The sequence below is a fragment of the Pan troglodytes genome, chromosome 4 (assembly GCF_028858775.2).
Source record: "Pan troglodytes isolate AG18354 chromosome 4, NHGRI_mPanTro3-v2.0_pri, whole genome shotgun sequence".
NCBI classification, from domain to species: Eukaryota; Metazoa; Chordata; class Mammalia; order Primates; family Hominidae; genus Pan; species Pan troglodytes.
The window spans coordinates 178,361,917-178,496,093 of record NC_072402.2 but is presented as its reverse complement, the minus strand read 5'-3'; the positions used below and the strand labels follow the sequence as shown (position 1 = coordinate 178,496,093).

The 134,177-nt window shown below is 41.4% G+C and overlaps 3 protein-coding genes, 1 non-coding gene and 1 pseudogene across 31 annotated transcripts in view; 1 reads left to right on the top strand and 4 right to left on the bottom strand.

The window, feature by feature from the left end:
* Positions 1–12,827: 12,827 nt before the first annotated feature.
* LOC112209280 (U6 spliceosomal RNA) lies at positions 12,828–12,931 on the bottom strand. Its single transcript, XR_002944031.1, has one exon. It is a non-coding gene; the product is annotated as a U6 spliceosomal RNA (small nuclear RNA).
* A 658-nt stretch (positions 12,932–13,589) lies between these two features.
* On the bottom strand, positions 13,590–30,972 carry BTNL3 (butyrophilin like 3). Its single transcript, XM_054684882.2, is given in 9 exon segments — positions 13,590–14,876; positions 15,462–15,488; positions 15,779–15,805; positions 16,238–16,346; positions 16,348–16,370; positions 17,441–17,554; positions 22,564–22,638; positions 26,708–27,055; positions 30,790–30,972. Coding segments are annotated over 9 exon segments (1,332 nt in total). The 5' UTR covers positions 30,839–30,972; the 3' UTR covers positions 13,590–14,316.
* Positions 30,973–59,565: 28,593 nt separating this feature from the next.
* BTNL8 (butyrophilin like 8) lies at positions 59,566–102,085 on the bottom strand. Of its 4 annotated transcripts, XM_024356889.3 has the most exons (8): positions 101,605–102,085; positions 100,949–101,296; positions 98,256–98,531; positions 62,842–62,955; positions 62,091–62,111; positions 61,526–61,552; positions 61,207–61,233; positions 59,566–60,568 (listed from the first exon to the last, which is right to left on the bottom strand). In XM_024356889.3, the coding sequence occupies exons 2-8, from the start codon at positions 101,193–101,195 to the stop codon at positions 59,928–59,930; spliced, it is 1,353 nt and encodes a 450-aa protein (XP_024212657.3). In that variant the 5' UTR covers positions 101,196–101,296; positions 101,605–102,085; the 3' UTR covers positions 59,566–59,927. The 4 variants fall into 4 exon arrangements, with proteins under 4 accessions (XP_024212657.3, XP_003311056.1, XP_063667836.1 ...); XM_003311008.6 differs by lacking the exons at positions 100,949–101,296; positions 101,605–102,085 and adding an exon at positions 100,185–100,406; XM_063811766.1 differs by lacking the exons at positions 100,949–101,296; positions 101,605–102,085 and adding an exon at positions 98,662–98,840.
* On the bottom strand, positions 64,512–65,155 carry LOC129144057 (small ribosomal subunit protein uS14-like; annotated as a pseudogene).
* Positions 102,086–132,516: 30,431 nt separating the features above from the next.
* The window catches only part of ZFP62 (ZFP62 zinc finger protein), a 17,871-nt gene continuing 16,210 nt past the window's right edge, over positions 132,517–134,177 (top strand). For 4 of the 25 annotated variants that reach the window (XM_063811756.1, XM_063811763.1, XM_063811749.1 and 1 more), the window contains exon 1: positions 132,688–132,746. Coding sequence is in view for 7 of the 25 variants with exons in the window: in XM_063811754.1 (XP_063667824.1) it covers positions 133,879–133,930 (52 nt within the window). In the remaining 18 variants the exon portion in view is untranslated. Of the gene's footprint in view, positions 133,436–133,748; positions 133,931–134,177 lie in introns of those variants that run through there. The other 21 variants (XM_063811758.1, XM_063811757.1, XM_016954476.4 and 18 more) reach the window with 17 other exon arrangements.

Here is a 134,177-nt window from a genome sequence, read left to right as displayed (position 1 = left end):
AGCTAATTTCTACAGAGATTTGACCCTGACACTATCCTGGGTCTCAGTAACAGCCACCAGGACCTGTGTTCCTATATATAGCTGCTTTGATTTGTTTTATTCACCTTTGTTATGAAAAGCAACATGGAGGTTGGGGATTTTTGAGGGGAGAGGTTCATTATATTGGCACTCATTGGTTCTATTTTGACTACCATATTATGTAATATTAACTTTTTACTGTTTCTTATTCATAATTTTCATCCTTATTTACTTTGGGTGGCACAGTGAATGACATCCTTCAGTTATGATTAAAGATAATTGCTCTAATATTGGAAGTTAGGGATTTTTTAAAAGCCTTGTTTCATTACTATTTGGTGTGTGCTAACACTAGTTGAATCTCTGAAACTGTTTCACATTTCCTGGTTTCCACTGCCATTATAATGAACTGAAACACCGATGAATCATGTTTTTCATTAAGCTTTTCATTTTGAGATAATTGTACACTTAAAGTTGCTTTTTAAATGATAGTTTTTATTTTAAAACAATTTTAGACTCACTGGAAGTTGCAAAAATAATACAGAGTCTTGAGTACCTCCAAGTAAGCTTTCTCCAATGGTAATATCAGACATAGCTATGGAACAAGACCAAAATTGGGAAATTGACATTGATACAATTAATTGGATTACAGGCCTAATTCATATTTTACTAGTTCATATATGTGCTCATTATAACATATGTATGTCTGTAGTTTTTCACAATTTTATTACATGTATAGATTCATAAAACCACCATCATAATCAAGATGCTGCTCCATCACCATGTAAGAACTCCGTCATGCTGTACCATTATGGTCAAACCCTCCATCCGCTTCACTAATCCCTGGCAACCACTTATGTTTCCTCCATCTCTGTAGTTTTATCATTTTGGAATCATACATTATGTAACCTTTGAGACTGACTTTTTTCACTCAATAAAATGTCCGTAAAATTCATCCAGACTGTCGTATGTATCGAGAGTTTGCTCCTTTTTATTACTGAGTAGTATTCTATCTATAGCTGCAATTAGACATTTTCTTGCAGTTATGGGGAGATCTCCTCCCGATCGTCCAATAACAGGAAAACCATTCACAGGGTTTTCTTCTTGTAAAACCCTGTGAATTTTCACTACATCACTCCCTGGGGCTGAGGACTGATGGGTTGATCACCTCTTCCCACCTAGTGTCTTCCTGAGATGCTACACAAAAGGCCACATCCCTTTCCCCCTCTTGAGAATGTCTACACTCAGCTAACCAGGGGCTCACAAACATAGACTTGAAATAAAATAATTACATATGTAGCTGTATATCAAATACAGTACTATGGTTAAAAAGTGAATGTTCATATTACCAAGTGAAAGAAGCCAATCTGAAAAGGCTACATATTCTATGATTCCAACACTATGATATTCTGGAAAAAGCAAAACTTTGGTGACAGTAGAAAGATCAGAGGTTGCCAGAGATTCATGGTGAGGGACGGATGAATAGGCAGAGCACAGAAGATTTTTGGGGCAATGAAAGTACTCTATATAATATGATAATGGCAGATACACATCATTATGCATTTGTCGAAATCCATACGATGTACAGCACCAAGAGTGTAATGCAAACAGTGGACTTTGAGTGATAATAATGTATACATATAGGCTCGCTGATTGTGACAAATGTACCATTGTGGTACAGGATGTTGATGGTGAGGGAGGTATACATGTGGGGGCAAGGAGTATATGAGAACTCTGTACTTTCTGCTCAGTTTTTCTGTGAATCTTAAACTACTCTAAAAAATGAAGTCTATTAAAACAAAGATATAATCATAGCACTGAAAGGACAGTGTTTAGCTAATACCAATCACTATGATCAACCAGATCTCCCTTCAGTTGTTGTTAGTGTTTAATAATTTATTTTTAAAACAGGAGAATAACTGAGATAAAATAAGCTGTATACATATAAAGTATTTAACTGATGTCCATGAACCATCCACTAACAAAAGAGTAAACATATCCATCATGCCCCACATCATCCTTTTGCCCTTTGTAATCCCTCCTACACTAACCTCCCCTTCAAGCAAGTACTGATTTGCCCTATGTCACTATAAACTAGTTTGTATTTTCTAGAGTTTTAACGTAAATTGAGTCAGACAATATCTTGGGAGGGAGTCTGTCTCTTTTTACTTGGAATAATTTTTAAAAACTTTTTTAAAAACAATTTTACTTTAAGTTCTGGGATACATGGGCTGAACATGCAGGTTCGTTACATAGGTGTACATGTGCCATGGTGGTTTGCTGCACCTATCAACCCATCATCTAGGTTTTAAGCCCCATATGCATTAGATATTTGCCCTAATGCTCTCCCTCCCCTTTCCCCCTCCACCCCCTGAAAGGCCCTGGTGTGTGATGTTCCCCTTCCTCTGTCCATGTGTTCTCATTGTTCAACTCCCACTTATGAGTGAGAATGTGCAGTGTTTGGTTCCTGTGTTAGTTTGCTGAGGATGATGGTTTCCAGCTTCATCCATGTCCCCGCAAAGGACATGAGTTCATTCCTTTTTATGGCTGCATAGTATTCCGTGGTGTATATGTGCCACATTTTCTTTATTCAGTCTATCATTCATGGGCATTTGGGTTGGTTCCAAGTCTTTGTTATTGTAAATAGTGCTGCAGTAAACATACATGTGCATGTGTCTTTATAGTAGAATGATTTATAATCCTTTGGGTATATACTCAGTAATGGGATTGCTAGGTCAAATGGTATTTCTGGTTCTAGACCCTTGAGGAATCACCACACTGTCTTCCACAATGGTTGAATTAATTTACACTCCCACCAACAGTGTAAAAGCGTTCCTATTTCTCCACATCCTCTTTAGCATCTGTTGTTTCCTGACTTTTTAATGATTGCCATTCTAACTGGCATGAGATGGTATCTCATTGTGGTGTTGATTTGCATTTCTCTAATGACCAGTGATGATGGGCTTTTTTTCATATGTGTGTTGGCTGCATAAATGTCTTCTTTTTGCCCACTTTTTGATGGGGTTGTTTGCTTTTTTTTCTTGTAAATTTGTTTAAGTTCCTTGTAGATTCTGCATATTAGCTCTTTGTCAGATGGATAGATTGCAAAAATTCTCTCCCATTCTGTAGGTTGCCTGTTCACTCTCATGATAGTTTCTTTTGCTGTGCAGAAGTTCTTTAGTTTAATTAGATCTCATTTGTCAATTCTGGCTTTTGTTGTAATTGTTTTTGGTGTTTTAGTCATAAAGTCTTTGCCCAGGCCTCTGTCCTGAATGATATTGCCTAGGTTTCCTTCTAGGATTTTTAAGGTTTTAGGTTTTACTTTTAAGTCTTTAATCCATCTTGAGTTAAAAGATGTAAGCAAGGGGTCCAGTTTTTGTTTTCTGCATATGGCTAGCCAGTTTTCCCAGAACCATTTATTAAATAGGGAATCCTTTCCCTATTGCTTGTTTTTCTCAGGGTCGTCAAAGATCAGATGGTTGTAGATGTGTGGTGTTTTTCTGGGGCATCTGTTCTGTTCCATTGGTCTCTATATCTGTTTTGGTACCAGTACCATGCTGTTTTTGTTACTGTAGCCTTGTAGTCAGGTAGCATGATGCTTCCAACTTTGTTCTTTTTGCTTAGGATTGCCTTGGCCATACGGGCTCTTTTTAGGTTCCATATGAAATTTAAAGTAGTTTTTTCTAGTTCTATGAGGAAAGTTAATGGTAGCTTGATGGGAGTAGCATTGAATCTATAAATTACTTTGGGCAGTATGGCCATTTCATGATATTGATTCTTCCTATCCATGAGCATGGAATGTTTTTTCCATTTGTTTTTGTCCTCTCTTATTTCCTTGAGCAGTGGTTTGTAGTTCTCCTTGAAGAGTTCCTTCATGTCCCTTGTAAGTTGTATTCCTAGGTATTTTATTTTCTTTGTAGCAATTGTGAATGAGAGTTCACTCATGATTTGGTTCTCTGCTTGTTTATTTTTTGTGTATAGGAATGCTGGTGATTTTTTTTTATTATTATTATACTTTAAGTTCTGGGCTACATGGGCAGAATGCGCAGTTTTGTTACATAGGTATACACATGCCATGGTGGTTTGCTGCACCTATCAACCCGTCACCTTCATTAAGTATCACTCCTAATGTCATCCCTCCCCTAGCCCCCCACCTCCCGACAGGCCCTGGTGTGTGATGCTCCCCTCCCTATGTCCTTGTGTTCTCATTGTTCAACTCCCACTTACGAGTGAGAAAATGCAGTGTTTGGTTTTCTGTTCTTCTGATAGTGTGCTGAGAATGGTGGTTTCCAGCTTCATCCGGTCCCTGCAAAGGACATGAACTTATCCTTTTTTATGGCTGCATAGTATTCCATGGTGTATACGTGGCACATTTTCTTTATCCAGTCTATTATTGATGGATATTTGGGTTGGTTCCATGTCTTTGCTATTGTGAATTGTGCCGCAATAAACATACGTGTGCATGTGTCTTTATAGTAGAATGATTTATAATTCTTTGGGTATATACCCAGTAATGGGATTGCTGGGTCAAATGATATTTCTAGCTCTAGATCCTTGAGGAATCACCACACTGTCTTCCACAATGGTTGAACTAATTTATACTCCCACAAACAATGTAAAAATGTTTCTATTTCTCCACATCCTATCCAGCGTCTGTTGTTTCCTGACTTTTTAATGATTGCTATTCTAACTGGCCTGAGATAGTATCTCATTGTTGTTTTTGATATGCATTTCTCTAAATGACCAGCGATGATGAGCATTTTTTCATATGTCTGTTGGCTGCATTAAAGTCTTCTTTTCAGAAGTGTCTGTTCATATACTTTGCCCACTTTTTGATGGGGTTGTTTGTTTTTTCCTGTAAATTTGTTTAAGTTCTTTGTAGATTCTGGATATTAGCCCTTTGTCAGATGGATAGATTGCAAAATTTTTCTCCCATTCTGTAGGTTGCCTGTTAACTCTGATGATAGTTTCTTTTGCTATGCAGAAGCTCTTTAGTTTAATTAGATCCCATTTGTCAATTTTGTTTTTTTGTTTTTTAAATTATATTTTAAGTTCTACGGTACATGTGCATAACGTGCAGGTTTGTTACATAGGTATACATGTGCCATGGTGGTTTGCTGCACCCAACAACTCATCATTTACATTAGGTATTTCTCCTAATGCTATCCCTCCCCCAGCTCCCTACCCCCTGACAGGCCCCAGTGTGTGATGTTCCCCACCCTGTGTCCAAGTGTTCTCATTGTTCAATTCCCACCTATGAGTGAGAATATGTGGTGTTTGATTTTCCATCCTTGTGATAGTTTGCTGAGAATAGTGGTTTCCAGCTTCATCCATGTCCCTGCAAAGGACATGAACTCATCCTTTTTTATGGCTGCATAGTATTCCATGGTGTATATGTGCCACATTTTCTTAATCCAGCCTATCATTGATGGACATTTGGGTGGGTTCCAAGTCTTTGCTATTGTGAATAGTGCCACAATAAACATACATGTGCATGTGTCTTTATACTAGCATGATTTATAATTCTTTGGGTATATACCCAGTAATGGGATCGCTGAGTCAAATGGTATTTCTAGTTCTAGATCCTTGAGGAATCACCACACTGTGTTCCACAATGGTTGAACAAATTTACACTCCCACCAACAGTGTAAAAGCATTCCTATTTCTCCACATCCTCTTTAGCATCTGTTGTTTCCTGACTTTTAATGATCACCATTCTAACCAGCCTGAGATGGTATCCAATGACTTTCTTCACAGAATTGGAAAAAACTACTTTAAAGTTCATATGGAACCAAAGAAAGAGCCTGCATAGCCAAGACAATCCTAAGCAAAATGAACAAAGCTGGAGGCATCACTCTACCTGACTTCAAACTATACTACAAGGCTACAGTATGGTACTGGTACCAAAACAGATATATAGACCAATGGAATGGAACAGAGGCCTCAGAAATAACACCTCACATCTACAACCATCTGATCTTTGACAGACCTGACACAAACAAGCAGTGGGAAAAGGATTCCCTATTTAATAAATGGTGTTGGGAAAACTGACTAGCCATATGTAGAAAGCTGAAACTGGATCCCTTCCTTACACCTTATACAAAAATTAGTTCATGATGGATTAAAGACTTAAATTTTAGACCTAAAACCATAAAAACCCTAGAAGAAAACCTAGGCAATATCATTCAGGACATAGGCATGGGCAAAGACTTGATGACTAAAACACCAAAAGCAAGGGCAACAAAAGCCAAAATTGACATATGGGATCTAATTAAACTAAAGAGCTTCTGCACAGCAAGAGAAACTACCATCACAGTGATCAGGCAACCTACAGAATGGGAAAAAATTTTTGCAATCTATCCATCTGACAAAGGGCTGATATCCAGAATCTACAAAGAACTTAAACAAATTTACAAGAAGAAAACAAGCAACCCCATCAAAAAGTGGGCAAAGGATATGAACAGACACTTCTCAAAAGAAGACATTTATGCAGCCAACGGACACATGAAAAAATGCTCATCATCACTGGTCATCAGAGAAATTCTAATTTCGGTTTTTGTTGCCATTGCTTTTGGTGCTTTAGAGATAAAGTCTTTGCCCATGCCTACATCCTGAATGGTATTGCCCAGATTTTCTTCTAGGATTTTTATGGACCTAGGTCTTACATTTAAGTCTTTGATCCATCTTGAGTTAATTTTTATATAAGGTGTGAGGAAGGGGTCCAGTTTCAGGCTTCTGCATATGGCTAGCCAGTTTTCCCAGCACCATTTATTAAACAGGGAATATTTTCCCCATTGCTTGTTTGTGTCAGGTTTGTCAAAGATCAGTTGGTTGTAGATGTGTGGTGTTATTTCTGAGGCCTCTCTGTTCTGTTCCATTGGCCTAAGTATCTGTTTTGGTACCGGTACCATGCTGTTTTTGTTACTGTAGCTAGCCTTGTAGTATTGTTTGAAGTCAGGTAGCATGATGCCTCCAGCTTTGTTCTTCTTGCCCAGGATTGTCTTGGCTATGCGGGCTCTTTTTTGGTTCCATATGGAGTTAAAGTAGTTCTTTCCAATTCTGTAAAGAAAGTCAGTGGTAGCTTGATGGGGATAGCATTGAATCTATAAATTACTTTGAGCAGTATGGCCATTTTCACAATATTGATTCTTCCTATCCATGAGCATGGATTGCTTTTCCATTTGTGTCCTCTCTTATTTCCTTGAGCAATGGTTTGTAGTTGTCCTTGAAGGGGTCCTTCACATCCCTTGTAAGTTGGATTCCTAGGTATTTTATTCTCTTTGTAGCAATTGTGAATGGGAGTTCACTCATGATTTGGCTCTCTGTTTGTCTGTTATTGGTGTATAGGAATGCTTGTGATTTTTGCACATTGATTCTGTATCCTGAAACTTTGCTGAACTTGCTTATCAGCTTAAGGAGATTTGGGGCTGAGATGATGGGGTTTTCTAAATATACAGTCATGTCATCTGCAAATAGAGACTATTTGACTTCCTCTTTTCCTATTTGAATACCTTTTATTTCTTTCTCTTGCCTGATTGCCCTGGCCAGAACTTCCAATGCTATGTTGAATAGGAGTGGTAAGAGAGGGCATCCTTGTCTTGTGCTGGTTTTCGAAGGGAATGCTTTCAGTTTTTGCCCATTCAGTATGATATTGGCTGTGGGTTTGTCATAAATAGCTGTTACTGTTTTGAGATACATTCCATTGATACCAAGTTTATTGCGAGTTTTTAGCATGAAGGGTGTTGAATTTTGTCAAAGGCCTTTTCTGCGTCTATTCAGATAATCATGTGGATTTGTTATGGGTTCTGTTTATGTGATGGATTACATTTATTGATTTGGAATGCTGGTGATTTTTGCATATTGATTTTGTATCCTGAGACTTCACTGAAGTTGCTTATCAGCTTAAGGAGATTTTGGGCTGAGACGATGGGGTTTTCTAAATATACAATAATGTCATCTGCAAACAGAGACAATTTGATTTCCTGCCTTTTATTTCTTTCTCTTGCCTGATTGCCCAGGCCAGAACTTCCATTACTGTGTTGAATAGGAGTGGTGAGAGAGGTCATCCTTGTCTTGTGCCAGTTTTCAAAGGGAATGCTTCCAGTTTTTGCCCATTCAGTATGATTCTGGCTGTGGGTTTGTCATAAATAGCTGTTATTATTTTGGGATACCTTCCATCGATACCTAGTTTATTAAGAGTTTTAACATGAAGGGGCATTGAATTTTATTGAAGGCCTTTTCTGCATCTATTGAGCTAATCATGTAGTTTTTGTCATTTGTTCTCTTTATGTATTGATTATGTTTATTGATTTGCATATGTTGAACCAGGCTTGCGTTCCAGAGATGAAGCCCACCTGATCATGGTGGATAAGCTTTTTGATGTGCTGCTGGATTCTATTTGCCGATTTTTGTTGAGGATTTTCGCATAGATGTTCATTAGGCATATTGACCTGAAATTTTCCTTTTTTATTGTGTCTTTGCCAGGTTTTGGAATCAGGATGATGCTGGCCTCATAAAATGAGTTAGGGAGGAGTACCTCTTTTTCTATTGTTTGGAATCATTTCAGAAGGAATAGTACCAGCTCCTCTTTGTACCTCTGGTAGAATTGGTCTGTGAATCTGTCTGGTCCTGGGCTTTTTGTTGTTGTTAGTAGGCTATTAATTACTGCCTGAATTTCAGAACTTGTTACTGGTCTATTGAGGGATTCGATTTCTTCCTGGTTTAGTGTTGGGAGGGTGTATGTGTCCAGAAATTTATCCATTTCTTCTAGATTTTCTAGTTTATTTGCATAGAGGTGTTTATAGTATTCTTGGATGGTAGTTTGTATTTCTGTGGGATCAGTGGTGTTATCCCCTTTATCATCTTTTATTGTGTCTATTTGATTCTTCTCTCTTTTCTTCTATATTAGTCTAGCTAGTGGTCTATTTTGTTAATCTTTTCACAAAACCAACTCCTGGATTCATTGATTTTTTTGAAGGGTTTTTTGTGTCTCTATCTCCTTCAGTTCTGCTCTGATATTAATTATTTCTTGTCTTCTGCTAGCTTTTCAATTTGTTTGCTCTCGCTTCTCTAGTTCTTTTAATTGTGATGTTAGGGTGTCAATTTTACATCTTTTCCACTTTCTGCTGTGGGCATTTAGTGCTATAAATTTTTCTCTTAATACTGCTTTAGCTGTGTCCCAAAGATTTTGGTATGTTGCGTGTTTGTTCTCATTGGTTTCAAATAACTTTTTTATTTCTGCCTTAATTTTGTTATTTATCCAGTAGTCATTCAGGAGCAGCTTGTTCAGTTTCCATGTAATTCTGTGGTTTTGAGTGAGTTTCTTAATCCTGAGTTCTAATTTGACTGCACTGTGGTCTGAGAGACTGTTATGATTTCTGTTCTTTTGCATTTGCTGAGGAGTGTTTTACTTCCAATTATGTGGCCGATTTTAGAATAAGTGCTATGTGGTTCTTAGAAGAATGTATATTCTGCTGATTTGGGGTGGAGAGTTCTGTAGATGTCTGTTAGGTCTGTTTGGTCCAGAGCTGAGTTCAAGTCCTGAATATCCTTATTAATTTTCTGTCTCGTTGATCTAATATTGACAGTGGGGTGTTAAACTCTCCCACTATTATTGCGTGGGAGCCTAAGTCTCTTTGTATGTCTCTAAGAACTTCTTTTATGAATCTGAGTGCTCCTGTATTCGGTGCATATATATTTAGGATAGTTAGCTCTTCTTATTGCATTGATCCCTTTACCATTATTTAATGCCCTCCTTTGTCTTTGTTGCTTTAAAGTCTGTTTTATCAGAGACTAGGATTGCAGCCCCTGCTCTTTTTGCTTTCCATTTGCTTGGTAAATATTCCTCCATCCCTTTATTTTGAGCCGATGTGTGTCTTTGCATGTGAGATGGGTCTCCTGAATACAGCACACCGATGGGTCTTGACTCTTTATCCAATTTGCCAGTCTGTGTCTTTTAATTGGGGCAGTCAGCCCATTTACATTTAAGGTTAATATTGTTATGTGTAAATTTGATCCTGTCATCATGACGCTTGCTGGTTATTTTGTACATTCCTTTATGCAGTTTCTTCATAGTGTCGTTGGTCTTTATATTCTGGTGTGTTTTTGCAGTGGCTGGTACCAGTTGTTCCTTTCCATATTGAGTGCTTCCTTCAGGAGCTCTTGTAGGGCAGGATTGGTGGTGACAAAATCCCTCAGCATTTGCTTGTCTGTAAAGGACTATATTTCTCCCTCATTTATGAAGCTTAGTTTGGCTGGATATGGAATTCTGGGTTGAAAATTTTTTTAAGAATGTTGAATATTGGCCCTCACTCTCTTCTGGCTTCTAGGGTTTCTGCAGAGAGATCCACTGTTCGTCTGATGGGCTTCCCTTTGTAGGTAACCTGACCCTTCTCTCTGGCTGACCTTAACATTTTTTCCTTCATTTCAACCTTGGTGAATCTGACGATTATGTGTCTTGGGGTTGCTCTTCTCGAGGAGTATCTTTGTGGCATTCTCTGTATTTCCTGAATTTGAATGTTGGCCTGTCTTGCTAGGTTGGGGAAGTTCTTCTGGGTAATATTCTGAAGTGTGTTTTCCAACTTGGTTCCATTCTCCCCATCACTTTCAGGGACCCTGATCAATCATAGGTTTGGTCTTTTCACATACTCCCATATTTCTTGGAGGCTTTGTTTGTTCCTTTTCATTCTTTTTCTCTAATCTTGTCTTCATGCCCTATTTCAGTAAGTTGTTCTTCAGTCTCTCACATCCTTTCTTCCTCTTGATCGATTTGGCTATTGATACTTGTGTATGCTTCACGAAGTTCTCGTGCTGTCTTTTTCAGCTCCATGAGGTCATTTATGTTCTCCTCTAAACTGGTTATCCTAGTTAGCCATTCCTATAACCTTCTGTCAACGTTCTTAGCTTCATTGCATTTGGTTAGAACATGCTCCTTTACCTCAGAGGAGTTTGTTATTGCCCATATTCTGAAGCCTACTTCTGTCAATTTGGCAATTCTTTCAAACTCATTTTCTGTCCGGTTTTGTGCCCTTACTAGACAGGAGTTATGATCATTTGGGGAAGAGGCATTCTGATTTTTGAAATTTCCAGCATTTTTAAGCTGGTTTTTCCTCATCTTTGTGGATTTATCTACCTTTGATCTTTGAGGCTGATGACCTGTGGTTGGGGTTTTTGTGTGGGGATCCTTTTGTTGATGTTGATGTTACTGCTTTCTGTTTGTTAGTTTTTCTTCTAACAGTCAGACCCCTTTTCTGCAGGTCTGCTGCAGTTTGCTGGAGGTCCACTCCAGACCCTATTTGCCTGGGTATCACCAGTGGAGGCTGCAGAACAGCAAAGATTGCTGCCTGCTCCTTCCTCTGGAAGCTTCATCTTAGAGGGGCACCAGCCTGATGCCAACCAGAGCTCTCCTGTATGAGGTGTCTGTCAACCCCTGTTGGGAGGTCTCTCCCCGCCAGGTGGCACAGGGGTCAGGGACCCACTTGAGGAGGCACTCTGTCCCTTAGCAGAGCTCGAGTGCTGTGCTGGGAGAGCCCTCCTTGTCAGCATCTGCTGCTCTCTGCAGAGCCAGCAGGCAGGAACGTTTAAGTCCACTGAAGCTGCACCCACAGCCGCCCCTTCCCCCAGGTGCTCTGTCCAAGGGAGTTGGGAGTTTTATCTATAAGCCCCTGACTGGGACTGCTGCCTTTCTTTCAGAGATGCCCTGCCCAGTGAGGAGGAATCTAGAGAGGCAGTCTGGCCACAGCCTCTTTGCCGTGCTGTGTTGAGTTCTGCCCAGTCCGAACTTCCAGGCCTCCTTAGCACTGTCAGGGGAAAACCACCTATTCAAGCCCCAGTAATGACAGATGCCCCTCCCCCAACCAAGCTCCAGGTCAGCTCCAGACTACTGTGCTGGCAGCAGGAATTTGAAGCCAGTGGCTCTTAGCTTGCTGGGCTCCGTGGGAGTGGGACCCGCTGAGTGAGCCCACTTGGCTCCCTAGCTTCAGCCCCCTTTCCAGGGGGTGAACAGTTCTGTCTTGCTGTGGTTCCAGGTGCCACTAGGGTATGAAAAAACACTCCTGCAGCTAGCTCAGTGTCTGCCCAAACAGCCACCCAGTTTTGTGCTTGAAACCCAGGGCCCTGGTGGTGTAGTCACATGAGGGACTCTCCTGTTCTGTGGATTGCAAAAATCATGGGAAACGCGTAGTGTCTGGGCCAGATAGCACAGTCCCTCACAGCTTCCCTTGGCTGATGGAGGGAGGCCCCCCACTCCTTGCACTTCCTGGGTTGAGGCAACGCCCCACCCTGCTTCTGCTTGCCTTCCATGGGCTGCACCCACTGCCTAACCAGTCCCAATGAGATGAACAGGGTACCTCAGTTGGAAATGCAGAAATCCCCTGCCTTCTGCATTGGTCTCACTGGCAGGCCAGAGCGTTCCTATTCAGACATCTTGCCAGATCCTTCCTATGTTTTTCTTTTCTTTTCTTTTCTTTTCTTTTTTTTTTTTTTTTTTTTTTTTTTTTTGAGACGGAGTCTTGCTCTGTTGCCCAGGTTGGAGTGCAGTGGCGCCATCTCGGCTCACTGCAAGCTCCGCCCCCTGGGTTCACGCCATTCTCCTGCCTCAGCCTCCCGAGTAGCTGGGACTACAGGTGTCCACCACCATGCCCAGCTAATTTTTTGTATTTTTAGTAGAGACGGGGTTTCATCATGTTAGCCAGGATGGTCTCAATCTCCTGACCTTGTGATCCAACCGCCTCAGCCTCCCAAAGTGCTGGGATTACAGGCGTGAGCCACCGCGCCCAGCCCTCCAATGTTTTTCTTTATCGTAAAATTAAATTTAAAATATGGAACACTTCATGAATTTGCACGTCCTCCTTGTGCAGGGGCTACGCTAATCTCTGTATCATTCCAATTTTACTAAACGTGCTGCCAAAGCAAGCACTACTTGTAATAATTTCTGTGAGATTTAATGATTTTGTGTGTATAACAATATTCTTTTTTATTTCCGAGTAGCACTTTATTTGCATGGATATATCATCATTTGTTATCAATTGGTGAACTTTGTGTTGTTTTCAAATTTTGGCTATTACAAATAAAGCTGCTATGAACATTCACAGATTTCCTTTTCTCTTGGAAAAGTAATTAGAAGGCCATGCTGGATCATATGGTTAGTGACTGTTGAACTTTTAAAGGAACTACTGAACTGTTTTCCAAAGTGACCATAGTATTTGACAGTCCCATGAGCAGTGTATGAGAGTTCCTTCCCTCCACATCCTCACCAACACTTGCTATTGTCAGGCTTTGTAATTTTAGCCACTTTAATAGATGGTAATGGTATCTTGTTGTGGTTTTAGTTTGCATTTTCTTAGTGTTTAATGACATTAAGTATCTCTTCCTGTGCTTATTTTTCATCTGTGTATCTTCCTTGTTGACAGGTTTTATCAGTAATGATGGTGGCTTTATGAAACTTTTTTTCTGCATCATTGACATGATCATATGGTTTTCTTTTTTACTTTATTAACGTGCTGAATTACACTGGTTGATATTTAAATATTAAACCAACTCTGCATTTGTGGGACAAACCACACTGAGTAGTTATATATCATCTTTAAATATATTGTTTAGTTTAATTTGCTAAAATTTTATTTAGAATTTTTGGTCTGTGTTAATGAGGGATATGGACCTGTAGTTTTCCTTCCTCTTCTTCTGTTTTCTTTGCCTGGTTTTGGTATCAGGTAATGCTGGGCTTATAGAATCAGTGAAAAATCCTCCCTCCTCTTTATTCTTTGAGCCTCACAAAGCAGGTGTTCAATAACTATTCCATGGGTGATTTGGTATAGAGAAAAGTAAATTAATGTGGAATAAGCAAACAGAGTTTATGGTGGGAAAATGTATAATATAAAAACACATCATTAGCAAACACTGTGCCCTCAAACCTGCAAGCATGATTCACATTCATTGTCTCTTTAATCTTACCTGTGAGGCGGGAATCACTCTCCGTAACTAACAAATGAGGAGCCTGGGAGGTTGTGACTTGTTCAAGGTCACTTAGCTGCATGGAGTTTTCACAAACTAAACCTAATGTGAGTCTATTCCGTCCCCACTTCAGGGCAGCCATGGCTTCTGACTCCCACAGGGTCAGGCCAATCCCCCCTCATCTGGAAGCTGTGACTGCCGCTGCTGCAGGGCTCAGGGCAGAAGAACCTCAGCTCCCTAAAGGAGAGTGGGGGGCGTGACTGTCTGTGCGCAGGCTCTGGAGAGGAAGCTGGGGCCACCTGTCGGGAGCACTCTCCCTTGGCTGTGTCTGGGTCTGTGGTGTGGGGCCCTTTAAGCAGGGTCTTCTCTCTCTGATCCCCGGGACACTGGACATATGAATATGGGAGTCCCCCTTTCCTCGTCATACATCGCGTGCTGGATATAGGGTCTCAACAAGCCTTCAAACTGACATGTCAGCAGGGTATAAATAAGGGACTGGTCATTTGTATTGAAGAAGGAGATGGTCCCACCCTCATAGTCCAGGAAGACCCCCACTCGTGTAGGAGGGGTGCTGGGGGGGAGGCTGATTAAATGGGGATTGAATGTGAAATACAGATGTTCTGTTGTCAGTCTGAGGACCCAATACCCATTGCTGGGAGACAAAGTCACACTGTTCTTCCCCCTGTCTACATCATCCCGACACACTCCCACATACCACCCTACATTTTGTCCCACGTCCACCTCCCAGTAATGTTTCCCTGCTCGGAAACCCTGAGAAGCCACCACACTCTTCCTCGTAAATCTCTTCTCAGAGTGAGGCACCTCCTGGGGAGCTTTTCTATGGGTCACAGTTTTCAGATCAGAAACGCAGAGCTGCGGGTGAGCCGTCTCTGGATCCAGAGTCACCTCCACTGGGGTGCGGTGGGGGAGAGAGGAAGCATGAGTTACTGAAGACGAAATCTGGGCTGGAACAAGCGGTCGACCCTCCCACTGCAGACTGGCTCCGGGTAGGATCCGGCCAGTCCCACTATCCCACCAGCCATGTACCTTCTCCAGGGCAGCCCCCGTGCCTCACTGATGCTTGGAGATGCTCAACCATGAGATGTTCAACTCCTCTATATCACCCAGCCCTACCACTGCCCTCCCACGTAAGCCCTCTATTTGACTCTGTGAGACCTTGAGTGACTCCAGGATTCAGCTTCCTTCCACCCACCAGTTCCTGCTAACTTCACTTCGTTCCCCTTCGCACAGACCCCTAGAAGCCAGCTACTAATGCCCTCAGTTCCCTGGCGTCTTGCCTGTGACCCCTCCTAGCTGACCCAGTCCCTACGCTTTTCCCTCCAAGTCCTGGGCCAAGAAGTGTATTTAGAGGCAGCTGCACCCTGGGGTGGATTGGGGCATCACAGATTTGCTGTCTACAAGCTGGATGGGCGCCATATCTGTCACTGGTCATCTTCCTACTGCATGCCCACTGTCACCCTCTCAGGCGTTGGTACCTGCGTGTTTCCTGGCGTCTCTCAATTCTGAAAGCAAGCAGAGAGAGCAGGCAGTTCAGTGCTCACGTGGGAAACGGCGCAGGGAGAAGGGAGAGACCAAGGATTGGGACCATTTTTGAGTGTTGTGGGCCCTCCAGAGATCTGAAGAAGGCTATGGGGTTTCTCTACAAAATGCACCTCCCCCAGAATCTGCAGTTTCAGAGTTCCCATCACAAGCTTGGCTCTGCAGGGACCCACGGGCCTCAGGATATAAAAATCCATAAACGAGAGACTTGGAAAGGAGTCATAAATGTGTGAAGAGGAATATTTTCTTTTACCTGCCTGTCCGTGCTTTCTTCTCCAGTCTGAAAAACAAAAACAAAAACAAAAAACACGTAAGAGGCTGACGTCACAGAGCAGGGTCCCAGGGAGGGCGTGGGAGGAAATCCCTGCGAGTGATAACACTCTCACCCAGTTTATCCTGGAGTTTCCACGAAACAAAAAGCAGACTATTTAGTGGTTGATACAGAACTGGATAAAGTCTCAAAGCATCAGGCCAGGGGAGGTCGAGGATCACCCACAAATTTTTCTCAGGTTCCTCACTGTGGCCCACACACCCTCAGAGCTCAGGATCAACACCTCCCCCCACCACACACACAGCAAACCAACGGGCAACAGGCACAGACAATTTGTGGGGACTCCCAGGCCCCGGGGCCTATCCTAAGCCCTCCAGATGTCCGAGGGGTAACTCATGAGCAGTGGATGGAGAGAGCGAGCAGGTGCTCTCCTCCACCTGCCGGTGCTTCCTGTCCAGCCTGCAGCCAGGGTCGTCCAGAGGCTCAAACTGTGGATCAGGGAGGGACCCGGGAGAACCATGTGTGGGAGGCTCAGGACATGACACATACTCACCCAGTTCCGCCTGGATTTTCCCTGAAACAGAAACGGTATATTCAGTGGTGGACACAGGAGTGTGCAAGGCACAAACATGACGCTGGCTCCTTGCACAGGTGGGACAAGCTGCAGGTGTGAAGGGCAGGGCCTCTCCTAGGACACTTATATGTGCTCGTCTCCCCAGCCCCTGCACGGAGTGTGGCTCTCTGGGGTGGAGCAAGAGATCAGGAAGGTGCATGCTAAGGAGAGGGACAACAGCTGGGATGCTGTGGAGGTGGGGATGGAGATGGGAGAAGGCGGCTGGGAGGGGAGGCGGGGGTGGCCTCACCCCCAAGGGGAAGTGTCACTCCCAAGGAGGAGGAAATTTGTTCTAGGGTGAAGACTCTTACTGAGATTATCATTTTATCTCAGTCAGTCAGTTTTATTTCCTCTTCTATGAAGTCTTTGCAACCACCCTGAAATTTTCTTATTGTCTCTTGTTGTCGTTAGTAGAAATTTATTTATTTTTATATATTTATTTTTTGAGTCAGGGTCTCACTCTGTCGCCCAGGCTGATGTGCAGTGGTACGAACATGGCTCACTAAAGCCTTGACCTCCTGTGCTCAAGCCGTCCTCCCGTCTCAACCTCCTGAGTAGCTGGGACCACAGTCACGCACCACCACACCCGGCTAATTATTTTATTTTATTTTTTAAAATTTTTTTGTAGAGAGGAGTTCTCGCCATGTTGCCCAGGATGGTCTTACACTCCTGGGCTCAAGTGATCCTCCCACATCGGCCTCCCAAAGTGCTGGGATTACAGACACGAGCCACAGCACTCAGCCTGTTGGTGGAAATTTATGTGAACTCTTTATGTACTGAAAATCAATTATGTGCTTATCCTGTGCTCCATGTAAAGTAGAAAGGGATTGGCAGAGGCTGGCATTTTCTGAAGGAGCCATTTCAGGCCAGCACAGAGGAGGCTGAAGACTGGGTTCCCTGTGCCTCAGGTGGTGGCCCCTGTAGGCCTAGGGCTGGAAGAGCAGAGCCCAGAGGTGTGTGAGGGCAGCCTGATATCAGCTCCACTGGAACCATGAAGAAGGTACGGGCCCGTGCTTCTCTCTCTCACTTACCTTTGGATTTGAAGAAAACAATGATCATCCCCATGACAACAGCACACAGGGCACCACAGAGTAACCCGAGTAAAATAGAAGCCAGGCGCCAAGGTGAGGGCTGGAAAAACGTCTCTGAAAAACAGTCCCACAGACCCTTAGTGATAGCTAAGCAGGTAAGGCAATTTTACGCCCATTTAAGGAATCCCCCAGTACCCCAAGATGAAAACATTTTTCTCTCATTTCTTCCACAGATTTAAAGCTTTGCATTTCTGTAAACGTCTTGATCCATCTGGATTTCATATATATATATATATATATATATACACACACACACGTGTGTGTGTGTGTCTGTGTCTAATGAGGCAGAAGTTCAATGTCATCTTCTAAGCAGGTGTTGACTCTGCTGGCAATGTTTGTTGAGTGGACCTTGCTTTACACACTGCCACACATGCAAGGTCACCTCTGTGTACCTCATGTTCAAGCTTGGATTTGTTTCTGGGCTCTTTGTTCTCTCTCATTGATCCATAGGGTTATCTCTGTGCCAATAATTTTAATTGGCTTAATCTTCAAAGTTTTGGGATATGTCTCTGAGATAAGACTAAGCTTCTTAGCTTGCTCTTATTCCACTGTATCTTAGCAATTCTTGGCTATTTGTTTTGCCACATAAACTTTGGAATTGACTTGTTAGGCTTTAAGAAAACTCTGGGCCAGGTGCAGTGGCTCATGCCTATAATCCCAGCAGTTTGGGAGGCCAAAGTGGGAGGATTTCTTTTTTTTTTTTTTTTTTTTAAGGTAATGTTTATTCTTTTCTCCTTTAGATTTCTTTGTTTTGTTTTGTTTTGTTTTGTTGAGACAGAGTCTTGCTCTGTTGCCCATGCAGGAGTGCAGTGGCGCGATCTCGGCTCACTGCAACCTCTGCCTCCCGGGTTCACGCCATTCTCCTTCCTCAGCCTCCTGAGTGGCTGGGACTACAGGCGCCCACCACCACGCCTGGCTAATTTTTTGTATTTTTAGTAGAGATGGTGTTTCACCATGTTAGCCAGGATGGTCTCGATCTCCTAACCTCGTGATCCTCCCGTCTCGGCCTCCCAAAGTGCTGGGATTACAGGCATGAGCCACCGCGCCTGGCCGGGAGGATTTCTTAAGGACAAGAGTTCGAGACCAGTCTAGGCAACAAAGTGAGACCCCCCCCCATCTATAAAAATATTTAAAATTAAAAAAAATTAGCCAGGCATGGGGGTGCACACCTGTGGTCCCAGCTACTTGGAAGGCTGAGATGGGAGGATTGCTTGAGCATGGGAAATTGAGGTTGCAATGAGCCATGATTGCACCACTATACTCCAGCATGGGTGACAGAGTGACAGCTCATCTCAAAAAACAAACAAACCAAAAAATGTGCTGAGATTTTTCTATGGAATTGTATTGAATCTGTACAGCAATTCTAGGAGAACTGATATCTTTAAAAACATGCATCTTCTTATCTGAAAGGTGTTATGTTTGTTCTCTTATTTTAGTTTTCATTAGTGTCTTTTAATACAGTTTTATAATAACCTTCAATAAGATTTTGTAAACATTTTATTAGACTTATTCCTGGTTAACATATTTTTTATTGTTATTGTACATGGCATGTGTTTTTCTTCCTTTGCTGGTGTTTACTAATGCAATTGATTTTGTTTATTCCTCTCATTTTTCATGAACACGATGGGTTCTTTTATGAGTTGAAAGAATTTGTCTGTACATTTTTCTAAATTTTCCATTTATATCATCATATAAACTGTGAACAATGGCCATTTAATTTTTTTCTTTCTAAAAGTTATAACTTTTACATTTTCTTCCCTTATTGAAGTGGTTGCTAATAGTAACAGTACTTTAATATAATGTGGAACAGAAGTGTTTAATGCAATCTCCTTATGTTATGATTTTAAATGACACATTATGTATAATGTTTTCGGTATGTATTTAAAAAATTAGGTGGCTTATTATTTTATATGATGTTTGCTGCAAGTATCTTTAGATATCTTTTCATCAGATTAAGCAGAGTCTCTCCTATTTCTAGATTGATAAAAAATTTTTCTTCTATTTCTAGATTTGCAAGTGTTGAAATCATGATGAATAGATGTTGAAAGTTATCTGTTTTATTTACATCTACTAAGAAAATTATAGTTTATCTCTTTTAACGAATTATGTTATAATTACATTAATATATGTTCCCATGTTGACCTAACATTTTTTTCCAGGATAAGTTTGGTCATGATATATGTTTTTGTGGACTTTTCTACTTGCAAAATTTTTGGTAAGATTTTTACATTTTCAATTATGAGTAATGTTGGTAAAAATTTTTCCTTTTTTGAATTGCCCATTTCTCTTATGACACCAAAATTATGTTGACTCAATAAAATGAGTTTAATATTTCCTATTTTTCTGCTCTCTGGCCGACTTCCTGAAAGATACATTTTCTCTTTTCTTGAATATTTGGTAGACTTTGTATATAAAACAATGTGGGCCTTGTGTCTTCCTTGTGGGAAGACTTTTTAATGCTGACTCCACCTCTTTCATGGTTACAAATTAGTCAGGTGGTCTATCTTTCCTTCGGATTTTGTATTTTACTTTTTTCTTCTTTTTTAAAAATTTTTGAGACAAAGTCTCACTCTGTCCCCCAGGCTGGAGTACAGTGGGGCGATCTCAGCTCACTGCAATCTCTGTCTCCTGGATTTAAGTGATTCTCATGCCTCAGCCTCCCAAGTAGCTGGGATTACAGACACACACCACCACGCCCAGCTAATTTTTGTATTTTTAGTAGAGATGGGGTTTCTCCATGTTGGGCAGGCTGGTCTCAAACTCCTGACCTCAAGCGATCTGCCCGCCTCAGCCTTCCAAACTGCTGGGACTACAGGCATGAGCCACTGCGCCTGTCCTGTATTTTATATTTTTCTATGAAAACTTTCACTTCATCATATTCAATAGAAAAGGAAAAAGTTATTCAAAGCAGTTTATCTTACAAATCTCTACTAAATCTTTAGTTGTGCCTTCTTGTTATTTCCTGCCTTAATTGTGCTGTTTCTCCTTTATTCTTAACTGATGTTGCCAGTTTATCTATTTTAATAACACTTCAAACCGTCTAACTTTAGATGTATTAATGTGCACTATTTGTCTTTATATTTCCATATTTCTATATCTTTAGGATTTCTTCCACTTTCTTTTGCTGTTTTCTGAAATATATATTGATGCCTAATATCAATATTCAGCTATTTCATGCTAATAAGAACATTTAAGCATTAAAGGATATATATATATATTTTTTTTGAGATGGAGTCTTGCTCTATCACCCAGGCTGGAGTGCAGTGGCATGATCTCGGCTCACCACAACCTCTGCCTCCCGGGTTCAAGCAATTCTCCTGCCTCAGCTTCCCAGGTAGCTGGGATTACAGGCACCCGCCACCACACCTGGCTAATTTTTGTATTTTTAGTAGAGACGGGGTTTCACCATTATGGCCAGGCTGGTCTTGAACTCCTGACCTCAGGTGATCCACCTGTCTTGGCCTCCCAAAGTGCTGGGATTACAGGCGTGAGCCATTGCGCCCAGCCAGATAAAATTTTGACTCAGAAAACTATATTAGTTCTATTTTACACATTATAATAGATTGTAATTTTATTATCATTCAGTTTTAAGAATTTTCTACCTATCACTATGCTTTCTTCAATTTCTCAGTTATTTTAATGTTTAAAAATTTTTCAAACACATAAGAATTTAAACTATCTTTTGCTGTGGTCATTTGACTTTATTAAATTATGATTAGAGAATTTCGTGTGCATGATATCTATGTCTGAAAATTTTCTTAAAACCATTGTATGTGTTTATATCTGGTAAAATTTTATAAAAGTTCCAAGTATGGTAAAAATTACTGTATATTCTACAAACCTGGAGTGCCATCTCCAAAAATACGTTATTTCAGACCTATTAATTTTTAGTTCAAATATTATATATTCTTACTCATTTTGTCTACTTATTTAATCAACTTTAGAACTCGAAGTATGACCTTTTTTCTTATTTCTGTTGATATTTTCTATGTTTTACATGTATAAGGTACATATATATATTTAAAATTTTCATATTCTTATACTGAGTGAACTTATGTTTTTGAAATAACTCTATCCCTAATGCCCTTTTTCTTAAAACTTTGTCTTCCTTTTCTTGACACTAATATATCTGTTCAATTCTTCGTGATTAATATTTCTCGAGTATTTTTTATTTTCGATGAATAGCTGATATGTGCTACATTTTTCCTCTTATGAATTGCAATTGAGATTTTTAGTATTTGTCTATTTTTATTTTTATTTTTATTTTTATGTTTTTGAGATGGAGTCTTGCTCTGCCACCCAGGCTGGAGCACAGTGGTGCCATCTCGGCTCACTGCAACCTCTGCCTGCTGGGTTCAAGCGATGAGATTTTTAAATCCAGTCTGAGATTCTTTATCTTTTAACTGGCAAATTCAATCCTTTTACATTGAGTGTGATTCTGGAAGCATTTTAGTTTATGTAAATTTTCCTACTATTTGTAAATCCTTTCTGAAATTTTCTACAGTTTTATTCTGCTTCATGAAGGAGCAACGACGTTTTCTAAAAATGAAGAAACAATTATTTTCTTAGTCCTAGAGTTAATTTCCTTAAGTTTTGTTACGTGTTGAGTTGTGAGTGTTGCACCATTGGGGTATTGTGTGGTGAAGGAAATACTTAATTCTACTGCCTTGAAATTGTAAACTATTCTACTTCTGCCTCATCAAATGTTTGGTTTTGTTTTTTATACCTCATCAATCTTTGACTCTCAAAACAAATCATTGAAGCTGGATGGTACTATACAACAATCCCAGACACAAGCTGCTGCTCTACCCTGGGTTACGTATGCACACACCCATTCCTTGCTCCTCCTTCTCCCCACTCACCTCCTATCAATACCTTGGATTCCACCTCATGACTCCACTCAGCAAGGTGGATGGAACACAATATGCTCCCAGCATCTTCCTGGACTATAATGGAGATCTCCACATCATACAGGCTGTGCCCATCTGCATTTGCTCTGGAGTCTGAAGACAAATCCTGTCCTTGTGGACCTTTCCACTTGGCTGTGGGCTGGGGGAACCAGCCTGAGGACAGGCAGAGTAACTGGATACCTCCGTCAACATATCCCACGATGGAAATGAGAGGAAGTGAGCCCAGTGCTGGGAAGAAAGCAGGGAAAGATGAAAGCAAAGACCAAATTTCAAGCTTACAGCATTTTGAGTCTGGTTCATCAAGCCTGTACCCATAACACACACACATCCTTTTTTCTCTCTCTCTCTCTCTCACACACACACATCCTTTTCTCTCTGTCTCTTACACACACATCCTTTTCTCTCTCTCTCTCTTACACACACATCCACTCATGCTACTACTGCAAGCCCTTCCATGGTCTATGTTCATTCAACATTTATTTAGCAGCCACTATATATGCCTGGATATTCCTAAGTATGAAATAGGATGCAGTGAATAAGACACAGCCCCTTCTAATGAGAAACTCATTGATCAAATAGTGAGGAAACTGTATAAAATACATTTCATAGTGAAATGGAAACTATGAAAGCATAGTCAGGTTAGCACAGAGAAGAGTGCTTAACTGTCAGGGAAAGGCACAGCTTCCTGGAGATGACATTTGCACCCTTCTGTGTCAGAAAATAGGAGTTTTGTTGTGGTCAGGTCTGGGAGAGGGGAAGCATTTTAGACAAAAAGAGGCAAGTACAAACCACAATGTGAAAAGTTAACATGCCACAGTGATTTCAAGGACTCATGAATATTTATATTCCAGATAATGATGTATAAGAGAGTAGGGGTGTGAGACAAGATCTGAAAAAGGCACAAGGCAAGCCGTGGAGGTCGTACATTCACTGACCTGAGCAACGTGGACTTGCCCACAGCCACTTTAAGAACTGTAGACCAGTAGGGCTCTTACCAGCTTCCAGCAGGTGGGAGTTATGGCAAGGCCTGTATGTTAGAGAGGTCTCCAGGCAGCAGCATGGAGGAGGGACCACAGAGAACACTCCGGAGGAGAGTGACCCGCCATGCAACTACTGAAGTGACTCCAGTGAGAGAAAAGAAGGGCTGGGGAGGAGGAGGGCTCTGAGAAGGGGAACGGCAGGTGCAGAATCTATTTGAGAGGTTGAATCAATAGGACTGAACATCAAGGAAGGGTTTATTGTGACATTCAGATTTGTGACTTGGGAAATACGCAAAAGTACCTCTTATGTGGTTGACTTCAATTTTATGATTTAATATTGCCTTTTAACCACTCCAAACAGAACTTCCTCTCTGAGTGTTGTTCTCTGCCATTCCCCAGGGTCTGGATCAGTGCATGGAGCCTAATAAATGTTTGTTAGTCAATAAATTAATGAAAGAATGATGGTGGTGTAAGCACCAAGGAAGGGGGCTCAAGTAAGATGATGTAGACTTCTCTTCCTTGCTCCTTTCTCTAAGTAAAATCATAAACCCTAGAAATGAGGCAAGCATAGGTGCATTTTGAAAAGTGGAAAGACTAAGGAGGACTGACTAGGGACCCCAGGAGTAGAAAAAAAACACAGCAGCTGAGCATCCTATGACCACTCCCCCACTCCCACCTCCAGCAGAAGTAGGTGGCCCAGCGGGAATCTTTCCACCCCTAAATGGCTGAAAATACATGATATACAAAGTGGTGCTGGCAAAAGAATTGATCATAAGCTCCATTGACTGGAGACCAGGGGAAAAGTACTTTTTCCCACTATGCCAGATGATCACCTCTCTCACAAGAAACAGTGAGGAGCAACATGGGAAAACACCTTTTACTGCCACAGTTAGTACTAGAAAGGATGAGCAGAATCTCCAGTGACATCAGTTAAGCAAAGTAGACCAAAATAACACAGTAAAGTCTCTGAAAATTAAATTGTATTTGGAGCCACAACCACCAAAAATAGACTTGGACCTGAGCCATAAATCTAAACATGGTGACTGCCTGCAAAACAGAAGCTTTACATAGGGTCTAGAGTATCTTACAATAGTTAAACCATTTAGATTTCAACTAAAAATTACCCATCATACCAAGAACCAATTAAATATCAACTTGAATGAAAATAGACAATCATGTGATTGCCAAGACCAACATGAATAGCTATTATTAAAATGTTTCAAAAAGCAATTATGAATTCTCTCAAAAAATTTTAAAAAACAAAAAACATAGATGTTATAAAAAACAAATCAGAAGTAATATAACAGAAAAAAGTGCAAAAACAAAAACTAACTTGGTAGCTTCAATGCTAGAGTGGAGATGACAGAAAATAAAATTATTGGCCTGGCATGGTGGCTCAGGCCTGTAATCCCAGCACTTTGGGAGGCCAAGGCGGGCGGATCACGAGATTAGGAGATCAAGACCATCCTGGTTAACACGGCGAAACCCCATCTCTACTAAAAATACAAAAAAAATTAGCCGGGTGTAGTGGCAGGTGCCTGTAGTTCCAGCTACTCCAGAGGCTGAGGCAGGAGAATGGCATGAATCCAGGAGGCAGAGCTTGCAGTGAGTGAGATCGCGCCACTGCACTCTATCCAGCCTGGGCGACAGAGCGAGACTCCATCTCATTAAAAAAAAAAAAAAAAAAAAAAATTTTTAACTCCAGGATACAACAATGAAACTTAACCAGCATGAAAAGAGAGGAAAATATTTTTTTAAAGAGGAAAAGCAGATCCTCAAGGACCTATGAGACAATAACAAAATATCAACATTTATATCATCATAGTCCCAGAAGGAGAGGAGAAAGAGAGAGAGCTGAAAGAGTATTTAAAGAAATGATGGCTGATCTAATCAAATGAGGTGAAAGTCATGAAACTACGGATTCAAGAAGCTGAGAGCACACCAAATGGGAGAAATGTAAAGAAACTCATGCCTTGATAGATCATAATTAAATTTCTGAAAATAAAGAAACACCAATGACAGCAGATTTTTCATGAGAAATCTTCAAGGCCAGAAAGAAGTAGCACATTTTTCAACTGCTGAAAGAAAATAACCATCAAGAAACTCACAAATTCTATATCTGGCAAAACCATTATTCACAAATAAAGAGGAAATCTTTTGCATATTTATTCTCAGATAAACATAAACTAAGAGAATTTGTCACTAGCAGACCTATCCTAAAAGGATGGCTGGAGGAAATTCTTCAAACAGAAAGGAAATGATAAAAGAAAGAATCTTGGAATATTAGGAAAGAAGAAAAGCAATAGAAAAAGAAGAATAAGGAAAACTACAATAGATTTTCCATTTTATTAGTGTTTAACAATCACATACGTGCTGGGTGTGGTGGCTCACACCTGTAATCCCAGCATTTTGGGAGCCCAAGGCAGGGGATCATTTGAGGCCAGGAGTTTGAGACCAGCCGGCCAACATGGCAGAACCCCATCTCTACTAAAAATACAAAAAAAAAATTAGCTGGGTGTGGTGGCGCATGCCTGTAATCTGAGCTACTCAGGAGGCTGAGGTACAAGAGTCACTTGAATCCAGGAGGTGGAGGTTGCAGTGAGCTGAGATCACACCACTGCACTCCAGCCTGGGTGACGGGACAAGACTGTCTCAAAGAAAACTAAAAAATAAAAAATAAAAATAAAAATTATATATGATGGTTTAAACAGAAATTAAGTCACTATCTGATATAGTGCTTATGTATATAGAAGAAATACTCAAGGCAATGTTATTTTTAAATTGTGGAGTTTGAAGGGCTCTGAATGAAAATGAAGTTTCCACACTTCAAAGTGGTAAAATGTTGATACAGTAGATTGTGATAAATTATATATGAATATCATAACACCTAGAGCAGCACCTAAGAAAACACTACAAAATGTTATACTAAAAAAAGACTAAGAATAAGCTGTGATGGAATCCTAAAAAAAGTTTAGTAACACACAAGAAGTCAAGAAAAAAGAAGAAGAAAATAAAAGAAATTGAAATATGACAGGCATTATCACTCTCATTTCACCAGCACTGGGAGTGGCTTTCCTCTGTATCCTGTCAGGTGGTGGCAGGTGCAGGTGGCTGTGTTCTGCGTCATGATCCCACCTGTGTGGTGGCAGGGCCAGGCTCATCTCCAGAAACCTCAGGTCAGTGATCCCCACCGAAGCCTTTTTACATCATGTCAGAATCTGGAAAGTCTGTTTTATTTCATTATCTGAAATACTTTTAAGAGCTGATAATGGTAGCATGACTTTACAAGACAACTCAGTCATAAATAAACAACTGACCTGCCACCCGCAGCTCCCAGGTGGCCTCCTCATCGTAAATCTGGGAACTGAACCAGCACCCATACAGGCCGATGTCCGAGGGAGTGATGTTTTTTAGCCTTAGAGAGACATGCCCCCCTGCAATGGAGTCCTTCACAAACTCAGTTCTCCCTCGATACTGTGGCATCTGCTTAGATTCCCAGTCTTCCCCATCTCTGTAGAGGTGGACCACAGCATGGAACTGATTCCTGAAGAACCGCACTTCCATGGCCTCTGCACTGGTCTCAGGAAAGAGGGAGCAGGAGAGCACCGCGTCCTCCCCAACCAAGGCCTGGACAAACTTGCCGGGTCCAGTCACTTGCCACTGTCCTATAGGAGGAAACATAACAGACAACTGAGCAAAATCCACTTGAGTCCTTCTCAGGGCTCTGGTGGGTGGAGATGTGTGGGGTATGGGGTGGGGGATCCATCAGTCTTCTTTCTAAACCTGATGACTTGCATTTGCACATCTTACACTTGCGAGAATGCTTCCATGTCAGTTACTTCACTCGGTTCTCACACACATCTCATGTGAGATGAGGTAAGGTATGTGCTATCAATATTCCCACATTCAACTTGAGGAAACCCTGTCTCTGGGGATGAGTTATTCAGGGGCCTGAGAGGCACCTTCCAAATGCAGACTCCCTGACTGGAGGAGAATCTATCTCCACGTGCTCTCCTCTCTGCCCATCTGCTTAATGAACACTCACACCACCCCCTTTGCATCTTCTATGCTAAAAACCTTTTTTAATGACCCAGGAGGGGAGTAAGTGGCCATAAAATATCGAATTTGGGAAAATTCATTTCCTTCAAATAGATGATTACATCTTGTAAATGTTTTATGGATACAAGGAAGGAATATATATTCTCCGCTGAAGCACATTTATTTGTGCTTCTTTTTTTAAGTAGACTTCTGCCATATTCTGAAGGACATGGTGTGACACAGTGAGGAGATTTTGTAGTTTTTATTTCAGAGATTTGCCCTTTAGTGCACTGATGTTGTGACATATCTTTTCCATGACACCTACCTTTTACTCCAGGTAATAATTTTATGTTTTTCCACTTTATTATTTCGTGCTTGAATAGTACTTCATCTAGCAAAAGTTTGTCCAAGCCACAGCCTGTGGGCTGCCTGAGACTCAGGACGGCTTTGAATACGGTCCAACACAAATTCTTAAACTTTCTTAAAACATTGTAAGATTTTTTGTGATATTTTTTCATTCATTAGTTATCGTTAGTGTTAGTTCTTCTTTCAAAATGGCCCAGGGAAGGCAAAAGATTGGACACCCCCACTCTAGTGCTTTATCAACATGGCTTACCTGTTTTGTTTTGTTTGTATTTTCTTGGTACAGCTTTGTCTTGATCTTCACTTGAAACTGTCTTCATCTTGCTGCAAGTGACATAATTGTTTGTTTTCTGCGAGCCTTCCCTGCACGACTTTCAGCTTCATGAGGACAGAGTGTGTGTGTTTCCCTCAGCACAGGATTCCCCATGCCCAGCACGGAGAATGGGCTCCACAGACAGGGATTATGCCTAGGAATGGTGAGCGCTACTTTCTTTTTGCATTTGCTTCTTGGTTTTGTGGTCAACTAAGTAATTTTTCTGGTGTAAATCACACTTACAACTCTGTATGATTAGAGTTCTTCTTAGAGAGACCACAAACAATGGAGGCCCACTCCCTTCACCTTCTAAGTACCCACCCCCTTTGATTGGCAGTGTCTCTTGATTGATTCACATGTATCCATTTATGGTATATGGATATACTTGTGTGTGGGATCTGCATGTGCATCAGAGGCAAAGTGGATCCCATGTGTGAATTTCCAGATAAGTGGATATTTTTAATTTTAGCACTAATTATTTCTAAGTTTAAGTACATTTTGTAAATCTTGCTGAAATGTATTTCACTCATGCATCTTTAAGAGTATTATTAAGTGAGGCGTGACTTTGCAGCCTGGTGTCTGACCAGCTGCTGACCTGGTGTAGCAGATCTTGAGGCCCTGCTCCTCACCACCCAACCCTGAGTCCCCCTGGAATGGGATGGGCACTTGCCTGCCTGCTGACAGCTCCACCCCTGGAGCCTGGCCTCTGCCTCTCTGCTGATGGCTTCTTGCAACCTTTGGAACCTCCTCAGCCCAGGCACAGGGTGGCCAAGAAGGTTTGCGATTTTAATAGTCCCGGGGGGGACACATCTCACCCAGTGGGGAACAGGAAGCAGTGGATGTTGGAAAGATCCTGAGCCATCATCTATACAGTTCCTCCAAAGGACCCAGTAGGCCTGGGTCCCAGTTGCCACCACGGCAACCTGCTCATTAGCGCACCCTCTATGGCTTTCCTCCCACTGGCTTCACTCTCTGCACCCTGTCACTTTTGTTTCTGAGAACGGTCTGCTAAACAAACCACCTGCAGAAAGGCCCTTGCTCTAGATCAGCTTTTGGGACCCAGCCTGTCAGCTGGGCTGCTGTGAGTGCTGCCTTCAAGGCTGTGTGAGACTCTCAAGCCAGGCAAACAGTTTTTAGTATATGTCTGTCTCTCCGGCCAGCCTTGCTGCTGTCATTTGTCTTGCCGACAGCGTCTCCCTTTACTCCTTCCCCTGGGGAGAAGCAAGGAATAACACTGTCTGTTGTTGCAACCTACTGTGCCCCAGTGGAGCTCCGTGCTGGACGCTCTACATGCACGAGTTCACGCAATCCACACAGCAGCCCTTCAGCCACAGGAATGTCACAGATGTGATCTTATTATCTCTATGTCATCACAAGCAAAAACTGATGCTAATAGAAGTTATTAGCCACAAGCTCATAGAGAAAAGGAAAGTTTTAAAAATAGTGTTACTTCCTGTAAGGTCATTTCCAGCATGCCCTGCTGCCTCATGCAGAAACAGAAAGCAGACAGAAAGGCTTGTCAGAAAATAGGTGAGGATGGACTTAAACGGAGGCTGTCTTGTGAGTAACACACGTGGATTGTGGTTTTTTGTTTTTGTTTTTTTGAGACAAAGTCTCACTCTGTCACCCAGGTTGGAGTGCAGTGGCGCGATCTTGGCACACTGCAACCTCCGCCTCCTGGGTTTAAGCGATTCTCGTGCCTCAGCCTCCCGAGTAGCTGGGACTACAGGCGCTCACCACCACGCCCGGCTAATTTTTGTGTTTTTAATAGAGATGGGGTTTCACCATGTTGGCCAGGCTAGTCTCAAACTCCTGACCTCAGGTGATCCACCCGCCTCAGCCTCCCAAAGTGCTGGGATTATAGGTGTGAGCCACCGCGCCCTCTGAGCACACATGGATTTTGATCCCCTTATTTCTGTTTTGTTGGCTTCGTTTAGCAAAACAGTCACAGGCAGACAAATAGCAGGATGGAACTGTTCCAGACAGAAAGTGAACACAGTCAAACGAACTTTTTGTGGCTTAACACTGACCACCCAGAATCCAGTGTTCTACTCCAGCCCCATCTCTCCTTGCAAAATTTATTTGATTACTGAATATCCTACACACCAGGCTTTGTCTTGATGGTTACTAGAAGGAGAAAGAAGAGTGGGTTTCTGCCTAGACTGTGCCAGGTTCCAACTTATTCCTCACTTAAAGGTCTGGTGCTCTACCCCATAACTACAGGTGTTTCTAACTCAGCATGTGCATAACTGGACACATTGTCTTTTTCTCCAAACATCCTAAACAGTGCCACCTTCCACCCAGGCACCCAAGTCAAAAACCTGGGGATTTTATTAGAGACTTCCCCTGCCTAAGCCCCACAGCCCACCGGGGGAGAACAATGTGTTTACCTTGGCGTTCTCGATGTGTTCCCTCCCTGCTCCCAGGGCCTGCTCCCATTATTCTGGGCTACTGTGATAGTGCCCAAGTCCTTGAGAAACAGCCCAAGGAGTCTTCCTCAATTCCTGCTGCCCTGTGCTTCCCACAGCTCCTGGCATTGGTAGTTTCCAGCCTGAGGCCAGGAGAAGCTGGAGAATGCAAGCACCAAAGATTCCTGCATCTCACTGTGCTGAGATCATTGTCATGAATGAACTCAAAATATTATTCAACAAGGAGAAAAACAACAGTCCAAACTGAAAGGCTTACCTGACACCAGCTCGTAGAAACTGAGAACCAAAATGAGCACAAAAGCCATGGATATTCGTGTGGGTTGATCTCACACTATGAAAACAGATGACAGCAGGGGTGGATGAATGATTTGGAGGTCAGGCCAGCTGTCTCAGGCGCAGGAGCCATGGAGAGGCTCTCCATGAACGATGTCAAACTGTGCGTTTCTCCCTAGAGCCTCCCTAAACATGGCTGTATGAATGAGGAGTATGGGCACTGGACTTTGAGTCTCTGCATTTATTGGCAGGTCATAAACATCTATCTCAGACCAGAGAAATGATAATGGAAAGAGAGTAGGGTACACTTGGAGGGACTTTGTTCTGGGCTGTGCCCCACATAGGTGGTAAAGGAATGCCAGATGCAGAGATATTTTCAGGCTTAGTCTGGCAGGCAGAGCTGCAAGAGAGAGTGAGCATCTATCCCTGAAAGAGAGATTGGACGGGCACAGTGGCTCATGCCTGTAATCCCAGCACTTTGGGAAGCCAAGGCAGGTGAATCACGAGGTCAAGAGATCGAGATCATCCTGGCCAACGTGATGAAACCCCGTCTCTACTGAAAATACAAAAATTAGCCAGGCATGGTGGTGCGCACCTGTAGTCCCACCTACTTGGGCGGCTGAGGCAGGAGAATTGCTTGAACCGGGAAGGGGGAGGTTGCAGTGAGCCCAGATTGCACCACTACACTCCAGTCTGGTGACAGAGTGAGGCTCTATCTCAGAAAAAAAAAAAAAAAAGAGAGATCATCTCAGCACAGGGTAGTGAGGCAGTGAATTCGCCCAGGCACACAGGCAATGCTCCATGAGACTCATATTTCCTGGCACAGCATGAGGTAATTCTGCCCATCCCTCCCTTGTCTTGAGTTCAGGGACAGGACTCTGATCATGAGGCCAGATTGTGTTGAACTTGCCAGAACAACCAGGACCTTGATCTCCAAGGATCCAAGGTATTGAGAAGGGGACCGAGACGATGTTTCAGGCCTGGGGGTAAGGCAAAGATGCATTCATTCAGTCATTCATTAGATGCACTAAGCCAGGACACACACAGTTAGGGATTATGCAGTGATTTCAAGTCTGGGGACATGCACAAAGAATAAGCACTTACTAGATCAGAAAGCAGGTTTCCATGGAGAGCACCACGAAGGACAACGAAGGTAAAGAGAAATTTAAAAAGAGGAAACCCCATGAACTTAGAAATTGTTAATAACACAATTTTAAATAACTAATGGCTCTAAGAGAACTAATAATAGAAGTTGAAGGTAATTAGACTAGAAGAAGAATGAAAACACTACATTTAAAATACTAAGATGCATGTAAGGCAGTTCTTACAGAAAGGCTTATCCTTAAGTGCTTGTATTAGGAAAAAAGAAGTCTGAAAATTGACCGAACAAAGCATCTGAGTTAATCCGAGTTAACTCGGATCCTGAGGGTCTCTGGCCACTCGCCCCGTCTTTTCTCTCCCTTCACTTTTCTTTTTTTCCCCCCCACAATCTGTAAACATGTAATCCTACCTTAAGTACAAAGCCATTACAAATGCAAAAAAATCAAAGATTACAAGTCAATTTCTTTCTGCATACAGTAATAGCTGAAATGTAAAGAGATCAACTTCAGAAAAAAATACATTGAAAAACATACCACTTTAATAAGACAAAACTGCAAATTAAATGAATAGAAATTAGGTAGATCCATTTATTTTTTAAATACAAGTATAATTTTGGAAGAGCTATTTGACAAATTCAGCATTAACTGCCAACTCTGTAGACATGTTTAACAACAACAACAACAAAACAAGACATTTACTCTTGGCCCTTTTAGTACAGGTGAAGTGTCCTATTGCATCACAAGTATTAGTAATGAAGTAACAGATCCAAGGGCATAATATTAAAGATGTTTTTTTCAATTGCGATTTAGTTGAAAAATAACATAATACGAACATATATGAATGGCTATCAAGACCACCAGTGATCTGCAGAATACCTAGAGGCCTATGTACTTAGAAGGCTGAAACCAGTAAAACAGTATTAAAATCAGTGTTTTTATTCTTAGATGAACAATGACAGAGTGAGATTTCTGATTCCAGTTTTATAAGGTGCGGTGGGGAATTGAGAGGAGATATTGGGGAAGACTGGCACTTTGTGCTGAGTTAGAGTTGGGAATGTGGCTGAAATTAGGTAATATTCAGAGTAGGATATTGTTTTAGAAAATTTTAAATGTGTTCTAAATTGTGGCATATTGAAAAGGATATTAAGGAACAATGATTCATTAGCCCTAAACACAATTTAGTGAGTGCCATCAGTAGGCTTAAGAAATAAGCAGGGATGGCAGATGATGAGGCAAAATGAGGTGAAATAGAAAATGGAAAGTGGAAAATATGCTTGAACATTGGAGAATGTGAAAAGGCCACTGAAGAAACTGCTTTGGTGATCACTCAGAAGTGCTCTTCCCATTGGCTACCTGCTCCCGATCACCTCTTCCCATTGGCTACCTGCTCCCGATCACCTCTTCCCATTGGCTACCTGCTCCCGATCACCTCTTCCCATTGGCTACCTGCTCCCGATCACCTCTTCCCATTGGCTACCTGCTCCCGATCACCTCTTCCCATTGGCTACCTGCTCCCGATCACCTCTTCCCATTGGCTACCTGCTCCCGATCACCTCTTCCCATTGGCTACCTGCTCCCGATCACCCAAACACCAATTTTAGAGCACAGCAGCAGTAACTCCCTTTATCTGCAATTTCACTTTCCATAGTTTGTTACCCGAGGCAACCTTGGTCCAAACATATTATGTGGAAAATTCCAGAAATAAACCTTGTTTTAAATCACAAGCCGATTGGGCACTGTGGCTCATTCCTGTAATCTCAGCACCTTGGGAGGCCGAGGAGGGCGGATCACCTAAGGTCATGAGCTCGAGACCAGCCTTGCCAACATGGTGAGACCCTGTCTCTACTAAAAATACAAAAATTAGCTGGGCATGCTGGCAGGCGCCTGCATTCCCAGCTACCTGGGAGGCTGAGGCAGAAGAACTGCTTGAACCCAGGAGGCAGAGGCTGCAGTGAGCCAAGGTCGCACCACTGTACTCCAGGCTGGGTGATAGAGCGAGACTCCCTCTCAAAAAAAAATAATAATAATAAAATAAAATAAATCACAAGCCATGGAGTGATGAAATCTCTTGATCCTCCTGCTCTGTCCTGCCTGGGATGTGAATCATCCCTTTGTCCTGCTTATCCACACAGGTTGTATACAACCTGCCCCTTAGTCGTTTAGTAGCCGCCTTGGTTGTCAGATTGAAAAAACATAGACTATAAAGGGTTTAGTACTATCTGAGGTTTCAGGCATCCACTAGGGGTCTCGGACTGTATCTCTTGCAGATAAGGGGAGACTACTGTATTACATTTCAGCTTCCATAAAACTTTACTAATTTGGATTAAGAACACAAGCCTGATTTTGTAAAAAGCATCCATAAATATTCAGAGGTATAGTTTTGCTTCATCAAGTAAAAAGAGCAACTAATTCCAACTGTTGAAGTAGTAACAAGTAAAGGCTTCACCAGGCTTGCCTTGATGAATAGTTAAGACACATTTTCAGGTCAACAGCACAAGATTATTGAATAACTTGTATGCTACAAACATGCTGCTTCCACTCATCACAACAACCTCAGTATACTTAAAAGGCCTTTATGTTTTTCTCTTCATAAATCTTGTTTTCCTAGAAAAGGTTTTTTCTCAGTCACCTAAATTACTTTTCTCCACTCTGTCTTACCACTCTTGGTGCATATATAAAAGACCCTAAAATAATTTCTGGTGGCCTGGGACTCCTTGGGAAAACAGAAAAGGCACCACAAATCCCATTTTGGGAAAAATCTCTGTTTTCCACATGGAACCCCTGGAAGTAGAGGTGAATAAGTACCTCTCAAAGTCTGTCTTTGTGTTCCGGCTCTGCTTGTTAGGGTTAGGCCCTGGAAACGGTATTCCTAGCACTGTTCTTAAAGGGCCTCACCTGAAGGCCAATAATCCAACAGGGAAATTAGCAAAAAATGAAAAATCTTACAACGACTGGTTCTTCTTCTGGTTGTCTGTGTAGCTATACACGTGTTATGTGTGCCATGTCTATTAAAAAGAGCTCTAATTAATTGCCTAAGAAAAATAAGTGCTTAAATCAAATATTTTTAAGGGAAAAGTAAAAGTTGTGATACCTTTCAGTTCACGTAACTTTAATATTTAAAAATAAAAACAGTCTTAGGAATTATTGGTAAAATACCAATGTCTTCAAGGTGTAAAAATGTGGCATATGTTAGGCAGGTCAGATACTAGGTTTGCTGTTTTAAGGTTGTAAACTGCTTCTTTATCCTTTAAAAACTGTCAACTTACCTGCTTCACAATTGATAAGGCCAGAAACATATCAAAGTAACCATGCCCCTAACTACGCTGGAAAAAGTCAGACTTCATCTGCATCTGGCACATAATTTTAAAAACTTAACAGGTTTTACATTAAAGTTAAAAATTGCTAAAAGTTACCATTATGACGTGTAGTGAAAACTACTAAACATGAATTTACATGCAAGGTGCATAAAAACAGTAAAAAGTGTTTCAGTTAAAAACTATAAGAAGGTACAAAAATGTACATTTTGCTTAAAAATAAGTTATCTTAAAATTAAATTAAATTAATGGATTAAGCAAATTGTAAAAACATTATAAAAATTAATTCTGCAAAGAAAACTCTGTGTGTAAATATATTAAACTCAAAAGGGTATAACTTTTTTTTCTGTAAATTAAACACTAAAATAAAAGCACCACAAGGTTTTCTTAAAATGCTAATCTACTCTTTAGCAAAATGTGTCAAGGATTATAACAGGTATGTAAAAATCTCACTTCATAGTCAAACTGGTTAAGATTAAATAGAATTGTCTATAAGGTTTCATTAAAATTAGGGTTAACATTAATAGCAAACTAATGCAAGGGTAAAATTTAACTTTCTCTCTTAAACAGAATTTTCATGTAATAAAAAGGGCTAATAAATGGTTTTTGCTTTTCCAAATTTTTAACTCATCATTTTGGCAAAACGAAACAAAACAAACAAATGAACAAAAATAATAATCTAAAATTCCATTTCATAATATCAAATGGTTTAAATTTTAAACATATTTAACAGGCTTCCAAAACCAAACTTTAGTCTCAAAATTGTCTTTCCTAACCCCTAAATTTTAGTTCCTGCAAAGGGCCCCTAAAGCATCTGGAACAAAGGTAAACAGGATTATTTAACATGTTTAGGTACATAAAATTGCCAAAACACTGCCTAATAAGTTATATTTTAGGGAATAATATTAACATATGTTCCAAAACTGTATGAAATGTCTAACGTTAGTGTCTGAATATGTGCTATCAATCACAATTAAGGTTGTTATGTTGGGTTATTGTAAGCCACAAAAATGACTAAATATCTTTGTTAATTGTGTTTCTAACTGTATCTAAACTGGACATTTTGTCATTTGCAGACAATTGTTTCGTTTTAATTCTTTTCAAAAGATGGTTTATAATCAAGCTGCGGGACTTTAACAAGTGCTGTCAAATGTGAGTTTCTCATAACAACAACAACAAATGTACAAAATTCATGGAAAGCTAAAATGTTTATAAATATCAAGCAAAATTTAAGAAAATGGACTAAACTAATAGAAAACCAAAACAAGTTTTTACCTTTTGCTTAAAACACTGCTAATCCTTATTTTATTTTTTCAGAGTCAAGAAAACTTGTCTTAAGCTAGCGACAGACTTTCACAGCTAAGTAAAGTATATTCCTGTAAACAGGATTTAAAGCGTGTTTCTCTCTGCCTGAGTCCTCTAGAATTTAAAAACTAGTTATAAGTATTCTTAAATTACACCAATATAGTTGTTTGCATAAGTGCAATAAGAAACTGTTTTCTGGGCCGGTCACAGTGGCTCACGCCTCTAATCCCAGCACTTTGGGAGGCCGAGGCAGGTGGATCACGAGGTCAGAAGATCGAGACCATCCTGGCTAATACGGTGAAACCCCATCTCTACTAAAAATACAAAAAATTAGCCAGGGGTGGTGTCAGGTGCCTGTAGTCCCAGCTACTCAGGAGACTGAGGCAGGAGAATGGTGTGAACCTGGGAGGCGAAGCTTGCAGTAAGCTGAGATCGCAACACTGCACTCCAGCCTGGGTGGCAGAGCAAGACTCCATCTGAAAAAAAAAAAAAAAAATCTGTTTTCTGGCCGGGTGAGGTGGCTCACGCCTGTAGTCCCAGCACTTTGGGAGGCTGAGGCGGGTGGATCACCTGAGGTCGGGAGTTTGAGACCAGCCTGACCAACATGGAGAAACCCTGTCTCTAGTAAAAATACAAAATACAAAATTTGCTGGGCGCGGTGGCACATGCCTGTAATCCCAGCTACTGGGGAGGCTGAGGCAGGAGAATTGCTTGAACCTGGGAGGCGGAGATTGCGGTGAGCCGAGATTGCGCCATTGTACTCCAGCCTGGGCAACAAGAGCAAAACTCTGTCTCAAAAAAAAAAAAAAAAAAGAACCTGTTTTCTTTTGTAACAGAACACAGTTGGAGAAACTGGTTATTTTGCCAAGGCTTTGACTGGAATGGTGTGCTCTCCTTTAAGGAATCAAACTTGACTTATGGAGCCAATATAGCCCTTGGACACTGGCCTCAGATTCTGCGTACACAGCCCCTGTACAGGGTTTCTGACCTGTGGTAAGTAAAGAATGTCAGTTTCTCGCAGGCCAGGAACCCCAAGTTATCTTAAAACCTGAAGGGGAAAGGAATTCTGCCAACTCATAGGTGTTTAATAGTACAAATCCATGGCTGGGCTTGGCTTCAAAAAGTCTTATCTCAAATTCCTTCTATGAAACAAAGTGCCATCAAAGCCAATTTAAAAGGCCTATGTAGCAAATAATTATTCTTGCTGAATTGTATGCAAATAATTAAGCCAAGTATAATAAAGCAAACCAGTCCTACCATGACTTGTCTTTTAATAGACATGGAAAATGGAACAGAGAAAATTATGTTTCAAAAACTGTAGCACACCTCTTGTTAAATTCTAGTCTTGCCTAATATTTTTCAGTTTTTACTATTTGCTACAGTTTAACTTATATCCATTACAGAAATCAACTCCTAAATACATCACACTCAAGTCAAAGCTTAAAAATCTGAGGAAGCAACTCCTAACAGCCCAGAGAAATGTCCCAAATATCAATGTACAAAACATAAATAATCTTAAGCTAAAAGCACAAAAAATAAGTTTGTAAGTAAAAATTACTCATCTTACTCAGTCTCACCTCTGTCTCACCAAATACTTTTTGTCATTTCTACTTCTCGTTTTAAGCCAAATATTAAAACGTTTTTAATGGAAATTATTTACTATGCCACCCTTGCAGGAATTGCTTTACTCACTTTACTATTTGCAGTAAAACTGTATATGGTAGCACCCTCAGGGTAAAATATCGGACAGAGAATCTCAATTACTGTAGCATTTTGCTTAATTATTATCCTCATAGTAGGAATAACAGTTACTAACAAAAAATAACACATAGGCCTTTCCAAACATGTGCCTCTGCCTCTGCCTCTCATTGGAAAAAAAAAAAAAAAGTTGCTTCTATCTCAACCAATCAGGCCTAAAAAAATGCTGCTAAAAAGCCCAGGACTAATGTTTTTACCCTACCTAATTCAGCTTTTTCAAAAATTCTTAACCAATAGAATCATGGCTATTTCACAAACAACTACCCAAAACATCTACAAATGGCATTGCTCCTTCAGCCAATCCAAAACCAGAAATCTGTCTGCCACCCCCCCAGCAGGAAGTAGCAAAACAAACAAACAAACAAAAATATTGCCCCTCATCCTTTTATAACTATAGGGTCTAGAATGACAGAGCAGGAGCACCGTCATGTCAGTCAAACATCGCCACTTTAATTTCCAGCCCCTTTTCTAGCCTCCTGCATTTCAAGGAAATCACTTCTAACTACAAGCAGCCGGAAGGAGCAGACAGTAAAACACAGATAAGACACCTTGGGCACAGAGGGAGGGGGGAAAGTCTCTTGGGTAACAGCCAAACTTCACCCTCATACAATGGGCCCCAGTGAAACAGTGGGCCCTAGTAAGCACATTCCTTTCCCTTTACGTGCACTAAGATAGGGAAGCTAAAAGTAGACTCGGGGTATACCTGCAGCTTCAGGAAAATGGATGGAAATGCACACAAACTCTCCCTCCCAGATAAGCGAGACAAAGAAACACAAGAAACATTCCAAGCCTATAATAAGCTGTCCCACATCAAACCCTTAAAAACTCTTAGTGTGTAAGAAAAAATGCCTCTAACCTAACTTGGCCAGAAGCCCCTCTCAAGTTTATTCTCCAAAATAAACCTGTCTTTAATTATTAAGCCACTTTTGGTGTTTCTTTTCTCTTTCTTTCTTACACTAGTAAGCTACGCTTATAGGCTAAAAAGCTATAAGTAGGGAATGATTTTTAAAGCTCAGTGTTATTATGGGTAGTAGTCTTAAAGAATAGCACAACAGCATATATTTGAAAACAGCAAAATGAATTCTCTGCATGCAATAGAAGTTCCATGCAAGAGACAGTCAGGAGGAAACACAAGGAAGGTGGAGGGGCACTCATAGAAGGTCTCCGCTGAGTTTTCACATTCAGCCTTATCTTTTTTATTATGTGTATTTAAGGTACACAAGATAATGTTTTGATACATGTTCATACAGAAATGATTACTACAGTCAAGCAAACTAACATCTATCATTTTGTGTGCATGTGGTTAAGAGCCCCTAAAATCTATCCTCTTAGAAAATTTGCAGTATACACTACAATATCATTGACTATAGCCCTCATGTTGTACTTCAGATCTCTGGATGCATGCGTCTGTATCACTAAGACTTCGTATCCTTTAATATACATCTCCCCAATTCCTGCCACAGGTGTGTTCAGAGTTACAGTGTTTCAGGATCAGGTCAGGACCTGCCTCTCTATGATGGCTCAGCTTGTGCCTGGGTTCAGGGAACACTTAGAGAGACCTTGGATCCAGGGCCTGGAGTGTACACCAGCTTGGTATGGTGATGGCTCCAGTCTCTGAAGCGTGGGCATCCATGGAGCAGCTGAGGCTTGGGGGTTATGGCATGCATGAGGTTGAGAGAGGAGGCAGGTGATTTCCCAAAGTGGCTCAACAGCAGCTGCTTCTTGGGTAAGGGAGGGTTGTGAAGCTGTGCCTTCCTCTATGGGGTTCCCCCAACAGAAATGTCTGTTTCTTAACTCAGTGACAAAGCATGCCAGTGTCTTGTTTGAAGAAGGCCCCTGGGGACCATGGTGGTTCCTGCCATGTGGCTGATATCAATAGCTTTCACCTTTCTTCTTTGACCCTAGCCATCTCCTGGAGTCTCAGATATGCCAGTCTCACCAGTGTTCTTTTCTGTGGATAGCCTCCTTTTTTATTGTATTTTGTTGTTGTTATTGTTTTTGTTCCACTGTGTTGCCTCACATTCTTTAATGTGCCTTTGAGCCCTCTTAGAGATATTTTCATTTTTGGATAGCTATTTATTTTCTTTGGTGGGGGATAAAGGCTAGTATCTCCAGTTTTGCCATCTTGATGACACTCCCCACCACAATTTGTTTCCATATCTTGGCTATTGTAAACCATGCTTCAATGAACATGGAAGCACATATATGTTTACAAGGTGGTGATTTCACTTCCTTTGAGTATATACCCAGAAGAGGGATTACTGGGTCATATATTAGTTCTATTTTTTAAAATTTCTAGAGGAAACTCCACATTGTTTTCCAATATGACTGCAACAATCTACATTTCCAACAGTGTCAATGGGTTTTCTTTACTATACACCCTCACCAACACCTGTTATATCTTGTCTCTTTGATAATGGCTATCCTAACAGTTGTGAGATGGTATCTCATGGTTTCAATTGTCATTTCCCTGATGATTAATGATGTTGGACATTTTTATATTCCTGTTAGCCATTTGTATGTCTTCTTTTTAGATGTGTCTATTCAGGACCTTTGCCCGTTTTAAAAACTGGATTATTTGTTTCATTGCTATTGAGTTGAGTGTTAGTTCCTTATGTATCTTGAGTACTAAAGTCTTATAAGATATATGGCTTGCAAATATTTTCTCCCAATTGATTGGCTGCCTATTCATTTTGTTGATTGTTTCCTTTGGCATGCAGAAGCTTTTTAGTTTGATGTAATGCCCCTTACTTATTTTGGCTTTTATTGCTTGTGCTTTTGGTGAATTATTTTTTAAAAAATCCTTTTCAGACTAATGTCAAGAAGTTTTCCTGTATTTTTTTTAGAATTTAAATGTTTTGAGGTATTATTTTTTAAGCTTTTAGTCCATTTTGAGTTTGTTTTTGTGTGTGGTGTTAAGATAGGGGTCAGATTTCTTTTGCGGGCGGATGTCCGGTTTTACCCACATCAGTTATTGAAGAGACTATCAATTTCCCATTTTGTCTTCCTGGTGAACTTGTTGACAATTAATTGGCCATATGTGCTTGGGTTTATTTATGAGTTTCTTATTTTGTTCCATTGGTCTATGTGTTGGCTTTTATGCCAGGAGCATTCTGTTTGATTTCTATAGCTTTGCAATACATTTTGAAGTCAGGAAGTATGATGCTCCAACCTTATTTTTCTGTCTCAATATTATTTTGATATTTAAAACTTTTTGTGGGTTTATACAAATTTTAGTATTTTTTGTTTCTGTGGAAAATGCCATTAAAATTTCTATATAGTGTTAAACCTATCGATCATTTAGGATATATAGAAATTTTAGCAGTATTAATTCTTCCAAACCAAAACACAGGATATCTTTCTATTTATTTATTTATTTACTTATTTATTGAGAGAAGGTCTCACTCTGTCACCCACGCTGGAGTGCAGTGGTGTGATCATAGCTCACAGAACCCTCAAATTCCTGGGCTCAAGTGATCCTCCCTCCTCAGCCTCCCCAGTAGCTGGAACTACAGGCATGTGCCGCAATGCCTGACTAATATTTTAGGATTTTTTTTGTTTTTGTAGAGATGGGGTCTTCTTTCTGTTTATTAATGTTCTCTTTAATTTCTTTCATCAATGTTTTATAGTTTTCAGTATACAGATCTTTTACCTGAACCAGGCATGGTGATTCACACCTGTAATCCCAACAATTTGGGAGGCCACTAGAGGCCAGGAGTTTGAGACCAGTCTGGGCAACATAGCAAGACCCCATCTCTAAAAAAAAATTTTTCTTTGGAAAGGTGGTTCAGATCTTTTATTTCCCTTGTTAGATTTATTCCTATCATTTTGTAGCTTTTGTAAATGGTATTGTTTTCCTGACTCCCTTTGTAGATATTTCTTTGTTAGTGTATAGAACCAGCTGATTTTTATGTTGATTTCATGTCTTGTAACTTTACTGAATTTATTTATTATTGCTAATAAGTTTTTTTGGTGGAATATTTACAGTTTTCTAAGTAAAGGATCACATTATATGCAAACAGAGACACTTTTACTTCTTCCTTTCTGATTCGTATGGCTTCTCTTTCTTTTTCTTGTCTGATTACTCTTGCTAGTACTTTCAGTACTGTGTTAAATAGAAGTGGCAAGAGGGAACATCCTTTTCTTTTACCAGACCTTAGCAGAAGCTTCAGTTTCCCTCATTGATAATGATATTCTTTGTGGACTTGTCATAAATGGCCTTTATTATGTTGAGGAAATTTCCTGCCATCTTTATCTGTTTGGGCTGCAATAGCAAAATCTCTTAAAATAAGAAATTATAAACACGAAAAATTTATTGCTCACAGTTCTAGAGGCCGACAAGTCCAAGATCAAGGCATTAGCTGATTCAGTGTCTGGTGAGAGCTTGTTCTCTGTTTCAAGATGGCATCTTCTTATTTTTACATGGTAGAAGGATGAACAACTCTTTTAGGCCTCTTTTATAAAGGCACTAATCCCATTTTTGAGGGAGAAACCCTCCTGACTTAATCATCTCCTAAAGCCCACACCTCTTAATACTATTGCTTTGGGGTTTAGGTTTCAACATATGAACTTTAGAGACACAAACATTCATACCACAGCATCTTCTATATCTATTTTCCTTGGATTTTTTAACCATGAAAGGATATTAAACTTCATCAAATGTGCTTATTGCATCTATAGAGATGATTATGTGGTTTTAATCTTTCATTCTCTTAATGTGGTTTATCATATTGATTGTTTTGCATGTATTAAACCAACCTTGTATCCCAATGATAAATCTCACTTGGTCATGGTGTATAAACTTTTTGATGTGTTGTTGAATTCGGTTTGCTAGCAATTTATCAAAGATGTTTTGCATGTATGTTAATCAGAGATATTGGTCTGTAGTTTTCTTTACTTGTGGTGTGTTTGGTTTTGGTATTAGAGTACTGCTGGACTCATAAAGCGGTTAGAAGTGTTTCCTCTATTTTTATTTTTTGGAAAAGTTTAAGAAGGATTGGTGTTATTTCTTCTTTGAATGTTTGGTAGAATTCAGTTGTGAAGCCAATTGGTCTTGGATTTTTCTTTGCTGGGAGGCATTTTATTACTACTTTAATATCTTTGTAATTGGTATGTTCCGGCTTTCCATTTATTCTTGGTTCAGCCTTAGTAGGTTGTATGTTTCTAGGAATTCACCCATTTCCTCTATGTTATCCAATTTGTTGGCATATAATTGTTCATAATAGTCTCTTATGATCCTTTTTATTTCTGAGGGATCTGTTGTAATGTCTCCTCTTTAATTCTGCTTTTGTTTCTTTACTTTTTTTCTTAGTATAGCTAAGAGTTTGCCAATTTTATTCTTTTCTAAAAGGCAATTTTCATTTTTGGTATTTTTCTATAGTTTTTCTACTTTCCGTTTAACTTTTTTCTATTCTAATTCCTATTATTTTCTTCGTTTTGCCAGCTTTGGCTTAGCTGCTGCTTCTTTTTCTAGTTCCTTGATGTGTACAGTTAGGTTGTTTATTTGATATCTTTCCACTTCTTAAATTTAGGCATTTATCACTACAAACTTTCTTCATACTACTGCTTTTATTGCATCCCATAACTTTTAGTATGTTTTTTCAGTTTTATTCAGTTCAAGGTGTATTTAAAATTCTCTTTTTGATCCAGTAGTTTTTAAGATTATGTTAGTTTCCATGTATTTGTGAATTGTCCACCTTTCTTCGTTATTGATTTCTAGTTCCACTTCATTGTGGTCAGAAAAGATACTTCATACAATTTTGATCTCCTTAAATTTGTTAAAACTTGTCTTGTGGCTTCACATGTGATGTATTTTGGAGAATGTTCCTTGTAAGCTTAAAAAGAATGTGTATTCTTCTGCTGTTGGGTGAAAAGTTCTGTACATGTCTGTTAAGTCCATTTGGCTAACGGTGTTGTTCAAGTTCACTATTTCTTGATTTTCTGCCTGGATATTCAATTTAATACTGAAAGTGGAGTGTTAAAGTTTCCTATTATTGTTCTACTGCTGTCAATTTCTCCTTTCTTCTCTCTCAACATTAACTTTAGGTGCTGTAAAGTTGGATGCATATACGTTTACAATTATTCTATCTTCCTGTTTAATACACCCTTTTATCATTATGTAATAACCTTCTTTGTCTCTAGGGACAACTTTTGACTTAAAGTTTACTTTGTCTGATATATGTATAGCCACTCCTATTTTCTTTTGATTACCGTTTGCATGGTAACATATCCCTCTTATCTAACAAAAGTTTTGTACTCCTTGGCAAATATCTCCCTATTGCCTCCCCTGCCCCCAGCCTCTGGTAGTCACCATTCTACTCTGCTTCTGAGTTAAGCTTTTTTGCATTCCACATATAATTAAGAGCATGCAGTATTTGTATTTCTGTGCCTGGCTTATTCGTTTAGCATGATGTTCTCCAGCTTCATCCATGTTGTCATAAATAAGAGGAATATTTTCTTTTTAAAAATCAGTAGTGGCTCAGTCAGTCGCTCTGTGCGTGCCATGGCGCTCGGGAGGGGGCGGCTCCTCTGGTGCCCGGCGTCAAACATGGTGGAGGCGGTGGATCTGGGCAAAGACCCCAACAGGCCCAACCATTCCTCAATTCTGTTCACGAGGGAGGACGGCAACTCTAGGTCCTTATACCTGCTGCCCAGCCCAGCCAAGCAGCTGCTGCACCACCCGGTGCAGGAGCCCAGGCCACACCGCTGGCCCAGCCTGGGGACGCCTCCAGCAGCTTTGCTGTCTGCGCAGTGCGTCCCGGACCGCGTAGAACGCTGCAGCGGCTGGAGCTGGCGGCCTATGGGCTGGGCCCCGCCTACGCGGCCCACTCGGGCACCGGCGGTGGCGGGGTAGGGTCCCTGGCAGAGCGCGCCGTGGAGCCCAAGCCGTAGCCGCTGGTGGGGCCGCCTTCAGGGATGCGGGTGACGTGGCTTTTCAGGCCTACGTGAAGGAAAATGCCTGCTCGCCCTGTTCGGTCGCGGGCAAAGCCTGTGGGAAGCGATGGAGGAAAGCTGGCTCGCGGAAGAAAGGCTCCTCAGAACCTATGGGGCCAGGAGCAGGGAACGCCCCAGGAGCCCCCGCTGCGCTCCCAGACGCTCAAGCAGAAGGCGGAGCAGGACCCGGAGCCTGAGGATTGCCGGGAACCATGGAATAAGAGAATTCCAGCTTTGCCTGAAGAACATGTGAAGGAAGAAACCCAGGAGCATGAAGCAGCCATCAAAAACATGCCTGCGGAAGCCACCAGGGAGTTGGATGAGAGCTCTGATTTTTTTTTTAATTTTTTTATTTTATATTTTTCAAGACAGTTAAAGCATTGAAATGTTTAAGCGAGTGACTATATAATTCATAACATGACTCAGTGAAAACAAATTTAGTATGAGACTGAGAGGTGACAACATGCTGGCGACCCTTGCTCGCTCTCAGCGCCTCCTGGGCTTCCATTCTGGCCACCTTGAGGAGCCCTTCAACCCGCCGCTGCACTGTGGGAGCCCCTGTCTGTGCTGGCCGAGGCTGGAGCCGGATCCCTCTGCTTGTGGGGAGCTGTGGAGGGAGAAGCATGGGCGGGAACCGGGACTGTGGTGGCGCTCGCGGGACCCAGGCCAGCAGCTGTGGAGGGTGCGTGGGGTCCCCCAGCACTGCCAGCCCACCCGCGCCCTGCTCGAATTCTTGCCAGGCCTCAGCCGCCTCTGGCGGGGCAGGGCTCGGGACCTGCAGCCCGCCATGCCTGAGTCCCGCCCCCCCAACCTGCACGGTGGGCTCCCGCGGGCCCGACCCTCCACGACCGCGGCGTCCGGTCCCATCAAGTGCCCAAGGGCTGAGGAGTGCAGGAGTGCTGCGCAGAACTGGCGGGCAGCTCCACTTGTGGCCCCTGCAGGGGATCCACTGGGTAAGCCAGCTGGGCTCCTGGGTCGGGTGAGGACTTGGAGAACTTTTATGTCTAGAGGGAGGAGTGTATATGCACCAGTCAGCACTCTGTGTCTAGCTAGGGGTTTGCAGATGCACCAATCAGCATTCTATCTAACTAATCTGGTGGGGACTTGGAGAACTTTTATGTCTAGCTGGAGGATTGTAAATGCACCAATCAGCACCCTGTCAAAATGGACCAATCAGCTCTCTGTAAAATGGACCAATCAGCAGGATGTGGGTGGGGTCAGATAAGGGAATAAAAGCGGCTGCCAGCGCCAGCACCGGCAACCAGTTTGCCTGGACGAGCTTTGTTCTTTAGCTCTTTGCAGTAAATTATGCTGCTGCCCACTGTTTGGGTCTGCACTGCCTTTGTGAGCTGTGATACTCACTGCTAAGGTCTGCAGCTTCACTCCTGAAGCCAGAGAGACCACGAACCCACCGGAAGGAAGAAACTCCAAACACGTCCGAATATCAGAAGGAACAAACTCCAGACACACCATCTTTAAGAACTGTAACACCGTGAGGGTCTGTGGCTTCATTCGTGAAGTCAGGGAGACCAAGAACCCACCAATTCTGGACACAAGATGAAAATGACTTGTCAGGGATTTTGGCGCTCCTGCTTAAGTAATTACTATGAAATAACAGCTTCTGGAAATGAAGAATAATGTGTGAAGAATAAATTACCGTTGGTGTGGAGGAGGGGAGAGGCAAACAGGAGAAGTAGAAAGAAGTGTAGCCAGTGTACCAGTGTTATCTACAGTGTAGTTCTATACCTTTTCTACTTGACCAGGTTGCTTAGGTCCATCCTCTGGGTAAATATTTTTAACACTAAAGTGATTGTAAATGAAAAAGTGGCCAATAAAGTGACTACTTTCCTCAGGGCTTTGAACCATTTAGGATAATGTGGCAAAAGAAACAGTTAAATGTGTAATGCTATCCCCACTACCTATGATTGCTATGGCTTCGCTGAGTCTTTCAGAAATAAGGCAAACCGTGAAAACACAACAGGAACTGTACTATTAGCTAAATGAAGGAAGTCGGGTTTGGCTGGACTGCCTTCTGATAACAGCAAAACCCCGTCTGACCACCACAAGCATAGGAAACTGGCTTATCTGAGTAAAAGCTAATATGGGAATATAAGTCTTTGTCATTAGCAGGACCAGTGGTGGAGCAATGAGGGGGATTAGTCCTGCCAGAGTTACCTATAATGCTGGCTTTGGGCTGTCAGGCAGGTACATGGTGGTGTTTGGTGGCCTGGCTGGAAGTACTGCTTACTCCTGCTTTTTAAAGTTGCAGGGGGGTGTATGATAGCATTGTGTCTTGCTCATATACACTGGAAATGTTGGGAAAAGCCAAGGCCTCGGAAACAAAGGGGAAAAGTTCTGCTGGAGAGACGTCTTGAGAGAACGTATATCTGTTCCTCTGCTGGCTCCTAGTCCCACTGCAAAAGAGTACTTAAGCATCTTAGAAGATGCTTGAGAAAACTTGAGGATGAAGTGAAACATACTGGGCCCTATTGAAAGTCTTGTTCAGGAGGATGCCAGGCAGTTCTGATTAACGTATTGTTACAGCTAAATGGAGGCATTGGATCAGAGGCATGGTTTCGTTAGCATCTCGCAGAGAGATGGAAATCTGAACTGCGAGAACCGTCCAGGACTCCTGGAAAGGCAATTCCTACAAGTGGATCAAGAGCCCTGATTTTGAAATACATATAACAATGTGTGGTGATAATCCGCCCATGCCTGAGGAAGACAGAAAGACAGCAGGAGGGTGAGAATGGGGAAGAGGAGGAGGAGGAGAGACAGAGGAGGAGGGGGAGAGACAGAGGAGGAGGGAGAGAGACAGAGGAGGAGGGGGACTTTCTCCACCGGGGTGGGAGCTTGCCATTAAGATCATTCGGCAGTTAATGGAAAAATTTAACTTGGATCTACCAACAGTTACACAGGCCTTCTTAAAAAATAATGGTGAGTTGGAGGCTACTTCCTCTTTCTTAGCGGCTGGTCAGAGAGCTGATAGATACCCCATTTGGTCCCAACAAGGTGACATAGATCTGCAAAAAGATGATGAGGATACCAGAGATGCATTGGTCAAAAAACTTAGTGCTCAGAATGTAGCTTGGAGGATTGAGTTTTAAAAGAAATAATTGGCAAGGTAAAGAGAAAAAAAAGTCGTGGCAGAAGTGGTTAAAAAAAATTGTGACCATTGAACTTTAGAGAGTTCTTGCGTTCGAACTGGCACTTACCTTCTGACCAATGCTGCCATTGCTGTGAGAGTCCTAGATTTTGTAGCCAGAGTTGTGTAGCAGGGATAAAAAGAAAAGAAATTGGATATACTTAGAGCTCTCCTTGGCAAGGGTCAATGTGTTTATGAAAGCAAAATCTAAACCAGAGAGGAGTTGGTCCTCAGTAGTAATCCTTTGCTGGAATGAACCCTTGCTATATTAGTGACAGAGTCAAAGGAAATTTAGGAGGCGTAGGCCATTTCAGGCAGCATAAGCGATCTCCTTTCCTTTGGCAGAAGCTCCTTAAAATTGTGACAGATTCCATATCAAGAATCTGGAAATATGGAAAGATTTCATTATGAGGCCTTGAACATGGATTATCTCCAAACCCAGTGAGCTCTGATTTCTAGACTGCTTTGAAAAATCCCATATTCATTTTGCTTAGTATTTGGAGACACTCCTCCTTGGCTGTTCTTTTCTTTGAGCCCTTCTCAGTCGTGTCTGTAGGATGTCTTTCTTTACCTACGACTCAGTTTTGTTTAAAACACACACACAACCGTAGAGAATCTCAAGAATAATCGTACTCCATTAATAATAATGTTTTTATTTATTGAGCATAGTTTGTTCTAAGCATTGTGTTAGATTTAAAAATTAGTGCATTGACTCCACTTCGTTTTTTTGATTTTTGGTTTTTTGGGTTTTTTTCGATTTTGAGACGGAGTTTTGCTCTTGTCGCCCAGGCTGGAGTGCAGTGGCACGATCTCGACTCACTGCAACCTCCGCCTCCCAGTTTCAAGTGATCCTCCTGCTTCAGCTTCCCAAGTACCTGGGATTACAGGTGCATACCACCAGGCCCAGGTAATTTTTGTCTTTTTAGTACAGACAGGGTTTCACCGTGTTGGCCAGGCTGGTCTTGACCTCCTGACCTCAGGTAATCCACCCCCCTCGGCCTCCCAAAGTGCTGGGATTACAGGCGTGAGCCACCACGCCCAACCTGACTCTACTTTGTTTTGCTATTTATTGAAAATGAATATAACTTTGTATTTGAAAAAAATTGAACAGTATTCCATTGTGTATATATACCACATTTTCTTCCTCCATTCATCCACTGATGGATGCATAGGTTGACTCCATATCTTAGTTCTTGTTAATAATTCTGCAGTGAACATGGGACAGCATATACCTCTTTAGCACATTGATTTCAATCTTTTGATATTTACCCAGTAGGGGGATTGCTAGATAATAATGGTGTTTCTATTTTTAGTCTTTGAGGAACTTCCATACGGGTTTAGATAATGGCTATACTAATTTACATTCCCACCATTAATGTACAGGATTCATAGTTTTGTCAACACTTGTTAGTTTTTGTCTTTTTGATGATAGCCATTCTATTAGCTATGAGGTAATATCTTCTTGTGGTTTTAATTTTTATTTCCCTGATGATTAGTGATGTTGAATGTTTTTAAATGAAACTATTGGTCATTTATATGTTTTTTGAGAAACGTCTCCTCAGGTTTTTTACAACACAGTTGTAACACATTTTACAACTGTGTTATTTTTCTAACTATTGAGTTTTTACGTTCCTTATAAATTTTGGATATTATCCTCATCAGATATATGCTTTGAAAATATTACTCTTACTCTACAGTTGTCTCTTCACTTTGTTAACTGTTTACTTCACTGTGAGAAGCATTTTAGTTTAATGCTATTCCATCTGTATTTTTGCTTTCATTGCCTGTGCCTTCGGGGTGATACTCAAAAAATAATTACTCAGGTCTATGTCGTGGAGCTTTTACCTTCTTTTTTTGTAGCACTTTTACAGTTTCAGGCCTTATATTTAAGTCTTTATTTTGAGTTTATTTTTATACATGGTGTGAGGTAAGTTCTTAAATTCTTTCTTCTGCGTGTGGGTATCCAGGTTTTCCAAGACCATTCATTGAGGAGACTGTTCTTTCCCCATTGTGTGTTGTATACATCTTGATTAATCAATTGTTTATAAATTCATGGATGTTCACTGGACTCTATATCCTGCTTCTTTGGTTGACATGTCTGTTTTTATGCCAGAAACATGATGTTTTGATTACTATAGCTTTGTAGTGTATATTTAAGTCAGGTAATGTGATGTCTCTAGCTTTGTTGGTTTTGGTCAAGATTGCTTTGGCTATTTGGGGTGTTTTGTGGTTCCATGTAAATTTTAAGATTTTTTTTCTAATTACGTGAAAAGTATTATTAAAATTTTGACAGGGATTCTATTGAATTTGTACATTGTTTAAGGATAGTATGGACATTTTAATATTACATCTTCTGAATTATGAACATGGAATAACTTTCTGTTTGTGTTTTTACCAATTTCTTTATCAATGTTTTGTAGTTTTCTGCATATAGATCTTTCATCTTAAATAAATTCACTCCTAAGTATTATTTTTTGTAGCTATTATAAATGGGATTATATATTAATTTCCTTTTTGGATAGTTTGTTAGTGTACAGGAACACTACTGATTTTTACAATATGATTTTGTTTCCTACAACTTTGCTGAATTAGTTTATCAGTTATAACAGGTTTTGGTGGAGCGTTTAGGTATTTCTATATACAATACCATGTTGTTAGCAAACAGACAATTGCATTCCTTCCTTTCCAATTAAGATGCCCTTTATTTCTTATTCTTGCCTAATTTCTCTGGCTAGAACATCTAGTACTATGTTGAAAAGAAGTGGGAAGAGTGGGTATTCTTGTCTTGTCCTTGATTATTGAGGAAAAGCTTTCAACTTTTCACCACTGGGTATGTTGTTAGATGTGGGCTTGTTATATACGGCCTTTATTGTGATAAGGTACATTTCTTCCATACCTGATTTGTTGAAAGTTTTTATGGTGGAAGAAAGTGTTGAATTTTGCAAAGTGCATTTCCTGCCTCCATTGAGATGATCATATGGTGTTTGTCCTTCGTTTTGTTAATGTGATGTGTCACATTTATTGATTTACATATGTTGAACCATTCTTGCATGCCTAGGATAAATCTCACTTGATTACAGTGCATGATCTTTTTAGTTTTGTTAAATTCAGTTTGCTAATATTTTGTTGAGGAGTTTTGCATATTTGTTCTTCAGGAATAGTGGCCTGACCCTGTGTAACCAGTCCCAGGTTAGCCCCTGAAGCCCCAGGACCCAAGCCAGCCATCTCAAACCTAGCCACTAGCTTAGCACGGATACATTTAGCCTGAAGAACAACACCAGTGGACACAGGCTCCAGGACAGCTACTGTGGCTTCAGTGACAAGGCCAGCACTGACAATCCTAGGCCCCAGGCCAGTTCCTGCAGATTCAGGCTCCATGCCATCCTCAGTACTAGGATGTTCTCAGGCTCTAGACCAGTCTCAGCCGCTCCATGACCCAGAGTCTGCTCCAGCAGACTCAAGGTGCAGGTACATTAGACTCCAGTGCCAGGAAGGATTCTATGAATTGAAGTTCTGAGTCCACTCCTGAAGACAAAGGCTTGGGGCCAGCCACCATGGATTCCAACTCCAAGGACATTTTACTGGTCTCAGTTGCCAGGTCAGCCCCAGAACAAGGCCAGTCCTTTTGGGCTCAGGTTCCAGGCCCATTCCAGTGGATCCAGATGCCAGAGCCATCCTTGTGCCTATCCAGCCCCTGCAGACTCAGGCTCAAGGCCCACACCAGCACCGGGTCATCCCTGTGGATCTAGACCTTAGGCAGCTCCAGCAGATACAGGCTCACCCTCATAGACACAGCCTCTAGGACCATCCCCACAGACTCAATCAATAGGTCTACCTAAGGGGATCCAGGTTTCAGGCCTAACCCACAGACCTAGAAGTCAGTTCTTCCCACCTGCTGACTCAGGCACCAGGCTGGCCTGCCAAAGGACTCTTGCAGCAACGCTGACCTCAGACCATCACAGACAGCCTTGCTAAAATTTCTAGATGAGATGACTGGTGAAAATGTTTCCCAGACAAATCCAGTCTGCAAAGACTGGAATAATCTTTACTTTGTCAAATGTGCAGACATCAACATAAAGCAAAAAGAAACAGGAAAAACTAAAGAGATATAATACCACTAAAGGAACACAATAAACTCCCAGTGCCAAACTCCAAAAAAATGAGGATATACAAACTGCCTGACAAAATATTTAAAATAATGGTTTTAAGGAAGCTCAGTGAACTTCAAGAAAGTACAAATGATTCAATGAAATCATAAAAATAATAAATGACCAAAATAAGAAATTTAACAGATATTTAAATTATTTTAAAAATCAAACAGATATTCTGGAGTTTAAAAATACAATTAATGAAATTTAAAGAGTATCAATAGCAGAATTGATCAAACAGAAGAAAGAATATGTGAACTCTAAGGTTATTTGAAAATATACAATCAGAGGAGGAAAATAGTACAAAAGGAATGGAGAAAGTTTATAAGACCTATGGAATGGTATCAAAAGAGCAAATGTTTGAATTATAGGAGTTTGTGAGGAGCGGAGAAAGATAAAGGGATAGAAGGAGTAAAGAAATAACAGCAGAAAACTTTCCAAATACAATAAAAGCTATAGATATCCAGATACAAGAATATCAAAGGTCTGCAATAAGTTTCAATCCAGACCAGAAATATAGCAAGACTTATTATAACCCAACTGTAATAAGTGAAGAACAAAGAGGGAATCCTGAAACTAAGATAAAATAACTAAATAACACATATGGTAGTTTGAATGAGGCTTGGCTCCATTAGCAGATTTCTCAACAGAGAATGTAGGATGATACAGTCAAAGCGCTGAAGCAAGCAAACAAACAACAACAAAAACTACCTACCAAGAATAATGTACAAGGAAAATTGTCTTTTGGAAATGAAGGAGAAATTGAAACAAGTAAAAGCTGAGGAAAGACCAAGATGGCTGCCTACAGGCACCCAGCACTCACCTCCTCCACAAGGAAGAACCAAAACAGCACGTAGGTAATCACACATTGAATATAGTGTGTAGGGAAGAAATGCTGGACTCCAGAAGGGAAGCAACTGAAACACTCTGAGGCATGAAAGCTTGAGATGGCAGCACAGAGAGGGAAGTGAGGCATCCAGTCAGATTAGCTCAGAGCCAGGAGGGACTTCCATCGGAGGAAAAGGCAAGTAAGAGATCCTCAGCAGTCCACATGCCAGAGTCCTGTAGTACGTGCTACAGGAAAGCCCCTCAGCCCTCAAAGGCCCTGAGTAGTATAGGGATTTGCCTGGGGTCCATGTAACTGCACTGTTCCACGGAAGGAGTTCATGCAATATTACATCCCCAGGACCCAATCAACTGCAGCATGACATCATTTTGAGAACAGACCCAATACAAGACAACATTCTGCACCATGGCTTAATAGCCCCTGCATCTCCACATCCCTGGGGTCCCACTAGCATCCTCTCATATCCACCCAGAAGTCTGCAGCATCAGAGCATTAGCTGGACCGAGATGTGCAGTAAATCTGAACCCATGGAGCACTCTAAACCTGGAAGCAGGCATTCCTGCACATCAGACAGTCTGTGCTGAGAACATAGAGAATGGAAATACGCACTCCACAGAACTTGAGAGCCGCCTTCCTGGGTCCACCACCACAAACAGTTACTCTGTTCCCTTCAGTAATTATATAAATAAAGTTTATAAGCTATTTTTAATTTTTAGTTATTTCTTTATAGTTAAACAGTTAATCTTTCAAGAAAAAAATGAAATAACTCAGAAAAAAAATCAAAGAGTGAAGAAATCCTATATGACATATGGGACACAATCAAGGGAACAAAACCTCAAATGTTGGGAGTTCCAGAAGGTACAAACATGGCAAAAGGCATAGAAACCCGATTTAAAGATAATAGCTGAAAAGTTCTCATGTCTTCGAAGAGATGAAGACGTTCATATGCGGGAAGATCAAAGAATCCCAAATAGACCCAACGCAAAATGTCTTCTCTGAGGCACATTATACTCAAATTGTCAAAAGTCAAAGACAAAGAAAGAATTGTAAAAATATCAAGAGGAAAGCATCAAGTCACATGAATCTCCATCAGATTAACAGCATATTTCTCAGCAAAAACCTCTAGGCCAAGAGAGAATGGGATAATATATTCAAAGCCCTGAAAGAAAAAGAAAAAACTGTCAGGCAAGAATACGATACCTAGCAAAGTTATCCTTCAGAAATGAAAGAGGAATAAAGTCTTTCCCAGAAAAACAAAATCTAAGCAACTTCATTATCACTAGACAGGCCTTTGAGAAATGCTTAAACGCACTTCCTGCATCTAGAAGTGAAAGGATGATATCTCCCATCATGAAAACACACAAAAGTATGAAACTCACTGGAAGAAGCAGATACACAAATGAGAAAAAGAAAGGAATCAAATGTCATCACTATAGAAAGCCATCAAATTGCAAAGATAAGCAATAAGAGAATAAGAAAGGAACAAGGATATACAAAACAATTAAAAGACAATTAACAAAATAATAAGAAGTAGTTATCAATAACAGCCTTGAAAGTAAACATACTAAATCCCACAGTTAAAATTAAAAGGTTTTTTTCCAAGATGGTGGATTAGAGGCATTGTTAGCAGGCCTCTCCTACTTGGAAAGACAAAATAGTGTCTAGACATACACAATGTGAATTTTTTTCTAATAAGCAGGCAAGAACTTAACAGGAAAACTTAAAGAAACCACAAACTCTTTGAAAGAAGTGGCAGGCTGCAGCCTACACAGTGAGTCAGGCAGAAAACTCTAAGTCCTCAAAGTGTGAGGGGGGATAAACTGCCCCCAAGATATACACTGCTACCGGGGAACCTGACAATACAGGCCGTGGGGGAAGGCCTTAATTCTATCCAGCCCTGAAACTGGTTTAGGGAGTAGTGGGGAACAAAAAATTAGGAGCACCAGCACAAGAGCCTTGCATGCATTCCCAGCCTCCAGTGTGGACCAAGGAAGCCATTCCTGATCCTACCTCCCAGGGGACCTCACAGAAGTCGGCCAGCTTATTCAGGCAGCAGTCACAGGTTAAGAAAAGCTTCTAACTAAAATTCATGATATTCTCTCGAGTGGGGATGAACTTTCTTTGCCAGAAGTGGGAGGTGAGTGAAAAGCGTGCTGCATCCATGAGTGCAGAAGCTGGGCACCCTGGCTTTGCTGGCAGACTGGGAAGGGCATGGCCTAAGTGCCACAGTTGCTGTCTCTGCCAGAAAGGCTTATGACCTGGAGCAGTTTTGAGTTCTGAGCACAAACTGCCTGGAACTTAGCTAGCCGCTGCTAGTAGAACACTGTGGGCGTGAGGTCTGCCTTGTCAAGTACGTAGGACTGTGTGGGGCTTATGCCACCTGCTACTCCCCACTCCCTGTGTAAACTCTTCTGTGCAATAGAGGCAGCCACACCCCTCCCTGGAACATTGCCCCAGTGGCAAGAGAACCACCCTCAACCCCCACAAGAGCCATTGTTTGCCTTGCATGTGGAGAGCCAGCACGTGGACCCGCCTGACCCAGCCTCCACCTGGTTTTGCCCCTCCACCTACCCTAGTAGCTTAACACAAAAGACGGAAACTTTTGGGAATTTTATGGCCCCTCCCATTGCCTGAGACACCACAGTACCCCCCTGGGTAACATAAGGCAAGTATAAATCCCACTGCTACTACCGCAGCTGGTGCTCTTTTCCAAGCAACACCTCCAAGCTAGAGGCCAACTGACACAGTCAGTCCATTACAGCAGCTCCAGGTGGAGTAACAGAGCACCCAGGAAGAAGAAAACTTGTGTGTGACCTCAGCTATCACCATTTCCCACAGTGTCCTGACTAACCAGTGGGTCCTAGTCTGTCCAGGTGACCAGTTCATTACTACTGTAACCAACATTTGAGAAAGCCAATATACTAAGCCTATTTATAACAAAGGAATCTCAGAGTCTACGTTACTCCCCTGCCACCCTCATCAGAGCTGGTGCTGGTACCCATTGCTGGGAGACTTGGGGACAGGTTACATCACTGATGGCTTTACTGACAAATTCTACCAAACTTTAAAAGAAGAATTAATACCATTTCTACTCAAACTATTTGCAAAAGTTGTAGAGGCAGGATCTCTCCCTAAGTCATTCTATGTGGCCAGCATTGCCCTCATACCAAAGCTAGACAAAGACACAACAAAAAAAGAAAACTACAAGCCAATATCTTGAATGAACACAGATGCAAAAATACTAGCAAACCAACTCCAACAACACAGCAAAAAGATAACACACCATGATCAAGTGGAATTTATCCCAGGGATGCAATTCTATTAGATATATAAATTCAAGTAACCACCATCATAAACAAGATACTGTTCCAGAACAAGCACAGTGGCTCAAACCTGTAATCCTAGCACTTTGGGAGGCTGAGGCAGGAGGATCCCTTGAGCCCAAGAGTTTGAGACCAGCCTGGGCAACACAGGGAAACCTCATCTCTACTAAAAATAAAAGTCAAAAAAGTAGCAGGGCATGGTGGCACATGCCTGTGGTCCCAGCTACTCAGGAGGATGAGGTGAGAAGATCATTCAAGCCTGGAAATTCGAGGCTGCAGTGAGCTATGCTTAAACCACTGCACTCCAGCCTGGGAGATAGAGCGAGACCCTGTCTCAAGGAAAAAGCATACTATTCCATCACTATTGAAGACCTCCCTCAATGTGCATCTATAAATCACTCTGATATGGTGTGGCTCTTGTCCCCACCCAAATCTCATGTCAAATTATAATCCCCATGTGTCAAAAGAGGGACCTGGTGTAAGGTGATTGGGTCATGGGTGTGGTTCCCCCATGCTGTTCTCATGATAGGGAGTGAGTTCCACGACATCTGACGGTTTAAAAGTGTGTGGCAGGTCCCACGTTGTTCTCTTTCTCTCCTGCCACCATGTAGGATGTGCTTTGCTTCCCCTTTGCCTTTTGCCATGATTGTAAGTTTCCTGGGCCTCCCCAGCCATGCAGAACTGAGTCAATTAAACCTCTTTTCTTTGTAAGTTACCCAGTCTCAGGTAGTTCTTTATAGCAGTGTGAAAACAGACTAAAACACACACCCTTTCCCCCTTTCCTAATTCCTGGAAACCACTTATTTTTCTTCCTCTCTATAATTTTGTGATTTTGAGAATGTTATATAAATGGAGTCATATCCTATGAACTTGGTGAGATGGACTTTTTTCACTGAATATGCCGCCTACAAGATACATCCAAAATGTTGCATGTATCAATAGTTTGTTCCTTCTTTTTAACCAAGTAGTATTCCATCTACAGCTGCTTTAAGATACACTCTACCAGCACTGGGGAGAAGGGACTGTGGAAGACCCTGTGGATTTCCACTTCAATCACCCTCAAGCTCCCTGGGCTAAGGCCAGAAGAGATTGAACATTGGCAGCTCCTGGGGTGGTCACCTCTTCTCACTCAGCAAATGCTGCATTAAGAAGCACATCCCTCTCCTCCTCTTGACACTGTCCATACTCAGGTACCTGAGTACCTACAGACTTGGACATTACATAAAATCAATAAAGCAATAGTAGTGTATCAGGCATATCGACATTACATAAAATCAATAAAGCAATAGTAGTGTATCAGGCATATCACTGTGATTTTAAAAATGTGAGTGTTTATATTATAAAGTGAAAGAAAACAATCTAAAAAGACCACATATTGTATGATTCCAATTATATGACATTCCAGAAAAGGCAAAACTCTGGAAATAGTAAAAAGACCAGTGGTTGCCAGAGGTTAGTGGTGAGGGAAGCATGAATAATAGCAGAGCACAGAGGATTTTTAGGGCAAAGAAAGCATCTGTGTGATGCAGTGATGATAGATCCATGTCATTATCCATTTGCCAAAACCCATGGAATGTACAACACCAAGAGTGAACGCTAATGTCAGCTGCACACTTTGGGTGATAATGAGGTGTTAACATAGGTTTATTGATAGTTACAATGTTCCATCTTGGTGGGATGTGGACAGTAGGGAGAGCTATGCACCTGTGTGGGCAGAGGGTATATGGGAACTCTTTGTACTTTCCATGTGACTTTTCTATGAACCTAGAACTGCTCTTTAAAATAAAGCATGTATATTTAAATGTGGGCATAGCACTCAAAGGATGAGGTTCGAAGGCCAGGAGCCTTCGCCTTTCTGGTCTTTCACCCTGGCCACGCCTTGGCTGGGCCTCGGGCTGCTCACCTGGATCTTCTGGATGTTCTCTCTGTCCAGACTCTTCACCACGGAGTCCACCACCTCCTGCACCCACAGCTGCTGTGTGACGACCCTTCACTGCCTGCCCAAAGAGTTGATTTTTGACTGTCATGGAGCGCCTGATGCGTGGATGCACCACGGTTTGTTTATCTGCTCATCCGTTGTGAGTATCTGGGCTGTCTCCACCTTTCACCTATTCTGAATGAGGCTTCTATGAATATTGAGGTACAAGGCTTTGTCAAGACATGCAGTTCCTTTTCTCTTGGTGAATACTTAAGAGTGGGATGGCTGGACCATACATTAGGTGACTGTTTACTTTTAAAGAAACTGCCAAACAGTTTTCCAAAATAGTTTTTACATTTTTACACTCTTTTACATTCCTATCAGCAGGGTGTGAGTTTCAGTTTCTGCACATTCTGGCCAACACTGGGTATGATCATTCTGTGTAATTTTATTACCACTCCAATAGGTAGGAATGGTATCTCATTGTTTTAATTTGAATTGTCTCAATTACTATGATGTTGAGTATCTTTTCATGTGCCTGTCATCTGTGTAGCTTCTTTGCTCACAGATGTAATTTTTTCCTGCATCTATTGAAATGATGATATAGTTTTCTTTTTCAGTTTGTTAATGTGGTTAGTTAAACTGGTTGATATTTGAATATTAAGCCACATATGAGAAAAAACACATTTAGTAGTGATGTATTATTCTTTGAATGTATTGCTGGATTCAGTTTGCTAAAATTTTAATTAGAATATTTGTGTCTAAGTTCATGGGGGATATGGACGTGTAGTTTTCCTTTCTTTTCTTGTAATGTCCTTGTCCGGTTTTGGTATGAAAGTAATGCGGGCTCTATAGAATGCAATGGAAGTGCCACCTTCCCTCTGGCTCTGGCACAGAGCAGGTGCCTGTTTCATGGGTGATTTGAAGTAGGGAACAATAAATTCATGTGAAATAAACAAGCAAAGACCTTACTGAAAGTGTAATATAATGAACAAACCATTAGGATACACTCTGTCATCAATAAGATCTAAGCATTATTCACATTCCTTGTCTACTTAATCTACACCACAGCCTGTGAGATGGGAATTCCTGATGGTTCCTCACCTGAGAGGTGGTATTTCAAGATCACTTAGCCAGATGGAGTGAGAGCAAACTAAATGTAATGTCAGCCTTCTTCCCTCCCAACTCAGGGCAGCCATGACACCTGACTCCCATGTGGACAGGCCAGTCCCCCTTCATCTGGAAGCCACCTTGGCCAGCCGCTGCGGGACTTTGGATCTGGGAGAGAGACCTTAATATCCCTAAAGAAGAATGTGGGATGTGATTCATCCTACACATCACCCCTGGGGAGGAAGGGCGTGGTTGCCTGTGAGGAGGACTCACTGTTGCTTGTCTCTGGGATTGTAGAGGCCCTTTGCCAAGAGGCCTCTCTCTCTGACTCCTGGGTGACTGGGCAGATGACTATGGGAGTTCCATTTTGCTCATTATAGGACGGATACTCAATGTAGGGCCTCAATAAGCCTTCAAACCGACATGTCAGGGTATAAATAAGGGACTGGTCATTTATGTTGAAGAAGGAGATGGTCCCACACTCATAGTCCAGGAAGACCCCTATTTTTGTAGGTGGGGTCCTGGGGAAGACGCTGATAAAACGGGGATTTAATGTGAAATACAAATGTTCTCCATTCAGTCTGAGGACCCAGTACCCATGATCGGGAGACAAAGTCACGTACTCCTTCCTCCTGTCCACATCATCCCGGCACACTCCCACGCGCCACCTTTTATTGTGTCCTCCGTCCACCTCCCAGTAATGTTTCCCTGCTTGGAAACTCTGAGAAGCCACCACACTCTTCCTTGTAAATCGCTTCTCAGAGTGAGGCACATCCTGGGGAGCTTTTCTCTCGGTTACAGTTTTCAGATTAGAAACGCAGAGCTGCGGGTGAGCCGTCTCTGGATCCAGAGTCACCTCCACTGGGGTGCGGTCGGGGAGAGAGGAAGCATGAGTTACTGAAGAGGAAATCTGGGCTGGAACAAGAGGTCGACCCTCCCACTGCAGACTGGCTCTGGGTGGCATAGGTGAGGCCCCGGACCTGAGCCTCCCTCAGACACTGCCTTTCAGGTCCTCTCATCACCAGTGCAGCCTGGAGGACTCATCAATGTCTAGATATGTCTCAATATGACGTCCCAGTCTCGGCCTATCACCCAACCCTGCCACTGTCCCTTCATACATAAAACTATTTGATTCATAAGAGCTGGAGGGACTCCACTATCTAACTTCCTCCCACTCAGAATTTTCTGCCTGACTTTACTTCCTTCCCCTCAGCTCAGACCCCTGACCAGTCACTAGTGCCCTCAATTCCCTGAAACTGTGCCAAAGACCCCCCCGTCTCCCGTTTACCCAGTCCCTGTCTTCTCCCCTTCTAGACCAAGGGGAAGAAGTGTGTCTGGGGGCACTGAACCCTTGGGGGCGATCAAGCATCCAGTTTCTCCATCCGCAGGCAGGATGGGTCTCAGCATCACTCTGTGTTCCCGTATCTGTCCCTGTTCAGTTCCCCCTCTCATGTCCACCTGAGATTCTGTCCCACTGTCACCCTCTCAGGCGTTGGTACCTGCGTGTTTCCGGGCGTCTCTCAATTCTGAAAGCAAGCAGAGAGAGCAGGCAGTTCAGTGCTCACGTGGGAAACGGCGCAGGGAGAAGGGAGAGACCAAGGATTGGGACCCTTTTTGAGTGTCATGGACCCTCTCAAGAGATCTGAAGAAGGCTATGGGGCTTCTCTACAAAACGCACCTCCCCCAGAATCTGCAACTTCTGAGTTCCCATCACAAGCTTGGCTCTGCAGGGACCCACGGGCCTCAGGATATAAAAATCCATAAACGAGAGACTTGGAAAGGAGTCATAAATGTGTGAAGAGGAATATTTTCTTTTACCTGCCTGTCCGTGCTTTCTTCTCCAGTCTGAAAAACAAAAACAAAAAACATGTAAGAGGTTGACGTCACAGAGCGGGGGCCCAGGGAGGGCGTGGGAGGAAATCCCTGCGAGTGATAACACTCTCACCCAGTTTATCCTGGAGTTTCCACGAAACAAAAAGCAGACTATTTAGTGGTTGATACAGAACTGGATAAAGTCTCAAAGCATCAGGCCAGGGGAGGTCGAGGATCACCCACAAATTTTTCTCAGGTTCCTCACTGTGGCCCACACACCCTCAGAGCTCAGGATCAACACCTCCCCCCACCACACACACAGCAAACCAACGGGCAACAGGCACAGACAATTTGTGGGGACTCCCAGGCCCCGGGGCCTATCCTAAGCCCTCCAGATGTCCGAGGGGTAACTCATGAGCAGTGGATGGAGAGAGCGAGCAGGTGCTCTCCTCCACCTGCCGGTGCTTCCTGTCCAGCCTGCAGCCAGGGTCGTCCAGAGGCTCAAACTGTGGATCAGGGAGGGACCCGGGAGAACCATGTGTGGGAGGCTCAGGACATGACACATACTCACCCAGTTCCGCCTGGATTTTCCCTGAAACAGAAACAGTATATTCAGTGGTGGACACAGGAGTGTGCAAGGTACAAACACGACGCTGGCTCCTTGCACAGGTGGGACGAGCTGCAGGTGTGAAGGGCAGGGCCTCTCCTAGGACACTTATATGTGCTCGTCTCCCCAGCCCCTGCACGGAGTGTGGCTCTCTGGGGTGGAGCAAGAGATCAGGAAGGTGCATGCTAAGGAGAGGGACAACAGCTGGGATGCTGTGGAGGTGGGGATGGAGATGGGAGAAGGCGGCTGGGAGGGGAGGCGGGGGTGGCCTCACCCCCAAGGGGAAGTGTCACTCCCAAGGAGGAGGAAATTGGTTTTGGGGGTGAAAAGTCTTATTGAGACTGAATATAATTTTATCTTATTGTCAGTCACTTTTGCTTCCTCCTTTATGAATTTGTTCACCACATTAAAACTTTTTAATAGGAGTCTTGGTGGTGTTCATGGAAAATTATCCAAGCTCTCTCTATAGGTACTGAAAATCATTCATCCCCTTATTATTTGACCTAAATGAAGTAGCAAGGGCCTGTCGTAGTTGATATTTCCAGAGGAAGAGATGTTAGAATACCCTAGAGAAGGATGATTACTTTTTTGGGCCTGGGCCCCTGGAGGCTAGGACTAGAAGAAGAGAAGCAGCTGGGATGTGGGAGCATCTCTGATCCTGTCCCTGCTGGAACCATGAATAAGGCACTGGCCCATGCTTCTCTCTCTTGCTTACCCTGGAATTTGGAGAAGAAAATCTGCAGTCCAACAATGCCAAAAAATAGGCCACAGCAGAGTATTCCCAGTACTTTGGTAGCCAGGTGCCATGATATAGGCTCGAAAAAGGTATCTGAAAAACAATCCCACAGACATTTTAGTTATTGGTGAACAAAAGACACAGTTCAATTCTTCTTTAAGGAGTCACCTTGTTCCCCACAATGGAAGAAATAGGTTTCTATAAATTCTCCTATAGGTTTAATACTTTGATTGTACTTTGTTATATAATGAGGTAGTGGTTCTATTTAATTTTCTTCTCAACAGATAACGACTGTGCCAACATTTATTGAATGGACCTTCCTTTACACACTGATACGTGCAGCATCACCTCTGACCCAATAAGTTTTCTGTTTAGGTTTTGATTTGTTTCTGGGCTCTCTGCTCTGTGTCGTTTGTCTACTTGTCCACTTTTGTGCCAATAATTTTGAGTGGCTTAATCACCACAGTTCCGGGATATGTCTTGGTATAAACTAGACTTAAGTTTCCTCACTTCTTATTCAGTTGTGCCTTGGCAACTTTGCTCTGCGACATAAATTTTTGTGTTGACTTGTCAAGTTCTAAGAAAATTCTGCTGAGATTTTGAATGGAATTGTATTGAATCTATAGATCAATTCAGAGAGAACTGATGTCTTAAAATATTTGCATCTTGTCTGAAAAACTATCTCTTCCCTCCTTTTATTACTATTATTTAAATTGACAAATCACATACATATTAATGGGTATGGTGTGACTGTTTGATACATGCCTACAATGTGGAACGATTAAATCAAGCTAATTAAGACATCCATCATCTCCCTTATCATTTTTATGATGAGACATTTAAATTTTATTCTTTCTGTTATTCTGAAATATACAATATATTATTATTAACTACAGTCACCCTGTTCTTCAGTAGACTTCAAAACATATTCCTCTTGCCTATCTCAATCTTTGCACCCTTTGACCAACAACTCCCCATTCTCTCTTGCCCTCTGCCCCAGCCTCTGGTAACATTCTACTCTCTATTGTTATGAGTTCAACTTTTTTAGCTTTGACATATATCAGATCACAAGAGATTCATCTTTCTGTGCTTGGCTTATTTCACTTAGCATAATGTCCTTCAGGTTTATCCTCGGAGTTGCAAACGACAAAATGTCCATCCTTTTTTTAAAGGCTAAATATTGTATTCCATTGTATTTATAGATCACATTTTCTTTGTCCATTCATCTGAATGATGGACACTTAGACTGAATTTAGCAATTGTGAGTAATACAGCTATTCCATCAACATATTGATTACAATCCATTTTCATATATTCCCACAAGTAGGACTGCTGAATCATAGAGTAGTTCTATTCTTAGTTTTTTGAGAAAACTCCATACAGTTTTCCATAATTGCCATACTAATTTACATTCCCAACAATAATGTATGAGTTCCTTTTCTCAGCATTCTTGCCAACACTTATCTTTAATCTTTTTGATAATAGCCATTCAAAGAGGTGTAAGGTGATATCTCATTGTGGTTTAATTTGCGTTTCCACAATGATTAGAGATGCTGAGCATTTCTTCATATACCTGTTGTCCATTTATTTATTTATTTATTTATTTATTAATGTTTATTTTATGTACAAAGAGCTATCATGGTTTTTCATTGTGTAGATGCCTTGGATAATCCATTCAAGGAAGAGCACTTAGTTCAACTTAATGAAACATATGTCCTTTGCGTGCTGATGGAAACACTGCCGGCACATATTGAGGCCGTATTTCCGGATCAGACTCGACAAGAGCAAGAACCCTGACCGAATTTTCATGAGTGGCTCCAGTACAGCTGCTGGTGACCCATCTTGCTCTCAGGAGTGCAACTAGGTGAAAGAAGAGAGTTAGCGCAAGCCTACACTCTCCCTGTTGTCCACTTAAATGTAATTTTGAGAAATGTTTGTTCAGGTCCTTTCCCCTTTTTTAAGATCAGGTTATTTGTTTTCTTGCTATTGAGCTGTTTGAATTTCTTATATATTTTGGTTATTAACCCTCTATCAGCTGTTTGGTTTGCAAATATTTTCTCTCACTCTGTGGGTTGTCCTTCACCTTGTTAACTGTTTTCTTTGCTGTACAGAAGCTTTTTAGTTTGATGTAATCCCATTTGTCTATTTTTGCTTTTTTGTCTGTGCTTTTTACGTCATATTCAAAAAAATTATTGCCAAGATCAATGTCATGGAGCTTTGCCCATATATTTTCTTCTAGCAGTTTTATAGTTGCAGGTCTTACGTTTAACTTTTTAATCTGAGTTCGTTTTTGTACATGGTGTGAGATAAGGGTTCAATTTCGCACATGTGCATGTGGATATCCACTTGTTTCAATATCGTTTATTGAAGAGACTGTCCTTTCTTCATCCTGTGTTCTTGGCGCCTTTTTCAAAAATCAATTGTTTATAAACACATGGGTGTATTTCCAAACTTTCCATCCTGTTCCATTGAGTGATGTGTCCGCTTTTGTGCCAGCCCCAGGACGTTTTAATTATAATCACTTTATATTTTGAAATCAGAGTATTGTGACTCTAACTTTGTTATTTTTGCTCAAGATTGCTTTGGCTATTTGAGATCTTTTGTGATTCCATATGAATTTAAGGATTGCTTTTTTCTTTATCTGTTGAAAGTGACATTAGAATCTTGAGAGAGATTGTATTGAATCTGTAAATAGCTTTGGGTAGTATGAACATTTTAACAATGCTAATTCTTCCAATCCCTGAACATGGAATATATTTCCTTTATTTGTGTTCAATTTTTTAAGTTTTATTTTACTTTGTATTGATGTAATAATTGTTCATATTTACAGGGTACAAAATGGTGCTTTGATATATGTGTACAATATGTAATGATCAAATTAAGGTGTCACCTAAAACATTGATCATTTAAGGTGAGAACATTCAAAATCCTCTTTTCTAGCTATTTTGAGATATGTAATATGTTATTGGTAATTATAGTTACCCTACTGTGTAATAGAAGACTGGAACTTACTGCTGCTATTTAAATATAATTTTGTACCTGATTAACCTCTCCTCATCCCCTGCAATCCCTCTACCCTTACCAGCCTCTAGTAACCACTATTCCACTTTCTACTTCTATGAGATCAGCTTTTTAAAAGAATTTTAATTGCCTCATAATAACTGTACATATTTATGTGGTACAATGTGATGTCGTGATACATGTATACATTGTGTAATGATCATTTCCATCACCTCAAACACTTGTCGTGTCTTTGTGGTGAGAACATTCAAAATCCTCTCTTCTAGCTATTCTGAAATATACTATACATTCTTGTTAACTATAGTCACTTTGCTATGCAATAGGACACCAGAACATTTTCTTCCTAATTGTAACTTTGTATGCATTGGCCAGTCTTTCTCCATTCCTCCCTCTACCCTATCCCCAGCTCCAGCAGTCTCTGGTAACCCCTACTTCTCTACTTCTATGAGATAAACTTTTTGGATTCCATATGTGGGTGAGATCATGTGGTATTTGTATTTCTGTGTCTGGCTTAATCTACTTAATGTCTTCTAGATTCTGTACCTCTATGAGATCCATTTATTGGATTCCACTTATGGGTGAGATCATGTATGGTTTAATGTACTTAACGTAGTGTCTTCTAAGTTCATCCATGTTGTTGCAAATAATAGGATTTCACTCTTTTTATTACTGAATAATATTCTATTTTGTATATACATCATATTTGCTTTTCATTAATTTGTTAATAAACACTTAGGTTGATTCCATATCTTAGCTAATGTGAATAGTGCTGAAATAAACATAGGAGTGCAGATTTCTTCAACATGTTGATTTTCTTTCTTTTGGGTATACTCAGTACTTTGATTGCTGGATCTATGGTAGTTTTGTTTTTAATGTTTTGTGAAATCTCCATACTGTTTTCCATAATGAACACACTAATTTAAAATCCCACCAATGGTGTGTAAGTGTTCCTCTTCTCCACATCAACAATTGTTATCTTTTGTCTTTTTGATAATAGCAATTTTAACTTGAGTAATGTTTTATCTCATTGTAGTTTTGATTTGCATTTCCCTGATGACTAGTGATATTGAACAGGTTTTTATATATCTGTTGTTCATTTGTATGTTTTCTTTTAAGAAATGTATATAAGGTCTATCATCCTGGCCGGGCACGGTGGCTCACGCCTGTAATCCCAGCACTTTGGGAGGCTGGATGGATCACCTGAGGTCAGGAGTTAGAGACCAGCCTGGCCAACCTGGTGAAACCCCGTCTCTACTAAAAATATAAAAATTAGCTGGGTGTGATGGAGGGTGTCTGTAATCCCAGCTACTCGGGAGGCTGAGGCAGGAGAATCACTTGAACCCAGGAAGCTGAGGTTGTAGTGAGCCAAGATTGCGCCATTGCACTGCAGTCTGGGTGACAGAGCGAGACTCTGCCTCAAAAAAAAAAAAAAAAAGTCTATCTTCCCTTTTGTGATTGGATTATTTGGGTTTTTTCACTCTTGAGTTGTTTGAGTTCCTTATACCCTGGATATGAATACCTAGTCAGATGTATAGTTTGCAAATATTTTCTCCCATTCTGTAAGTTACCTCTTCACTCTGTTAATTATTTCCTTTGCTGTGCAAAAGCTTTTCAGTTTGATATAATCACACTTGTCTGTTTCTGCTTTTATTGTCCGTGGTTTTGAAATCACATATAAAAAAAATTATTGCCCAGTTCAATGTCCTGAAGCATTTTTCCTATGTTTTCTTCTAGTAGCTTTATAGTTTCAGGTTTTACATTTTAGCCTTTAATTCATCAGGAGTCTATTTTTATATATGGTGAGAGATAGGGGTTAGTTCATTCTTCTGCATATCAATACTAGCAAATGCAGCACTATTTTTTGAAGAGACTGTCTTTTCTCTAATATATATTCTTGGCACCTTTCTCAAAAGTGAGCTGACTGTAAATATGTGGATTTATATCTGGATTTTGTATTCTGTCTCATTCTTCTGTGTGTCTGCTTTTATGCTAGTACCACGCTGTCTTGGCTAGCATGCTTTTGTAGTGTATTTTGAAGCTCCATAGTGTGATACCTCCAGCTTTGTTCTTTTATTCAGTAATGTTTTGGCTGTTTGGAGTCTTTTGTGGCTCCATATGAATTTTAGGATTTTGGTTTTTATTTCTTTAAAGAATGTCATTGGTATTTTGATAAGGATTGCATTGACTCTGTAGATCACTTTGGGTAGTATGGTCATTTTACCAATCTTAATTCTTTTAGATCAGGAACATGGGGTATCTTTTCATTTGTTTGTGTTCCCTTCAGTTCTTTTCATCAGTGTTTTATAGTTTTTATTGTATAGATCTTCAGCTCCTTGGTTAAACTTATTCCTTGGTATTTTATTTTGTTGTAGCTATTGTAAATGATACTGCTTTCTTGATTCTTTTTCAACTAGTTTGTTATTGGTGTGTAGAAACACTACTGAATTTATATGTTTTTTGTATCCTGCAACATTACTGAATTTGTTTATCAGTTCTAAGAGGTTTTTTTGATGGAATCTTTAGTTTTTTTATATAAAGATCATGTTGTCTGCAAACAGGGACAATTAGACTTTCTCCTTTCCAATTTAGATGCCATTTATTTTTTTCTCTTGCCTGATTGCTCCGGCTAGGACTTCCAGTACTTTGTTGAATAAGAGTAGTAAAAGTGGGCATCCTTGTCTTGTTCCAGTTCTTATTGAAAAGCTTTCAACTTTTCCCCATTCTGTATGATGTTAGCTGTGAGTTTGTCATATGTGACCTTGATTGTGTTGAGGTACATTTCTTCTACATCTAAACTGTTGAGAGTTTATATCATGCAGGATGTTGAATTTCATCAAATATTTTTTAATGTCTATTGAGATGATCATATACTTTTTGGTCTTCATTCTGTTGATGTGATATATCAAATTTATTGATTTCCATATGTTGAACCATCCTTGCATCCCTAGAATCAATCCCACTTAATCATGGTGTATATTCTTTTTGATATGCTATTGGATTTGGATTGCTAGCATTTTGTTGAGAATTTTTGCATCTATGTTCATAACGAATATTGGCCTGTAGCATTCTCCTTTTTGTTGTATTCTTTTCTGATTTTGGCATCAGGATAATACTGTCCTCATGGAATGAGTTTGGAAGAATTCCCACCCCTTCAACTTTTTGTAATACTTTAAGAAGAGAAGGTGTTAGTTCTTTAAAAGTTTAGTAGAATCCAGCAGTGAAGTCATCTTGTTTTGGGCTTTTGTTTGTTGGGATACTTCCTACTGCTGATTCACCCTTGTTACTCATTATTAGTCTGATTAGGTTTTCTAGTTTTTCCTGACTCTATTTTAGTATGTTCCATGTGTTTATGAGTTTATCTACTTCTTTTACATTTTCCAATTTGTTGGCATATACTAGTTCTTTCTTTCTCTCCTTCCTTCCTTCCTTCCTTCCTCCCTTCCTTCCTCCCTCCCTTCCACCTCTTTCTTCTTGCTGTGTTTCCCAGGCTGCATCTCAATCTCGGCTCACTGCAGCCTCTGCCTCCCAGGTTCAATGATTCTCAGCCTCAGCCTCCTGAGTAGTTGGGGCTACAGGTGCATGCCACCAAGCCCAGCTAATTTTTATGGGTTTTTGTTGTTGTTGTTGTTGTTGTTTTTTAGTAGAGACAGGGTTTCACCACCATGTTGGCCAGGCTGGTTTCGAGCTCCTGACCTCAAGTGATTTGCCTACCTTGGCCTCCCAAAGTGCTGAGATTACAGGCATGAACAATTGTGCCCCGTGGCATATAGTTCTTAATAGTCTCCAATGATCCTTTGTATTTCTCTATTTCTCTGGTATCAGTTGTAATGCCTCCTTTTGGTTTCTGATTTTCTTTATTTGGATCCTCTCTCTTTTTTTCATAGTTATTCTAGCTAAGGGTTTGTCAATTTTATCTTTTCAAAACACAAACTCTTATTTTGTTGGTCTTTTGTCTTATAATTTTGGTCTTTATTTCATTTATTTCTCCTCTGATATTTATTATTTATTTCCTTCTACAAAATTTGGGCCTTGTTTCTTCTTGCCCTTCTAGTTTCTTGAGGCTAATTGTTTGGAGTTTTTTCTACTTGAAATATTTATACTTTTTATGATGTAGGCATTTATTGCTATAAACTTACCTCCTAGTACTGCTTTTACTATATCCCATATGTTTTGGTATCTTGTGTTTCTTTTTCTTTTTTTTTCCTCTGAGATGAAGTCTTGCTCTGTCGCCCAGGCTGAAGTGCAGCAGCATGATCTCAGCTCACTGCAACCTCTGCCTCCCTGGTTCAAGAGATTCTCCTGCCTCAGCCTCCTGAGTAGCTGGGATTAGCGCCACCATGCCCAGCCAATTTTTTGTATTTTTAGTAGAGACGGTGCTTCACCATGTTGGCCAGGCTGGTCTTGACCCCTTGACCTCGTGATCTGCCCACCTCAGCCTCCCAAAGTGCTGGGATTACAGGCATGAGCCACTGTGCCCAGCTGGTATGTTGTATTTATGTTTTCATTTGTTTTAAGGAGTTCTTTAACTTTGTTTTTAATTTCTGCATTGAGCCAATGGTTGTTCAGAAGAATGTCGTTTAATTTCCATGTATTTGTACAATTTCCAGTGTTCTTGTTATTGATTTCTTGTTTTATTCTATTGTGCCCTGAAAATATATTTGATATAGTTTTTATTTTAAAAAAAATTGTTGAGGTTGTTTTGTGGCCTAACATAAAATGTATCCTGCAGAATATTCCATGTGCTGATGAGAAGAATGTGTATTCTGCAGCTTGTGGATAAAATGTTATGTAAATATCTGCTAGGTTCATTTGGTGTATAGGGTACAATAAATCCAATGTTACTTTGTTGATTTTCTGTCTAGATGATCTGTCCAATGGTGAGTGTGGGGTGTTGAAGCCCCCAGCTTCAACAGCTAGACAGTTCAGCTAGACATTACATTAATTAATGTATTGGGATCTACCTTTCCCTTTAGATCTAGTAATATTTGCTTTATGAATTTTGGTGCTTTTGTATTGGGTTCATATATATTTACAATTGCTATATCCTCTTGTTGAATTGACCCCTTTATCATTAAATAATAATCTTCTTTGTCCCTTTTTACAGTTTTTGACTTAAAATCTATCTTATCTAATATAAGTATAGCTATTCTTGCTTGTTTTTTTTTCCTTTTGTGTGGAATACCATTCATCATCCCTCAATTTAAGTCTTTGTGTGTCTTTACAAGTGAAGTGAGTTTCTTCTGGGCAGCATATAATGGGATCTTTTTTCATTTATTCATTCATTCATTCATTCATTCAGCCAATCTATATATTTTAATTAGGGAATTTAAACTATTTACATTCAAGGGTATTGTTGATGAGTGAGGACTTATTCCTGTCATTTTGTTAACTTTTTGTTCATTATTTTGTATATCCAAGTTTGATTCTTCCTCTCTTATCATTTCCCTTTGCCGTTTGATGGATTACTATAGTGATAAAATTTGATTCCTTTCTCTTTCTGATTTTCATATCTATTCTTCCAGTGAGTTTTCTACCTTCAGGTGTTTTCATATGGTAGTTATCATCCTTTCCCTTCCAGACATAGGACTCCCTTGAGCATTTCTTGTAAGACTGATCTAGTGGTGATAAATTCCCTCAGTTTTGCTTATCTAAAAAATATCTTTTTCTTCTTTATTTCCGAAGAATATCTTTGCTGGACATCGTGTCTTAGTTGGCTTTTTTTTCCTTCCAGCACTTTGAACATAGTATCCCTTTCTCTCTTGGCCTGTAAGATTTCTGTTAAGAAATCTGCTGTTACCATCCTGACCAACATGGTGAAACCCCGTCTCTACTAAAAATACAAAAATTAGCTGGGTGTGGTGGTGCGTGCCTGTAATCCCAGCTACTCGAGAGGCTAAGGCAGGATAATCACTTGAACTAGGGAGTCAGAGGCTGCAGTGAGCCGAAATCGTGCCAGTGCATTCCAGCCTGGCGACAGAGCAAGACTCCATCAAAAAAAAAGAAAGGAAGGAAGGAAGGAAGGAAGAAGGAAAGAAATCTGTTGTTAGTCTGATGGGAATTCTCTTGTACGTAGCATGACACTTTTATCTTGCTCATTTTAGAATTCTTTGTTTGTCCTTTTGACAATTTGACTAAAATGTGCCATGTAGAGGACCTTTTTGTGTTGAATATTTTGGAAACTTTTAAGCTTCCTGGAACTGGATGTCCACATCTCTTCCAGGACTTGCGAAGTTTTCAGCTATTATTTTATTAAATAGGTTATTTACACCATCTCTCATCTCTTCTTCTGAAACTCACATAATATGAAAATTTTTTCACTTAATGGTATTTCATAAGTCCTGTATACTTTCTTCATTCTTTTTTCTGTTTCTTTTTTTCATCGGACTGGGTTATTTCAAAATACCTGTCTTCAAGTTCAGAAATTCTTTCTTCTGATTCATCTCCTGTATAAATTTGAAAGGAATCAAATTTTATCACTATAGTAATCCATCAAATGGCAATGTTTTTATTTCATCCATTGAATTCCTTAGCTCCAAGATTCCTGTTTAGCTCTGTTTTGTAGTATCTGTCTCTCTGTTGAATATTTCTTTTTTTTTTTTTAATGGGGAAAGGGGCTTTTAAAAAGTATTTCATTTAGATGAAAAATTGTTTTCCTGATTTTGTTAAATTCTCCATTTCTAGTCTCTTGTGTCTCACTAAGTGTTCTTAAGATCATTATTTTGAACTCCTTTTCAGGCATTCATAGATTTTATTTTCCTTGGAGTCTGTTACTGAAGAATTACTGTGTTCCTTTGGAGGTGTCATATTTCCTTGGATTTTCATGTTTCTTGGGTTCCTACATTGATATCTGCAAATTTGGTGGAACAATAACCTCTTCCAATTTTATGGAATAACATATATAAACCACCTGTTAGTTTTGTTGATGTTTTCTTCTGTTTTTCTACGCTCTATTTCTGCTCTAATTTTTGTTATTTCAAACATTTTCAACTTGGGGCTTCTTTTTTTTATTTTTCTAGTTCCCCGAGGTGGAAACTTTTATAGGCAAAGATGTTTTCCTGTAGATGAGTCCTATGGTGTTGGTTGGATACGTGGGTGCTGTATTATATTAATAATTTCCATGTAACTGCTTCAGCTGTAATCAACATCGGAAGTACCTTCAAGTGTGTCAATGTTGTAGGCTGTGTGTAGTTTTGGAGGCAATGGCACAGCTTTGCAGGGAGCTGGGGCCACCAGCTAGGCTGGTTTTTAGGCAAGGGCGGTGCACACCAAACATGACAGCTCCACTGGTCACTTGGTCCCAGGGGTGTACCAGTCAAGGAGGCAAGGTTACTAGAGGTGCCAGGTGCTGAGTGGGCCAGTACCTGGAGTCCTAGACGATGCACATAGCATGCAGCAGCTCTGCAAGTAAATGAGATATGGCCACCATCAGTGGTGGACACCAAATGGGCTGTTCCTGAGACTCCTGGGGGGCTGCGTGCAGCATGTAGTCACTCTGCCAATAAAGGATATGAAGTCATGGCAGCAGGTGCTGAGTGCGCCAGTCCTTGGAACCCTGGGGGATGCAGGCAGTGTGTGGTGCCTCCACTGTTCCAGGGGGTGGTATTTCTGGTGGGAGCAGATGCTGGGCAGGCTAATTCCCAATTCCTGGGGAACATGTGTGGTGTACAGCACCTCTGACAGTTGAAAGTTTCGGCTCACTGGTGGTCTGGTCACATGTGACTCCACAAGTCCTTAGATCACTGGAGTCACATGTGGCAGGCAGCAGCTCCACCAATCAAGTGGTCAGGGTCACTGGTTGAGGGGATGGAGTGGCCAGTGGCAAGCTTCAGCTGTGTTCATCCACAATTCCCGCAGAGCACACTACGGCAAGTGGCAGCTCTGCTAGTCAAGGACATCAAAACAATATTAATTCTTCCAATTATGAACACGGGATAGTTTTCCATTTGCTTGTGTTTTCTTCAATTTCTTTAATCAGTGTTTTATAATTTTCCATAATTTTAACCAGGTCTTTCATCTCTGGTTAAATTTATATCTAAGTACTTTTTTGTTGCTATTGGAATTGTTTTCTTAATCTTTTTCAGATAGTTTTTCATTAGTGTATAGAAATGAAACTGATCTTTGTATGTTGATGTTGTATCTTTCAACATTACTAGACTTGTTTACCTTTTCCAATACTTTTTTGGCTAAGTCTTTAGGATTTTCTATATATAAGATCATGTTATTACTAAATAGAGACAATTTTACTTTTTTCTTTCCAATGTGGATACCTTTTCTTTCTTTCTTTTGCCTAACTGTGCTGGTTAGGACATCCAGTACTATGTTAGAAAGAAGTGCCGGGGCGGTGGCTCACGCCTGTAACCCCAGCACTTTCGGAGGACAAGGCAAGCAGATCACAAGGTCAAGAGATCAAGACCATCCTGGCCAACATGGTGAAAACCTGTCTCTACTAAAAATACAACAAAATTAGCTGGGTATGGTGGTGCATGCCTGTAGTCCCAGCTACTCGGGAGGCTGAGGCAGGAGAATCACTTGAACCCAGAAGACGGAGGTTGCAGTGAGCTGAGATCATGCCACTGCACTCCAGCCTGGCGACAGAGCAAGACACCAAAAAAAAAAAAAAAAAAGAAGTTATAAGAATGGGCATTCTTGTATTGTCCCTGATCTAGCAGGAAAAGTGTTCCACTTTTCATGTTTAAGTATGATGTTGATAACAGTGGCAGCCTGTCTGGAGCAGTTGCTGTGAAGATGCTGGCTGCAGCAGGGGAGGTGTGGCTGGGGCCATGTGCTCCATGGAGCCAGGTGGGGCTGGGAGGGGGCTGGGAATGGGGGGAGCCCCACTCTCTACCAAGTCCACGGGGCAGGAGTCCTGTGCTCTGGGGCACAACTGCAGTCACCCAGCCGCAGCTCCAGACCCAGGCATCACTGTGCTCTCGGGGCCCTGGAAACCCTCTCTGCCCCTGCAGGCTCAGAAGTGCCTGCTCCTGCTTCCTACCCTCTCTCTGCTCCTGGTGTCCACTCCAGTGCAAAGCAAAGTTGTAGCCGAGTCCAGGCACTGTTGTGCCCAGCCAGGTATGCATGTGCTGGAGGCAGTGCTGACATGCCAGCTTCTGCCTCCTCAGCTCCTTCTGGACTTTGAGCACCAGTGAGCACAGGAGGGAGGACGACGGCTGAGGGCAGCTCTGCACAGGTCTGCAGGTCCAACTCAGCATGAACAGCCCAGGCGCCATGGATGGCGTGTTGATGGTGGAAGGGAAACAGGTTCCTGGGTGGAAAGGGGCAGGTCCCTAACTACCTTCAAGCCAGGGATGACCTGAAGCCTAGGGGCTGGGCTGCCAGTTCCGGGTGGAGTCCACTGCCTGGAGTCAGAATTTATGGTGCTTTTTCCCAGCCACCCATGGCCATCCATGAACCAATCAGCATGCACTCCCTTCCTTCTGGGCCCATAAAAACCCCTAGACTCAGACAGACATCAGGACTATGAAGTGAGAAGCTGGAAGGAGCTACCCACTTGTTGGGATGACCTGCCTGCAGAAAGGAGCTACCCACTTCAGGTCTCCTGAGAATTGTTCTGTTGCTCAATAAAGCTCCTCACTGCCTTACTCACCCTCCAGTTGTCTGTGTACCACATTCTTCCTGGATATGGGACAAGAACTTGGGAACCACTGAAAGGTTGGACTGAAAAAGCTGTAACACAAACAGGGCTGATATACACCGCCCTGTTTGCAATGTTGCAGACAATGAGAAGGAGAGAAGAGCTGCAGCCCTTCCAGGAGCCCAGACCTAGGGGCTTCCCATGCCAGGACTGTGACACCCTCTTTGGGCCTGTATGGTTTCTGGCATTTCCAAGCTTCCAGGCACCACCACATTCCCCTCGTCCAGACACAGGTGCCTACAGTGGAAGCCACTTGCAGTGCATCTGATCTAGCCACACAGAGGTTTACATGGAGCTGGCACCTGTGCTGGTGCCTAGAGCTGCCTGCTCCACCACAGCAGCCAGCATGCCTGGCTGTGCACAGTGGCCAGATTTTGTGCTCGCTCACTCATGCACTCCTCACTGCTCTGTGCCTGGCTCGCCCTTGGCAGGTGTGGGATCTGGACTGGTATCACAAGCCAAGCACAGCCTGCAAGGCCAAGGGGGCAGAACAAGCCCAATGGGCCTAAGAAAAACTTGGGCAAAGGTTTCCAGAGGAAAAGCAACACCCAAAGGATGCCATGGCAATGTTAGCTATGGGTTGTCATATATGGCTGTTATTGTATTGAAGTACATTCCCTGTACACCTAATATGTTCAGAGATTTTTAATCATGAAAGGGTGCTGAATTTATCAAATATTTTCTCTGTATCAATTGAGATTATCATATGATTTTTATCCTTCACTTTGCTTATATGTTATATGACATTTATATTTGTATATATTGAACCATCCTTGCATCCTAGGGTTAAATCATACTTGGTCACAGTGGGCAATTCTTTTAATGTGCTATTTTATTTGGTTTACTAGTATTTGGTGGGGGGTGGAATTTTTGCATCTATTTTCATCAGGAATATTGGCCTGTAGTTTTCTTTTTTTTTCAGTGTCCTTGTCTGATATTGGTATCAGGGTAATGTTGACCTTGTAAAATAAGTTTGGAAGTATGTCCTCTGTCATTTTTTGGAAGAGTTTGAGAAATGTTGGCAGTTTTTCTTTAAATGTTTGGTAGAATTCATCAGTGATGTCACTGGGTCCTGGGCTTTTCTTTGATGGGAGAATTTTTATTACTAAGTCAGTCTCCTTACTTATTATTGATCTGTTCTTTGGACGTAATTCTTTTTTCTTTTTCTAGTTCCTTGATGTGTAACATTAGGCTGTTTATTAGAGATCCTTCTTCTTTGATACAGATGTCTATTGCTATAAATTTCCCTCTCATTTCTGCCTTTAATGCACCCCATAAGTTTTGTGTGTTGTGTTTCCATTCTTGCTTGTCTCAAAATATTTTTTATTTCATTCTTGTTTTTTTCTGCGACCCAATGGTTGTTTGAAAGCATGTTGTTTAATTTCCACATATTTGCCTGTTTTCCAAGATTTCTATTGATTTCTAGGTTGTACCATTGTGGTCTGAAAATATACTTATTATGAGTTTAATCCTCTTAAATTTAAAACTTTTTATGTGGCCTAAGATATGATATGTTCTGGAGAATGTGCACTTGAGAAGAATGTGTGCTCTACTGGTGTTGGATAGAATATTCTGTATATGGCTATTAAGTCCATTTGCTCTAACATGTAGTTTAAGTCCAAAGTTTTCTTATTGATTGTGTGTCTAGATTATCTGTTCATTGCTGAAAGTGGGATTTGAGGTTCCATACTTCTGTTGTGTTGCAGTTTATCTCTCCTTAAAATATTTACTAACTGCTTTGATGTTTTGTGCATATATATTTATATTGTTATATGTTCTTGGTAAATTGAACCCTTTATTATTACATAATGACCTTTTTCTCTTTTTATAGTTACATACTTAAAGTCTATTTTGTCTCATATAAGTATAGCTACCACTGCTTTTTTTTTTGGTTTTTATTTGCATGGAATATCCTTTTTCATCCCCTCACTTTCAGACTTTGTGTGTCTTTACTAGTAATGTGAGTCACTTATAGACAGTAGTATATGGTTGATTTTAAAAATACATTCAGCCAGTCTATGTATTTTAATTGGAGAATTTAACCCATTTACATTCAAGGTTATTTATAGATACAGACTTCCATTTTATAATTTGTTTTATGTTGGTTTTGTAGATCTTTTATTTTTAATTCTTCTCTGGCTGTCTTCCTTTGAAATTTGATGATTTCTCACAGTTGCATGCTTTGAATCCTTTGTTTTTTATTGTTTGTGCAATTGCTGTGGCTTTTTAAAAATTATACTTAAAATTGGCCAGGCGCAGTGGCTCACGCCTGTAATCCCAGCACTTTGGGAGGCTGAGGCGGGCGGATCACGAGGTCAGGAGATCGAGACCATCCTAGGTAACATGGTGAAACCCCGTCTCTACTAAAAATACAAAAAAAAATTAGCCAGGCATGGTGGCGGGCACCTGTAGTCCCAGCTACTTGGGAGACTGAGGCAGAAGAATGGCATCAACCTGGGAGGGGGAGCTTGCAGTGAGCCAAGATTGTGCCACTGCACTCCAGCCTGGGCAACAGAGCAAGACTCCATCTGAAAAAAATAATTATATTTAAAGTTATGGGATACATTTGCAGAATGTGCAGGTTTGTTACATAGGTATACATGTGCCATGCTGGTTTGCCGCACCCATCAACTCATCATCTACATTACGTATTTCTCCTAATGCTATCCCTCCTTAGCCCCCCACACCCTGACATGACCCAGTGTGTGATATTCCCCTCCCTGTGTCCATGTGTTTTCATTGTTCAACTTCCACTTATGCTTGTTTATGGCTGCATAGTATTCAATGGTGTATATGTGTCACATTTTATTTATCCAGCCTATCATTGATGGGCATTTGGGTTGGTTCCAAGTCTTTGCTATTGTGAACAGTGCTGCAATAAACATATGTGTGCATGTGTCTTTATAGTAGAATGATTTATAATCCTTTGAGTATATACTTAGTAATGGGATTGCTGGGTCAAATGGTATTTCTGGTTCTAGATCCTTGAGGAATCGCCACACTGTCTTCCACAATGGTTGAACTAATTTACACTCCCACCAATAGTGTAAAAACTTTCCTATTTCTCCACATTCTCTCCAGCATGGGTTGTTTCCTGACTTTTTAATGATCACCATTCTAACTGGCACAAGATGGTATCTCATTGTGCTTTTGATTTGCATTTCTCTAATGACCAGTGATGATGAGTTTTTTTTCACGTTTGTTGGCCACATAAATGTCTTCATTTGAGAAGTGTCTGTTCATATCCTTCCCCCACTTTTCGATGGCATTGTTTGTTTTTTTTCTTGGAAATTTGTTTAAGTTCTTGTAGATTCTGGATATTAGCCCTTTGTCAGATGGATGGATTGCAAAAATTTTCTCCCATTCTGTAGGTTGCCTGTTCATTCTGATGATAGTTTCTTTTGCTGTGCAGAAGCTCTTTAGTTTAATTAGATCCCACTTGTCAATTTTGGCTTTTGTTGCTATTGCTTTTAGTGTTTTAGTCATGAAGTCTTTGCCCATGCCTATATCCTGAATGTTATTCCCTAGGTTTTCTTCTAGGGTTTTTACAGTTTTAGGTTTTATGTTTAAGTCTATAATCCATCTTGAGTTAATTTTGTATAAGGTGTAAGGAAGGAGTCCAGTTTCAGTTTTCCGCGTATGGCTAGCCAGTTTTCCCAACACCATTTATTAAATAGGGAATCCTTCCCCCATTGCTTATTTTTGTCAAGTTTGTCAAAAATCAGATGGTTGTAGATGTGTGGCATTATTTAAGGCCTCTGTTCTGTTCCATTGCTCTATATATCTGTTTTTGTACCAGTACTATGCTGTTTTGGTTACTGTAGCCTTCTAGTATAGTTTGAAGTCAGGTAGCATGATGCCTCCAGCTTTGTTCTTTTTGCTTAGGATTGTCTTGGCTATACGGGCTCTTTTGTGGTTCCATATGAACTTTAAAGTAGTTTTTTCCAGTTCTGTGAAGAAAGTCAGTGGTAGCTTGATGGGGATAGCATTGAATCTATAAATTACCTTGGGCAGTATGGCCATTTTCATGATATTGAGTCTTTCTATCGATGAGCATGGAATATTCTTCCATTTCTTTGTGTCCTCTCTTATTTCCTTGAGCAGTGGTTTGTAGTTCTCCTTGAAGAGGTCCTTCACGTCCTTTGTAAGTTAGATTCCTAGGTATTTTATTTTCTATGTAGCAATTGTGAATGAGAGTTCACTCATGATTTGGCTCTCTGTTTGTCTATTATTAGTGTATAGAAATGCTTGTGATTTTCGCACATTGATTTTGTATCCCGAGACTTTGCTAAAGTTGCTTATCAGCTTAAGGAGATTTGGGGCTGAGACACTGGGGTTTTCTAAACATGCAATCCTATCATCTGCAAACAGAGACAATTTGACTTCCTCTCTTCCTATTTGAATACCCTTTATTTCTTTCTCTTGCCTGACTGCCCAGGCCATAACTTCCAATACTATGTTGAATAGGAGTGGTGAAAGAGGACATCCTTGTCTTGTGCCGGTTTTCAAAGGGAATGCTTCCAGTTTTTGCCCATTCAGTATGATATTGGCTGTGGGTTTGTCATAAGTAGCTCTTATTATTTTGAGATACATTCCATTGACATCTAATTTATTGAGAGTTTTTAGCATGAAGGGGTGTTTAATTTTATCGAAGGCCTTTTCTGCATCTATTGAGATAATGTTTTTGTCATTGGTTCTGTTTATGTGATGGATTACGTTTATTAATTTGCGTATGTTGAACCAGCCTTGCATCCCAAGGATGAAGCCAACTTGATCGTGGTGGAGACAGTTTTTGATGTGCTGCTGGATTTGCTTTGCCAGTATTTTATTGAGGATTTTCACATTGATGTTTATCAGGAATATTGGCCTGAAATTTTCCTTTTTTGTTGTGTCTCTGCCAGGTTTTGGTATCAGGATGATGGTGGCCTCATAAAATGAGTTAGGGAGGAGTTTCTCTCTTTCTATTGTTTGGAATAGTTTCTGAAGGAATAGTACCAGCTCCTCTTTGTACCTCTGGTAGAATTCAGCTGTGAATCCATCTTGTCCTGGGCCTTTTTTGATTGGTAGGCTATTAGTTACTGCCTGAATTTCAGAACTTGTTATTGGTCTATTCAGGGATTTGACTTCTTCCTGGTTTAGTGTTGGGAGGGTGTATGTGTCCAGGAATTTATCCATTTCTTCTAGATTTTCTAGTTTATTTGTGTAGAGGCATTTATAGTATTCTCTGATTGTAGTTTGTATTTCTATGGGATCAGTGGTGATATCCCCTTTATCATTTTTCATTGTGTCTTTTTGATTCCTCTCTCTTTTCTTCTTTATTAGTCTCACTAATGGTCTACCTATTTTGTTAATCTTTTCAAAAAACCACCTCCTGGATTCATTGATGTTTTGAAGGGTTTTTTGTATCTCTATTTCCTTCAGTTCTGCTCTTATCTTAGTTATTTCTTGTCTTCTGATAGCTTTTGAATGTGTTTGCTCTTGCCTCTGTAGTTCTTTTATTTGTGATGTTAGGGTGTCGATTTTAGATCTTTCCTGCTTTCTCCTGTGGGCATGTAGTGCTATAAATTTCTCTCTAAACACTGCTTTAGCTGTGTCCCAGAGGTTCTGGTACATTGTGTCTTTGTTCTCATTGGTTTCAAAGAGCTTATTTATTTCTGCTTTAATTTCATTGTTTACCCAGTAGTCATTCAGGAATAGGTTGTTCAGTTTCCATGTAGTTTTGTGGTTTGAGTGAGTTTTTTAATCCTGAGTTCTAATTTGATTGCACTGTGGTCCGAGAGGCTGTTTGTTATGATTTACATTCTTTTGCATTTGCTGAGGAGTGTTCTGTTTCGAATTATGTGATCAACTGTAGAATAAGTGTGATGTGGTCCTGAGAAGAATATATATTATGTTGATTGGGGGTGGAGAGTTCTGTAGCTGCCTGTAGGGTCCACTTGTTCCAGAGCTGAGTTCAAGTCCTGAATATCCTTGTTAATTTTCTGTCTCGTTGATCTGTCTAATACTGACAGTTGGGTGTTAAAATCTTCCACTATTATTGTGTGGGAGTCTAAGTCTCTTTGTAGGTCTCTAAGAACTTGCTTTATGAATCTGGGTGCTTCTATATTGGGTGCATATATATTTAGGATAGTTAGCTCTTCTTGTTGCATTGATCACTTTATCATTATGTAATGCCCTTCTTTGTCTCTTTTGATCTTTGTTTGTTTAAAGTCTGTTTTATCAGTGACTAGGATTGCAACGCCTGCTTTTTTCTGCTTTCCATTTGGTTGGTAAATTTCCTCCATCTCTTTATTTTGAGCCTATGTGTGTCTTTGCACGTGAGATGGGTCTCCCGAATATAGCACATTAATGGGTCATGACCCGTTATCAAATTTGCCAGTCTGTGTCTTTTAACTGGGGCATTTAGCCTATTTACATTTAAGGTTAATATTGTTATGTGTGAATTTGATCCTGTCATTATTATGCTAGCTGGTTATTTTGCCCATTAGTTGATGCAGTTTCTACAACTTGGTGTGTTTTTGCAATGGCTGGTACTGGTTTTTCCTTTCCATATTTAGTGCTTTCTCCAGGAGCTCTTGTAAGGCAGGTCTGGTGGTGACAAAATCCCTCAGCATTTGCTTTTCTATAAAGGATTTTATTTCTCCTTCACTTATGAAGCTTAGTTTGGCTGGATATGAAATTCTGGGTTGAAAATCCATTTCTTTAAGAATGTTGACTATTAGCCCTCACTCTCTTCTGGTTTGTAGGGTTTCAGCAGAGAGATCCACTGTTACTCTGATGGGCTTCCCTTTGTGGATAACCCAACCTTTCTCTCTGGCTTCCCTTAACGTTTTTTCTTTCATTTCAACCTTGGTGAATCTGACGATTATGTGTCTTGGGGTTGCTCTTCTCAAGGAGTATCTTTGTGGTGTTCTCTGTATTTCCTGAATTTGAATGTTGGCCTGTCTTACTAGGTTGGGGAAGTTCTCCTGGGTAGTATCCTGGAGAATCTTTTCCAACTTGGTTCCATTCTCCCCGTCACTTTCAGGTATAGCAATCAAACATAGGTTTGGTCTTTTCACATAGTCCCATATTTCTTGGAGGCATTGTTTGTTCATTTTCATTCTTTTTTTCTCTAATCTTGTCTTCATGTTTAATTTCATTAAGTTGATCTTCAGTTTCTGATATCTTTTTCTTCCACTTGATTGATTTGGCTGTTGATACTTGTGTATGCTTCACGAAGTTCTCATGCTGTGTTTTTCAGCTCCATCAGGTCATTTATCTTCTTCTCTAAACTGGTTATTCTAGTTAGCAGCTTCTCTAACCTTTTTTCAAGGTTCTTAGCTTCCTTGCATTGGGTTAGAACATGCTCCTTTAGCTCAAAGGAATTTGCTATTACCCACCTTCTGAAGCCTACTTCTGTCAATTCATCAAACTCATTCTCCATCCGGTTTTGTTCCCTTGCTGGTGAGGAGTTGTAATCCTTTGGAGCAGAAGAGGCATTCTGGTTTTAGGAATTTTCAGCCTTTTTGCACTGGTTTTTCCTCATCTTCATGGATTTATCTACCTTTGGTTTTTGATGTTGGTGACCTTCGAATGGGGTTTCTGTGTGGACATCCTTTTTGTTGATGTTGATGCTATTCCTTTCTGTTTGCTAGTTTGCCTTCCACCAGTCAGGACCCTCTGCTGCAGGTCTGCTGAAGTTTACTGGAGGTCCACTCCAGGCCCTGTTTGCTTGGGTATCATCAGCAGAGGGTGCAGAACAGCAGAGATTGCTGCCTGCTCCTTCCTCTGTAAGGTTCGTCCCAGGGGGGCATCCACCATATGCCAGCCGGAGCTCTCCTGTATGAGGCGTCTGTCGAGCCCTGCTGGGAGGTGTCTTTCAGTCAAAAGGCACAGGGGTCAGGGACCCACTTGAAGAGGCAGTCTGTCCCTTAGCAGAGCTCAAGCACTGTGCTGGGAGAGCTGCTGTTCTCTTCAGAGCAGGCAGGCAGGAACGTTTAAGTCTGCTGAAGTTGTGCCTACAGCTTCTCCTTCCCCCAGGTGCTCTGTCCCAGGGAGATGGGAGTTTTATCTCTAAGCCCTTGACTGGGGCTGCTGCCTTTCTTTCAGAGATGCCCTGCCCAGAAAGGAGGAATCTAGAGAGGCAGTCTGGCTACAGAGGCTTTGCCAAGCTGCAGTAGGCTCCATAGAGTTTGAACTTCCTGGTGGCTTTGTTTACACTGTGAGGGAAAAACTGCCTACTCAAGCCTCAGTAATGGTGATGTCCCTCTGCCCACCAAGCTCGAGTGTCCTGGGTCGACCCCAGACTGCTCTGCTGCCAGTGAGAATTTCAAGCCCTTGGATCATAGCTTGCTGGGCTCTATGGGGGTGGGATCCACTGAGCTAGACCACTTGGCTTTCTGGCTTCAGCCCCCTTTCCAGGGGAGTGAATGGTTCTGTCTTGCTGCCCTTCCAAGTGCCACTGGGGTATGAAAATCTCCTGCAGCTAGCTTGGTGTCTGCCCAAACGGCCACCCAGTTTTGTGCTTAAAACCCAGGGCCCGGGTGGTGTAGGCACCCAAGGGAATCTTCTGGTCTATGAGTTGCAAAGACCATGGGAAAAGCATAATATCTGGGTTGGAGTGCACCGTTCCTCATGGCACAGTCCCTCACAGCTTCCCTTGGCTATGAGAGGGAGTTCCCCAACCCCTTGCACTTCCCAGGTGAGGTGATGCCCCACCCTACTTCAGCTCGCTTTCCGTGGGCTGCACCCACTGTCTAACCAGTCCCAATGAGATGAGCCGGGTACCTCAGTTGGAAATGCAGAAATCACCTCCCTTCTGCATTGATCTTGCTGGGGGCTGCAGACCGCAGCTGTTCCTATTTGGCCATCTTGCCAGCCACCGCCTGCTGTGGTTTTTTTGTGTTGTGGTTACCATGAGGCATACACAAAATATCTTGTCCTTTTAACACGCTATTTTATTCTGATAACTTTAATCACATACAAAAACTCTACACTTTCACTCCTTTCCACTTTTTATGATTTTGATGTCACAATTTACATGTTTTGTAATTTGTATTTCTTTACAATTTATTTTAGCTATAGGTGCTTTTAATAATTTTGTCTTTTAACTGTGACAGTAGGGATAAATTAGCTTTAAATACCACCCTTACTGTATTAGAGAATTCTGAATATGACTATATATTATTTTTACCAGTGAGTTTTTTACTTCCATATGTTTTTGTTATTATAATCCTTTTGTTTTAGTTAAAGGGCTCCCTTTAGTAATATTTATAAAATAGATCTAATAATGATTAATTACCATAGCTTTTGTTTGTCTGGGAAAGATTTTATTTCTCCCTCATTTCTGAAGGACAGATTTGCTAGTAATGTAATCTTGATTGGCAATCTTTTCCTTCAACACTTTGAATACATAATGCCATTCTTTCCTGGCATGCAGGATTGCTGCTAAGAGAAAGGCTGAAAACCATATTGGGGCTCTCTTGAATGTGATATGGTTCATTCTCTTGCTGCCTTCAGTATTCTTTCTTTGTCTCTGATTTTTTGATAATTGGAATATGATATATCTTGGTAAAATCCTCTTTGGGTTGAATTTGATTGATGACATCCAAGCTTCCTGAACCTGGATATTTTTGTGTTTCACCACATTTGGGAAATTTTCAGCCATTATTTTCTTAAATATGCCTTCTGGATCTTGTTCTCTCTCATCTCCTTCTGAAACTCCTATTATGCAAAAGTCAGTACACTTAATGGTGTCCAATAATTCCTATAGGTCTTTTTCATTTTTTATTCTTTTTTCTTTTTTATTCTCTGACTGGATAATTTAAAATATCCAGTCTTCAAGCCCAGTGATTCTTTGCCTTGATCAAGTCTGCTGTTGAAGCTTTCTAGTTAATATTTTGGTTCAGTTATTGTATTCATCATTTCTAGGATTTTAACTATTTTATTGTTTTTATTCCTTTGTCAAGCTTTTCTTTTTGTTCATTAACCATTTTTCAAATATTATTTATTTTCTATCTGCATTTTCATGTAGTTTCCTGAACTTCTTTAAGGGGATTATCTTAAATTCTTAGTGGTCTCATAGACTTGCATATTTCAGGGTCTATTACTGGAGCATTATTAGTTTCTTTTGGTGTCATATTTTCTTGATTTTTAAAATAATCCTTCTGTCTTTGTGTTGGTACCTGCACATTTGAAGAAATGGCCACCTTTTCTGGCCTTTGCAAGTGTTCTTTCTCAGTAAGAGGTCTTCACTATTTAATATAGCCTGGGATTCTGAATAGGCCAACTGGTAGCAACCTCAGACAGGCAGATGTGGGTGTTGGGTTCTCTAGTTGGGCTGGGCCACTACCTGTGCTCTGACATTAAATGGAACTGCTGGCTGTGCTCCTGTGACAGGTGGTGCTGCTGATTGGGCTCTGCAGTTGCCTCTGATTGTCCAGGGTTAGAGGTTGTCTTTCTTGCTAGATGGTACTGTTGTTTGGAATCTGTAGTTGGTCAGGGACATGTGCTGAGCTCTGAGGCTGGGTGAGATTTCTGGGGTTGCTGCTTGATCACTCAGGGTGGGCAGGGCCAGAGGCTATGCTCCACAGATGTGTGTGGACTTGGGCTTGGCTCCTAGTCTAGAGTAGCCTTAAGCAGAACACCAATGGTGGGTTGAGTTGCTGCATAGCTACTGGGTCTGGGCAAGATCAGATGCTCCCTCTGTGGATAATCACAGAGCTGCTATTGTCTTCCTATCTAGGGAATATGCAAAGAGAACCCAAGGCTGGCTGAGTCGCTGCTCAGCTGCTGAGGTTGGCCGGGGCCAGATGCTCCCTGTATGGTCAACTGCCAGTGTGCACTTGCCTCCCACGCTGAGTAAGGCTTAAAGACAGCATCAGGAATTGTGTTTCTACTTGACCAGTGGGGCTCAGTAGGGCCAGATGTGTCTCTCCTCTTATTTTAGTTATTTTAGTAAACTTATCTAATCCTTAATAAGAGTATAAAAATATTTTATTAAATATATTTCTATGTGACATTTTGTGTTATTATACATGGCATATTTGTTTGTTTTTCTGTCTTTGCTGGTGTATAAAATGCAATGTATTTTGTTTACTGATCTTATTTTTATGAACATAATGAAGTATAAATTGAAAGAATTTGTCTGTAGATTAATCCAGATTTCCAATGTGTATTATCATATAACCTGTTGGAAATAGGCATCCTATTTTTTCCTTCCTGGAAATTGTAATTCTTTTTTCACTTTCTTTCCTTTTTTGCAATGATTACTATTCCAGCATATTGTTGAACAGCAATGTTTAATGCAGTTATCTTCATTAAGTTCCTGAGTTTAAACCTCCTACCATGATGTATCATGGTAGCTATGGGTATTTTTAAATAGCTTTCTGTCAGATGAAAGAAGTGCTCTTCTGTTGCTAATTCATAAAAGGTTTTCTTTTATTTCTGGATTCACAAGTGTTTTAAATCATAGTTAGATGTTGAAACTTATATATGTTTTATTAACATCTATAGAGAATCTTATAGATTTTCTCCTTTAACTTATTAAGGTAATACTTACATAAATATACATATCCCAATGTTGACCTAACCTTTTATTCCTGGGTAAGCTCAATTCAGTCAAAATGTATTAGGTTTTTTAAAAAACATTTGCTTGGAGTTTATAAAATTTCTAATTGGAATTTTACATTTATGTTTCTGAAAATTTCTTATTAATATTTTTTAAACTGCCTTATTGGCTAAATCCCCCAATTAAAAGGCACAGAGTGGCAAGCTGGATAAAGAAACAAGACCAAATGGTATGCTGTCTTCAAGAGACTAATCTCACATGCAACAACATCCATAGGCTCAAAATAAAGGGGTGTAGGAAAATCTACTAAGCAAATGGAAAGCAGGAAAAAGCAGGAGTTGCAATTATAATTTGAGACAAAACAGACTTTAAACCAACAATAATCAAAGAAGACAAAGAAAGGCAATATATGATGGTAAAGGGTTCAGTTCAACAAACATAACTATCCTGAATATATATGCACCCAACACAAAAGCACCCAGATTCATAAAGCAAGTTCTTGGAGACCTTCAAAGAGATTTAGACTTCCACACAATAATAGTGGGAGACTTCAACACCCCACTGACTGTATTAGATAGATTATTGCAGAAAATTAACAAGATATTCAGGACCTGAACTCACACTGGATCAAATGGATCTCATAGACATCTACATAACTCTCCACCCAAAAATAACAGAATATACATTCTTCTTATCACTACATAGCACATACTTTAAAACTGACCACATAATCAGACACAAAACACTTCTTAGCAAATGCAAAAGAACTGAAATCATAACAACCGCTCTCTCAGACCACAGCTCAATACGATTACAGATCAAGACTAACAAAATCACTCAAAACAATACAATTACATGGAAATTGAATAACCTACTCCTGAATGACTTTTGGGTAAATAATGAAATTAAGGCAGAAATCAAGAATTTCTTTGAAACTAATGAGAAAAAAGACACAACATACCAGTACCTCTGGGACACAACCAAGGCACTGTTAAGAGGGAACTTTATAGCACTAAACAACCACATCAAAAAGTTAGAAAGATCTCAATTTAAGAACCTATTATCACAACTAAAAGAACTAGAGAACCAAGAGAAAATCAATCCCAAAGTTAGCAGAAGATAAGACATAACAAAATCAGAGCTGAACTGAAGGAGATTGAGATATGAAATATCATTCAAAAGATCAATGAATCCAGAGTTGGATTTTGAAAAAAATTAATAAAATATATAGACCACTAGCTAGGCTAATAAAGAAGAAAAGAGAAAAAAAATCCAAATAAACACAATCAGAAATGACAAAGGGGATATTACACTGAGCCAAAAAAATACAAATAACTATCAGAGACTATTATGAACACCTCTATTCACACAAACTAGAAATTCTAGAAGAAATGGATACCTTTATTTAAAGGTGTTAATTTATTTTTCTGTTTTGTTTTTTGTTTCATAAAACCATTTATCAAGTATGATAGGTATGATTCACATGTAAAAAGCTGTACATATTTAATTTATACAACTCAAAGAGTTTGGTGATAAGTATATACCCATTCAAATCATCACCACCATCAAGACTATAGACATATCCATCATCTCCCGTAGTTTCCTCCTACCCCTTTTATTATAATTATTACAATTATTGTGTGTGTGTGTGTGTGTGTGTGTGTGTGTGTGTGTGTGTGCAGTATGAGCAGAATATAAGATCTACCCTCTTCACAGAATTTAAGAATACAATAGTTTATTGTTAGCTACAGGCACTGTGCTGTATAGTAGATCTCCAGAACTTCTTCATCTTTCACAAATGAAACTTTTTTATACCTTTTGAATATCACCTTCCCATTTTTCCCTCCCCTCATTCCCTGGCAATCATAGTTATGCTCTATGCTTCTATGACTGATGATTTTAGATTACACATATAAGTGAGATCATTTTTATGTCTGGCTTATTTTACTTAACATAATGTCCTCCATGTTCATCCATGTGTCGGGATTACCTCTTTTTTATTGTTGGGTAATATTTCATTATATATGTCACTTTTTAAATCCATTCATCTGTCAGCAAATAGATTGTTTTCATATCTTGGCTACTGTGAACTATGCCACAATAAACATGGAAGTGCAAGTATCTTTTTGAAATCCTGACTTCAATTCTTTTGGATAAATGCACGGAAGCAGGATTGCTGGATTATAAATTATCAATGAGGTTACTTATTTTATATAATTTTGTACACTGCAACTTTACTAAATGTATTAGCTCTAACAGTTTTTTGTGGAATCTTTAGGGTTTATCTACATATAAGACTATGTAGCATAGTTCTATTTGTATTTTTTTAAGGAATCTGCATACTGTTTTCCATAGTGGCTGTATCAATTTATATTCCCAGCAACAATGTAGTACACCTGTAATATTTCTTAAGTTAGTAATAACCAGTCTAACAAGTATGAGGTGATCTCTCCTTATACTTTTGATTGAATTTCCCTGATGGTTAGTGATAGTGAGTCACTTTTCATAAATCTCTTGGCTATTAGTATTTATATGTCTTTTGGGGAAAATGTTTATTCATGTACTTTGCCCATTGTAAAAATTGGAGTATTTTTGGTTATTGAGTTGTATGAGTGTCTTACATATTTTGGACATTAACTCTTTATCAGGTATATACTTTGAAAATATTCTCCCATTCCACATGTTGCTTTTTATTTTGTTGATTATCTCCTTTGCTGTGCAAAAGCTTTTTAGTTTGATGTAATCTTACTTGTTCATTTTTGCTTTCATTGCCTGTGCTTTTGGTGTCAGGGTGAAAAATCACTGCCAAGATCAATGTCAAGGAGATTTTTCTGTATGCTTTCTTCTAAGAGTTTATAGTTTAAGGCCTTTTGTTTATACCTTTAATTCATTTTGAATTGATTTTTGTGTGTGATGGAAAATATGAGTCCAATATCACTCTGTTGCATGTAAATATCCAGTTTTCCAAACACCATTTGTTAAAGAAACTATCATTTATCCATTTTGTATTCTTGGTAATCTTACTGAAGATTAGTTGACCATATAGCATGGGTTTATTTCTTGGCTCTTAATTCTGTTCCATTGATCTATATGTCTGTTTTTATGCCAGTACCATATGGTTTTAATTACTATTAGGTTGGTGCAAAAGTCTTTGCAGTCTTTGCTATTACTTTCAATGGCAAAAACCACAATTACTTTTGCACCAACCTAATATAATTTGAAATCAGGTAGTATGATGCTTGTACTTTGTTCTTTTTGCTCAAGTCTTATTTGGCTATTCAGGGTCTTTTGTGATCCCATGTGAATTTAGATTTTTTTCTAATTCTGTGAAAAATGCCTTTGAATTTTAATAGTGATTGCATTAAATCTATAAATTGATTTGGGTAGTATGAACGTTAAGCAATATTAATTCTATGAACACATGATAGATTTCTATTTATTTGTGTTATAGTCCATTTCTTTCACCAGTGTCTTATAGTTTTCAGTGTACAGATCTTTGACCTCATTGGCTAAATTTACTTCTAATTTTTTGATGCTATTGTAAATGAAGTTGTTTCCTTGATTTCTTTTCAGACAATTTATTGTTAGTGTATAGAAACACTACTAATTTTATATGTTGATTTTGTATCCTACAACTTTGCTAAATTCATTTATTAAGTTCTAACAGGTTTTAGTGGATTCTCTAGGGCTCACTACGTGTCATGTCATCTCCAAACAGAGACATTTATGTTTCTTCCTTTCTGATTTGGTTGCTTTTTATTAATTTTCTTTTTTGCCCAATTGCTCTGGCTATAACATCCAATACTATGTGGCAAGAGTGGACACCTTTATCTTGTTCCTAATCTTAAAGGAAAGCTTTCACTACTTCAGCGTTGAGTATAATGTTAGCTATGAGCTTATCAAATGTAAACCAAAAATAAAATTCTAAGCTTCCCAGTCAACTGAATGGACCCCCCCCTTCTCAAGAAAGGGGATTCCCAAGTAAACCTGAAGGACTAGTCCAGGCCATGATGGGAAGGTGAGGTTGGACATGCCTCATTATGTCCTCTTCCCTTTGGAGTTCAGGCACAACTGAGCAGCATTAACATTACAACAGAGGTCTTAAGACTGACAAAACAGACTCTTTGTAGCAATAAGATACCAAATCCCAACTGGACTATCATATAGCATCACATGACAGATAGCAGGCCCTGAAAGAATTTAAAATATTTTACCCCAAAGCATATTTCTTTGACATATTTTGAAATAGCCTGGCAAAGCTGCCTCTGGTGGGGGAAATGTAAATTCTCTACAGAATGTAAATTTCCCTTTCCAGGTCTTTGTCTGATCCTGAAGAGACTGATTAGCTGAGAGACTAGCAATTTTTAAAGATCTGAATATGAAACATTTGCCACCTATTGCCTCTAAGGGTCGCCACTTATGAGACTTCATCTACATATAAGAACCTTGGTCTCCACAACCCCCTATCCTAATCTAGACACTCTTTTCTATGGATTCCAGGTCTTTTAGATAACTCACAACCATTTGCCAACCAGAAAATCTTCTAATCTACCTATTACGTGGAAGCCCCCATTTCAAGTTGTCCTGCCTTTCTAGACCAAACCAGTGTACACCTTACATATATTGATTGATGTCTGTCTGTAATTTCTGTCCCCTTAAAACATAAAATCAAGCTGTAACTCAACCACCTTGGGCACATGTTCTCAGGACCTGTTGAGACTATGCCTTGGGCTTTGGTCACTCACATTTGGCCCAGAATAAACCTCTTTAAATGTTTTATAGAGTTTGACTCTTTTTGTTGACACATATGTGATCTTTATTATGTTGAGGTACATTCTTTTGTTACCTAGTCTGTTGACTTTTATTATGAAAAGATGCTGAATATTGTCAAATGCTTTCTCTGCATTTGTTAACATAATTATACATTATTTGTTCTTCATTCTGTTAATGTCATATATTATATTTATTTATTTGCGTGTGTTGAAACATTCTTGCATCCCAGAGATAAATCCCACTTGATCATGGGGATACGTTTAATGTTTCTTTTAATGTACTTTGTAATTATTCTTTTTATCATGAATTTGGTTGGCTAATATTTGTTGGAAATGTTTGCATCTATGTTTATCATGGATATTGGCTTGTAATTTTCTTCTTTTTTGTGGTGTTCTTATATGGTTTTTGTATCAGGGTAACTGTGGCCTCATAAAATGAGTTTGGAATTATTCCCCATCTTTAATTTTTTGCAAGAGTTTGAAAAGTATTGGCATTAATTTTTCTTTCTTTCTTTATTTCTTTTTTTTTTTTTTGAGACAGAATCTCACTCTGTCACCCAGGCTGGAGTGCAGTGGCGCCATCTCAGCTCACTGCAAGCTCCACCTCCCGGGTTCACGCCATTCTCCTGCCTCAGCCTCCCAAGTAGCTGGGACTACACACACCCGCCACCATGCCCGGCTAATTTTTTTGTATTTTTAGTAGAGACAGGGTTTCACCGTGTTAGCCAGGATGGTCTCGATCTCCTGACCTCGTGATCCACCCACCTCGGCCTCCCAAAGTGCTGGGATTACAGGCACCCGCCACCATGCCCGGCTAATTTTTTGTATTAATTTTTCTTTAAATATTTTGCAGAATTCACCAGCAGAGCCATCTGGTCATGGAATTTTCTTTGTTGGGAAGATTTTGATTATCAATTGTATTTCTAACTAATTACTGGTCTGGTATTTTTTTTTAATTATTCTGATTCAGTTTTTATAGGTTGTATGTTTCTAGGAATGTATCCATTTCTGCTAGGTTATCCAATTTGTTGGCCTGTAATTTTTCATAGTGCCGTAGTCTAACCTTGTCTTTGGTTTCACTTTTCATGATTTCAGTTACTCGTGATCAATTGTGGCCCAAAAATATTGAATGAAAAATTTCATAAATAAACAATTTGTAAGTTTTAAATTGCACACCATTCTGAGTAGCATGATGAAATCTCTATCATCCTGCTCTGTTCCATTTGAGACATGAAAAATAGCATATATAGGGTTTGGTACTATACGTGGTTTGTGGCATTCACTGGGGATCTTGGAATGTAACCCCTGTGGATAAGGGAGAACTACGATAGTCTCATGACATTTTATATTTATTTCTGTGGTACCAGTTGTAATGTATCATCTTTTATTTATAATTCTATTTATTTGAGTCAGCTCTTTTTTTCTTGGTTAATCTAGGTAAAGGCTTGTCAATTTTACTTATCTTTTCAAATAAACAACATTTAGTTTTATTGATCTTTTTATTGTTTTTCTATTTCATTTATTTCTGCTCTAATTATTATTTTTTCCTTCCTTCTGCTAAATTTTGGCTTAGTTTTTTCTTTTTCTAATTTCTTGAGGTATAAACTTAGGTTGTTCATTTGAGATCTTTCTTTTTTCTTAATGTAGATATTTATAGCTATAAACTTTTAGAACTGGTTTTGCTACATTCCATAGATTTCGCTATTGTTTAAAAATTTTTCATCATCACTGTGGTTTCAATGTATCCCCAGAGTTTATGTGTTGAAAACTTAATCCCCAATGCAATAATGTTGACAGGTGGGACCCTTAAGAGGTGACAAGGCCATGAGGATCCTGCCCTCGTGAGTGGATTAATGCCATTTTTGCAGAAGCAGCTTCCTTCCTCTTTCTTACTCTCTTGCCCTTCTACCTTCCTCCATGGAATTATACAACTAGAAGGCCCTCACAGGATGTGACCCCTTGATCTTAGACTTCCCAGCCTCCACGACCATGAGCCAAATAAACCTCTGTTCATTATCAATTACCCAATCTCAGGTATTCTGGTACAGCTGCATAAAGTGGACTAAGACAACCACTGGGTATATGCTCTGTGGGCATGTTACGTATGGCCTTTATTGTGTTGAGCTACATTGCTTCTGTACCTAATTTATTGAAAGTTGGTTTTGTCATGAAATGGTGTTGAATGTTGTCAAATGCTTTTTCTGCATCTATTGAGATGATCATATTGTTTTTGTCTTTCATTCTGTTAGTGTAATATTTATTGATTTGCATATGTTGAACCATCCTTATGTTCCAAGGATAAAGCTCACTTAATCACTGTAAATGAATCTTTTAATGTGCTGTGAATCTGTTTGACAGTATATTTTGTCTTTCTGTCACTCCTCCTCCTCCAGTCTGTACTGGCAGACTTTGGTAGACAAAGACCTTGACCAGTCAGCCTGGCTAGATACTCTGGAAGTCTCTCAGATCTTTTTTATGGATGTACCTGCTTTACTTCTCTTGTTCCTTCTTGGTGAGAGGAAGTCTTGGGATTTTCTTTTCTCAGTCCTGCAAAGCAGGCTGGCTGCTGAGAGCCTTGCATTTATTTATCCCTAGGGCAATTCCCTAAAATACTCAAGATTGTGCACCTTCTCTCAATCCAGCAGAGTCAAGCTGATTGCTATCTGTGTTCTGACTGCAGAAGTTTGTATGCACATCTGCTGAGGCTCAGGCACCCTGTCTGCAGGGAAGCACGTGCCCCACTGTGATGGACCAAGAGGTTCTAGCCACAGGGGTGGTGTGTGGAGGGCTGGGGGCACATAGCAGCTGGTTGGGTAGTCAGCAGGTTGTGAGGTGGGCCTCTAGTAGAGTGCAGGGGCTGGCCAGTAGGTTCTGCTGCTTGTTGTTCAGGTCCATGCACTGGCTGCCATAAGCGCCCTCCTCTTTCCCTGCTCCTAGCTGCCCCCAGATGATTCAGCCACATGGTCCCCTCAGTGTTCTGCATTAAGTGAGACAGAAATGGGTTTCCTGGGCAGCATCCCACAAGCCTGGGGAATCTGGACATTCACTTTGCTCTCACTTTCCCCATGGCAAAAATTGTGGGCTGAGGGAGTCTCTCTTGGCACTGAGTTGCCTCGGAAGAGCAGTGAGGCGGGTAGAAGGAAACAGTTCTTACCCTCCTCCATGCATCTGTTCTTGGCTTTTTTGCCTGACCAACCAGTTGGAACCTCTCAAGTGGCTTCCTAGACTCCTACAAAAATACTTTTGTTCATGGTAGTTGTTAAAATTAGTGTTTCTGTGGGAGTTTGAGAACTGAAAACTCCATTTCACCATCCTAATCATGTCACTTCTTAAAAGGTATAGTTGTGTGACAGTTTGTATGTATAGTTTCATTATCATTCAGTCCTAAGACACTTTTAATTATCATTATGACTTTTTCAATGACCACTTAGTTATTTTTGAAGTATGTTTTGAAAGTTTCAAACATATATGAATATTAAATTGTTTTTCTTTTTCTCATTGAATTTAATTATATTGTGATTAGAAATCATCGTTTGAATCATACCAGTCTTTGTCCATTTGTGCTGCTATAACAAAATACTACAGACTGGCTCATTTATAAACAATAGAAATGTATTTCTCATAGTTCTGGAGGCTGGGAAGTCCAAGGTCAAGTATCAACAGATTTGGCATCTGATGAGGACTGCCCTCTGTTTCAAGATGGCACCTTGTTGCTGTGTCCCCTGAAGGTGATGAACACTGTGTCCCTCACATGGCAGAAGGGGTGGAAAGGGTAAGTTCACCCCCTTAAATCCTTTTATAAGGCACTAACCCATTCATATGGGCATAGTCCTCAGGACTTAATCACCTCCTAAAAAGCCCACCTCTTAATAGTGCTGCATTGGGGATTTCGTTTCAACATGAATTTTGGAGAAGACACAACACTAAAACCATATCACAATACCATTTTCTTCAAAGTTTTTGTAAAGCATTTTATGTGCTTGAGCCTGATGAGAGTTAATTTATGGTCTGTGTGTGCTTCCAATGCTTCGTGGTGGGTGCAGCCTTCTAAGAATATCTATTAAATTGGGTTTGTTAATTTGTAGTTCAAGTATTCTGTATTCTTACTGATTCAAGTCACATTGCAACTTGGCGGCCCATGATTAAGTGTTCAGTCTTTCCTAAGGTCTAGCCCAAGATGTATTTTTCAAAAGAAGAGTAGTTATTCGTAGAGAATGGCAGGGCTCTGCTTCCAAATCCTGAGGGCCTGTGCCGTGATTCACTTACAGGGGCCTGGCAAAGGCTCCTAACAGCATGCCCACCTGTTACTCTCTGTGGGCCACATTTTGATCCATGCTTCAGCCAACCAAACTATAGAGGCCTTTCTAACACTCTGAGCTGCAACATTAAATGCAGGATCTCTGATTAGTGAGGCCATTACATGTGGCTTGAGCCAACCTTATGTCCTTGTACCACCACCCTACACCCTTAATATCATTTGACATGGATTCTCTGGATTTCTGGTCTGTATAGATTAGAAAAACCAACTAGCTCTTTTGGAGTGTAGTACACTTTCTAATGAGTCATGCATTGTCTCCAACTTTAGGGTCCTGCTGAAACTTGAGCCTAGGTACAGATCTAGAAGCAAAGAGGGATGGTAGGGGTGGGTCCTGCGTAGCATCAGCATTGTCTTGCACGGTGACTGCCTCAGGAGAGAGGCCATTACAGTTTCTTTGGGCAATGCAGGGTTAATCCCCTGAGATGAAGGTGGAGAGGCTACTTCTAATTGACATAGAGAGACTGAGACTGCTTTCACTGGCAAAGACTCATCAGCATTTGAGGCTCAATGTCCCCAGCTTCATCAGTCTTCCCATACATCCCCATTTCAACTTTCTGAATCTCATTTCTTCCCAGTCGATGCCCCCTCACATTGACAGATGCCCTGAGGAACAGGTTTGGATTTCCATTGTCGTTCAGCCAGTCACAGGATGAGTTCTCAATTTGGTTTTCAGCAATCTTAGCCCTGTGGCTACAGAAAATAAGGGTCTCTTTCAGGGCACTCATGGAAGCTTTCAGGTTATTTATGCAACACCAAGAAACTCAGAATTCAAATTCCTCCGCTCATATTTCCTTTCGTCACTTTCCTCACTTTTTCTAGCAAGAATAGGAGCAACCAGCCAATCTCATCTTATTCACTAGGTCGACACACATGTTTGAAAATATCATATACCAGTCAACCCATGCTTAATTATGGGTCGCAAATGGTGAAATTTTGCATATCTGTATTGCTAGATCACAACATGAACTTTCAGTGCTTTTTGTTTTGTTTGTTTGAAGACGGGGTCTTGCTATGTTGTGTAGGCTGGCCTCAAACTCCTAGGCTCAAGTGATCCTCCCACCTCAGCCTCCTGAGTAGCTGGGACTACAGGTGTACACAGTAATCCCAGCTCAGAGAATTTTAGAATTTTAGGGATGACTGAAAAGTTATTCCTAAAATTCTTTTTCTCTAGAAATACTCTTGGTACCAAATCTGTATTAGTGAGAGTTCTCCAGAGTAACAGAACCACTAGGATGTATACACACATACATATATATATATACATCCTGTTGTTTCTATATATTTGAGAGAGAAAGATGGAGATAAAGAGAGAAAGGAAGAGGACAGACAGAGAGATTTAGTATAAAGAATTGGCTTGCATACATCATGGAAGCTCTTTTAGGTCCCAACTCATGGGTGAGTCAGCAATCTGGAGCCCCAGGAGAGCCAATGGTTCATTTACGTTGAAACCAGAAGACCTGAGAACCAGAAGAGCCAATGGCGTCACTCCTGTCCAAAAGTCCGCAGGCTCAAGACATAGAAAGAGCCAGTGGTTCAGTTTGAGTCTGAAGGCCAGCAGCCTGCTCTGAGGCCAGGAAGAGCCAGTGTCCCAGTTAAAAGGCTACCATGCAAGATCGTTCTCTCACTCAGGGGAGGGTCGACCTTTTGTTCTATTCAGGTCTTCAGCTGATTGGATAAGCCCACCTGCATTATGGAGGGCAATCTTCTTTACTCAATTTACCAGTTTAAATGTGAATCTTATGTGTAAACACCCTCACAGAAGCATCCTGAATAATACTTAACCAAATCTGAGCAAATCATGACCCAGTCAAGTGGACACAAAAAAATTAACCATCACAGGGTTACGTCACAGCTGAAGGAAATACTTAATTCTACTCCCCCAGAATTGTAAACAATTTTGTTTCCACCTAACCAAATGTTTACAACTTTACTTTTACATCTCATTGATTTTAAACTTTTAAAATAAATCATTAGAACTGAGAAAGATAAAACAGCAATGCCAAGATGGAGGCTCCTGTCCTCCCTCTGAGTTACTGAAGCATCCACCCCTCCTTCTCTTCTCCTCCCCTCCCTACTCACCTCCTATCTGTACCCTGGATTCCACCTCTTGGCTCAGATGAGCATGCTGCATGGAACAGGATATGCTCCCGGCGTTCTCTTGGACGGTCAGAGAGATCTCCACATCAAACAGGCCATGCATGTCTCTGTTTGTCCTGGAGTCTGTGGACAAATCCTGTCCTTGTGGACCTTTCCACTTCGCTGTGGGCCGGGGGAACCAGCCCGAGGACTGACAGAGTAGCTGGATGTCTCTATCAACATATCCCGCGATGGAAATGAGAGGAACTGAGCCCAGTGCTGGGGAGAAAACAGGGAAGAGTTGAAAGCAAAGATCATATCCCAAAGCGACAGCAATTCTGAGTCAGGTGCATTCAGTCCACCCCCCACCCATTCTCTCTCTTACACACACAAACACTAAAACCACGACCTTTGGCAAAAGCCTTCCCATGGCCTTTGTTCATTGCCATTTTTTAGCAACTACTGTGTATGCATGGCTATTCCTAAGCACCAATCATGATGAAATAAGACAAAACTGCTTCTATGAGAAACTTGTCAGGAGCTCAGCTAAAGTAGAGAGAGTGCTGAGCCGCCAGGCGTAGGAGTAACAGACCAAAGGAACGATGACCCAAATTAAAGTAATAGTGAAGCCTCTAATCAGTTGCTACAAAAGTAAGAGCTAAACCAAGGAAGATGCCAACCCCTCCCTGTCTCATCCTCCCCCATGAAATGGAATTCCAGCTGAGGAGCAGATGGATCATCACACGTGTGGGGCTGACTCACTATTGATGGAGTGCTGAACAAAAGGCTTCACAGCTTTATGAATCCTGAGCTCAGGAGGAGGTGTAGGGAGGAGGAATTAGAGGGTAAGATACTGGATACTAAGACAGAGTAGAGAAAAGTGTCTTGGAGTTTGCCTTTTCTGTCACGGGGGAATGGCAGCCAGTGGTGTGGGGGTAAAAGAATTTACCAAGATGGTTGTAGGTAGAGAAAGGCAGATTTATTAGAGAAAGTAGAAAAGTACTTTGCAAGGAAGGCAATAGGCAAGTTAGCATGAGGGAAGCTAACTGCAAGAAAAAAAAGGCTCGGGGATTTTATAGAATGGAGCTTGGGCTGATCGATAATGCCAAGGTAGCAGGGAGCCTAACTTATATTCTTTTGTCAGCTGGGATATTTGATAAATCGAGGTGTTTGATGATAAGCAGGAAGTCTGTGAGTTATGTATGTTATCTGGGCAGGAAGGCCAAATGTTCTGGGCCATATATCCTGGACTGTATGTCCAGGATGACGAAGCAAGGCAGACCTGTAGCTTATCTGCTGTCTCTTTTGTTTAAATTTTCTAGACATGAAGAAAGGCATGTTTATAGTTTATTTCCTCTTTTTTTTTTTTTTTTTTTTTTTTTTTGCTTTCACCTGGTCCTGCCAGCGTGACTCCTTTTCCCTAATTAGGACTCCACATTCTCCTCCTTGTTATAAGGCACTTGAAAGTCCTGCCCAAGGCCTGAGATTCTGAGAATTTAAATGCCTGGGCTAGAAATGCAAATAGGTAAAGACCAGGACAGCGTAGCCGGGCCTGAGGGCTCACCTGAAACTCTCCTCAGAGACTGCAAAGCATTGGTTGTACTCCAAGTCTGCTATGAGGAGGAGACCTTTCAGGAAACACTTTGGAAAATTGCCTATCATCAGGCCTGAAATATCACTCACAGTGGTTTTTAAAAAAATTTAAGTTAGTCAAATTTAGCAGTGGGGAGTCGTATGCCAATTGTAGTGACACTACTAAGTTCGGATAATCCACTACCGTCAGAGCAGCCCCACTCACAGGTTTTTAATCAGGACACAGCTTATTCACAACTCACTGACTGCACACGGCAACAACTGTAAACAATAAATTTCTGTTTTTTCCTTCTTTCATCTTCTTTTTTTTTTTTTTTTTTAATAGAGATGTGGTCTTACCATATGCCCAGGCTGGTCTCGAGCTCCTGGACTCAAGCAATCCTCCTGTCTCAGCCTCTCAAGGTGTTGGGATTACAGGCTTGAGCCACTTCACCCAGCCCCGTCAAATACATTTCATTGTGAAGGGTGTGACTATGGAAGTATCGTCAAGTTAACACAGAGCATTGAGCAACTGATTGTCAGGGGAAGTCACAGCTTCCTGGAGCTGACGTTTGCTCCCTGCTGTATCAGATAAACAAAAAATTTGTAGGACAAGTGAGCAGGAATCTTTATTTGTTAATTTAAAAATAAATGTTCATAAGGAAAACTATTTTGACAGTGGGGGAAAAAAAGAAATAAAGTATTGATACAAGCAATAATTTGGATAGATCGCAAGAGCATTATGCTGAATTTAAAAAGTCAATCTCAAAAGGTCACCTGCGGTGTGAAGCTGTGTATGTAACATTCTTGAAATTACAGCATCAGGGAGATGGAAAACCCCAGGCAGGGGCTGAGAAGGGGTGGGTGTGACCATGAAGGGGTAACAGAGGGAGATCTTCGTGATGATGGGGTAGTTCTATACCTTGATGTGATGGTGGTTACCTGAATTTAAACATGTGACAAAACACATAGAACTATACACACAAGACAGAAGGAACGTAGAGTATAGAATGCTGCCTTCTAACTAAGTGACCTAAAATTTTAAAATTTCCTTATTGAAAAAAACACTTATAAAGTCCAGGATGGTTCTTTGGGACAACTAAGTTATGAAATATGAAACTGACCTGACACCTGTAGCTCCCAGATGGCCTTCTGGTAGTAAGACTGGGAACTAATCCTGCACCCATAGAGGCCAGCATCCAACACAGTAATGTTTTCCAGCCTCAGAGAGATGCGCCCCTCCGCAATAGAATCCTTCACCAGTTTTGTCCTGCCTTGATACTGTGGCATCTGCATAAATGGCTGGTCCTTCCCGTCCCTGTAGAGGTGGACCACGCTAGAGAACTGGCCCCTGAAGAACCGCACTTCCATGGCCTCTGCATTGGTCTTAGGAGACAGGAAACAGGAGAATGCTGCGTCCTCCCCCACCAAGGCCTGGACAGGCTTCTCTGGCCCAAACACCTGCCACTGCCCTGTGGGAAGACATACAAAAGATAAATCATCAAAACCCTTTATAGTGAGGTGGAGGAGCCAAGATGGCCGAATAGGAACAGCTCTGGTCTACAGCTCCCAGCGTGAGCGACGCAGAAGACGGGTGATTTCTGCATTTCCATCTGAGGTACCGGGTTCATCTCACTAGGGAGTGCCAGACAGTGGGCGCAGGTCAGTGGGTGCGCGCACCGTGCGCGAGCCGAAGCAGGGCGAGGCATTGCCTCACTCGGGAAGCGCAAGGGGTCAGGGAGTTCCCTTTCCGAGTCAAAGAAAGGGGTGACGGACGCACCTGGAAAATCGGGTCACTCCCACCCGAATACTGCGCTTTTCTGATGGGCTTAAAAAACGGCGCACCACGAGAGTATATCCCACACCTGGCTCGGAGGGTCCTACCCCATGGAGTCTCGCTGATTCCTAGCACAGCAGTCTGAGATCAAACTGCAAGGCGGCAGCAAGGCTGGGGGAGGGGCGCCCACCATTGCCCAGGCTTGATGAGGTAAACAAAGCAGCCGGGAAGCTCGAACTGGGCGGAGCCCACCACAGCTCAAGGAGGCCTGCCTGCCTCTGTAGGCTCCACCTCTGGGGGCAGGGCACAGACAAACAAAAAGACAGCAGTAACCTCTGCAGACTTAAATGTCCCTGTCTGACAGCTTTGAAGAGAGCAGTGGTTCTCCCAGCACGCAGCTGGAGATCTGAGAACGGGCAGACTGCCTCCTCAAGTGGGTCCCTGACCCCTGACCCCCGAGCAGCCTAACTGGGAGGCACCCCCCCACCAGGGGCACACTGACACCTCACACGGCAGAGTACTCCAACAGACCTGCAGCTGAGGGTCCTCTCTGTTAGAAGGAAAACTAACAAACAGAAAGGACATCCACACGAAAAACCCATCTGTACATCACCATCATCAAAGACCAAAAGTAGATAAAACCACAAAGATGGGGAAAAAACAGAACAGAAAAACTGGAAACTCTAAAAAGCAGAGCGCCTCTCCTCCTCCAAAGGAACGCAGTTCCTCACCAGCAACGGAACAAAGCTGGACGGAGAATGACTTTGACGAGCTGAGAGAAGAAGGCTTCAGACGATCAAATTACTCTGAGCTACGGGAGGACATTCAAGCCAAAGGCAAAGAAGTTGAAAACTTTGAAAAAAAATTAGAAGAGTGTATAACTAGAATAACCAATACAGAGAAGTGCTTAAAGGAGCTGATGGAGCTGAAAACCAAGGCTCGAGAACTACGTGAAGAATGCAGAAGCCTCAGGAGCCGATGCAATCAACTGGAAGAAAGGGTATCAGCGATGGAAGATGAAATGAATAAAATGAAGCAAGAAGGGAAGTCTAGAGAAAAAAGAATAAAAAGAAATTAGCAAAGCCTCCAAGAAATATGGGACTATGTGAAAAGACCAAATCTACGTCTGATTGGTGTACCTGAAAGTGACGGGGAGAATGGAACCCAGTTGGAAAACACTCTGCAGGATATTATGCAGGAGAACTTCCCCAATCTAGCAAGGCAGGCCAACGTTCAGATTCAGGAAATACAGAGAACGCCACAAAGATACTCCTCGAGAAGAGCAACTCCAAGACACATAATTGTCAGATTCACCAAAGTTGAAATGAAGGAAAAAATGTTAAGGGCAGCCAGAGAGAAAGGTCGGGTTACCCTCAAAGGGAAGCCCATCAGACTAACAGCGGATCTCTCGGCAGAAACCCTACAAGCCAGAAGAGAGTGGGGGCCAATATTCAACATTCTTAAAGAAAAGAATTTTCAACCCAGAATTTCATATCCAGCCAAACTAAGCTTCATAAGTGAAGGAGAAATAAAATACTTTACAGACAAGCAAATGCTGAGAGATTTTGTCACCACCAGGCCTGCCTTACAAGAGCTCCTGAAGGAAGCACTAAACATGGAAAGGAACAACCGGTACCAGCCGCTGCAAAATCATGCCAAAATGTAAAGACCATCGAGACTAGGAAGAAACTGCATCAACTAACGAGCAAAATAACCAGCTAACATCATAATGACAGGATGAAATTCACACATAACAATATTAACGTTAAATGTAAATGGACTAAATGCTCCAATTAAAAGACACAGACTGGCAAATTTGATAAAGAGTCAAGACCCATCAGTGTGCTGTATTCAGGAAACCCATCTCACATGCAGAGACACACATAGGCTCAAAATAAAAGGATGGAGGAAGATCTACCAAGCCAATGGAAAACAAAAAAAGGCAGGGGTTGCAATCCTAGTCTCTGATAAAACAGACTTTAAACCAACAAAGATCAAAAGAGACAAAGAAGGCCATTACATAATGGTAAAGGGATCAATTCAACAAGAAGAGCTAACTCTCCTAAATATATATGCACCCAATACAGGAGCACCAAGATTCATAAAGCAAGTCCTGAGTGACCTACAAAGAGACTTAGACTCCCACACATTAATAATGGGAGACTTTAACACCCCACTGTCAACATTAGACAGATCAACGAGACAGAAAGTTAACAAGGATACCCAGGAATTGAACTCCGCTCTGCACCAAACAGACCTAATAGACATCTACAGAACTCTCCACCGCAAATCAACAGAATATACATTTTTTTCAGCACCACATCACACCTATTCCAAAATTGACCGCATACTTGGAAGTAAAGCTCTCCTCAGCAAATGTAAAAGAACAGAAATTATAACAAACTATCTCTCAGACCACAGTGCAATCAAACTAGAACTCAGGATTAAGAATCTCAAAGCCGCTCAACTACATGGAAACTGAACAACCTGCTCCTGAATGACTACTGGGTACATAACGAAATGAAGGCAGAAATAAAGATGTTCTTTGAAACCAACGAGAACAAAGACACAACATACCAGAATCTCTGGGACGCATTCAAAGCAGTGTGTAGAGGGAAATTTATAGCACTAAATGCCCACAAGAGAAAGCAGGAAAGATCCAAAATTGACACCCTAACATCACAATTAAAAGAACTAGAAAAGCAAGAGCAAACACATTCAAAAGCTAGCAGAAGGCAAGAAATAACTAAAATCAGAGCAGAACTGAAGGAAATAGAGACACAAAAAACCCTTCAAAAAATTAATGAATCCAGGAGCTGGTTTTTTGAAAGGATCAACAAAATTGATAGACCGCTAGCAAAACTAATGAAGAAAAAAAGAGAGAAGAATCAAATAGACGCAATAAAAAATGATAAAGGGGATATCACCACCGATCCCACAGAAATACAAACTACCATCAGGGAATACTACAAACACCTCTATGCAAATAAACTAGAAAATCTAGAAGAAATGGATAAATTCCTCGACACATACACTCTCCCAAGACTAAACCAGGAAGAAGTTGAATCTCTGAATTGACCAATAACAGGAGCTGAAATTGTGGCAATAATCAATAGCTTACCAACCAAAAAGAGTCCAGGACCAGATGGATTCACAGCCAAATTCTACCAGAGGTGCAAGGAGGAACTGGTACCATCCCTTCTGAAACTATTCCATTCAATAGAAAAAGAGGGAATCCTCCCTAACTCATTTTATGAGGCCAGCATCATTCTGACACCAAAGCCAGGCAGAGACACAACAAAAAAAGAGAATTTTAGACCAATATCCTTGATGAACATTGATGCAAAAATCCTCAATAAAATACTGGCAAACTGAATCCAGCAGCACATCAAAAAGCTTATCCACCATGATCAAGTGGGCTTCATCCCTGGGATGCAAGGCTGGTTCAATATATGCAAATCAATAAATGTAATCCAGCATATAAACGGAGCCAAAGACAAAAACCACATGATTATCTCAATAGATGCAGAAAAAGCCTTTGACGAAATTCAACAACCCTTCATGCTAAAAACTCTCAATAAATTAGGTATTGATGGGACGTATTTCAAAATAATAAGAGCTATCTATGACAAACCCACAGCCAATATCATACTGAATGGGCAAAAACTGGAAGCATTCCCTTTGAAAACTGGCACAAGACAGGGATGCCCTCTCTCACCACTCCTATTCAACATAGTGCTGGAAGTTCTGGCCAGGGCAATTAGGCAGGAGAAGGAAATAAAGGGTATTCAATTAGGAAAAGAGGAAGTCAAATTGTCCCTGTTTGCAGACGACATGATTGTATATCTAGAAAACCCCACTGTCTCAGCCCAGAATCTCCTTAAGCTGATAAGCAACTTCAGCAAAGTCTCAGGATACAAAATCAATGTACAAAAATCACAAGCATTCTTATACACCAACAACAGACAAACAGAGAGCCAAATCATGAGTGAACTCCCATTCACAGTTGCTTCAAAGAGAATAAAATACCTAGGAATACAACTTACAAGGGATGTGAAGGAACTCTTCAAGGAGAACTACAAACCACTGCTCAAGGAAATAAAAGAGGATACAAACAAATGGAAGAACATTCCATGCTCATGGGTAGGAAGAATCAATATCGTGAAAATGGCCATACTGCCCAAGGTAATTTACAGATTCAATGCCATCCCCATCAAGCTACCAATGACTTTCTTCACAGAATTGGAAAAAACTACTTTAAAGTTCATATGGAACCAAAAAAGAGCCCGCATCACCAAGTCAATCCTAAGCCAAAAGAACAAAGCTGGAGGCATCACGCTACCTGACTTCAAACTATACTACAAGGCTACAGTAACCAAAACAGCATGGTACTGGTACCAAAACAGAGATATAGATCAATGGAACAGAACAGAGCCCTCAGAAATAACGCTGCATATCTACAACTATCTGATCTTTGACAAACCTGAGAAAAACCAGCAATGGGGAAAGGATTCCCTATTTAATAAATGGTGCTGGGAAAACTGGCTAGCCATATGTAGAAAGCTGAAACTGGATACCTTCCTTACACCTTATACAAAAATCAATTCAAGATGGATTAAAGACTTAAACGTTAGACCTAAAACCATAAAAACCCTAGAAGAAAACCTAGGCATTACCATTCAGGACATAGGCATGGGCAAGGACTTCATGTCTAAAACACCAAAAGCAATGGCAACAGAAGACAAAATTGACAAATGGGATCTAATTAAACTAAAGAGCTTCTGCACAGCAAAAGAAACTACCATCAGAGTGAACAGGCAACCTACAGAATGGGAGAAAATTTTTGCAACCTACTCATCTGACAAAGGGCTAATATCCAGAATCTACAATGAACTCAAACAAATTTACAAGAAAAAAACAAACAACCCCATCAAAAAGTGGGTGAAGGACATGAACAGACACTTCTCAAAAGAAGACATTTATGCAGCCAAAAAACACATGAAAAAATGCTCATCATCACTGGCCATCAGAGAAATGCAAATCAAAACCACAATGAGATACCATCTCACACCAGTTAGAATGGCAATCATCAAAAAGTCAGGAAACAACAGGTGCTGGAGAGGATGTGGAGAAATAGGAACACTTTTACACTGTTGGTGGGACTGTAAACTAGTTCAACCATTGTGGAAGTCAGTGTGGCGATTCCTCAGGGATCTAGAACTGGAAATACCATTTGACCCAGCCATCCCATTACTGGGTATATACCCAAAGGACTATAAATCATGCTGCTATAAAGACACAAGCACACGTATGTTTATTGCGGCATTATTCACAATAGCAAAGACTTGGAACCAACCCAAATGTCCAACAGTGATAGACTAGATTAAGAAAATGTGGCACATATACACCATGGAATACTATGCAGCCATAAAAAATGATGAGTTCATGTCCTTTGTAGGGACATGGATGAAATTAGAAATCATCATTCTCAGTAAACTATCACAAGAACAAAAAACCAAACACCGCATATTCTCACTCATAGGTGGGAATTGAACAATGAGATCACATGGACACAGGAAGGGGAACATCACACACCTGGGACTGTTGTGGGGTGGGGGGAGGGGGGAGGGATAGCATTGGGAGATATACCTAATGCTAGATGACGAGTTAGTGGGTGCAGCGCACCAGCATGGCACATGTATACATATGTAACTAACCTGCACATTGTGCACATGTACCCTAAAACTTAAAGTATAAAAACAAAAACAAAAAAAAAAAAAACCCTTTATAGTGTGACCTACTCAGGGCTCCATTGGGCTGGGCTGGAGATGTGCGTCAGGGGGAAACATTCATCACAATCCTATTTCTAAAGCCAGTGACTTGCATTTGTGTATCTCCTTACATTTGACAAACCATGTCCACATCAGTTACTTCATTCGGTCTTCAGGAGCACCTGCAGAAATGTGTATTATTAATGTTTTTATTTTTAAGATGAGAAAACCATGTTATCCAGAGGAAAAAGTCTCTTTCTGAATGTAGACCCTTTGATTCCAGGAGATTCTGTTGCCACATTCGCTCCCATCTGCCCATTTTGCTTCAATTAAAAAAAAACCCCCAAACATCCCCATTTCCATCGTCCTTGCTGAAAACCAAAGTTGACGTCTTTCTAATGGCCCAGAGAAGAGTATGGGCCATAAAGTCTCCAGTCTGCGGCAATTCGTTAAGGTTTCCTGCAAGCACAATATTATATCAATATTTTATGGCTACTATAGAGGAATGTTTCATTTCTGCCGATGGCGCACACAATTATTTGTACTTCCTTAGTTTTTTTGAAAATCTGCTTGTTCTGCCAAGTTCTGAAAGACATGCTATGACACTGAAACAAGATTTTGCAGTCTGTTTTCTGTAAATTTGTTCTTTAGCACGTTCACGTGTGACTTATATTTTCCATAGCATGTGCCTTTTACGCTTGTGTAGTAATTTTTTCCACTTTATTTTAGCACTGAAAGGTGGTTCACCTAGTGCTTTGTCAACATGTCTTGCCTTCATTTTTTTTAAAAAAAATTCTTGGTACACGTATGTCCTCACCTCGCTTTTGAAACTTTCTTCATTGTCTTGCTTCAAGTGTGACAATTACATGTTTTCCGTGAGCCTCCCCTGCACAGCTCTTGGCTCTGTGGGGACAGGGCCTGATTTTCTTGCTCAGCATAGTACCCACTTGATCAGCACAGAGCCGGTCACACAGAACAGGCTCCACAAACAGTTACGCATGTGAACGGTGAGCCCCATTTCCTTTCTTACTTGCTCATCTGTTTAACAATCATTTGAGTAATTTTCCTGGTGTAAATCACTCTTACTACCCTGTAAGGATTACACTGCTTCTTAGAGACCACAGACTATGGAGGCCCACTCCCTTCGCCTTCTAAGTACCCACCCCCTTCGACTGGCAGTGTCTCTTGATTCATTCACATGTATCCATTTATGGTATATGGATATACCTGTGTGTGCTGTCTGCATGTGCATCAGAGGGAAGGTGAATTACATGTGTGAATTTCTAGATCAGTGGATACTTTTTCATTTTAGCACTAATTTTTTAGTTTAATTACATTTTATAAATCTTGCTGAAATGTATTTCACTCATGCATCTTTAAGAGTATTATTAAATGAGGCATGACTTTGCAGCCTGGTGTCTGACCAGCTGCTGACCTGGTGTAGCAGATGTTGAGGCCCTGCTCCTCACCACCCAACCCTGAGTCCCCCTGCAGTGGGATGGGCATTTCCCTGCCTGCTGACAGCTCCGCCCCTGGAGCCTGGCCTCTGCCTCTCTGCTGAGGGCTTCCTGCAACCCTTGGAACCTACTTAGCCCTGGCACAAGGCAGCTCAGAAGGTTTGAGATTTTAGCAGTCCGGGGCGGCACATCTCACCCAGTGGGGAAAGGAGACAGTAGATGTTGGAATGACTCTGAGCCACCATCTATAAAGTTCCTCCAAAGGTCCCAGTGGGACTGGGTCCCAGTTGCCACCGCAGCAACCTGCTCATTAGCGCACCCTCTATGGCTTTCCCCCTACTGGCTTCACTCTCTCCACTCCCTCACTTTGTTTCCCAGAATCACCTGCTCAACGAATCACTGGCAGGAAGGCCCTTGTCTTAGGTCAGGTTTGGGGACCCAGCGTATGCCAGCTGGGCTGCTATGGATGCTGCCTTCAGGGCTGTGTGGGGCTCTCGAGGCAAGGAAACATTTTCCAGGGTACCTCCGTTTCTCCGGCCAGCCCTTGCTGCTGTCACCTCTCTTGCCTATAACATCTCCTTTCACTCCTTCCACTTCCTTCCCTTGAAAATAAGAAAGGAACAAGACTGTTGCTGCAACATGCCATGCACCCGTGCAGCTGTGTGCACTCTACATGCACAAGCTCATGCAGTCCTCACCACAGCCCCAGCAGGAATGTGATCGTATCTCCATGTCATCATAAGCAAACCAACACCTAAGGAAGCTGTGAACAATAAAGCTCACAAGAAAATGAAATAAGAGTTTTAAAAAATAAAATGTTTCTGTCTCCAAGATCATTTCCAGGATGTCCTGCTGCCTCACCCGGAAACAGAAGGGAGACAAAGAAGCTCATCAGAAAATAAATGAAAACAAACTGAAACGAGAGCGTCTCCTGTTAGTAACACATATGGGTTTTTGTTTTAAGGAAACATGCTCTATGTTTTGATTGCCCTTATTTCTGTTTTCTTAGCTTCATTTAGCAAAAAAGATATAGGTGGACAGGTGGCAGGATGAACCTTCACAGACAGAAAGTGAACACAGTCAATCGAATCTTCTGTGGCTGGGTACTGACCATCTAGCCACCAGCATTCTACCCCAACCTCAAGCTTCCTCTGTGAATTGTATTCAGTCACCCAACATCCTATATACTAGGTTCTGTATTAACAGTAACTAGAAGGAGAAAGAAGAGTGGATTTCTTCCCAGAATATGCCAGGTTTCAGCTAATTTCTCACCTCAAGACCTGTACACCTTCCTCCACCCTCGTGTCTCATACCACAGACATTTCTAACTCAGCATGTCTTTAGCTGTATACATTGTCTTTTCCCCAAAAATCCTAACTGTGTCTCTTCCCAGCTGGACATCCATGTCAGCAACCTTGGTGCTCTAATAACCCTGCCTACACCACTCAGCCCATCTGGGACAAACACTGAATTTATTCACCTTAACACGTTGGGTGTGTCCCCGTCTACGATCACGGTGCGTCTTCAACACCCGTGTTTCCATTATTTGGGGGCTACTATAATTGTTTCCACAGCGCCTGATCCTTCCCCAGGCTGAGGCTAGGAGAAGCCAAAGGAATGGAAATGACAAAGATGCCTTCATTCCATTATGCGGCAACCATTGTAGCTAAAGAACTCAAACTGTTAGTTAGTAAGGAGGAAACAAAGATGAGTCTTACCTGATCCCAGCTTGAGGAGACTCAGAACCAAACTGAGCATGAGAGCCATGGATGTGTTCTGTGAACGGACCTCACGGCATGGAAACGGATGACAGGAGAGGTGACGGATGGATCAGAGAGAAGAGGAGAACTGGCCTAATGCTCAAGGTGCGGAAGCCACGGAGAGGCTCTGCGTGAGCGGAGGGCAAGCTGCGCTGTTCTGAGAGTCTACTCCGTCGAGACACGGCTGTCATGTGCCAGAAGTGTACGGGCTCTAGACTTTGAACCACTGCATAAATGTCTATATCTTATCAAGGAAGCAAAGATAGAAATAGTGTGGATAAGATTGGAGGTGAACTTTGTCCTGGGCAAAACGATGCCCTGTGTGGGTGAAACAGGAATGTCAGATGCGGAAATACTTTTCACGTCCAATCTGGCAGGCAGGGCTGTATGGCCATGGGATCTAGTCCTGAAAGAACCTCATGTTAGCACTGGATAGTTTGGTGTCCAAGTAAATAGGCCATGCTGCATTAGTAGTAGCCTACAGCAGGTGACTTGACATTTCCTGGCACAGTCTGAGGTCATTTTGCTTACCCCTCCATTGTCTGAAGTTCAGGGCCAGGACTGTAATCATGAGGCCAGATAAAAATAACTTTCCAGAACAAAACAGATCCTTAGTGTTAAACATCTGCTACATTGGGAAAGGTGCCTGGGCAGGTTCAGACATGAGGAAACTTATTTATTATATAAACTAAGTTCCAGGGCAGCCACAATGAGAGATTTGCAGTCTTTTTAAGCACACGGAAACTCACAAAGTCACCACTTAACTAGATCAGAATGAAAATTTCCACAGATAACCACCAAAATAAACATGCTCTAATCATAATGCAATTAAAATTAAAAAGTAATTCAAAAACATAGGAAACTCTATACACTAAGAAATTCTTATGTAACAATTTAAAACAACTCACGAGACCAAATCACAATAAAAGTTAGCATCTAGAATAGGACAAAACGAAAACACTGCATTTAGTCTAAAATCTAGAACACTGACAACACCAAATGCTGGTGAGGATGCGGAGCAACAGGAATTCTCACTGATTGCTGACAGGAATGCAAGACGGTACGGTCGTTCTAGAAGACAGTTCAGCAATTTCCTGCAAAATTAAACATACTTTTATCACCTAATCCAGCAACTGCACTGCTTTTTATTCACCTAAATGACTTGAAAACATATGTCCACATGAAAAATTGCACATGAATGTTTATAGCAGCTTTATTCATAATTGCCAAAAATGTTTGCAACCAGATATCATTCAATAATGATACATAGAATGTATACACAAACTATGGTACATCTATACAATGGAATATTACTCTGTGATAAAAAAAAGGAAATGAGTTGTTGAATGTTGTAAACAAGAGAGTAGAATAGAAAATTATTGATCTCATGCTGTCTCAGAAATACAGATTTACCAAGGATATATAGACCAAAATACCTTTTTATGAAGCTGCCGAGAAGGCACTCTATCCTCTCCATTCCAGTGGCAGCTATGTCCCCACCCATGGCCATTCGAAGCCTAGGCCTAGGCCCAGTGGAACGGTCATGACCCAGGCTTCTGAACCTACAGGGTGCTCTGGCCCCCAAGGGCCAAACAGTCCAACCCAGCAAGGAAGCCAAGCCTGGCCTGGTGAAGCAGTTGTACCCTCTCAAGCATGAGCCAAGCACCTTGCCCCCAGAGAAGCCATGTGCAATAGAATGGCAACAATACCCCCTTGCGTGCACACTAACTGGGGGCCCCAGACTCAGCCCCAGGAAAGCAATGTCTGAGATGGTGGAGCAGCTGTGCTCCCTTGGCACATAAAGCGGCCTGGTGCCCCACCTCCAGAAAAGCTATGCCCAAGCCAGAACACTGGTCTTACTCCCTCAGCACATAAACCAGCCCTGCATCCCACCCGAGGGAAGCTGTACCTGAGCTGGTGGAGTAGTTGTGCTCTCTTGGTGCCTGAGCTCAGTGTAATCTACTTTGCTACCACCACTGCCACAAATTACTGCAGTACGGGCCACTGAGGCATCCACTTATCACTGACATTGGTTATAGCTGAGAAGCTTCACAGAGACTACGCTACTGCGCCAGCCAGAAGCAGAGCCAATACACCCTACTCAGCACCGGAGGACCTATCAACAAGTGGAAGTTTTTTCTTAGAAAAGCTACTTTATAAGTTAGGAGAGGCAAATGCTCTACCAGATGCACATATATCAACACAGGGACACAAGAAACATGAAAAAGCAAAGAAACATGACTCTCCCCAAAAAGGCTGAGGCAGGAAAATCGCTTGAATCTGAGAGGTGGAGGTTGCAGTGAGCCGAAATCGTGCCACTGCACTCCAGCCTGGTTGACAGAGTGAGACTCCATCTCAAACTAATAATAATAATAATAATAGTAATAATAACATTTTAAAAAGTCAGCAAGATTTGAACTAGAAATACCATTTGACCCAGCCATCCCATTACTGGGCACATACCCAAAGGATTATAAAACATGCTGCTATAAAGACACATGCACACGTATGTTTACTGCGACACTATTCACAATAGCAAAGACTTGGAACCAACCCAAATGTCCAATAATGATAGACTGGATTAAGAAAATGTGGCACATATACATCATGGAATACTATGCAGCCATAAAAAAGGATGAGTTCATGTCCTTTGCAGGGACATGGATGAAGCTGGAAACCATCATTCTAAGCAAACTATCACAAGACAGAAAACCAAACACTGCATGTTCTCACTCATAGGTTGGAGTTGAACAATGAGAACACATGGACACGGGGAGGGGAACATCACACAATGGGGCCGGTCGGGGGTGGGGGGAGCTCGGAGAGGGATAGCATTAGGAGAAATACCTAATGTAAATGATGAGTTGATGGGTGCAGCAAACCAACATGGCACGTGTATACCTATGTAATAAACCTGCACGTTGTACACATGTACCCTAGAACTTAAAGTATAATAATAGAAAAAACTAAAATTCCTCTGCTTAATAAATGTCATTTATAAAAAAGCCGACAGCTAACATTGTAATCAATGGGGTAAAACTAAAAGCTTTTCCTCTATGATCCAGAACAAGACATAAATGCCCACTCTCACCAATTTTATTCAGAATAGCGCTAGAAATATTAGCAAGACCAATCAAACAAGAAAAAGAAATAAAAGGCATCCAAATAAAAAAGATGTGAAACTATCTCTATTTGCAGATAGCATGATCCTATGTGTAGAAAATTGCAAAGATTATACACACAAAAAAAGTAGAGCTAATAAATGAATTCAGTAGAGTTTTAGGATACACAATTAACATATAAAAATCAGTGGCAATTATATAGACTAACAAACAAGTATTTGAAAAAGAAATTAAGAAAAAATCCTATTACGATAGCATCAAAAAATACCTAGGAATAAATTTAACAAGGGGATAAATTTAACAAGGTGATGAAAGATTTGTCTTCAGAAATTTTTAAAACATTGATGAAGGAAATTGAAGAAGACAAAAATGAATTGAAAGATATTCTGTGTTGATGAATGGGAAGAATTAATATTGTTAAAATGTCCACACTACTCAAAGCAATATACAGATTTAATGCAATCTCTATCAAAATTCCAATGGCATTGTTTATGGAAATAGAAAAAACAATTCTAAAACCTATATGGAGCCAAAATAACCCAAATAGCAAAAGCAGTACTGAGAAAGACAAACAAAGCTGATGGCTTTACACTTCCTAATTTAAAATTGTATTATAAAGCTACAGTAATAAAAACAGCATTGTGCTGGTATAAAAAAAGACATGCAGACCAGTGGAACAGAGAAGAGAGCCCACAAATAAATACAAACATCTATGGTCAACTAATTTTTGACAATGGCACAAGAGGACACAATGAGGAAGAGATAGCCTCTCCAATAAATGGTGCTGGGAAAACTGGATTTACACATGCAAAGGAATACAATTAGATTCTTATCTTACGCCATGCTCAAAAATCAACCCAAAATGGATAAAAGACATAAGTATAAAACCTGACACCATACAACTCCTAGAAGAGAACACAGAGGGAAAGCTCCTCAACGTTGGCCTTGACAATAATTTGGGTATCACCTCAAAAACTCAAGCACAATAATGAAAATATATAAATGGTACCACCTCAAACTAAAACGCTTCTGCACACCGAAGGAAACAATCAACAAAGAGAAAAGACAACCTACAAACTTTGAGAAAACAATTGCAACCACATATCTGATAAAGGGTAAAATTTATAAAGAACAATTAAAACACAATAGCAGAAAAATAACCCAATTAAAAATGGGCAAAGGACTGGAATAGGCATTTCACCAAAGAAGCCACACAAAAATGGCCAACAGGGATATAAAAATGTGATCAACATCGCTAATCATAAGGCAAATGCAAATCAGAACCACTACGAGATATCACCTCACCCATATTAGAATAGCTAGGACCTAAAGGACAAAAGATAACAAATGTTGGCAAGGGTATGGAGAACAGGGAATCCCTGCACAATATTTGGTGGGAGTGTAGGTTGATACAGCCATTATGGAAAACATTAGAAAGGTTCCTGGCTGGGCACAGTGGCTCACACCTGTAATCCTGGCATTTTGGGAAGCCGAGGCAGGTGGATCACTTGAGCTCAGGAGTTAGAGACCAGCCTGGGCAACATGGCAAAACCCCATCTTTACCAAAAATACAGAAAATTAGCTGGGTGTGGTGGTGCATGCCTGTGGTCCCGGCTACTTGGGAGGCTGAGGTGGGAGGATCGTTTGAGCCTGGGAGGCAGAGGTTGCAGTGAGCTGAAATCATGCCACTGCACTCCAGCCTGGGTGACAGAATGAGATCCTATCTAAATAAATAAATAAATAAAGCTTCCTAAAAAATTAAAAATGGAAATGCCATATGATATAGTTTGGCTATGTCCCCACCCAAATCTTATCTTGAACTGTAGTTCCTGTAATCCCCACATGTCGTGGTAGGGACCTGGTGGGAGGTAATTGAATCATGGGAGTGGTTACCCCCATGCTGCTGTTTTCCTGATAGTAAGTAAATTTTCACAAGATCTGATGGTTTTATAAAGGGGCTTTTCTTTTCCCCCTTTTGCTTGGCACTTCTCCTTGCTGCCGCCATGTAAAGAAGGATGTGTTTGCTTCCCCTTCTGCCATGATTGTAAGTTTCCTGAGGCCTCCCCAGCCCCGTGGAACTACGAGTCAATTAAACCTCTTTCCTTTATAAATTACCCAGTCTCGGCTATGTCTTTATTAGCAGCGTGAGAATGGATTAATACACCATATCACCCAGCAGTCCCTCTTCTTTACCACCTTGTAAAGATATTTGCACTCTTATGTTTATTGCAGCATTATTCACAAAAGTCAAAATATAGAAACAATGTAAATGCCATAGAAAGACAAGTACATAAATATGATATATGTACATAATGGAATATTTTTCCGCCTTAGAAAAGAAGATCCTGCCACTTGTTACAACATGTATGGACCTGGAGGACATTATGCTAACTGAATAATCCAGACACAGAAAGGAAAATGTGACTGGGTGCAGGGGCTCAGGCCTGTAGTCCCAGGACTTTGGGAGTCTGATGCAAGAGAATTGCTTGAGGCCAGGAGTTCAAGACCAGCCTGGGCAATATAGCAAGACCCTGTCTCTAGAAAAAAAAATTTTTTTTAATTAGCCAGGTGTAGTGGCACATGCCTGTAGTCCCATAACATCATGTAGTCATAGCTACTCAGGAAGAGGAGGCAGGAGGATTGTTTGAACCCAGTTTGTTACAATGAGCTGTGATCATGCCACCACACTCCAGCCTGAGCAACAGAGAGTGACTCTATTCAAAAAAAGAGCCAATTTCCAGTATTCATCATGCTAATTAACAAGTCACTAGCGTCACCAATAAAATCCATTAAAAATTCAAAAAAGAAAAACATTACATGATCTCATTTAATCTCAAAAACACAGAAAAAGAGAACCAACTGGTTATCATGGCTGAGGGAGGCGGAGGAAATGCGGAGATGGAGATCAAAGGATAAAAAGTAGGCGATATGTAGAATCAGTGTCTGGAGGTCTAATGTACAATATAAGAAGTCAAGTAGTTACATTGTATTGTATTAGGAATTCTTGTTAAATAAGCATATTTTAGCTCCTCTTATTACAAAAATACAAAGTAACTATCTGAGATGATAAATATGTTAATCTGCTTCACTGGAGTACCACTTTACTATCTATATGCATCCCATAATGCCATGTCGTAAACCTCAAATACACATAATTTATCTTTGAAGAAACATAGAGTAGGATGAAGGACAGAGCAAGATGGCAGAAGAGAACTCTTTAGCTGTTGTCTCACTGCAGAAACATCACTTAGAATGACTAGCAACATACATGAATACCTTCATGAGAGCTAAGGAGACCAGGTGAGAGATCAGAGTATGTGGTTGTAACATAATAAAAAAAGATGCATTGGAGAGGGTAGAAAGGACAGTTTTAATTACCTGAATCACTTCTCCCCCAACTGCAGGTATCATAGCACAGAGAGAGATACCATCCACTTGGGGGAGAGATGGAAGTGAACATAGGATTCTGCCTTGTTCCCTAACATTTGGCCCCCAACAATAAAACCAAGCATGAGGCTTACCCCCAAAGCCTCTTAATCCAGGTCAGTAGCCATAGTTTGAGCCTCCTGACCTGCTCCAGTGGCAGGCAAGATCCCATACCCCTTTAAAATTTGCTGAATGTCTGGGCTTCATCACTGCCAGCTGACTAGAGTGGCGTTTGTTCCAGAAAAACCTCAGAGGCAGAGAGGCAGGCATCAGCCAATACTTCAGGTACACCTAATACTGTACCAGCCAGTAGCCACAGCTGCATTTATGGTAAATGCCCTATATTGGTGTACCATTTTAAAATCTTTTATATCATATTTTTACTGTGTCTTTTCTATGTTTGGATATGTTTAGATACACAAATACTCACCATCATATCACAATTGCCTACAGTATTCAGTGCAGTCACATGCTGTACAGGTTTGCCGCCCAGGACCAACAGGCTGTGTCATACAGCCTGGGTGTGTAGCCGGCTGTGCCATCTCGGTTTGTGTAAGCACGCTCTATGATGTTCACACAATGATGAAATCATCTGACAACACATTTCTCAGAACGTATTCCTGCCATTACATGATGCACGACTGTATTTAAAATTGTAAGCCTTTTATAGTAAGGGAGTCCAAGGGCCTATCACCAGATGAATGTTAGCTAAGACAGATAGTCATTCCCTGGCACATTGAACTTTCTCAGGCAGGCACTTGAAGGAGCGCTGGTTTTATCTGAGGGACATGGCCTTATGCTGTTAGAAGCCATGCTAGAGTTTGGTAGAGTCTCTCAGAGCTTGACCAAAGTTGTCATGTAGTGAGAGTTCTGCCATTTTCACCTGCAAAGTCTTCCCCAGATGCTTCTGTCCATCCTCCCAACACTTTTTTCTTCTTTTTTTTTTTTTTTTTTTTTTTTTGGACAGAGTTTTGCTCTTGTTGCCCAGGCTGGAGTGCAGTGGTGCAGTCTCGGCTCACTACAACCTCCACCTCCTGAGTTCAAGCAATTCTCCTGCCTCAGCCTCCCGAGTAGCTGGGACTACAGGCCTGTGCCACCACACCTGGCTAATTTTTGTATTTTTTTAGTAGAGACCGGGTTTCCCCACGTTGGTCAGGCTGGTCTCAAACTCCTGACCTCAGGTGATCTGCCTGCCTCAGCCTCCCAAAGTGCTGGGATTAAAGGTGTGAGCCTCCTCACCCGGCCTCTTCTAACACTTTTTATTTCTGTAGTGTTAACACTCCTGTGGACGTTTTGTCTTTGTTTTTCACCCCAGTCCACACCTCTGCTGTTAGTGAGGGGCTCCTGGTCATCACAGTCACATGTGGACTCCCCGGCTCTGTACCTCCCAGCCTTTCTGCCAACAGCACTGGCCTCACAGTGCTGTCCTGGGGATTGAGTGAGATAGCTGTAACGTGGTAAGCCCCACACTTGACACGGGAGGCTCCTAGCAGAGACTGGCCTCAGTTAGTTAGTGGGGATGTTGGCATGTGCCTTCCCCGGTTTCTGAGTCCTGCCAGCCCCGCCAAGGGACTCTGCCACAAGAAGGCAGAAATTCCGTCTGTCTGCCTTACCAGACTCACGCTACCCAGACTCACAGCTGACTGCTCAACACATATGCTGGCTCAGTCAGTCACAGCCGGTAATCCTGTGTATCATGACTGAACTCTCCACGTAGACAGGCATCTCCCTTCTGCTTTCCTTGGTTCCTGGGAAGCTGAATTCGTAGTCAGACAAAATGGAGGGTGGGAAAGGAGGCATACGAAGAGGGTGTTAAGTCCACATAGGTTCTCCTGTGCCAGCCACACAGGAGTGAAGAGGGCTTTGTTTATAAAAGATATAAAAAGCAAACAGACTAAAATATTTAAATCCTACCAGCTAGAAGCAACTGCTCAACACTTTGATAAATTTCTTCGTCGCTTTTTTGTCCAAAGGTTCAGAAGTTTCTGTGTGTCTCTGTAAATAGATACCTTGTCTACAGCATATCCAGCTTTTTATCCTGTTCTTTCTTTCCACGTGAGATTTTTCCACATTACTCTCATGCTCACTGCCTCCCTGTTTTCAGCAAGCCATTGTTTCTCAGAAGCTAACATAATTCCTTGAGAAGTTTATGGCAGATACACTCTTAGGTACTGTCAAAAGACAAAATTACACAAATTTGTTTTTAAGATCTAATTGGGTTTTATGAATGAGGGAAGCCTCTATTCTTCAAAATAGAAGGAGGGCTCCCACTGGGCAATAGCAGAACTCTGGGCTTTGTAAGGTGGGAACGAGGAAACAGAACAATAGAAAAAAATCAGATTGGTTAATATCAGGTTACTTCAGGTTATTTTCTTGTAAGTTAAAGCAGAGGGGACTTCTTCATTATGCTGACTCAGGTAAACTGAGGTCTTTCCAACTGGTTGGTGTGACTTTCCTGTTTTCAGGAAAAAACAGTTTGTTTGGGGATCTACCTGCTTCCTTAGAATTTTAGTCTGTAGTCCCAGCTACTCGGGAGGCTGAAGCTGGAGGATCGCTTGAGGCCAGGAGTTCAGGCAGGTCAGTGCTGGTGAACCAGACCAGTGGGGTCAGTGAAGACCTAGGCTGACACCATGTATTAGTCAGGATTCTCTGGCGAAAGAGAACCAAGTAGATACAGAGATAGAGACTGATTTATTTAAGGAATTGGCTCACGCAATTATAAAAGCAGCAAGCCTCAAGATCTACAGGGTGAGTCAGCAAGCTGGAGATCCAGGAGAGCAGATGGTTTAGTTCCTGCCTGCAGGCTGAGTGAAATAGCCAATGCCCTAGTTTGAAGGCTGCTAGGCAGGGGGAGTTCCCTCTTACTTGGCAGATCAACCTTTGTGTTCTTTTCAGACCTTCGTCTGAATGGATGAGGCCCACCCACATCAGGAGCAACAATCTGATTTCCTCAGTCCCCCCAATCTCATGCAAAACACCCCACAGAAACACCAGAAGATGTTGCCCAAAGATCTGGCCCATCAAGTTGACACCAAATTAACCATCACACCCGTCTCCTACTCCGCCCTCATCAGCCAGTGCCTTTAGGGCCTCCTGGGTGTGGCTTCATGGTGACAAGACTGGAGGAGGCCCAGGCATCACATAGGAGGACGCAGGAAGAGGCAGTACCAGCCAGTTCTTCTCTGCGCTGTTTTGTTTGTTTTTGCTTTTGTTTTGAGAGACAGGGTCTGATTCTGTCACCCAGGCTGGAGTGCAGTGGTGCAGTCTTGGCTCACTGCAACCTTCACCTCCCAGGCTCAAGTGATTCTTCCACCTCAACTTCCCGAGTATTTGGGACCACGGGCACTTGCCACCATGCTTGGCTATTTGTTTTTTTTTTCTTTTTGGTATTTTTGGTAGAGAAGGGGTTTCACCATGTTGCCCAGGCTGGTCTTGAATTCCTGAGCTGAAGAGATCCTTCTGCCTTGGCCTCCCAAAGTAAGCCACCATGCCAGGCCTGGTTTTCTTTTTTAATCTTAAAGTCTTTCCCAAAGCTCATATCAGAGTTCCCCACACATCTCAGTGGCCACACAGGTCACCTGGCCTCCTTTAGCTGCAAGCAGGGAAATTGAGTATCTGGGAAAGGAGAATGGGAGTCGCTGTGCTTGTTCATCTTACATCAATTCTGATTGGTCTGGGCGTGTTGCTTCTCGGAAAAATTCTGGGGCTCTGTTAGTCAAACAGAAGAGAAGTGGGGATGGCTACCGGGGAGTCAGACAACAGCATCAGCCACAGGTGACAAACGGAAATCCCGAACCAGTCCTGCTCTTTCGGCTTTGGGTCAGGGACGAGCCTAACTCAGTCACGTGTGTAGAGACAGTCTCTTGGCTTACTTTGTCAGGAGCTGATTCTCTGTATTATGCCTGGAGCTTTATATTTTAATTCCCGTATACCAGCCTTCTTCCTCTTTCTGTGTCTTGTGGGGTGGGAGGGTGTCTTGCTGTGGACCCCATGGCCACAGCTGAATGGAAACTTCCCCCAGTGGCAGGTGGAGGTCTTGAAACTGAGCATCCACCTTGGTGGCTTCTGTTTTCTACCCAAATGCCAGAGACAAACCAGCCATTCAGCACAGCAGGTCCCCCCGCCACAGTCGAAAGCCTCACAGGGCTGGTCCTGGCAGGTGTCCTGGATGCGCTCAGATGATCCTGTGCCGCCTCCCTGACCCGACAACCCATCCACTAACCAAGTGCCCCATGATGTGCCCTGTCTGGGACGGTGCCAGGTGCCATGTCTATGAGATACAGATGAAATATCACGTTTTCAGGATGCAAATTTTCCATCAGATTGTGCTTACGCCTGTGAAGTAAAGTCCCGCAAGCTGAGAGTTTCGGATCTCTAACAAAAGATGCAGTTCAGCTGCCATTCTTGGTACCCCAGCACCCTCCCACTCCCACCACACACACACACACACACACACCCTGGTTGGCCTGACCTTCAGCATGATCACTGCCTGGCTTCGGGCAGAGCCTCTGTCAGTCGAGTTGCTACTGCCCTCAAGGGCAGTACAACTTCATATGTACACTTCATAGTGTGCTAAGACCCTGCACTTAATACAACATAGTATAATCCCTTGTATGTCTACAGGCTGTGCTACTAGGGAGCTTGTGGTCTGGCTTAAAGTTTTATGACCTCTGAAAAAATTAAATGTACTTGGACATGACAATAGCCAGACAGGTCAATGTAACTAAATAGGTGGCCCATGACAAGCCCTTTTCTAGATAATGATTTAATACGATAAATTAGTTCAATGGGGAAGTTAAATGAGTAAATGGTAATGGGGCAATCAGTTCTTCGTAGGGAACGGAAACTCATGTTCTAAAATAAATTCAAGGGAGATTGTTGTAGTTTGAAAATATTTCCAGAAATTCTTTTATATTCCTGCTTTGAAGAGTTGGAGTTTGGGTCCTTTCCTTGAGTGTGGGCTGGACTTAGTGATTTGCTTCTACTAGAGTAACATACGGCAAAAGCGACGGTGTGCACCTTCAGAGACCAGGGCATAAAAAGCGCCATGGTCCGGTGTCACCCTCTCTCTTGGATCACTTGTCATGCCATGAGGACACTCAAGCAGGCCTGTGGAGGGGCCTGTACTATGAGAAACTGAGGCCTCCCACCAGCAGCCACGGGAACGAGCCAATTTGGAAGCAAATCCTCCAACTCCAACTGGGCTATTTCTCCAAATGACTGCAACCCCAGTCCACACCTTCAGTACAGCCTCGTCAAAGACCTTGAGTCAGAGCCACTCGGTTAATATGCGTTCAAATTCCTAGCCCACAGAAACTGTGAGATAATAAATGTTTGTTGTTTTAAGCCACCGAGTTTTGGGGGCAATTTGTTATATGGTAATAGTTCATTAATTAAAAGATCAAAGGGAAAAATATTTTAAAATTAATTTAAAAAAAAAACAGAACTGGGCCTTGGAGGAGAAAGGACCTCTAAACTTTAATGAAGGATTCCTGTATAACCTGAATATGGGTTTTGCCAGCCCACGCAACAAATGAGGCCACATCAGCCACGTCATTGGATGATGCCAGCTTGTGGGCCAGAGTGGAGTGTGGCCACAGGGCATCTTTTCCCCTTTTTGAAGTTTCCTGACTATGGCAAGACTGCCAGTATTCACCAAATATCCACGAGATCTTCTAAGCCCTGGCCTCCTTTGCAGTTAGAACGGAGCTGTGTGACCTGGTTCTGGCCAAAGAGAGGTGGTTGTAAATGACGTAATTGCACTTCTGGGCCTAGCCCTTAAAGCATCCCATGGGGTCTTCCAGCCTTCTCTTCTCTACAGTGGCAATTCTGAAGGCCACACATTCCAGATATTATGGCTGCAAGACAGAAGAGAGCAAACTGACTTACAATGAAGTTTACGTGAAGAACAAATAAACCTTCTTGTCTTAGGCCACCGGGAGGGAGGGTGTATTTGTTACTGCAACCTCGTCTAACTATCCTGACTACACCATTGCCCTTTTCTAGCATTGCTGGGTCTTTGAGGTATTCCATGTGTCCTCCAGGGCCAGTCCAGATTGTGTGTGTCTACACTGCTGTCACCTCCAGTTTAGTAACAGTGCTTTGTACAGAAAGATTATTGCCAAAGTTCTCGGGACCCTGGTGCCCACCACACAGGCAGATATGAACGTAAGCCTTTCTTGTAATTTTTCCTTAGTCCAGTCACAACCAGACCATCATGCTTCAGAAGAGCTACTGTTCGGAGAATAACCTGCCACAGGCTACCTTCCACACCCACAGACCCTGGGCAGTCTCGTGGGGCCCCTACGGGGCACTCCCTGCCATCTCCTGACCTGCTCCCTCAGTGTTTCTCTGGACTCCGACACAGCCAGACCCAGAGACAGGGAGGGGTCAACCACTGACCCAGCTAAGGCTGCACTTTTCAAGTCCTCACATCCCACCCCAACATCTTCCGCTTCCCAGGGAGATAGAGAAAGGTGATCCACTCCCCTCAGGAAGACACGGTACCTCCGGGAGTGTGACCACAGCAACACCAATCATGAATACTCAGATAGTGCATACTGTATGGCGCCATAAGATCTGAGCCTCAAGACTGCCCAGCTGTGAGTCCTGGGACAGTTTTCTTACCCTTTCTGTTCCCCCATCTGTAAAATGGGGATGTATGCAGTGCTGTCATCAATGGGTTATTGACAAGATTCAATATATCAATATGTATGTTCTAAGTGCCTTACATATGCTAATTTAATTTTCACAACTCTGTGAAGTAGGTATTATTATTACCTATATTCCAGATGAGGGAGCAGAGACCAAAGATTACACAACTGCCCAGTCCCATAAGAAACCCAGAGCCCCACCACACAGATTCAAGAAAATACCTTGGAGCAGGTGCCATTTTTCAAGAACTCTCCATCCAAATTAGGGAAAGACAGCTCCTTTGATTTTCTCCTTTCCCAAGGTCTTATGAAACTGTGAGTTAATCCATGTGTACAAGAGGACATCCAGTTCTCTCTCTTTTAAAACAAAAATTTCCTCCTCCTGCCAAGTTGGCAGAGGCTTGTAAGGGTGGTGTCCTAACAGCCTCCTGCTTGGTCTTGGCACTCTGTGGCTTGTGAACAACAACCAGAGATGAATATATCTACAGGAGGGGAACAAGCAGCTGGGCTTGAACCAGCAGGTGCCCAGGCCACAGCATTTCAAAGACGTCAAAGATCACAGCCTCAAAACTACCAGCTGTGTGTCCTGGGACAATTTGCTTTCCCTCTCTGTTTCCCCTTCTGTAGAACAGGTATATGTATGTGCATATATATATATATATACACACAGTGCCTTCATCAAAGGGCTGTTGAGAAGATTCAATGTATCTATATATATATAGCATTTAGAAGAGTGCTTGGCACAAAATAAGCCCCATAAAATTTCTCGCTGTTGTTGATTATCATTTTAGATGTAAGTGTCAGTCAGAACTCCTGACACAGACATCTCCCTTTCCACAGGACCCAGAAATGAGAACAGTAGGAGGCTGCTTGTTCCTTCCAGACCTTTTCCCAGGGACTGTGGGTTATCCCTTAAGAGCCTCTGGTAACAGGTTTCTCCAGATTCATCCCACGGTCCCTTCCAGCTCAACAGCGCCACCTGCCACACAGATTTTACACATCCATGTAAAGCTTGAGAGATGAAAGGAAATTGTTGGTGTTAAAGGGCAAGCAGGAAAGAGAACAGCAACTGATGGCCAATTCAAAAGGTGAATTTCTTTAATAAAGAATGTGTTCCCACAATGGACACAAACTCTACAAAAGGTACCGAAAGACTTGATCTAAGGACAGGACAGGCAGTCCCTGGGAGAGATGGCTCAATTGGGTGACACACATGATAGAAGGGTAAAGAAAATTAAACAACCAGACACTATTTGCTGCCTACAAATTTAGAGAAAAAACAAACCTGCCACAACCCAATCCTGGGGAGGTGACTGAGTAAAGAGCTTTTACTTATAGTTGGAAGCTTTATAAATTGAAATACTCCTTCTTGAAGTAGTAGTTTAGCAATCTGATGCAATTTAGGATTATTTATGTTTACATATAATTTTTGAATAAATACTATATTCTCGTGGTTCAAAATGCAGGAGTATAAAGACGATATGCACTGAAAATTCTCCTTCCCACCCTTCTCTTCCAGCCAGCCAGGTGCCTCCTCACCGACAGCCCCGGTTAGTGGTTTCTGGTGTGAACTTTCAGGAACATTTTTATGAACATACACAAATATGTACACATTCATTTCACCCTTTCTTATGCAAATTATAACATAGCTTGGCACATTGATTTCTTTATTTCACATACATCTTGGAGATTTTCCCATACCATTTTATAAAGAGGCCCCTCTTCCTTTTTTATGGCTGAAAGTAGTACATTGCATGCTGTTATGGGTTGAACTGTGTTCCCCCAAAATTCGTATGTTGAAGTCCTAACCCCAGATACTTCCTAATGTGACCTTATTTGGAAACAGAGTCATTGCAGATGTATTTACTTAAGTCGAGGTCATGCTGGAGTGAGTAGTTTAGGGCCCTAATCCAATATAACTGGTCTCCTTAAAAAAGGGAGAAATTTGCACACAGGCCTGCATGCAGTGAGAAGGCTGTGTGAAGGTAAAGGCAGAGACTGGGTGCTGTGTCCACAAGCCAAGTGTAGCAGGACGAGTCACAGACAAAACTCCTCAGACACCGGATTAAAGAAGGAAGAGGTTTTTACTCGGCCGGGAGCGTCGGCAGACTCACGTCTTAAGAGCGGAGCTCCCCGAAAAAGAAACTCCTAGCCCTTTTAAGGGCTTACAACTCTAAGGGGTTCACGTGAAAGGGTCATCATAGATCAAGTAAGCGTGAGGAACGTGACTGGGGGCTACACACATCAGCTAACAGAACAAAAAGTTTTACCGTGCTTTCTCACACAATGTCTGGAATTTACAGATAACACCAGTAGTTTTGGTCAGGGGTTAATTATTATTATTATTACTATTATTATTATTATTATTATTATTATTATAACCACCAGGGCCGGGTGGTGGCGCCAAGGTCGTCTCGCTATCTTCTGTTTCTTTCCAACTTTGTGCTTTCTCCCTTTTCTCCTGTCTTATAAACTAGGGAAAAGGGGAGGTTGGGGAGAAGCTGGGAAGGACAACAGGAGAAGTGGTGGTCTCAGTCCAAAGGAACACCAAGGATTTCCATCAAACCACCAGCAGCTAGGTACAAAACGTGGAACAGATTCCCCCTCACAGCCTCAGAAGGAACCAAACTTGCTGACACCTTGATCTCAGACATCTAGCCTCCAAAACTGTGAGACAATAACTTGTTTCTATTTAAGCCACATTGTGTGGGGTACTTTCTTACAGCAGCCCTGGAAAACTAATACACGTGAATGTACAATAATTTATGTAATCATGTCTTTAGTTTGGACCTTTAGGTTTTCTCCATCTTTTACTTTAGACACGCTATTGTGAATAACCTTTTCACACACCATTTCATGAGTGTGTGACTATACCAGCAGGGTAGACTCGTAGAGGAGAATTGCTGCGGCAAAGAGTACGTGCACGTCCATCCACACCGCATGGTGCCTTCCCTGGAGGTGGGGTCCGTCAACACCCCACCAGCGGGGAAGAGTGCTTTCCCCACCATGCTGTCACCACCACAGCGTGGATCAAACTCAGGATCTTTGCCATTCTAATAAGAGAAAAATTGTATTTCCATGTAGTTTGGGCTTGCATTCTTTTTTATTTTGAATCATTTGTATAAGCTTTTCTGTGAGCCCATTTTTCCACTGGGTTGTTCAGGTTTTCAATTTTGGAGAAGCTCTGTGTATCAGGGAAATTTGCCCTTTGTGATATAACATGCAAATATTTTTTCCCAGTTAGTCATTTGATTTTTTTACTTGTAGTGGTTTTGCCACACGGAAGTATTTTATTTCTATGTGTTTGAATTGCTCTATCTTTACTTTTACAGTTTTTGGATTTTGCGTTATAGTAAAAAGGAAAGAAAGAAAACAAAAACCCTCCCTCAGTCCAATATGAGCAAAGCAATCTCCTGCAGTTTTTTTTTTCTTTGTAAAATTTTATGGAAGTGGGAGCAGCTGCCATGATGGTTGGTGTGTGTGCATTTCACATTTCAGTCTTAGACACACCTGGCATTCATCCTGGTGTAAGGGCTGTGGTTTGAATCCAACTTCATTTTTTCCCCAATGCTTCCCAGCTGTCCCTGTTCTGTCTTTGCCACTAGTTTGAAATGCTAGCTTTACCAGATGCCCAATACCCATGACTGTTTAGGTCTATTTCTAGACTTTATATGTATGTCTCAGAATTATACCAGCTTAATTATTAACGTGCCTTAATCGTGCCTTGCGTCATTCATATTTTTATAGGCATTTTCTAGCTAGAAACAAGCAAGAGTCTGTTAATTTGTCCATGTGAACTTTAGAATCAGTTGTGGGTTGCCAAAGGAGATTCTATTGCTAGCTTTTATCAGGATCATGACAATCATACTTTACAAGAAATGACTGTTCTGATGTCACGTGTTTCCATTCATGTGAATGGAACATCCAAGAATCTTTCCATAACTTTAGTTCATACTCTGTGTCCCCAGGAGCACTGTAAATTTTCTTCATATGGGTCTTGCACGTGAGTCATGAATTCCTGGGTCTTTTGTTTGTTTCTATTGTAAATGTAGTCTTTCCTTCCATTATTCCAACTGTAGTTTCTATATAAGGAAACTTGATTTCTATACGTTAATTTTGAAAACACACCTTACAGCATTCTCGTTTATTCTAGTTTTTTCAAGTTAATTCTCGTGAGTTTTCCAAAAATGAAATCATATCTGCAAATAAGACAATTACACCTCTGCTTTCCAATGTTTATATTCTGACTTCTTTTTTCTTTGTTTAATCCAGCTGCAATGGGAAATAATAGTACTGATGAGTAACAACCTTGTCTAGTTCTTTACTCTGATTGTTTCCAGTGTTTACCATTAAGCTTATTAGTGTTTCTAATTCCCTATTGTTCTTATTTTAAGACTCTTAAAAATGTTCTGTCTGTTGAACCAGTGATTCCTCTTCTTGTCAATTATTCCAAGGAAAGTACGATGAACGCGTTCTGCACGCTACTATCTAAAACAGCACTGAGTTATTTTTTAAAAAAGACATACTTAGAAAAAACCTCTGTGAGTTATACAGAATAGTTAAGGAGACTGTAGTTTAATGGAATATGACAAAGAGTAAAAACATGAAAAATGCTAATGTATAATATTATTTGTAAAAATGCTATATAAAAATACAGATATAGTATGATTATGACACTATCTGAAAAACACTCACAAATTGGTGATAGAAAAAAGTTTATTAAGTTTACTAAGTAAGTTTACTAAGTTTACTAAAGTTTACTAAGTAAGAAAATTTACTAAATTATGGGCTGGGTGTGGTGGCACATGCTTGTAATCCCAGCACTTTGGGAGGCTGAGGCAGGGGGGGATCATTTGAGCTCAGTAGTTCAAGACCAGCCTGGGCAACATAGTAAGACCTTGTCTCTATTTTTTTTTTAAAAAGGAAAGTTTAGGCCGGGCACGGTGGCTCACGCCTGTAATCCCAGCACTTTGGGAGGCCGAGGTAGGTAAGTCACCCAAGGTCAGGAGTTTGAGACCAGCCTGGCCAACATGATGAAACCCCATCTCTACTAAAAATACAAAAACTTAGCTGGGCATGGTGGTGTGCGCCTGTAATCCCAGCTACTCAGGAGGCTGAGGCAGGAAAATCCCTTGAACCTGGGAGGGGGAGGTTGCAGTGAGCTGAGATCGTGCCACTGCATTCCAGTCTGGGCAACAAGAGCAAAAACTAGTTTACTAAATTAAGAATAATTTTTCTGTTTTCCAGATTTAACATAATGAACTGATATTATGGTACAGTGGGAGGAGAGATTTTATTTTAAAATAAATTTGCCATTGGGCATGGTGGTTCACACCTGTAATCTCAGTACTTTTGGAAGCCAAGGTGGGAGGATCACTTGAGGCCCAGTAATTTGAGACCAGCCTGGTCAACACAGCAAGATCCTACCACTCCAAAAAAATTAAAAAATTAATCTGAGGCCGGGAGCAGTGGCTCACGACTGTAATCCCAGCACTTTGGGAGGCCAAGGTGGGCGGATCACCTGAGGTCAGGAGTTTGAGACCAGCCTGGCCAACATGGTGAAATCTTGTCTCTACCAAAATACAAAAATGAGCCTGGTGTGGTGGCGTGTGCCTGTAATCCCAGCTACGTGGGAGGCTGAGACAGGAGAATCGCTTGAACCTGGGAAGCAGAGGTTGCAGTGAGTCGAGGTCGTGCCACTGTACTCCAGCCTGGACGACAGAGTGAGACTCCATCTACAAAACAAAAAAAAAAATTTAATCTGGATCTAGTGGTTCACACCTATAGTCCTAGCTACTCAGGAGGCTGGAGCAGGAAGATTGCTTGAGCCCAGGAGACTGAGGTTGCAGTGAGCTATGTGATCACACCACTGCGCTCCATCCTGGGTGACAGAGCAAGACGCTGTCTCTAAAAAAAACAAAAACAAATAAATCTGTGACCAAATTCAATGGCTAAACACAGAGTTGGAATTAAGCCCTATGGGCTTAGCTCAACATTAATTTGTACTTAAACCACTCCAAAGGGAGGTAGATGAGCCGGCAAAGCAAGAGCAAACCCAGACAACCTCACTGCTGCACCTATTGGCCTCCTAGAGCAGTGCTGTTCAATGGAAATGTACTCTGAGCCATGTATGTGACTTCTGATCTTCTAGATGCATTTAAAGTAAAAAGAAACAGGTAAAATTCATTGCAACCATGTATTTGATCTACCCCAATATAGTCAAAATATTATTTCAGCATGTAATCAACATTAAAAATTATTAATAAGATAGTTTACATTTTCTTTTCCTAAGTCTTAGAAATGTGGTGTGGATTTTACATTTACAGCACATCTCAATTCAGACTACCATAAGCTACATGTGAATAGTGACTACCTTACAGAACTCAGCTCTGATGTGTAGATATCTCTAAAAGTGTTAGAAAGGCAAGCATGTGTCTGTGTCTGTGTCTGTGTCTGTGTCTGTGTCTGTGTCTGTTGTCTGTGTGTGCTATGTAGACACAGGCCAAATGAAAGGTGCCTGCAATATAATAAGGCTCAAGGAGGAAAAGTCATCTAAAATCAAAAGGATCCGACAGGCACGGTGGCTCACGCCTGAATTCTAACACTTTTGGAGACCAAGACAGACGGATCACTTGAGCCCAGCAGTTCAAGGCCAGCCTGGGCAACATAGTGAGGCCCCATCTCTACAAAAAAGACAAAAATTAGTGGGGCTGTTGTGGCATGCACTTGTAGTCCCAGCTAGTTGGGAGGCTGTGGTGGGAGGATCCCTTGAACCTGGGAGATCGAGGCTGCAGGGAGCCATAATCATGCCACCCCGACTCCAGCCTGGGCAACAAAGTGAGAGCTTGTCTCAAAACAAATAAATAATAAGATAAAATAAAAAGCATCTGACTCAAGATGATTTATGTGGGTTTCCCATAATCCCTTCCACACACACACCACCTTTCATTGAGCGAAGTGTTCCAACCCGGATATGAATATTTTTCTATCTTGCTGCCTAGAGGTAAAAACCCAGTCTTTGCCTACCATGAACCTTTAAGGGCAGCTTTAATTCTGGAGGCCTGTGAGGACCACCCGAAGCTCCTTCTAGAGCTGTGCTATCCAGTAAGGTGGCCATTCGCCACACGTGGCTATTTACATTAAATGTAATTAAAAATTCAGATCCTCAGCAGCACTACCCACATTTCAAGTGCTCAACAGCTGCATGTGTCTCACTATCCTTTGGGGGCAGCTCTAGGGGAATCCACTCCCAATCCTCTGCTCGCTCTGGGGCTTTCACCTAAAGCTGCAGACCTGGGCCTGGGGCTCTGCTCCTCCTTAGGAGTCGCTGCTGCCTGCTAACAGCAGCGAAGCCCAGACGTTCTTCGAGGTGGGTGGGGTTGTGGCGTGAAGCCCAAATGCCGTCAAGGGTCTTATTGCTACAATGAAACGCCCATTCCCTCTACTTGAGTGAACACAGTGTCTCAGCACCCACATGTATAAAAATGAAAAATAGGCGTCGAGCTGATGCCAAACACCGGCTCACCCCAGCAATATGTAAAATTCATTCAAATAATATAAATAATTTGAGCTGTAAAACAAAATCCATCTCATTACAAGTTGTGCTTCCAAAGCACTTCACTTTTTGTCTAAGAATTAACAGTAAACATTTTGAAATATTTATATAATTTTGCTAATAATCCAGAAAATAACACTAAGAAAAAATGTAATCTACTTTCGTTACGGACATATACGCTAGGATAAACAATAAACAATAAAACAATGCATAGAACTATTTTACACTAGGATAAAATTCAATGAGGCACATAGAATGAAAATATTTTTATAGTAGAATAAAAAGCCGGTGAGGGACATAAAAGTTCAAGGAAAAAACCCTAAAAGATGTAAAACTTATGACTGTTAAAAGTGGATAATACCAAATCTTCAGGGATTTAGATTCCACTGGATACACTTGAAAGAATAAAGCAATTTTGTTCTTAATATTAACAGCATGCCAAAAATATACCCTTTGCAATTATTTAAACTTAATATGAAAAATATTTAATGTTGCTGTTTTTAAAAAAGGCTGACTATAGCCAATAACTTAGTTGCATATTTAAAAATAAGAATATAATTTGATTGCTTGTAACACAAAGGATAAATGCTTGAAGTGATGGACACGCCATTAACCCTGATATGATTATTACGCATTGCATTCCTGTCTGTATCAAGATATCTCACGTACTCGACAAATAGGGACACCTACTATGTACCCACAAAAATTAATTTTTTAAAAAAAAGGTCTTCAAAGTCATTTTAGGCCCTGGGTTTGGAAGCCGACACCGGCGGTGGGGTGGGCAGGGGGCCAGGTCGCTGCCAAGCTGGCGCCCCGGGTGGGAGCGTGGCCCGGTCCCAGGGACGGCTCCAGGGGCGCGCTCCCACTCCGCATCCCCAGTGCCTAACCGGGGGCGCTTCTGGTGCTGACGACCAGGAAGGGCTGGTGCTCTCGGGCCAGCCCCCAACCAGCTGAGAAGGCAATGGGTCCCCAGCCCAGCGCTGTCCTGCGCCCCTCCCGGATTCCCCCATTTCCCGCCAGGCCCCCACTTCCGGGAACGTCCCCGCACCCACACCTGGCAACGAATCACGTGTTCAGGAACCAGGTAGGCCGGTATTTACTTTATTACCTGTGCCCCTCCCCCAGCCCACCCCAGAAGCTAATGGGCACGGAAACAGGAAGCCCCGCCCACGGCCTCCTGGCCGCGCCTGGAGCGCGCGCCCTGCAGCTGGTCCTCAATAAATAGCCGAGGAGGCGCTCCCCTCCCTCCCGCCGGCGCCGTCGGCCCGGACCATCGAGTCAGTCCTCCAGCGTCCCAGAGAGGGCGCGGAAGTGCCCCGGGGCCGGCGCGGGTTCTTCCGGCCGTGCGGTCCGCGCTTTTGTCCCGCTGGCGGCCGGGTTCCCGCGGCGCCGCCACAGCCAGTACGTGAGTCCGCGGCCGCCCGCGCTCCCGCCCCCGGCCCTTGCCTGCCACGCCCTTCCCTTTTTGGCCGGGTCTTGGCTGCTCCGCGGGTCTCGGGCGGGATGTGGGAGTAAGCGTGCCCCCTCCCCGCACATGTCTCAGTGGGTGCGTTTCTGGGGAGCGGAGGGGAGGGAAGACCTCGGGCAGGCAGAGGGGTGCAGGGCGCGCCCCTGGAACAGACTGGGCTCTATGTGGGCCACAACTGCGACGTTTGAACGGACCAGCGTCATGTTAGGTCTGCTCAATGTTCCGAGAAGGGCCAGGGCCCCGCTCCGGTGTTCCTCAACTATTCATCCCTGTTTTGGATGGGAGGGGATCCCTAAAAATTAGCGCTTCAAAATACCACCATTTCGTGCTCCCTCTGCAGTTAAGTTTGGTACTCTAGGACTTGAGAGCGATTGCGAGGGCAGAGAGACCTCTAGGGGCGATGTGATTCGACCTTCTTCCCCTCCGCCCCACCCCCCCACCTTTTTTTCTTTTTTTTTTTTGGTCGGTGAGTGATGATGATAAGCTCCTGCTGCAGGTGTGAATAGAGACCCCGGAGGCGCGTCCTAGCCCTCATGTGGGGAAGCGCACCTGCATACAGACGGGTGCACCGGGAGGAGGCGACCTGCCGCGTGTTCCTGCAAGCAGAAAAGGAGTTAACTAGGTAGGGAGAGGAAGGTCGAAGAGTTTCTTAGACCCAGGACCCAGGAGACAGCCTGCGGGAACCCAGGGGTGGGACGGAAAAGATCACTGGGGAATGCTAGGGCTGGGTGTGCTGCTCTAAGACATTTAAAGTAGTTGGCCAGCAGGAGCATTTCTTTGTGAAAGCTCAAGGCTTGAAAAAAATAATAACATGAAATATGTAATACATTCATATGGCTGGGATATTAAAAATATAAAAAGTTACCAGTGAAAGATTTCTTCCCATCCCGCTTGGGTATCTTCCTAGGCCCTACCCTCTTAGGTAACCACTTTTGTTCCTTTGTATCTTTTCCGAATTTCTGCAAATACTGGCAAATATAACTAGTTAGTTCCCCCTTTTTTCACACAGGTGATAGAAATCCTTCTAACTCCTTGATTCTTTCACTTTATCTTACCGGTCTCTACATGTCAGAACACAGAAGTTGTGTTTTGTTTCGTTTTGTTTTACAGAGCTGTGGTAAGTATTGGATGGGCCATTGTTTGGATGTTTTCGATGTTCTGTCCTTTTTTAGATCTATTCGGGGGCATTTGGGTTGTCTCCAATTTGTTGTTACTTCAAACAGTGGTATACTCAATACAGTGTATTAGGGTAGGGATTTTTACAGAAGAAACTAAACAGCCGTTAGAAAATTATTTTTTTACATTAACTCAACCAGTTATTGGCAGATTGTTACATATGACAAGTCATTATCAAAATCACTGAT

Excerpts from the sequence above, each read along its gene's own strand:
- BTNL8 (XM_024356889.3), bottom strand. The coding sequence starts at position 101,195 with ATGGAAGTGCGGTTCTTCAGGGGCCAGTTCTCTAGCGTGGTCCACCTC. Across the intron at positions 98,532-100,948 it reads CTGGGAGCTACAGGTGTCAG|CACTGGGCTCAGTTCCTCTC; the intron begins GTCAGTTTCATA and ends TTTTCTCCCCAG. Across the intron at positions 62,112-62,841 it reads TTTCTTCTCCAAATTCCAGG|GGAAAATCCAGGCGGAACTG; the intron begins GTAAGCAAGAGA and ends TTTCTGTTTCAG.